Source organism: Cydia splendana, chromosome 11, assembly GCF_910591565.1.
Source record: "Cydia splendana chromosome 11, ilCydSple1.2, whole genome shotgun sequence".
NCBI classification, from domain to species: domain Eukaryota; kingdom Metazoa; phylum Arthropoda; class Insecta; order Lepidoptera; family Tortricidae; genus Cydia; species Cydia splendana.
Window position 1 is genome coordinate 19,390,573 of NC_085970.1, and position 127,249 is coordinate 19,517,821.

The window sequence follows — 127,249 nt, forward strand, 5'->3', positions numbered from 1 at the left end:
CGTACAAATGGTAAGAGCATCGAATCTTGGCGGTAATAAGATTAATAAAAATTGAAAAGAGAAAAGGAGAGAGAATACCGCCTTGAGGTACTCCAGTACTCAGTTCAGACCAATCAGATAACGAGCGGCTGGCACGGACTGCCTGGGCTCTATCGGAAAGATATGAAAAGAACCACTTTGTGGCATCTGAAGAAACCTGCAAATGAGTAAGAGTAGCCAAAAGTAGGTCATGGTCTACCATGTATATAGGGCATGCTCCCGGGAATTCCCGGGAATTTGAGAACCGGGAATTCCCGGGAGCATGCCCTATATACGCTTAATGGAAGCTGATTCTAATATAACAATTTGTTATAGTTTTGTTCTTGTTATGATCCGACCTTTACAAGACTCGCAGTGATCTCACACGCACTAATGTGCAAGCGAAATGCCTAATTAGTAATTATATGATTCTATGACGCCCTTCCGCGGGGACCGATACTCGTGAACGCTTGTCAAGGTCGTGTCAAAACAAGATCAAAGTCTTAACAAATAGTTGACTCAGAATCGGCTTCCGTGTCGATAAACTCTTTTAGTAAAAGCCCTGCTATGTCGACCTTTAGTTCCCAGACAGCTTGGCGCCGTCAACTGCTCTCGTTTAGAATGGCCTTCCGCGAAGGTGAAGTCGATACTATAACCAACAATACGCTCGGAAAAAACAAAAGTAACGGTTTTTTTCTGTTCTGGAGACAGTGACATAAGAATACACAATGTTTTGTAGTGCCTAGATCATTTATGATCGATAAATTTGTTTCTAAAGTATAGATACTGGACTTAACAAAAGCTCTCGCGTTTTGTACACATATTTAATTACACAAACGGGAACGTCGGAATTAAAGGTAAAAACAATGAAATTATATCGCGGTAGACCCGTTTGTGTAATTAAATATGTTAACAAAAGCTTTAATAAGTAACCCTTTTCTCATTCATTTTACTGTTCCTGAAGGATTATGGAGTCAGTAATAAAAACAAACATTTGCAATTTAGTAAATTAAATTTAATAGCATCTTTTGCACGTGTTTTTCCATACACGTGCAAAATATGTCATAAAATTAAATTTACTAATTTACAAATGTTTGTTTAGGTATATTTATTAACATTGAAAGATGGAAACACTCTCAGTACAATTATTTCAAGATTCAAAGACACTGGAAATTACAAACAGACCAACAGCGGTTTCTGTGTACATATTTGTTCGGTTAAGTCAACTGCTACAAAAGCAAATAACCGCAATACTCCTTCAAGCTCCACAATATGGCCTCTTAGAATTAACGCCAAATCTATTGCATCAGCACGTCACGTCAAATACTTCTCGTGACCCGGCGAAAATGTGAGTAAATGCTAAAGTTATTTCAATATTAGTACCGTAAAATGGGGTGAGTAGGGATTGCGTGGAGAGTTGGGTTATGAATGGGGAGAGAAGGGATGCCAGGGGCGTGAGATGGTTTTTAAAGGCTACTGCTACCTATAAAATATAATGTATTCGTATTACAAATGGAGATATAGCGATATTCATAAGAAAAAAAAAACGATACAACAATGTTCCAAAATCACCTTTGTATGAAATCGCATCTCACCCCAATTACGAGGTACTACGGGGTGAGGAGGGATTATGTGTTTATCGGTAAAGTTATGAAATGGAACTACCCAAAATCATAAAAAAACTAAAATACAAACGTCCGGAACATTTATTCATTATAGATGTCGCAGTCGGATCGTATAATCCGCCGTATTACATTACGGCTAGCCGTTTTCAAAAACAGGGGCGTTTTGAAATGCGGCGGTTTAACGATTAGCCGGATTGAATGCGGCTGAATGAGAATCCGCCGGAATGTATTCGGCGCCATACGTTCTTCAACACGGCTAGCCGTAATGTAATACAGCGAGTCATTAGCCGCCGCTTTGACAGTTTTTAGTTCCCATTTTTAACACCCGTGGCGCTGCCTGACAAACGCTGGGGTGTCCATCAAATCTGGAGTTCGTCGGACTGTTTCTTTTCAAAAAACATTTCTTTCGCAACTTAACTAGACGGAGCCCCGCTTCGCGGGGCTCCTATTTCTGAGCGGTTTGCCCTTCGGGCATCTGAAGCTACCTAACGAACCTAACCTACCTACCTATTGATTTAGTGAGACGTCCGTGAAAACATTACACTTTGGGGAAAAAAGCGTAGGTAAGGTAGGTAAGTAGGTTAGGTTCGTTAGGTAGCTTCAGATGCCCGAAGGGCAAAGCGCCCAGAAATAGGAGCCCCGCTTGCGGGGCTCCGTCTATTTAAGATGCGAAGGAAATGTTTTGGAAAATAAACACATGTAGTGCGGTGGGACCATGGTAAAAATAAATTAAATTGCAAACATTGTCAAACTCCGGTTACGTAGGCGACCGAAAGAACTGGTCACTCTACAATCTAAAATAGTAGTACGATGCGGCTAAACGTTGGCCGCCTTATTGAAGAACGTATTGCAATGACAATCCGGCTAATCGTCGAACCGCCGCATTTCAAAACGCCTCTGTTTTTGATAACGGCTAGCCGTAATGTAATACGGCGGATTATACGATCTGACTACGACATATATACCATTCAGTTTACATAATGTAAAAATAAAATGTTATCGACGTTTGAATGTCAGTTTTCTCCCTACTCACCCCATTTTACGGTATTCGCAGATGTTTCATACTAAAAAGTTTAACCAATATCAGGCTAGATGGCGCTGATGCGTGCGCGACGATTCCTACATCCCGATACCGACATTTATTGGGATTATAATAATATGTTGAGTTTGATACCTACAATTGTGTTTTAAATTGTTTTAGTTGTATTTGCATAGCCCAGCGGCGCTATCTAATCATGGTCGGATTTTTATCACTTGTCATGTCGTGCGTCACTTTCGCACTTTCATAATACTTGAACGTGACAGGCATGGTGACAGATGATATAAAGGTGACCGTCTGAGCTCTATTGCGCATATAGGGTCGTTAAAGTATCTAATCTAATGTATTTATTTATAGTAAATATAAATACCAATTACTTTGTAAACTAAATACGTACCTAAGTATTTCGTAATTATTGTGTTAGATGGCTCATCTTGAAAGCGTTGACCGTCTTTACCACAAATTATGGTACAAATAGTACTTTTAGGGTCAAAAAGACTCATCTAAACCTAACCGTTAGAGCAACATGTGACTTTCTTCATCTAACCACATTGCTGACTTAGCTTGGCTAACGATTCGCACGATTATGCCTTAGGTTATGTTTAATTCAAATAATGCAGTTGGTTCCGGATGAGTAATTATTTCCTTTGTATGTCGATGATTTATAATATTTATATCCATATTGTAAACAATGAGCGTTTAACGCAATAGAGACTATAAATGTATATTTAAATCGTTAGGTTTCTTGTTTATCACTACCTACTTAATATTATAAATGCGAAATCTACTCTGTGTCTGTCTGTGTGTCTATTACTTCTTCATGTTTAAACTGCTGAACCGATTTAGATGAAATTAGCTATTTAGGTAGATAGGGAAATTTAAAAAACGATGGTACCACCGTACCAGACATAGATATTTATAATTATGTTACGTAATGGTTCATAAAGTACAAAATTTCATGTCGTTTTAAAATAAGAACGTGACATTGGTTGTATGGAAGCGGCTTTTTGGCGGCGGGCTCGTGTGGTGTGACTCTTTAACTCTTAGATTACTTGAAACGTTATAATGCAACACTTGGTCACATTAATAATTTTATAACTTTCCATACTAGACTTAATAACAACAAATTATGAATTACGACGTACGAAATAGCTATTAAAATGTCATTCACAAAATAAAAACTTAATTTTGTAACCAAAGCAATAAGATTTATTGATTTATAAACATTTTAAACTACTAATAATAAAACTGCTTCGGACGCTATCCGGAGCATAAACATTCAGTCAACTTTTTCTTATATAGAAAAACTTGCAAATGTCATAGGTACCTGACATTTAGCAAGTTTTTGGATTTTATAACTTATAAGGAAGGTCAAAGTAGATTAATTAATATATTTAGTAAGTTACCTACCTATTGATTCGCAAAATGTCAATTTTTTTGGTCACCATCCCGATTTTTTTTGTTATTGTTAGATTACATCCCGTTTAGGCAGTTCTGATTCAAGATAAAAAGTTTGTTTGTGTGGCATTTTTTATTTAATTTAATAATATTATCATTTATTAGAGCTTCATTGGATTTTACCAAGCAAAAATTTAATTTAAACTATCGACATGTCATAATTTCAATAACCGATGCATCGCCATTAGAAAGTCATATTTCAAGTATTTTATTCGTGATAAACTTAAAACTAAAATTACATACAAAAGTATAACTAAAAACTACAAGTATTCATAAAATTGGTAAGAGTTATAAAGTTTACCACGAAATGGTCTCGCCTCAGCATAATACTGGCCCGAAAGTCATCCCTGATCTTCCGGCGAGACCATTTGTGGGTTACGATCGCAGCCGTACGACACGGCCATATCACGAGTTCACACTTAACAAGTCGAATTTGCCAGTAGCGTAACCTATAGCAAGATAGATTGCGTCCTAAGCGCGGAGCGAACGTGTGCATCAATTTATGAGATGATCTTTTACATTTGATCGTATCGTGCCTGACCCTTGTACATTTAATGACCATTTATGTACCTTATTGCGTTGAGATAAGGTCTACATAATATATAAAAATAAACGTCTGCGAACTGAAAGTCCAAGATGTTTATAATGCTAAGCGAATGACTCACTATAGTTGACCACTGACTAAATAAGGGTAAGACATTTTTGTTTGAAATCTAAAGACATATTTAATTACACAAACGGTAGACCGCGATATAATTTCATTGTTTTTACCTTAAATTCCGACGTTTTAGCTGAGTTGCACCAGCTGTGGTCACGGAAAGACTGACATCCCAGAAAATGTTAACGGAGATATTAATAAAACACCACTAAACTACCCGAAATTAGTTTATTATTGTTTGTGTAATTAAGACGAAACAGGAGCTGAGTTTTAAATATTTTAGGTAAATATACCCCTCTCGCTAACGGAAGCGGCACCTAAAAGTAGTGCGATAAGGACAAGGCGAAAAATCCTGCGTAAAAATCTCAAAAATCGAGGTTTCGTACTCCTCAGTTTCCTCCTCCAAAACTTAACCAATCGTAACCAAATTTGGAAATCTAAATGATTATGAAATTATCTGTGTCGGACCGTTTTGCTTTTTTGGCTAATTGATACCAGTTTTGAATGCCACGCCTCTCATTGCGGCATAGTCAATTAGGCCATTTTGGCCATTTTTGAAGGGCTCTAACGCCTTAAAAATCAAAAATATCAACAAAAGCAAAACGGTCCGACACAGATATTGACAATATTAATCTGTGTTGAAAAAATCATTGCTCTAGCTTCAAAACCCACGGAGGTAAACGAGGAGTACGTTTGTATGGAGAATGACCACTCCTGTTGGCTCTTAAATATGTGTACAAAACGCGAGATTTTAAAGTGAAATCTAAAGGTCAAATTATATTGGCTTATAATAAGTTTTGTGATACCACGATGTAAAACATAGGTGTAAATGAAAGGTCGCCGACCGTTCTAGTACCTATTTATCTTATGATTATATACAAAGATACGTAGTATAAAATATTGTAGCCGCAGCGCTGACAGCTGAAGTAGCTGGCCCTGTATCGCGACCAAATAAGCGGCGTTAGCGTATACGTTTGACAGCTATTTTTCTTCTAAATAAATACAAAGAAATGATAAATCTAACTACAGAGAATTAATCCACCTGCTGGCTTCGTTGTTAAGTTTTATCAGGTCTGCTTCGTCATAATCTCCTTTATAAAATAATATTAAAACATATTGCATTAAACATTCATTTGCAACAAAATTAAAATCTAACACTCGATCTTCCATCACCAATTAATTTTAATCGCCATAATGGCATTGATATAGGATAAGATAACATACCAATATTACCAATAACCCATAAACCACAATTATAACACCTGACACACTTTGAAGAACCAGAAATCTGAATTATAAACACTTTATCAACAGCGTGTTTTTGAAATATAAACTCTATTGTGATGTTTTTAAGGAAGCTTTTCAAATCTAGTTATGTTTAAAATACGAGCTTGTGTAATTAAGTCGAATCATGCAGTGCGGTTAAAGAATCATAGTAATTAGTAGGTAGTAGTTTTGTTTAATAACTGTTTGCATACAAAATCGTGATCGTTTTGAGTTTTATGCCTACTTTAGATTCGTATGATTTGATGTTGATATTTTAATATGTTGACCGCATTTCATTGTTTATATAATTCCATAAGGTTGCAAATAGATTCTATTTGCATGTGGGTAATATTTTAAACCTTTTAAAATTACGACTTACCTACTTGAATTTGAAAGTTTTACGTTTGGGTATTGAATGTTATTTATTATTTCGTACAAAATCCGATTAGAAAAATTTTGCACACATATAGTTTCCTAAAAGTGTGTTATACCTAGTTGCCAAAGGGAATGAACCGATTTGAGTGCGGTTTTTTATAAAAAAATCTTGTGTAGGTATTGAAATTGTACTTAGCTATTTTTGGAGGTTTTTACTTTTACTATTTTATTTATATTTAATTGGTTATTGTTATACATTAAGCTTAAAAACTCTTTCAAGCTATTTGCCGCCTAATATTTAATACATGCTGACTCAACAAATTACCCTAAGCATATTTCACCTTCAATGAATATTCATATATACACACGTAACGGATGGATGTAAGTTGTACCTTTTTAATGCCATCACTTTTGCCTTCCCTCAGCAATAAAAGTGAATGCTTAAAGCTGTTAACGAAGAGTAAGTGGTATTTAAATGAATACTGACATATTTAGAAAAATGTTTTACAATGATGCTGAACGATTAGGCGTATCAAACATTCAAATGCATTAAAATCACATTAGAATGTTCAAGAAAAAAACGGTAAACTTTGCTATTTTTGCAAATAAGTGTGTACCTATCGATTATCAATTGACCTAGACCTAGTCTCAAACTAAACAAAGCTCTTGTATAGGTAATTACTAACTTAGATACAAATAAATAAGTATAATCCGAAAACGTGTACACAGGAACAGACATTCACAAGTTGCGAAAATAATTGAAGACTCTTTATTACTTTTAAAATTCAAAATAACGCTAAAAATTGTAATACTATAAAAAATAATTAATTATAAAAATCACCGTCTCGCTAAAGTAGTCCATATTCACATTTTATAGGATAGTGTCCCGGACTGAACTAAAGTATTACTTTTTCACCACACCAGCTCGGAAAGGCTTACTTTGCACTTTAGAAACTGATAGCAAAGTTGCATTTTATTCACATGTGAGGCAAAGTAATCAAATGCAAATTTTGAGTTGTTTTCTTATGTTTGCTTGTAGATTTGACATTTGAATGATGATTTTGGATGATAAATATTTAATTAAATTCATTTGGATTTGATTTGGTTTGATTTTGTTTGATATTTTACATTTAATATTTGCTTCGGGTTGGTGTGGTGAAAAAATTTGTGTTTCACTCGGGGGCAAATTTTGTTTAACCCTCGTGCTTTAAAACCCTCGCAACGCTCAAGATTCCATTTTTCAAACCACTCGCTACGCTCGTGGTTCAATTTTGGAATCTTTCGCTTGCTCGGGTATCAATATTAGCACGAGCGGTTAAACAATAACTTTGCCCCCTTGTAAAACAAATAACTATTGTTACGGTGTCGTAACGTAAAACATAGTATACTTCCGTACAACCTCATTTATAAAAGCCCATGTAAAAATAAACGATTATACCTACGCTTAAACCCTTTAAAACAAAACACATCCGCCATTTTAACAAATGCCGGGTCATAAGTCATAACCTGCGTTTACGCACACGAATGATTACTTGATCGCCCATCACTTTTTACTATTGGGCAACGTGAGGTGTGGTTACGTAGGTATACAGCCTTTTAGTTTAATTATTATTTGATTAGCATGTTTACAACTTATTTACTATTTAGATGTTTAGTACATTCACCAGGAAGTTGACGAAATTGTGTTTTTCTTACGCTCAGCTCACCTAAATGTTTCTCCTGTTAGACATTTTAAAGAAAAGGCCGGGAGTATTTCTTGTGTTTTTTATACACACGTGTTTATTTGTACTACTTATATACAATAGGTACGTACATACATTTTTAACTATCCACTTTCAAAAAGGAGTTAATATAGAAAATGACAATTGGGTTACTTAAAGTTTTTTTTAAGTGATGTAGATGAGCTTAAATCGAGTAGGCAGTTGTATTAGGCCCTAAATATTGTATTGCACACAACGCATTGATATTATTATAGAAATGTATATAAAGGCGAACTTATCCTTATAAGGGTTTCCGGGTAGCCTTTCAGTAATTGGGTGCAAAATTGCAAGAGTTAGAGAGGAAAACTTACACAAGTTACATTAAACATTTATTTATTCTTGCAGAGTAAATACAATCTTGATATAGCACACATTAACTTTAACAACCAAGTAATTAATTTAATTAAAAAGCTGTAGGTACCTGAGCCGCATTCGAACAATAACTAAATTAATTAATAATTTTAGTCATTACCCGTCTAAAATTTATAGTGAAAATGATATTAAACTCCCGATTAGTCGTTAAACCGAGTCGTGGGCTCATTCTTAGTAAACTGGGGTCAGGTCGGGTCAGGCAATTCTGCTTGTGGTTTGTGCTAACTGATTATATATTACATGGTAGAACCTGCGGTCAAATCATGTGTGCAATTTTAGACCGTATTTCTCGGCTACATGGGAGACGTTCGTGTAAATGTGTGTTTAAATTATTGATTTTGAAATTTACTGGTGGTAAATATTAGAATAGAAATTATGAAACTGTGGAAAAACTGAGAATTTATTAGGGAACTCTTATACTGTCATCCTTGACAATATAAGTGAAATGAATTGTTGCTTCCCGTAAATTTTAATCCGATATCATTTTCTTCTACCCTCCTGTCCTAGTTAGAATTAGATTAACATTGAGTAACTTAAGACATATTAAGACGAAAAACGCGCAACAACGAGAGTTGTGGAGATCAAGAAGAGAGACAAACGCACAGCAGTGGAACAATATCAGTAATAAATAGATCTGCTTTTAAAATTCCAGATTAATTGATATCCCCATAAATATTGTAAAAACACGGTAGGTACATCATGTTGTAAGAAAAAGTCCCCTAATTATCTTTTTAGAGCTCCGTACAAAACTTTGTTCGCGGAGTTCTTAAGGATGACTCACGTTAGACCGGGCCGTGTCCGGGCCGGAGCTTCCGGAGCAACGCTTTCTATGGAAAGCATCACTTGATCACCTGTCATGTTATAGAAAAGTAAGCCCCGGAAGCTCCGGTCCGGACACGGCCCGGTCTAACGTGAGTCATCCTTTATGGGATCACTTCGGTCTTGCAAATCGGTTAAATACGTTTTTTTTTCCTTGTTACGTAACATTGGCAAGATCCATCCTGCTCCCTTAATTACAGGCTGCGTCTGCGCAATTATGGCGCAACTCAGGCGCAAGCGCTCGGAAACATGGCCGGGATGACTGTTGCGCTACTTTTCAAGTGTCAAACAGAGCATACTTAGGTACCTTTACTATTTTTGTGTGAGACTTATGATGAAAACAAATAAAAAGTGTTAACGTTTATCTAATAGTTAAAAGTTGTTTTTATTCTTTATTCAGGCAAACACTAAGTATAAGTTTACAGCTACAGCCAAGACACTTATACTGTTAATATATATGTAGTCAGTATCATAAAATTAGTACACTTGTATTACACGCATTATACACTTTTCGAACTAACTCTAGAATTAAACATACATTTAATTCTAGAGTTAGTTCGAAAACATAGATTAAAAATCTAATATTAAGTAACATAGGTCTACCTAGGATTTTTTTTAAACTCTAGTTTAAAAAAAATCCTGATACTACGTTGTAGGGACGGCCACTTGTCTGCGAATATGTCTGCGTTTTGGACTGTAGCTATGAAGTTATTTAGTAATTCTATTGCTCGGTACGTGGGTGCGTTTGAACCGTCGTGATAGGTGCGAACATTTTGAAAGAACCAACTAAAAACTAGTTTCCCAAAAACGAAGACTATTAAAAATAGCTTTAAAAAGTCATATAGGTACCTACTAGTCAGTCAGGCCACCAAAGAATTTTATTGACACCTCTATCTTGAAAATTAAGTCATAAATGACACTATGTCAAAAAACAATAGGTATAACTTAACCGTATAAATTGTGTTCTAAATCATTAATACTTTCGTCTGTTGTACTTAGTTGAGTAAAAACTAAAAATATGTGGACAAAGAAAAATTACTCAGCTCTTTTTTGACCAAATAATTTATAGCTTAATTCAGCTTCATCCATTGTCTATTATAATCCCATAAATAAAATAGCCGGTCAGTATATCAAGTCTCACATGCTGACGCAAAATTACGAAAGTAAGAATAAATCTTCTTTTTGTGTAAAGGAATAATTAATGATGGTCAAGATAAGACCCTATGTTTCCATCGCACAGAGAACCTTGGAAAAACCATCAGAATTAGTTGGAACTCCATGTTCGGAACAAAGTATGCGTAATTGGAGTTCTTTCTTATAATGGTTTTACAGAGGCAATGCTTTTGGTATGATTTTAAGTATTATTTTAAATGGTGTTTATAATTTGTTAGAGCAAGTGACCTTTTACGCCAGTTTTTTTCTATTGTTGTGAATCTTTAAGGCAATAATGTAACATTAGCACAATAGAAGTACAATATGTAAATTAATTTTATATTTAACAGATACCAGATTCGTCTGCTAATAATTTTAACTAAAGAATAATCTAAACGTAAAATTTTAGAACAAAATGGTTCAAGCTAAATTTAATCCCGCATCTCTGGCATACAATAATATTTGAGTTTGATACGAAATTTCTCTAAAATATTCGAGGGTAATGCAAAAAGAGATATCATACATCAACTCTACTCCTCGGAAAATTCAGTCAGTATCTCATTAGTTAAAAACGCGAACGAATAATAATTTCGTTGCAAATTGATTCAATACAAAGTAGATAATGAAGTGTCGGCCTCTCGGCCCGGACCAGGACCGTTCTAGCGTGAGTCATCCTTAATACAGAATTTAATATTTTCGGAGCGTTAGCAAAGAGGCTGGTGGATGTGACTGGGGACCGTAGGGCTGGCAGCTTCCTCCTACAGCGCATATGCATTGCAATTCAGCGAGGTAATGCTGCCAGCGTCTACGGCACCTTGCCGAGGGGCGATTTTTTAGTGTAGTTTAGGTTTGTATTTTTATTAATTTAGTATAATTTATGTTTATAAGTTTTTATAGAACATTTATATTTATTTAATGAATTTTGATATTTTAGTTGATTTTTCAAGTGACAGGTACTTTATTAGTCATTATTAGCTCCTCAATAGTTACCTTGACTTTTGTTTTGTTTTTTCGTCATTATTACCTCTCAACTCATCAAGCTGTCGTGACCACGCCTTTTGTAGCATTTTAAGTCAAGGTACTACAATATTTCTATTGTGACATAAAGTAAGCTGATCTATGGATGTGTGAAATATTTGTGCTACGGAGGGTGTGGCTACTTATATAACGTAATATACAGGGTGGAAAGGCACGACGATCCTTTCCGGAAATGGGAGATAGTTTAGCCTAAGCTCTATATTTTCTCCATAGAAACTATGTTAATATGGGCAACCGTTTCTAAATTATGACCTTTTAAACATCCACGCAAAAAAATACTTTGTTCTAACCCTAACAGGTGACAGGGTCAATGAACTTACTTGTAAACAATCAGTATTCGACAGGAAATTATGCTAATTTGTTGCCATCTAACCATTTTTAGGTCAGTAGGGCTACCGCCAATACCGAAAATGGTCAATTGCGGGCATTTTTCTCTGTCACTCTAATTACGCCTTCATTGGAGTAAAAGAGTAAGATCCCCGCAATTTGCGAATTTCGGTTTTCGCGGTAGCCCCTCTGCTTACAGCACGGTAAGAATCATTGCAGGATTTTCGCTTTCTTAGTGGTTCCACTTGTTCAATGCTTGAATGAAATAGTTATGTTATTCCTTAATATTAATAATACTAACCACAACATTGTTTACAACGACAGTTCAAATGGTGACATTGACAACCACTCAAAAGTACGCAATCGTCTTATAAATATCTCTGGTTTCCTTGACTGATAAAAAGGTTTTAGTTTCTTAACACGTTTCACAAAATTATTTTCGAATAATTGGAAACTATCTAAAATAATTAAAAATAACAAGTAGGTTGTGTTAATTGCACCAAATGAACTTGCAAAAATTAAATACTAAGAATAAATCAAGAATAAATACTTCTTAAATACCTAACTAACAAACCTTCTTGCGTGGTAGGAAATAGACAGACCGTCTGATGTTTGAAATTAAATTTTCATTGAACTATACTTATTGAATGTCATATTCTTCAAATAAAAATGTTAGATACTCGTGGCTATTTAAATTTGTGGAGCTGTGTAAAAGATATGGTGTACCAAACCAAACGGAATGTGAAACTGCGGACGAAATGAGACAAAGGCTAATTGGTGCTTTCTGCGGAGGATAAATGACGAAGAGCATACACTATATCGCATGTGCATCGACATACTCGGGTACGGGCTGCGGCGGCGTTGTAATACACGGAGGTACATTTGAACACCGTATGTGAAAAGAAGATAGTATTAAATATTGGAAAAAAGTAATTATCTAAGAAAGTAATAAAATTGTTTGTAATATTTTTGCATGCATTTGATTTATTTGACATTTATGCGTCATTCATACATCATTGCGATACTGTCAACGATCGGAAAAAAGTGTAAAGTCCCGAGCTTTCCCGACGGAGATCCTTAATCTAGCCGTCATGTGCACATGCTATAGGGTTATCACCACAGTTAAAAAGTAGTATTTTTGCAATTTTTATTTTATACTCAATTAACGATTCTTACCATTACCAATAGTCTCTGTATCACTTAAACGACCTAATACTTCCGGGAAGGATCGTCGTGCCTTTCCACCCTGTATATTAATTGCATTTTTCGAGTAGTGAGAAGATTTGATGTTATGATGAGAGAAAAGGTCAAGTACAAAGGATATGGTGCAGTTAGCCTTGCATATATCATTATTGTCAATTATTATGTCAAAAATTTGCACATCTGTCTTAAACTTCGGTTATTTAATCGTTAATTAATTATAAAGTTATTATTGTGAAAAAATGCCAATGATGCGATGCTAATGGGTACCTACTTATATTTTTTTTATGTTAGCGTAATAAAATAATGTAGGTACATAATTATGGAGGATATTTCTGATTGAAAAACACTTGGGACAGGCACTTATTTTCATTGTGAAGCACCCTGTCAGATCTGACGGTCAACTTTCGGTACAGTCGCACTCAAAACCAAGCACAAAGTACCGACAGAATGAGAAAAGTAATTATAATGAACAAAAGGAAGTCAGTTCAGACAGCAGTGTACTCGTAATTAAATCAATAACTTAAACACAGTGACGAAACAAATATCAATTTACAAATAGGTACCTAAAATAATATTCTGTTTTTTAAAAACAAGTTTTAGTTTGAGCAAAAGGAAATAACTTTTTATTTTAGGACAAGATTAGGCTTTTAAATGAGAACGATTTAAAAAAATGTTAATCGCTAATACAATGTGTATTAATCAATTTCAATGATATAAAATATACAGATTGAGAATATTCGCTAAAATCCTTGCTCGATACGACTTTAATTTCAAGAGCGTACTCCCATCTTAAAAGCCGGCAACGCAGTTACAACTACTGGTGTTACAGGTGTCCATTGGTGACGGTATTCGATTACCATCAGGCGATTCGTCTGCCCATTTACCTCCTATACTTACCAAAATAAAACATATTTTAGTTTTACTATCAATGTATTGCTACCAACTGTACCACTGTAGAAATTACGAAATGTAACATAAAGTTCTTCACAACAGTCATCGAACGATGACGGCCCCGGTTATCGATAATATCTCGTTTTCGTTTATTTTATTGCTTCTGACACTTGTAATCATCTCCAAGTTGTGTAAGTGCTACATTGTTATGAACTGACTTTATTGATAATGGCTTTTAAACATACACTTCGGAGTTCTGTCTTACCATGCCGTTGGAAAACCAGTTTGAATTTGGAATATGCGTGAGAATACGGTAATCGTATTTTATACAATCGTGATATAATGAAGAGTTTTTCAATCGAGTACCGTATCGAGTAGTAAGTAGTAATCGAGTTTTTCAATTGAAACCTAAGTAAGGGAAATATTTGTAAATCTATTTGTTTACATTTTCTTTTCTAAGAGTCAACAGAAATAATTTAATAAACTAGATATTTAATTTTATTGAACATCTAATATTTTATAGATCTAAAACCAATAATAAACCTGTAGTCTGTAAACAAAATCTACCCTCAAATGGCTCCTTAAGCCAGTTGAGGGTAGATGAAAAAAAAACATTACATGATCAAATAATGTAGGTTGAAGTCAGGTCGTTCAGTGACTGATCCAGGAGGGTTTTGTATTCGGTTGGTTAACCCGATATAACTACCCGAAAATGTACAAATTGTTTGTTTACTTTTATTTAAATACCTAAAGATACAAAGCCAACTAAACAATACAGAATAACAGATATTAATATATAGACAGCTCCTTGACCGGCTACATTTAGGCTGACCGTACTAATATGAAGTCATACGGCATTATATTACCTAATTAACATACATGCGAAGGTTGCTAATCAAGTCATAAAGTTTAAGGTTTTTTAAATTTAACTATAGATTTGTTATGATTATAACTGTCAAAATATGTTGAACTTACTCAATATATTGGTTTTGTCAAGGTAGAAGTTTGAAGTAGGTAGTTTTGTAACTTTTTTTATGGTTGCGTTGTTTTATTTATTTTTAACCCCTGATGCAAAAAGAGGGGTGTTATAAGTGAGACCGCTAAGTGTGTGTGTCTGTCTGTGGCATCGTAGCTCTTAAAAGTGTAAACCGTTGAACAAAAAATAAAAAAATAATAATATAATAAAATAGTTTAAATTCGATTAAGTGTAAACCGATTTGAATAGGTACAGTTTTTTAGGGTTCCGTACCCAAAGGGTAAAAACGGGGACCCTATTACTACGACTCCACTGTCCGTCTGTCCGTCACCAGGCTGTATCTCATGAACCGTGATAGCTAGGCAATTGAAATTTTCACAGATGATGTATTTCTGTTGCCGCTATAACAACAAATACTAAAAAGTACGGAACCCTCAGTTGGCGAATCCGCCTCGCACTTGGCGGGTTTTTTTTATTTGAAAGCTAGTTTTATAGCGGTGGTTCTTATGCATGTTTTATCAAAAGCGGTTCATTCATTTGATCGCGTTGACTGTACAACAAAACCCTAAAAAAGGTTTAGTACGAATACGAATGCAGTAAGGTACAGTCCCCATCAGATATATCGGAGCAGCCAAGGCGCTCACAAATATCTGATCACGCCTCTATTATCAAGGCGTTAGGCGTGTTCAGATATTTTTGAGCACCTCGGCCGCTCCGATATATCTGATGGCGGCTGTACATAAAAATGTCAATATCACGTAAACAAGACAATATCCAGTTCATTAACACCACGTTTACAATTTAAACTTTTATAGTAAACTCGTATTACGAATTGTGGACGAAGTGGGCCATGGTCGTGACATCACGGATCCTCGACCGGTCGGACTGGTCGCGCGATCTGTCGCACGATTTGTCGGGCAGATGCGGCGAAACGCGCGGCCTGGTATTATGTACAATGTATTTAGTCATTCGAGTATTACTAATTTACCAATAGGTAGAGTATTACACGTATTTAGTCATTAGAGTTATTAATTTTAAGGATAACTCACGCTAGACCGGGCAGCGCCCGAGCCGAAGCGTCCGACATGTCATTTTCTATGAATGCTGATCGGTGATCACGTGGTACTGCCCCAGCCCGGTCTAGCGTGAATCATCGTTTAAAGAGAAGTCTAAGGAATAAATCAAATCAAATCCTCATAGAATATTATAAAATACTAAGATTGTATAGCGTCATGTTTTCATGCTAATTGTACTGCACTGTAAACTACACTCCTCTGTTCTCTTCTATCATCTTTTTACTCCTTCTGTCTCTTTCTCGCTCCTTTCGTACTTGGCAGTGTCGCGGCCCTTCAGGCCGCGACACTGATCCCACTCATACCACAAACTGTAACTGGCCCCAGGCGCGGCCAAACAGTGTAAGCCATGTAAAAAAAAAAAAAATCAAATCAAATGAAATATCATTTATTATCAGGCAACTAAGGTCCATAGATACATACCTACCTTACAAACTAACATACATACAATAGTAAAATCTTACAAGCTAAAAATTATTATAAATGTGCCCTCCAGTTTTGATAGCAGAAATAAATAGCTTAGCTGTGCTTTAAAATGCGTAATCACTGTATTGTCTATCGCAATTTTTTTAACACATTAGATAACAGTACTACTTATGTATGTGCAGAATTCTCACCTCTTCACTCTGTCCCCCTAGCCTAGCGCATGCGTACTGATGTCCCGTCGGAAGCTTTCCAAAATTGCGAAATTTCCAGCTAAATTTCGCTTGCTTGACTATGCCTATAATAATGCCTGGTGACACATATAATAATACCTACTACTTACTGACAATAACCCTATGAGAATAACCGGACAAGTGCGAGTCGGACTCGCGCACAAAGAGTTCCGTAAGTTCCATTACGCCAAAAACGGCAAAAAAAATCGCGTTCGTTGTATGGTAGCCCCACTTAAATATTTATTATAATCTGTTTTCAGTATTTGTTGTTATAGCGGCAACTGAAATACATCATCTGTGAAAATTTCAACTGCCTAGCTATCACGGTTCATGAAATACAGCCTGGTGACAGACAGACAGACAGACAGACGGACGGACGTCACGTGGAGTCTTAGTAATAGGGTCCCGTTTTTACCCTTTGGGTACGGAACCCTAAAAATCAACAAATCATCGGACTTCGGAATAGTCTATTTTCACAGTAATTTCCTGCTTCCAACTTTGTTATTGTTCAATGGCTTTACGCATTATTACACAACAATGCGTAAAGCCATAGAGCCAAGTATCGATTATTCACAATCCAATCGATTATCGGTAATCGATATTAGACAAAGAGACAATGAAATTAGTGTTTTTGTATGTGTATGGAATGAGAAAAACTTAGGGGATACAAGACAATGCAGACAATAACATATAATTACTTCGCACCATACTTAGTTGCTTGAGAGTACATGTTTGTAGTCTTTGCATATTAATGAAATATTTTGGTCCGCCGGACGGTATCGGCCTGTCAGTTAGAACAAAATTTTGTCAGTTCCGAACAACTGACAGGCCGATACCGTCCGGCGGACTGTTAATCAGTGGGCCCCTACTATTATCACTTGTCTAACATGGTATATATTTATTACAAGTTTACGTTATGTACATATGTATCAATGTCTTTTCTAAGCAAAAATTTCCACTCGCTTGCCATAAGGACGCTTTGACCGAGGTTATTCGTATAATCCAAGCAAATTTCGTGCTTATGGTAAGCGACAGAGTGGGACCTTTGACTAGACTTCGACACATAATTATTCGTCAATAAAAGATAAACATAATGTTTTAGCTTTAATGACAGCATAAATGACAGTCATCTATAGTGCCATCAAAACAAGAATTTAATTCATTAATTATAAATTAAGAGCAAAAAATCGGGCAAGTGCGAGTCGGACTCGCGCACGAAGGGTTCCGTACCATATAAAAAAAAAAACAAAAAAAAAAGCAAAAAAAAAAACGGTCACCCATCCAAGTACTGACCACTCCCGACGTTGCTTAACTTTGGTCAAAAATCACGTTTGTTGTATGGGAGCCCCATTTAAATCTTTATTTTATTCTGTTTTTAGTATTTGTTGTTATAGCGGCAACAGAAATACATCATCTGTGAAAATTTCAACTGTCTAGCTATCACGGTTCGTGAGATACAGCCTGGTGACAGACGGACGGACGGACGGACGGACGGACGGACGGACGGGCGGACGGACGGACGGACGGACGGACAGTGAAGTCTTAGTAATAGGGTCCCGTTTTACCCTTTGGGTACGGAACCCTAAAAAGCAGCTTAATGTCAGGATCGCACGTACCGAGTAGAGTGGCGAGACAGTAAAACGAAGTATGAAATTGTTACTCGGCCGAGTAAAATTCCATACTTACTTCGTTTTACTGTCTCGTGTACATTTACTTTTACATATACGTGTAACCGAGCCCATATATGATTTAAAAACATTTCGAGATAACTAGTACCAAAATTAATCGAAATGCCAACGTACCTAATCCTAACCACAGTACACAGCATAAGCTGCAATTCGAACCAACTATCAACCAATTTAAATTTGTTTTCTACTCTCGCACGTCTTAAAATAGTTTTCCGAAGTTTACTAGGCCAATTGTTACTCCGTAGTAAAAACTACGCCTGTGCCGTCTGTGGAAACACGCGGAAGCGGGGGTCACACCGCCGACCTCACGAGGGAGACGGCTGCAATTAAGCTCGTGATCGGCCATTTTAACTATTACGTAGGTATGTATTTTATAAAAGACTGGCGACCCATTCCTTTAAAAGGATTTATTTTTCCCGTAAGCCAATATCTTGGAACGTTGGAACATTTAAATGTTGAGGTATTTTTACCATCCCATTTTTTCACGTTGAATCATCTGTATCATCTCATTTTACATAAAATATACTTTTATACGAATTAAATGAACCTATAAAGGACCCAATCATAAAAAAATGCCCCATCCAACAGTTCGGCCTGCGGCATGGACCCCATTACACTGGCTATGGCATATACATGGGAAAAAAGTCAAAGGTTATGTTAAGTCAAGTTAAGTCAAATCTTTAATAATAATATCCCTTCAAGTGGCGGCCAACCCGTGAATGGTCGATGCGAAAACCAGTAATTTAAATTTAGTGTTGACGTATTTAGAGGTGAAATTGAACGCATTTAACTATAGTTACGCTCTTCTAGCGCCCAAAATTAGGTAGCGAGTTAGAGAAGGATAGCATACCATAAGAAACACAAAAACACTTGGTATAAAATTTGTTGGTGAGCACCATTGATTCGGGAGCGACCGCCTAGTCCGAGGTCGGTCTTGTTTTTTAAGAGGTTGTTTTGTAAAAGAAATTGTATCTTAGGTCCCTTTTATTGATTTAATCTTAAAGATAAAAGTCTTTCTTTGATAATTAAATAGCAATTACCTCCAATAATCAATTAGTTTTATGGTGGTAGTCATTTTTAACAAGGAAGCTGGAAAATTGTCATTCTTCTGGAGTTTGATTACGTCTGGCCAAATTTATAAACATTAGAATAATTAAGTTGCATTTTCGCTGGCGCCACTTGAAGGCATATAATAATTTCAGCCTATATACGTCCCACTGCAGGGCACAGGCCTCCTCTCATGCGCGAGAGGGCTTGGGCTATAGTCCCCACGCTAGCCCAATGCGGATTGGGGACTTCACATACACCTTTGAATTTCTTCGCAGTATGCAGGTTTCCTCACGATGTTTTCCTTCACCGAAAAGCTAGTGGGCAAATGATATTTCGTACATAAGTTCCGAAAAACACATTGGTACGAGCCAGGATTTGAACCCGCGACCTCCGGATTGAAAGTCGGACGTCATATCCACTCGGCCACCACCGCGCAAGTAAAAACTTTATTTAAAAAAAAATACTTTGCAAGATACGGTCCGAATTGCAGATATTAGGTACTATTTGTCAACCATAGTAAATCTACTATGGTGAAGAGTAAAAAGGTTATGTGAAATATTTTGGAATTATCATACACGCATGATGGAACTTTACACTATGCCCTTAAACGAAGGAGTAAAGCGTTTGATATAACATCCGCATATTGCATAAAGATGAAGATGATTGTTCCGAAAGACCCACACGCACAACGCACATAAAATTGTGTCCATTGTAAACATCTTAAAGCAGGTTGCTTCACTGTACGTCTACCACCAGTTTGACACTGACATATTCGCTAGCATGTGCGTAACTTACTTTCTATGCATCTTGCTCGTACTATAGCATATTAATGCGAGCGAGATGTACAAAAAGCAAGTTACGCACTTACGCAGACGCATGGTATAATAATATACTCCGCCTGGTACTCCATTCCGAGATTCGCGTATGACCTAACTGACACACGCCTACGTCATCATGCTGTTTACAGGTTCTCAAACTTTGAAATGTGGGAGAATTTTAACCAACGGTGAAAATTATTTTAACGGCATTAATTTTAAGTTATTCATGTAGAAACATAGTAAAATAAAACAAATCTAATGTATTAAATTAAACTTTATTTATCTATACAAGACAAACGTTTGAAAAACTAATTCACAGTTAATCAATAAACGGTGTTCGACACTTTAAGCAATTTTCGTTTTAATTTCTTAGGGGGGCTGCTTGCGTTAACAAGCAAACATAGAACATAAAATTTTATCATTAATAGTAATTATTGTCGATAATTACGTATACATACCATTTTTACATATTGTTTTCAGTCCACAATAGCGAAGCCATTCATTGGCTACGGATTCATTATTCGGAAACGTATAAAATCTGATTATACTGCCCTTTTTACTCCTACTCTTACAGTTCCGAATAGAACAGCCAACCATTTTCGTAACAAAACATTAATTACCAAGCTTACGACGTGAAAAGTTTGGAAAACTCTGCGACTGCTGACACTGAGCGAGAAGGAAATAACAATTAACACGCGTTCGACAAGGATGACGGTCAGGGCATGAAGTTATCTAGATCCGAATTGTCAAATGTCCTCAGCGCTATCCTGTGTTGCCAGTAGTATAAACAGAATTACCCGAAAGTCTGAAATTTCTTTCGTGAATCGGAAGATATTGCTAACGAGTAATTAAAAATGACGTGTTATTGTAAAATTTAAGCTAAAATACATATAAATGAAAATTATAAAATTATAAAGAAATATTTTAACTTATTAACCATAGGTATAATGTACCCATGTAACATGTTATGTTGAAATAAAGTGGCAATGTTATTGTGACGTAATCGCGTGTCACTCTGGGAATGGAAGACCATGTTTTATTAGACCATGCGCAGACGTTAGCGAATATGTCAGTTTGACGCTGCTAAGGCAGTCGTGGTAAGATTACGGATTTGGACAATAAGGTAAATCTTTTATCGAAATGTTTTATGATGATGACGCTCTCCTGACCGATTTCGGCCACAGCGACTGTGTGCTCTGGAGAAGGCAATTTTTAACTCGTGTTATTAGAGTGTAGCTGATCCACTCTCTGGAGCGCCCTTAGGTGGCTTACGTACCCTATCTTCTTGCAAATTTTTTTTTCTTCGTCGTTACCTCATGACTGAGGGTCGTGACCGCCATAAGTTGCGTTTTCTTGGATTGCTCTCCAACCTGGCCGATCTTCTGCCTTCCGCATAGAGCCCTGGAACTTGACGCGTGTGACTGCCTCTTGCTAAATACTCGAGCGCAATTTGGGCACGCCAGCGCACTACCTACATATTAAATATATCGTTATAGGGAATTGAGGTTGGCGGCCGAGCCTTACGGCGCGATTCAGGAAATGAATTAGAGATTCACTAGATATGAAATAGCAAAGATATGTGACGTTCCACGGCAAAAGGTACCATTGCCCCGGCTGAATATTGGAGCGGCGTTAATAATAGCGTAAGCGCCAGCCGCCATAAGGCACCTTTTGCCGTTGAACGTCACATATCTTTACTATTTCATATCAAGTGAATCTCTAATTAATTTCCCGAATCGCGCCGTTAAGCTCATCTTGTTTTTTGTCGAGCTCACTGCGGCGTTCAGTCTCAAAAACAGTAACTCGATCATAAGTGAGACGCCGCCATTCTGGCCGCTGCGTTTAAGGTTTGTTACAATAGTGTATATGGTATTCGGATTCCGAGTTATATGTCGGTATGTTGTAGGGACGCGACGTATTTAGAATGGTATTTATGACATAAATGGAGTAGTTTTGCTACTTGAAAGCAATGTTAAGTCTTTTTTAGAATCATTATATAGATTGATTGATTAACAATATCTTAAGTGGGTCAAAAACGCTCGGGAATACTGGTGTATTTTCTGTTGACTGGACAATACGAAAGTTAACAATTTGGATACATTTTACTGTGGTTTTAAACAAACAGTTTTTTATGGAGTCAGGTTAAAATATACCTATAAGGACCCAGAAAGAAAATTAGGCTTTGTAGTCCATTTATTTTATAATGTCCACAGTAACTTATACTTATAAAGTTTTTGACCTAGTTCCTATGACATTATATGACCACTTCTTATAGATAAGACGGGATGAGCATTGCTACCAGGAAAAACTAGATTAAGGGTCTATTGCACGAAACTCTCTGTCACCGTTAAAGCGTCCGCTAAATTTTATTATATGGGAATTTTAATAGTTCTCTGTACGGTGATGTTAATCAGTTTGTTAAGAATGGTTGGTGCAACTGGCCCTAAATATGATTTAGCGCCACTCACACCATCTCACTAACCCGAGGTTAACCGGTTAAACCGTTAACCCAGTGTCAAATTGTACTGTACGGCTACCACCAGTTTTGACATTGACATAACGCTCACGTTTACGTAACTTACTTTCTATGCATCTCGCTCGTACTCGCATATTAGTGCAAGCGAGATGTACAGAAAGTAAATTACGTAGACGTGAGCGTTATGTCAACGTCAAAACTGGTGGTAGCCGCACTGGTAACCATGGTAACTCCAGGTTTAACCGTTAACCTCGGATTAGTGAATGGTGCAAGTGGCCCTTAATGTTCATTTTCATTGACAATGTAACTAGGTACCATCAGATCCAACCATAAAATAAATTCTTCAAACCGCATAGTTCAAGAACCATCAGGTCAAGGAATTAGGAATTAAACTAACAATTAAACAATTTGACTAGCGGCACCATGGTCCATGCTAGTTGACACTATAAAAGCCTTATTTCAAAGAGATAAGGCTTACTTTTGATCAGTTCAAAGTGTTGGTAGTACGGTGAGCGTGACGGATTTCCTAATTGAATCATGCAGTGTCTAATGGCTCACGATCATGTCCATTCATGATCTCATCTGCTTCCGACATTTGAAAGCCATGAAATCGAATTGCAATTAAAATATTACTAGTAAACGTATTACCCTTAGCGATAAGACCGCCTGTTGTTGCTTAGTTTTTTATTTATGTTAATTTGCTGTATTTAATCATGTTTTCATTGTGCACAATAAAGAATATTATTAGGTCATTACCTATGAAATTGGCGTTTTGTTCGGAGAATTTCAACGAAACACGAATTTCCATACAATTAATTTTGCGGATATTTTTTTGATGGCTAATTCAAACCAAACAAAATTTTTCCAGTAATTTTTGACACCTTTAAGGTATGTTTTCAATATCTCCATTTCTTGAAAATTGGTACCATTAGAAAAATATAAGTAATTTTAATACTCGAACCGACAGCACATGAAAAGACCTATTTTCAAGGCTTAATTCTGAACACTTAACAATAAAAAATAACAATTAATTGCTGTCAAGCAGTTTGGCGAAATCATATTGTAGTTTTATTGTAATTGTGTATGTACTTTTGTAAAAAAAAAAAAAACTAGGATCAGACTTATATCTATGAACAAAAACGCCAATTTCATAGGTAATGACCCAATATTATTATTATTACCCTTTATTTAACAATGTGGTAACACTGGACATAAGTAATAATTATCTATTGGCAATTGGTTTAATCCACCTGAATGACTTAACTTAAAAAAGCCCCTGCTTAGAAACGTACTTTAACCTATAAGAAGCCCCTCATAAATACTTAGCGCCACTTGCACCATCCCACTAACCCGGGGTTAAGCGGTTAAACCGTTAACCCAGTATTATATTGTACTGGTTACCATGGTAACTCCAGGTTTAACCGGTTAACCCCGGGTTATTGGAATGGTGCAAGTGGCGCTTAGGAAATTAAAATTGTGACCCAAGTTTAGTCCGTACCTATACCTACACGCAGGGTGCAACATTACAGGAGCAAAGAGCAAAGAATAGAAATAAAAATAGTTTACTCCTATTCCTTACACATTTTTCATTATATACCTACCTATTTTAAATTAAATTCTTACGATATTAGTATATTACTTATCAATTGTCATTTAAAGTTTTGATCTCCAAAAATAAAAATTCTAAAATCAAATTAATGCGATTTTTTTACATTTTAGACTGTAATAGAAACCCTACATAATACGTAAACCATATTTGTCGGTTATTTTATTGTGATTACGATAATAATTGCGTTTGGGAAGCTACGGCACATCTTTGGGGGAGGCCTATGTCCAGCAGTGGACGTCCTCTGGCTGATATGATGATGATGATGATGATGACGATAGTAATATGGTAATTTATCTCATAAAAAGTAAACTGAAGAGCACGGCTTACTGAGACGAGATTTAATAGCCCAAGTTGAGTACTGTATTGATTTCAATTGCCTCACTTATCGTTTTATTTGTTTTGTTCCAGGGCCCCATGAAGCGGCTGTCATGCGCATAGCGGCACTGATTGCACTAGTGCAGGTAACCAACATATTACATACTAGCTTCTGTCCGACTTTGCCTGCGTGGGATGATGATCCTCTTCTCTTCTTCCTCATGTTATCCCGGCATTTGCCACGGCTCATAGGAGCCTGGGGTCGCTTGACAAGTAATCCGAAGAATTGACGTAGGCATTAGTTTTTACGAAAGCGACTGCCATCTGACCTTCCAACCTAGAGGGGAAACTAGGCCTTAAGGATGACTCACGTTAGACCGGGCCGTGTCCGGGCCGGAGCTTCCGGGGCTTACTTTTCTATGACATTGACAGGTGATCACGTGATGCTTTCAATAGAAAACAATGCGCCGGAAGCTCCGGCCCGGACACGGCCAGGTCTAACGTGAGTCATCAAGTTTATTGGGATTAGTCCGGTTTCCTCACGATGTTTTCCTTCACCGAAAAGCGACTAGAATAAAACCCGTAGTTTCTAATAGTAAACATAAACCACACCTAACTCAAGAGTCCATTGAACCTTAAATATAGTAACCACACTTTAAAATTAAGCAACACTTGTCATATTACCACATTACAAAACATTTCCACCTTTCGTTGCCTTTCGTTGCGCTAATCATGTCAATACTCAACTGTGACCCCGCGTTTCGTCTTCTCGTTTCATAATTATATGGAAATGGTGGAATCTAACATTTAAGATTGTATCACTGTTATGTTAATCAAATTACGAAGAGCTTTGACGTAACATTTATTTGAGAATTGAGAGACGAGAAAAGAGCTTATAAAAAGCTTTATAAGTAAGTTCTGACATAAAAAGCTTATAAAAAGCTTTAGGAGTGAGTTCTTCCAAAGGTATGGCGCTATCTTTTCGAGCATTATTTTTTCTTGATTTTCGGAGGCACTTCTTTTTCTTACCCCCTTAACCATAAAACTTTACGGACCAGATTTAGTTAAATTATGTTTTATTCCTTTCTTACAAATACATAAGTCAAAATGACAGATAAAGACAAACGATTATTAGCTAATTGAGGTTTGTATCGCGTTTATGAATTAGGGCTGATTTAGACGATGCAAGAACTCGCATGCGAGTTTTATACCATTGCGGGTTTTGATCGGTCGGTTCAATTGGACGTAACCAACAGTCCGCAATGTAACTAAAATCGCATGCGAGTTCGCGCGCGCGTGTATATCAGCCCTAAGGATAATAATAATATTTAATATTTATCTTATACAGAGTTACATATATATATACATTGTATATCTTTGGTAAGGGTTAGAGTTCCTATTACATTGGCCCGACCGAACCCTTCGTTTCATTTTGCGGTAGGTAGGTTAAGGTGAGTAGGTCAAATGGTCGATATTGATATAAGGGTCAATGGTCAAGGGTTAGGATTTTTGATAACTTCTGTAGATAAGCTACCTAATTGAATATGATATTTAAAACCGGCCAAGTGCGAGTCGGAGTTGGACGGCAATTGTACACTTGAAGCTTGTGAAGTTTTATAATTTTGAGGATAAGTGTTATAGCTCTACTATCAAAGCAGAGTTACCATTTTTTCTAACACTTTATTCTTTTAAATAAATAAATAAATAATAAATATTGGGGACATCTTACACAGATCAAACCTAGCCCCAAACTAAGCAAAGCTTGTACTATGGGTACTAGGCGACGATATACATACTTGTATAGATAAATATATACTTATATACATAGAAAACAACCATGACTCAGGAACAAATATTAGTGTTCATCACACAAATAAATGCCCTTACTGGGATTCGAACCCAGAACCATCGGCTTAGCAGACAGGGTCACTATCCACTAGACCAGACCGGTCGTCGTTAAGTAAGTATTTGTCCTTTCTTATCTCCATAAAAGAAAATCTTATCGTACAAGAACTCTTTCCTTCTTCTCTCTTTAAACCTTAATATCTGGGAGACCGAGATTGGCTCAGAAACCATACAAAAATTCAAAAATGCGCGTTTTCCCAGAGATAAGACCTAGCTAGATCCATTTATCGCCCCCGAAAACCACCATGTAGCAAATTTCACCGATACCGTTAGAGCCGTTTCTGAGATCCCCGAAATATATACAAATAAACAAGAATTGCTCGTTTAAAGGTATTATAGATACCCCTTTGTTTCCCATAAAGTTTTAAATCATAATGTATTGTTTGTCATATTATCGTTAGTCATAAAACTGAAACCGTTAACTTTTCAGGATTTTCGTAAGGTTATTCTATAATAGATAGGTTAGGTTAGGTTTGTATTATCCACTCACATGATTGATATTTTTCAGTGACCTCTATTATTATAATAAAATAAGGGTGACAGCTGGTAGCTACAGTAACCAAAAGCAAGTGAGTGGTTAGGGCAATCCTGAAAAGTTACGCGTTTCTGAGAGAAACCAATTATGACTAACGAAAATTCGGACAAACAATACATTATGACTTAAAACTATTTGGGATACTATAGAGACCCATTATAGATAGATAGATTAGATTAGATTAGATTCATTTATTTCTTGTTGTAAATATACATTAAATTTCACACGTAAAATAGAATGCATTTCACAAAAAGATCGTCACAACAAAAAATATCAATAATAATAATCTAAAAACAATAAAATAACAGTTATACAATATAAAACGACTTTCTATAAAATAGAAAAGAGTAGGTAAAATGTAAAAATCAGTCAAATTATAAAGAATATAAAAAATAAAAATGTCCAAAAATAATAATAAAAATATTTAAAATATACGACTAGCCTAGGTAATGTCTAAAGGTCAAAATTAATATATTACAATAATAGGAAATGTATGTCAATTGTTACTAATTTATAAAAATTTAAAATATACTTATTAAAAAATTAAATAGTCAAGATTTTATTCTTTATATTCTTTGACAGAATAGAGGGTTTTATTACTTAGTTAGATACCTCTTCTACTATTACGAGGTTAATAACTCTATGGTTAGTTAGTAAAGGGCCGTCGTTGCCACGCGTGAATTTCGTTTATTGACCTTTTACCTACATGTCACTCGCGTGCAATAATAATGCTGGCCTAATAAAGGTCGATCCACACCAGATGCGTAATGCAGCGCGCACGGCGGTTGCGCTTTTGAATTATATGTCTACTGCCATATCACTTGACGTGACCTGCGCATTACGTTAGATATATACTTACAGTAGAATCCAAATAATGTTATATGATAACCACACTTCGGACTGTAATAAATAAATGACGTATATATGAGTTGCTTAACTTCAAACTCGGGTAAATCCATCTGTCAGATTATGCGATTTTGGTATTAAGAAAAGGTAATAGGGTAGATATTTGCTGAGAGGGTCGAATGGATTTACCCGAGTTCGAAGTTAAGCGACACATATGTACATATGACTCCTTATATTGACCAACCCCTGAACATGACTTTATATAATCAATATAAGGGGGAATATCTATCTATCTAATACCTTTAAACGAGCAATTCTTCTATATTTATATATATATATATTTCGGGGATCTCGGAAACGGCTCTAACGATTTCGATGAAATTTGCTATATGGGGGTTTTCGGGGGCGTTAAATCGATTTAGCTAAGTATTATCTATGGTAAAAAGCGTATTTTTTAGTTTTTATATGTTTTCCGAGCAAAGCTCGGTCTCCCTATTGGTCAATAAAAGGAGTCATAATAACTGAATTCCACAGTAATATATACGTAAAACAAAACGTTATGTGATTGGGTAGTAAAACAGTTATTGTACACAAGTTATGGTAGTTATGGATTTTATTAGGTAGATATCAATTATAATTATAAATTTTATCGGATAATAAACCTATTTACAGCTATTTAATAACCAAGCATATACGTAAGCTTTGACCGGTATAAGTTTATATTGACTCAACTAAGAAATAACCGGTCGGTATAGTGAACCTGCCTAAGTAGCAGGAGGTCCCGGGTTCAAATCCTGGTAAGGGCATTTTATAGTTTTTGGTTCATAGTTGTTTTGTATGTGGTTAGTTTTGTACCTACATTGTAGTTAATGTAATTTTGATAGAGTTCATTTTTTTTCTACACCAGTTGACCACGAACGCTGTCACAAAGGATTCGAATCGTATAATGTATTTTAAATTCATTATATGCGATATAATCCATTTCTATAGTTTATATTGTCTTCAGTTACCAAGGTAGTTTGGTAACTGAAGACAATATAACCATAATCGTCTTGGTTAAGGATGACTCACATTAGACCGGGCCGTGTCCAGGCCGGAGCTTCCGGTGCATTGTTTTCTATGGAAAGCATCACGTGATCGCCTGTCATGTCATAGAAAAGTAAGCTCCGGATCGGACATGGCCCGGTCTAACGTGAGTTATCCTTAGGCCCCATGTGATATAATATAAGACACAAACACGAAATAAAAGTCCTACATTTAACCAATCTTGTATTTTATGCCAGTCAACCGTTCACGGCTGCCTTATCGCGCATCTAATATTTTATTGTTCACGCGGACAATGCTTTTTGCTCACACGAGATACATATTTCCATGTTACACATAGTTGTGTAAAACTGTCATTGATGAATCATTTATGTAGCTGTCGGCAACTTTCGATTGTGCCAAGTGAATTTTGGTACAGACAAGATTACAGATGTAGTGCATAATTGTTTTCCATAGTATTTTCTCGGAAACGATCGTATTTGTCATGCTACTTCTGTCAACCTCAGTACTTTTTGTACCGAGACTGACTGAAATAGTTCGTACGTTTCCGTGAATAATTATGAATAAATAGTTGTCATTAAAGCCGATATACTCGTAGTTTACCATTTTAAGCTGTGTCATAGAGAAAAAAATACATAGAGTGCTCACTCCATACATCAGTTTTGGCACCAAAAAGACTATTATTTTCATAGTCGACATCTAGCATCGAGTAGCGGAATTTTCAGTACTGCTACTTGACAATAGATGTAGCACCGACCGGAAAGTCTAATTCTCAACAATTTTCAGCTAATATTATAACCGGATTAACCGGAACTCTATTATCAACTCCTTCTGCTTTAATATTAGTTGTAAATTGATGTTCAATAGAATTTTCGTGAGTTGCGACACTCTAGACATCTAGTATCAAGTAGCGGTACTGATAATTCCGCTACTCGATGCTGGATGTCGACTCCGAAAATAATATATTTTTGGTACCAAAACTAATGTATGGAGTGAACACTCTTGTCTTACTATACATATTTCTCTATGGCCGTGTAGTCATTTGAGAGACGGATTTAAGTACCTACTCTAGTTCTCTGGTTTAGACTATATAATTTCATTCTTTTTTCCAGCTGTCGCTCGCTACAGCTTCAGATGGCGAAACCCTCACTGCTGCCGAGCTGAACTACCAGCTCTCTGGCAATGTCCTCTCCCCCTTCTACGAGTCCTCAGAAGAAACTGGGGTCACCTTCATCCGCGGATCGCGAGCGGCCGACTCGCCACAGGCACCTGATATAGATGTGCAATGTTCGGGCGATTTTATTGATGTTACTGTGGAATTCGCCGATGTTTACGATGGAATCATTTACAGTAAAGGTTTCTTGAATGATCCTAAATGCAAGTGAGTATAGTCAAACTCTGTGTTACTATATTTCATGCTAGAATATCGGATAACGTTATCGTTCTTCTTCCTCGCGTTATCCCGGCATTTTGCCACGGCTCATGGGAGCCTGGGGTCCGCTTGACAACTATTTAATCCCATGATTTGACGTAGGCACTAGTTTTTACGAAAGCGACTGCCATCTGACCTTCCAACCCAGAGGCTAAACTAGCAGGCCTATTCGGATTTCGAGATAATCACAAGATCTTGAGACGATTTAGAGATCAACTAGATCTACATTAGATATAGACTAGATGCGACTTGGATGTCTAAGTCATAACTTGTCGAAATCGTTCAAGAGGGCCTCCATAATCGCGGAAACGTCAAATTTGACATATCTATCTTACAAATATCTTTAAATTATCCGTATCCTAACTTGTTGAAGTCTATAGTAGAAATCTAATTCATTTTCCAAATCGAGCCGTAGGCCTTATTTGGATTAGTCCGGTTTTCTCACGATGTTTTCCTTCACCGAAAAGCGAGTAGTAAATATCAAATGATATTTCGTACATTAAGTTCCGAAAAACTTATTGGTACCAGCCGGGGTATAAACCCGCGACCTCCGGATTGAAAGTCGCATGCTCTTACCACTAGGCCACCAGCGCTTCAGATAACGTTATCGTTATATATCTTTCTGTAAGATAGAGAAAACAGGGGTTAACGTCATCCGCAAATCGCGTGCGGCTGACGCGCCTAGGCGCCTACTAGTTAATTATAGTATAAATAGGTAAATGTGGGTTTGGCGGGTTAAGTCGGCCATATAAGGTAAACGGCCCCAAGTTCGTGTTAGTACGTTATTTCGTTAGTTTTGTTTCTGGCGCAAATAATAAGGAATTCAAATATTTTTTATTCAAATTATACATATGAAAAAAATCTGTATTATTTAATCTCTTCAATAAAATAATAACCAATATTTTAGTGATTAAACTGAGAGTAATACGACGGTCGAAACTGTCAGACGGCCGCAAACAGCTGTGTTGTATGCGTGCACTTTTTTTAGGCGTAAGGTGCGCGCTCTCACTTGTTAAGCTTATAGGAAGGAAAAGCTAAACCCATTCGAATAAAAGATTTTGGGAGTATTTCTGTGGGTTCCTTAGTAATTGATTTGATAAGAAAAAATATTGAATATATGCATAGAAATACCTTAAAATTGCAATAAATCGACTCACGAAATAGCGGTCATTTTATTTTACGTGTGTCTCCTATTTCGTGCCACTAACGAATCAAGGATTTTCTAGATACATTTTGAGTGCTTGTTTTTAAATATAACAACGAAGATAATGAAAAAAATTAATTAGAATATGTATTTCATGAAGTTTCGTATGAGCGAAATTCGGTATATGTTTTTTTCACTAGAATTCTCATAAAACGAGTTTGAATGTGCCCCGACTTAAAATTTTTAAGGTATATTCCACGTATATTCTCATATTAACTACAAGCACAATTTTATTTATGATTCAATCTATTTGATTTATTTTTGTGTATGTTTATATTTAACGTATAAGATCTCATAAGATAGTTATTTTTTTTTGTAAATAATAAATATATTTTTTTTAATATATTTTTTTTATACATTTCGGCTTTTAATCAAGTATTAAAGTACCCATATGGTTTACAAAGTCTTAATTCAACCATTAAAGTCGACGAGTACAAAAAACTTTAAGCTAGCTCTCAAATTAACATTTTTTTAAATATTTTTTTTAATTTGACCTTACAATTATTCGTAAGTAAGACCGTTAAATATTTAAAATTATTATCAGCAAATTATCACCAATTACTCTAAGAAAACTTTATTCCGAAACAGGGGACACGAATTCACGAACTTAGGAGCTGAGCTAAATTTGTATCACGAAATGGGAGCCAAATAAGAGGTTCACGAAAAAATTCATATAAAAAAAAGTTTCAACTAAACCCCTATAGTTTATACATTAAATTATTAACAAAGAACTAATATAACTTACTCAAAAGCTCTCAAGGTATTGATATGCTTAGTAATATTTTATAAAAATATACAAACTCTCAAGAGCCTTAACCTGCCGAAACAGGGGCCCTTTACCTTAATGTGTAATAGGAAGAACGTGGGAAACTATATTACGATAATACAGTTCACAGCCCTTCACTCTATAATATGAGTTATAAAGTGCATACGATAGGGATCTTGACTCTTGAGTCAAGATCTTGACAGAGTCTAATTAGATTCTTGTTAGGAATTTAAATAAATACCTAATGCTTTTTTATGGGGACTATTTAAAAGTTAATTTTTATCAAATTTATATCTATTTGTAAGTTCACATTTCAAGTTCCAATAGCTACCCAATACCAACATCTACATGATCACTTCTAAAAGAAATATTCCGTGTTTCCAGATACGTGTCGCTGGGCGGCAGCCAGTCTCGCTACTCGTTCCGAGTGCCGCTGAACGGTTGCGGCTCGCGCCCTCTATGCAACGCGTGCGGCACTATCGACAATGTACTCGTCTTCCAAGCTGATGACTTCGTGCAGGGCCCGCTTGACTTCGCCAGAAAGGTATACCGTATTGAAACGACTTATTACTTCTCACATCTTGTCAATTATACAGAGGATCGACGATCTATACTGTGTATTTTTAGTTATTTAAATTAAAGTAAACAAAAACTACCCTCAAATGGCTCGTTAAGCCAGTAGATGTAAACATTACACGATCAAATAATGTAGGTTAAAGTCAGGTCGTTCTGTGACTGATCCAGGCGGTTTTGTAATTGGTCGGTTAGCCAATAAATGTTATAACTACCCGAAAATTTACAAATTGTTTGTTTACTTTTATTTAAATACTTACTTAAAGATGCAGCCTAATATAAGTAGGTCAAAGGTTTCGTATAATTATATAAAAATGGATGTGATGGCAACAAAAATTCTATTATAAATGATTATTTACACCAATTTCTAGAAAAAAATATCCATCACAGGATATCATATCCTATGATGATAATGTTGATTAACTAGAATAGACAAAATATACTACTTACTACTACTCCTCTGGCGCAGCGACCCAAGTGTGTCTTGTGCAGTCGTGTTGGAGGCCAAGACAAAAATTATAACTTCTCTTGTCAAGACTGTGGTAGACCGGGTCTGTCTCGCATCGGTCTATTCAGCCATCAAAAACAATGTCTCTCCTGTGTTACACCATAAATCGTCTGCAATAGACGCAAAGGCCAATGATGATGTTCCTTTATATTAAAAAATAATTTGATGTCCTAATTTTTTTTTATTCTCTAGGTGTCATGCGCGCGCACATCATACGAGCTGTCCACCGGGCAGCGCCAGGAATCACACACGCTCAAACTGAAGCCATTCATGGTTGATATGTTAGATGTAGTCGCCGTTGAAGGCCCAGCAGGTGGTGTGGAGTGCTGGATGGACATACAGAAGGGTGTCTTCCCCAATGTGAGTAGTAAAAGTAGCTGGTTACTTGGTGATTGAAACTTTTTGCAGTACTTATACAACAATTGCAGTAGCACACGAAGTAACTTTAGGGAGAGAGAAGTACCTACTTTGAATTGAATTGTCTGTCATACTGTAAACTGAAATAAATGCCATATACTAAGAAAAAGTGATCTAGACCTCCAGTGCCCCAGGCTGGAATCGAACCAGCGTCCTCTGCTATCGCGGCAGGTGCCTGTACGCTGACGATAACAGACAGATTTGTTACGCGATCATTGATCGCTATACCTACAATATTTTTTTCGGGAAAAGCCAAAAATTATGATAAAACACAATCTTATAAGCTATTATTCCATTCCAGACGACCCCGCTAAAAGACTCAATCAAGATCGGCGAGTACTTGACCATCCTGGTGTACCTGAAGGATGTGAGGAACCAGTTTAACCTGAAGATCCACGACTGCTGGGCGTATGATAGTGAACAGTACGACAGCCCGAAGACCAACAAGATACAACTTACGGACAAAGAGGGATGTCCCAAGTAAGTCCTCAATCGCTTTCTCTAAAGGGGCCCACAGATTACCAGTTCGCCGGACCATATCAGCCTGTCAGTTAACGCAAAAGGTGATCGTTCTGAACAACTGACAGGCTGATATCGTCCAACTGGTAATCTGTGGGCCCCTTAAAGGAGTTCAGGGTTGAGCCTCGGTTCTTCTAGCTCCTGCTGTTGGGCGTGCGCTCTTGCGGGCTGGGACTGCAATATGCTTAGATTGCAATATAGGCAGTTTGACACACGTGACTGACATCTGATCTATCAGAGGAAAAACATGCCTTATTAACATATTTTTGTCCGAAAGCTAATGCTAAATAAATAATAAAAATCGTTCGAGAAACTCATTGGTACGCTAAACCAAAGAGTTCGAAGACCCAACTCTCAGCAAAAGTACCTAGAACTTAATTTTTTATACTTTTCAGGAAGAGGAAGCTCATAGATTTGTGGCAGAAGAGCACAAACACTGGCAAGAGTGGCGCCACCCTCATCGCTTACAGTAAAGTGAGCGCATTCCGCTTCCCTGAGACCGACCAGGTCTATCTCACTTGCAATGTCGAGGTAAGGAAAATTCATAAACATTTATTTACTAAGTTAGCTTGTAACTTTGTGCAGCAGACGCAGCAGCGTTATTAAGTTACAGCTACCAAAGAGAACCTAACAATATTAGCTAATCGGCAATTCGGCATAAAAAAAACTGCCCTTCATTGGCTAACTTCAGGTTAGGAACAGGTCAATTTATCTTAAATGTTTTATTGATTTCGTTTGATAACATTTTCATTGGTAACTTTGATTTGTTCGAAAGATGCAGACATTATTTATTTTAACTTTCTTGCACAAAAGGAATAACTTATTGTACAAAAGGAATAATTTACTTAGGCACACTTTCACCATCCCACTAACCCGGGGTTAAGCAGTTAAATCGTTAACCCAGTGTCAAATTGTACTGGTAACCATGGTAACTCCAGGTTTAACCGGTTAACCCCGGGTCAATGGAATGGTGCAAGTGGGCTTTAGGTATATTTATATTCTAATTATTCTTCATTTATTCCACAGCTCTGCACGAGCAACTGCGATGGAGACTGCAAAGGAATCACGACAGAAATAACAACAGGCCCACCTCAGATCAAATGCTATCCCGGATCCACAGATCCTAGGTGTCCAAAAGCCATACCACCCGCACCTAACTGCTACCCTGGTAGCACGGATGCAAGATGCCCTCAAATACAGACAACACCCCCACCGACTTACGTACCAACAACCGGTCGACCAAATTGTTACCCAGGTTCAACTGATCCAAGGTGTCCAAGACCGACTACGCCTTCCCAGCCAAGTTGCTTCCCTGGTAGCAATGACCCTGGGTGTCCTAGACCGACTACACCAACTGCCCCTAACTGTTACCCAGGATCTACAGACCCTAGGTGTCCAAGACCTTCTACACCTTCACAGCCGAATTGCTTCCCAGGCAGCAATGACCCTAAATGTCCTAGACCAACTACGCCAGCACCACCAAATTGCTACCCTGGCTCTAGTGATGCTAGATGCCCTAAACCAAACACCACTCCGGCGCAACCCAACTGTTATCCAGGAAGTCAAGATCCTCGTTGTCCTGAAACACCCAAATGTTACCCAGGGAGCACCAACCCAGCCTGCCCACGAACGACACAGCAACCTAACTGCTATCCAGGCAGTACGGACCCTAGGTGTCCTAGGCCGACTACACCTGAGCCTAAGCCTGCCTGTTACCCTGGCTCGCCAGATCCTAACTGCCCTAAACCAACTCGTCCTTCAACATTGTCGCCGCCGACGTATTTGCCACCGTCAACAACTGGACAGCCTAAATGTTATCCTGGAAGTACTGATCCTCGTTGCCCTAGGCCAACGACTCCAGCCCCACCAAATTGTTACCCTGGAAGCACAGATTCTCGATGCCCTAAACCAACCACTCAAGCACCGCCAAACTGCTACCCTGGATCCACAGACCCACGTTGCCCAAGACCAACCACCCCTGCGCCTACAACCACGGCTCGTCCTAATTGCTACCCCGGATCCACAGATCCACGTTGCCCAAGACCATCTACACCAGCACCCTCTAACTGCTACCCTGGAAGCACAGACCCCAGATGTCCAAAACCGTCCACACCAAAACCAGTCTGTTATCCTGGATCACCTGATCCCAATTGTCCTCAACCACCAAGACCAACAACTTCGTCACCACCAACTTACCTACCCCCTTCAACTACTGGACAACCCAAATGCTACCCTGGAAGTAACGATCCACGATGCCCAAGGCCAACTTCACCAGCGCCCCCTAATTGCTACCCTGGATCCACAGACCCACGTTGTCCACAACCAACAACTCCTGCCCCACCAAACTGTTATCCCGGATCTACGGACCCTCGTTGCCCAAGACCAACCACCCCTGCGCCTACAACCACTGCTCGTCCTAATTGCTACCCCGGATCCACAGATCCACGTTGCCCAAGACCATCTACACCAGCACCCCCTAACTGCTACCCCGGAAGCACAGACCCCAGATGTCCAAAACCTACCACACCAAAACCAGTCTGTTATCCTGGATCACCTGATCCCAACTGTCCTCAACCACCAAGACCAACAACTTCGTCACCACCAACTTACCTACCCCCTTCCACTACTGGACAACCCAAATGCTATCCTGGAAGTAACGATCCACGATGCCCAAGGCCAACTACACCAGCGCCCCCTAATTGCTACCCTGGATCCACAGACCCACGTTGCCCACAACCAACACCTCCTGCCCCACCAAACTGTTATCCCGGATCTACGGACCCTCGTTGCCCAAGACCAACCACCCCTGCGCCTACAACCACAGCTCGTCCTAATTGCTACCCCGGATCCACAGATCCACGTTGCCCAAGACCATCTACACCAGCACCCCCTAACTGCTACCCCGGAAGCACAGACCCCAGATGTCCAAAACCTACCACACCAAAACCAGTCTGTTATCCTGGATCACCTGATCCCAACTGTCCTCAACCACCAAGACCAACAACTTCGTCACCACCAACTTACCTACCCCCTTCCACTACTGGACAACCCAAATGCTATCCTGGAAGTAACGATCCACGATGCCCAAGGCCAACTACACCAGCGCCCCCTACTTGCTACCCTGGAAGTAACGATCCTCGTTGCCCAAGACCAACAACTCCAGCCGCACCAAACTGCTATCCCGGATCTACGGACCCTCGTTGCCCAAGACCAACGACCCCTCTACCCACAACCACTGCTCGTCCTAACTGCTACCCTGGAAGCACAGATCCTCGATGCCCAAGACCAACCACTCCAGCCCCCACCACACCAAGAAAACCTGTATGCTACCCCGGATCCCCTGACCCTAACTGCCCTCAACCAACTCGTCCTTCAACGTTGTCTCCGCCTACATATTTACCGCCATCAACTACTGGACAACCCAAATGCTACCCTGGAAGTAACGACCCACGATGCCCAAAACCAACTACACCAGCGCCCCCAAATTGCTACCCTGGATCTATAGATCCTCGTTGCCCAAGACCAACTACCCCCGCACCAACAACCACTGCTCCTCCTAATTGCTACCCTGGATCTACAGATCCACGTTGCCCAAGACCAACAACGCCAGCACCACCAAAGTGTTATCCTGGAAGCACGGATCCTCGTTGTCCAAGACCGACTACCCCTGCGCCTACTACACCAGCGCCTCCTAATTGCTACCCTGGATCCACAGATCCACGTTGCCCAAGACCAACAACTCCTGCTCCTCCTAATTGTTACCCTGGCAGCACAGATCCTAGATGTCCAAAACCTACCACACAAAAACCAGTCTGTTACCCTGGATCCCCAGATCCCAACTGCCCCCAACCTCCAAGACCAACTACTTTGTCACCACCGACATACTTACCCCCATCGACTATTGGACAGCCCAAATGCTACCCTGGAAGTAACGATCCACGTTGCCCTAGACCTACTACCCCGGCTCCGCCAAACTGTTACCCTGGATCCACGGATCCTCGTTGCCCAAGACCCACTACCCCCGCACCAACAACCACTGCTCGTCCTAATTGCTACCCTGGATCCACAGATCCACGTTGCCCAAGACCAACTACACCAGCGCCACCTAATTGCTACCCTGGAAACACCGACCCTCGATGCCCTAAACCTACTACACAAAAACCAGTGTGCTACCCTGGATCCCCTGACCCCAACTGCCCGCAAACTCCACGACCAACTACTTCGTCACCACCAACATACTTGCCTCCATCAACTACAGCACAGCCTAAATGCTATCCTGGAAGTAACGATCCTAGATGCCCACGGCCTACTACACCAGCGCCTCCTAATTGCTACCCTGGGTCTACGGATCCACGTTGCCCTAGACCTACTACTCCTACTCCTACAATCACTGCTCGTCCTAATTGCTATCCCGGATCCACGGATCCCCGTTGCCCAAGACCAACAACGCCTGCCCCACCAAACTGTTACCCTGGATCTACAGATCCTCGTTGTCCAAGACCGACTACCCCTGCGCCTACTACACCAGCGCCTCCAAATTGCTACCCTGGATCCACAGATCCACGTTGCCCAAGACCAACAACTCCTGCTCCTCCTAATTGTTACCCTGGCAGCACAGACCCCAGATGTCCAAAACCTACCACACAAAAACCAGTCTGTTACCCTGGATCCCCTGATCCCAACTGCCCCCAACCCCCAAGACCAACTACTTTGTCACCACCAACATACTTGCCTCCATCAACTGCAGCACAGCCTAAATGCTATCCTGGAAGTAACGATCCTAGATGCCCACGGCCTACTACACCAGCACCTCCTAATTGCTACCCTGGGTCTACGGATCCACGTTGCCCAAGACCTACTACTCCTGCTCCTATAACCACTGCTCGTCCTAATTGCTATCCCGGATCCACGGATCCACGATGCCCAAGGCCTACCACTCCGGCTCCGCCAAACTGTTACCCTGGATCCACGGATCCTCGTTGCCCAAGACCAACTACACCAGTACCCCCTAACTGCTACCCTGGAAGCACAGACCCCAGATGTCCAAAACCTACCACACCAAAACCAGTATGCTACCCTGGATCCCCTGATCCCAACTGCCCGCAACCCCCAAGACCAACTACCTTATCACCACCTACTTACTTACCCCCATCAACCACTGGGCAGCCGAAATGCTACCCCGGAAGTAACGATCCTCGTTGTCCCAAACCAACCACCCCAGCACCACCGAATTGTTACCCTGGATCCACAGATCCACGTTGCCCAAGACCCACAACTCCTGCTTCACCAAACTGCTACCCCGGATCAACAGATCCTCGTTGCCCCAAACCCCCCACGCCTACTTCGCCTGCCCCACCAAATTGCTATCCTGGTTCCACGGACCCACGTTGCCCAAGGCCTACTACTCCAGCGCCTACATCAACTGCCCGTCCTAATTGCTACCCTGGGGCCACTGATCCACGTTGCCCAAGACCAACAACTCCTGCCCCACCAAACTGTTACCCGGGAAACACGGACCCACGTTGCCCAAGGACCACCCCTGTGCCTACAACCACTGCCCGTCCCAATTGCTACCCTGGATCCACGGATCCACGTTGCCCAAGACCAACTACTCCTGCCCCACCAAACTGCTACCCCGGATCAACAGACCCTCGTTGTCCAAAACAGACTTCTCCTAAACCTGCTTGCTATCCGGGTTCTCCTGATTCTAACTGTCCACAACCATCAAGACCTACAACCCTAACTCCTCCAACATACTTACCCCCTGAACCGGAGAAACCTAGATGCTACCCTGGTTCCACTAATGCGAGATGCCCTAGGCCATCTACTCCTGCACCACCTAATTGCTTCCCTGGGTCAACTGATCCTCGTTGCCCTAAACCTACCACCCCAGCTCCTCCAAATTGCTACCCTGGATCTACGGATCCTCGTTGTCCAAGACCTACTACCCCTGTACCTACAACCACAACTCGTCCTAATTGCTACCCCGGATCCACAGATTCACGTTGCCCGAGGCCAACTACCCCTGCACCACCTAGATGTTATCCTGGAAGCACCGATCCAAGATGCCCTAAACCTACAACACAAAAACCCGTATGCTACCCTGGATCCCCCGACCCTAACTGCCCTCAACCTCCAAGGCCCACTACATCTTCACCCCCTACTTACTTACCCCCATCAACTACTGGACAGCCAAAATGCTATCCTGGAAGTAACGATCCACGATGCCCAAGACCTACAACCTCAGCACCGCCGAACTGCTATCCTGGATCCACGGATTCACGTTGTCCAAGACCTACTACTCCTGCGCCTACAACTACTGCTCGCCCCAATTGTTATCCAGGCAACAACGATCCAAGATGCCCTAAGCCAACTACTCAGGCCCCACCTAAGTGCTACCCAGGGAATAATGACCCTAGGTGTCCAAGACCAACTACCCCTGCTCCTCCTAGATGCTTCCCTGGAAGCACCGACCCTCGTTGCCCAAAACCAACTACCCCAGTCCCTCCAAATTGCTACCCTGGTAACAGGGACCCTCGCTGCCCCCAAACGACTCCTAGACCCGCTTGCTACCCTGGTTCCCCTGACCCTAACTGCCCTCAGCCTTCACGACCAACCACTTTGACCCCACCAACATACCTTCCACCTTCAACTGCGACACCAAGGTGCTACCCCGGTTCTAATGATCCGCGTTGTCCAAAACCCACAACGCCAGAACCTCCTAAATGTTATCCGGGATCAAATGATCCTCGCTGCCCGAAACCAACTACCCCAGCCCCTCCGAACTGCTATCCTGGCAACACAGATCCAAGATGCCCAAGACCTACAGCACCTCCTCAGATTAAATGTTACCCAGGATCAACCGATCCTAGATGTCCAAAACCAACAACTCCTAAGCCTGTTTGCTACCCCGGTTCCCCGGACCCTAACTGCCCACAACCTCCAAAACCTACGACTTTAACGCCACCTACTTACCTACCACCTTCCACTCAAGCACCAAGGTGCTACCCAGGCTCGAATGACCCTAGGTGCCCTAAACCAACTACCCAGGCACCTCCTAACTGCTATCCAGGAAATAATGACCCTAGATGTCCTAGACCTACTCCACCACCAACCACACAAGCACCGAGATGTTACCCAGGCAGCCAAGACCCTAGGTGCCCTAAACCAACAACCTCTGCCCCTCCTAATTGCTTCCCTGGATCAACTGATCCTCGCTGCCCAAAACCGACAACTCCTGCTCCTCCGAACTGCTATCCAGGAAACACAGACCCTAGGTGCCCTAGACCTACAACCCAGGCACCTCCTAATTGCTATCCTGGAAGTACCGACCCTAGATGTCCTAGACCTACTACCTCTGCCCCTCCTAACTGTTACCCTGGATCCACTGATCCTAGATGCCCTAAGCCTACAACTCCAGCACCTCCAAGGTGCTATCCAGGAAGTAATGACCCTAGATGTCCTAAAACCACAACACCTAAACCTGTCTGCTACCCAGGATCTCCCGACCCGAACTGTCCACAACCACCAAAAACAACAACGGTTGGACCCACATACTTGCCACCTTCCACTCAAGGACCTAGATGTTATCCTGGTTCGAATGACCCTAGGTGCCCTAAACCAACGACACAGGCACCTCCTAATTGTTATCCAGGAAATAATGACCCTAGGTGCCCTAAACCGACTACCCAATCACCACCAAATTGCTATCCAGGAAGTACAGATCCTAGGTGTCCTAGACCAACTACCCAGGCTCCACCTAATTGCTACCCTGGAAGCACTGACCCTAGGTGTCCTAAGCCAACAACTTTAGCACCTACGACTCAAGCACCTAGATGCTACCCAGGCTCGAATGATCCACGATGCCCTAAACCTACCACACAGGCTCCTCCCAACTGCTATCCTGGCAGCAAAGACCCTAGGTGTCCAAGACCTACCACACAAGCGCCTCCTAACTGTTATCCAGGAAACAATGACCCTAGGTGCCCTCGACCCACGCCCCCGCCAACCACAAGAAAACCCGCGTGCTACCCTGGTTCTCCTGACCCTAACTGCCCTCAACCATCAAGACCTACAACATTAACTCCTCCCACTTATCTGCCACCTTCCACCCAAGGTCCAAGATGCTACCCAGGCTCTAATGATCCTAGATGTCCCAGGCCTACCACTCAAGCACCGCCAAACTGCTATCCTGGAAGCACAGACCCTAGGTGCCCTAAGCCTACTACTTTAGCACCAACTACCCAACCTGCTCCTAGATGCTACCCAGGCAGCCAAGATCCTAGGTGCCCTAGGCCAACTACGCAGGCTCCTCCAAATTGCTATCCTGGAAGTACAGATCCCAGATGTCCTAGACCTACTACGCAGGCACCCCCTAATTGCTACCCTGGAAGCACAGACCCTAGGTGCCCTAAGCCTACCACTTTAGCACCAACTACCCAACCTGCACCCAGATGCTACCCAGGCAGCCAGGATCCTAGGTGTCCTAGACCAACTACCCAGGCTCCGCCAAACTGCTACCCTGGAAGCGCAGACCCCAGATGTCCTAGACCTACTACGCAGGCACCCCCTAATTGCTACCCTGGAAGCACAGACCCTAGGTGCCCTAAGCCTACCACTTTAGCACCAACTACTCAACCTGCACCCAGATGCTACCCAGGCAGCCAAGATCCTAGGTGCCCTAAACCTACGACACAAAAACCCGTATGCTACCCTGGATCTCCCGATCCTAACTGCCCACAACCTCCAAGACCTACGACTTTAACGCCACCTACTTACCTGCCCCCTTCCACTCAAGGGCCTAGGTGTTATCCTGGCTCAACCGACCCCAGGTGCCCTAAACCTACTACTCAAGCACCGCCAAACTGCTACCCTGGAAACACAGACCCTAGGTGCCCTAAGCCTACCACTTTAGCACCAACTACCCAACCTGCGCCCAGATGCTACCCAGGTAGCCAAGATCCTAGATGCCCTAGACCAACTACCCAGGCTCCGCCAAATTGCTACCCTGGAAGCACAGACCCGAGATGCCCTAGACCTACTACTCAAGCACCTCCTAATTGCTACCCTGGAAGCACAGACCCTAGGTGCCCTAAGCCTACCACTTTAGCACCAACTACCCAACCTGCACCCAGATGCTACCCAGGCAGCCAAGATCCGAGATGTCCTAAACCTACGACACAAAAACCCGTATGCTACCCTGGATCTCCTGATCCTAACTGCCCACAACCTCCAAGACCTACGACTTTAACTCCACCTACTTACCTGCCCCCTTCCACTCAAGGGCCTAGGTGTTACCCTGGCTCAACCGACCCCAGGTGCCCTAAACCTACTACTCAAGCTCCACCGAATTGCTACCCTGGAAACACAGACCCTAGATGCCCAAGACCCACAACCCCGGCACCTCCTAGGTGTTATCCCGGAAGCACAGATCCTCGTTGTCCCAAACCAACTACCCCCGCACCTACCACCCCCGCGCCGACCACCCCGGCACCACCCAGGTGTTACCCTGGCAGCCAAGACCCAAGGTGCCCAAAGCCAACCACACAAAAGCCAAGTTGTTACCCTGGATCCCCTGATCCTAACTGTCCCCAACCACCACGACCTACCACAGTAAGTCCTCCCACTTATTTGCCACCTTCTACGCAAGGGCCGAGATGCTACCCAGGATCAACTGATCCTCGATGCCCCAAACCAACCACTCAATCTCCTCCCAACTGCTACCCAGGATCGAATGATCCCCGTTGCCCCAGACCGACCACACAAGCACCTCCGAACTGCTACCCTGGAAGCACCGATCCTCGTTGTCCCCAACCCACCACCCAAGGTCGTCCTCGATGCTATCCAGGCAGCTCAGACCCCCGCTGTCCAAAACCCACTGAATCCACAACCCAGGGCCCAAGATGTTACCCAGGATCTCAAGACCCTAGGTGCCCACAGCCTACCACTCCTAGCTCTTGCTACCCAGGATCGAAAGACCCTAAATGCCCTCAACCCTTCAGACCAAGCAGCACTAACCCCCCATCTACATATCTACCGCCGTTCCCCAGTGAAAATGAAATTAAGGGGGGGAGAACTGCCAAAAATGTAGACTACGATGATGAAGCCCAGGCTGCTATAGGTAAGAATATTATTAAGGAAAATATTAATCTAATGATACATTTCATCAAGTAGGTATGTAGAGAAAAAGTAAATATTTTTAGTGGAAATTATGTTGTGATTGTGACCAAATTCTTTTAAGGTTCGACCTATACAACATTTACAACAATTGCAAATTAAGTAAAGTCCCATTAGGCGGGCCGTATGCTTGTTTTCCACCGACGTGGTATAAAAAAAGTTTGATTTAATCTAAATATTCATCAAAAAGCGTAGGTATTCAAATCGGTTTTTCAGTTCACCTCGGTAATAATCGGTATCTAATGGTATCAGATTTTACGCCTTTAGATTTTTCGATGAGGTTTAATTAAGGTTTAAGCTAAAATAATTTAAAGATAGAGAAGAACGTCAGAAGACATAGGTTCAGTCACCTGCAATAATAAATATGTTGCACAACGAAGGCCGCAAAAATATCTGACACGATCTTATTTGTATAGCCATTAGAGCGTGTATATTTTTGCGGCCTTCGAAGAGTAACATATTATTGCAGATGACTCTACAACAAATTAATTTATCTTTCTGTGTTTTAACTAGTCTTCTTTCTATTTCGTATTCCAGATAACTTCCAGTTCACAAGAACGAAACCTCTCTCCAGAAAGGCCCGTGACGTCAGTAATTTAGTCGAAACCATTGTCCAGGCGACCAACAATTCTGCTGTCATCTACGTCACAGTTGGTTCAGTCCTACTCATGCTCTTATCTGCAACCGTTGCTGTGTATATGTACAAACACAACAAGAAATCTAACACTCAGAGTACTTGTTAAATAACACTTTGTCCTGACTAAACTGAAAATAAGGGTGAATCAACTTTTTCGTGATACTCGTTGCCATGGTTACGATTAGTTGTCCAGGGGACAAAAGTCTCTAGAAATCCTGATTTTATGGTATTTAAATAGTTATAACCAATTTCCATCATGAGCCATCTAATGTACTAAGCATGTTAGTAGAACAGCATACAACATCTCTTTAAAGTGTTGTAGTATTGTCCCTTGGACAACGGGGCAGGATAACAACACAAAAAACTTGATTCACCCATAAAACTAACAGAAATAATTATAATTTTCGAAATAAGGATACGCGATTATATAAATAGATGATAGCAGTATTGGTTTTTCTCGCTGTTGCGCTGCGTTTGTCTTTTTGTCGATTTAGTCAGGACTATTAAGAGTAATCATGATACATTGTGATACTAGTAAGTTTTTTATATCATGTTTTTTTGTGATTTTTAATGCAAATGGCTGCTTTTGCGTTATTATTTGTATTTGTATCTATCACTGCCGTATATTTAAGCTAAAGTCATAATACTCGGATGCCTATTTTATTTCTTATAAAATAGTGCCATAAAAACTCCGTTCTGACGCATCCTCAGAAAATATGTACATAAATATTTCTTTGTATACTTTATTTATTTGCCCTAGTCAAAATATTTGTATTTATATTCTGAAACCTTCAAATTTCAAGCTTGATTTTGTGATATTTACATATTTGTAAATAATAAATATAAATATGCCAGTATTTGTATGTGGCCATTCGATGTATAAAATATGTATTTTAGTTATTTTGTAATATTATGTCAAACAAGTTGACTTGCCCAGTTATGTACAAAAACAGTTAAACAGTCGGCGGCAAATGTTGCTACTCGGGCGAAGTGCTCAAAAAGATCTACACAAGCTCTTATACTCTTGATTGTAGAGTCGTGTTGAGACCATTTTGAGCACTTGTGTTGCTGATTGTACATTGAGATGTAAGAAATGTAAAAATTAGAATGTGTTATATTTAATTCGACCGCTTTTGTACATTTCAGGTGTTTTTAAGATTTGATGTTTTGTATCAAATAAAACATTCTATGAATGTAAATTTATAAATATTCGTTGTTTTATTTGCAATTTTTAGAATCCTCCATACTTAGCATTTACTTTAAACGGTGTCTAATACCTTATATAAAACCTAGGTATCCACATTTTTATCGACAAATGTAGGTACTTACTATTTTAGGAGGAAGGTAAAAAATTGGGGGGTATTAACACAAAATACAACTTCCAATAAAAAATATAATACAATAACATTATACAATACTGAATACGAAGTCTCTACACATATGTATGTACTTAATAAATACATAATAAAATTAATTTACAGTTAGGTACATTTGCTCGGTAACTACAAATACCCTGAATGATTTTACCGAATCATATTCGTAAGACTATAGTTGCAAAATCAATTTAAAAATAACTATTTTATTATTCATATTAAAAGATACCAACGAAAATATTGAGGATTAAGTACTCTATCTACTCTGTGCATATAGTAGGTACCTATATACTACGTATATGTACATGTATGTCTCATTTACAGAGAGCAATTCTCTTTTTGATGTGATATAGTTCTAATTACATTTGTTACAAGTTTACAACATTTTCATGAGCTTATAGTTATGCATGGTATGATAAAGATTATATTATAAATATTACAATATATAAGATCTTATTGGCAATATAAAATTTACGATACTAGGTACAGTCACTGCAATAATAAATGTTACTCTTTGAAGGCCGCAAAAATATGTGACACGCTCCTATGGCTCTACAAATAAGATCGTGTCAGATATTTTTGCGGCCTTCGTTGTGTAACATATTATTGCAGGTGACTGTACATACGATATATTAAGGCATTGATACCAATGTTAGATAAATATAAATACATGACACTTTTTGATTTAGATATCATAAATACCTTTTTGAAAATATTGTATTTACAGTGAAACCTGGATAATTGAAATCTCAAGGGACAGGCCATTTTTTGTCAATCAACCAGGTTTTTCATTTAAACAGGTCGTGCCAATTAACGAGGTTCAAAAAATCGTTGTGTCAATTATAGAGGTTCTCATTAATAGAGGTTGCGTTCTGACAAATTTCTTTTATGGAGGTGCAAATAACCATTGAAAGTAGATTTACAAGCTTATGTTCTGGGTTTCTGGTCTATATATTAACTTACACTACATAATATACTCTATATAATAACTTACACTACATTAATTACTACTTTATTTTCTTTTCATTTGGGTTAAAAAAATCCCTTGAATTGTAGAAGAAAGTTTTGTTGGAATGTAAAAAGCATACTTTGTTTTTGATTTAATCAAAACTATTTCAACTACTACAGGCTGTGATTGTGATAGATACCCAATAAATAAATTGAATTTTGGATAAAGATTGAAAATAAAATGATCATTGTTATTAAAATATTGTTTCTGCTCTCTACAACTACATTATTTCAATTACAGAGGTCATAAGTAAGACTCGTTTCAATAATAGAGGTAATAAAAAGACCTAAAATAACGGTTTTTTTTAGCTCAGTGTCAATTATAGAGGTCTTAGTTGCGATGTGGTCAATTACAGAGGGAAAATTACGAAAAGCACTAAAATCTAAATTGCAATTATAGAGGTTCCAAAATTTCAATTATAGAGGCCTTTTGGTCTCAAGGGACCGGGACCGGACGTTTGGTTGCAAATATAGAGGTTTTCCATTTATCCATGTGCCAATTAGCCAGGTTTCACTGTATATGTTTATAATAAATACGCTCACATTTTTATTATACAGCATTACGTTTCATATTTAAGGATTCCAATTCACCAAGCACATGCAATCACAAACAAGTTTCATAAATGTAATAAATCGTTAAAAATCATATTGCATTGAATAAACATAAAAGGTACGCGGCGATCGCGCGAATAGCACTTGATATTTTCATCAAAGCTATAAAGGGGCCCACTGATTAACAGTCCGCCGGACGGTATCGGCCTGTCAGTTGTTCGGAACTGTCAAAATTTTGTTCTTACTGACAGGCCGATACCGTCCGGCAGACTGTTAATTAGTGGGCCCCTTCAAGGATGACTTCATAGAAAGTGACGTGTCGGACGCCTCGGCTCGGGCCCGGCCCGGTCTAGCGTGAGTCATCTTTCATAATGTAATCCTAATAAAATTTGATTGTTGGAAAAATCTCTTAGATCTGGCTGAACTATACCTTTGTCAGTTCGTCCATTATGTCGACTCTCCGAAAATTCGCCCAGAGGGTCTACCGCCATCCACGTTCGACGTGATGCCTCCCTGTGATACTTACGTACGAATTCACAAGTGCGACAGAGAGGCAACACGTCGAACTTGGTTCGGTAGGCCCCCTGACGCCACGAAACCACGCGGCTGATTGTCACGGCTACGCTGGTTTCAACAAGGAAGAAGAGAACCTTAGCTTTAAACATTAAGTGATGAGATAAGGTGGGGTAAGAGGTAAGACTAACTGTTTATTTTCCTCGAGGCGAGACAAACAGTATGACGGCTCGGCCACGACATCGAGCGACTTGCGACGGCGAGAGCGACATGCGGAAACACGTCGCAGAGACGATCATACGAGCGAAAACCGCTCGTATGAACCTCTGTCCGGTTTTCCGCAGTAAGCTCCCTGTACGGACCAAACTCGGTCTGTACAAAGCTTACGTCCGATCGCGGCTAACTTACGCTTCACCAGCCTGGTATTCTTTCTGTTGCAGGTCCATCAAGACGAACATGAGACGTCAGGAGACCCTCTCACTACGGAACATCGTCGCAGCAACGCGGTACGTCAGCAACGCAGCCATCGCCGAGCATCTGAAGTGGAGCAGCCTAGAAGACTTCATCGAGCGTCTCGCGCGGGTCATGTATGACCGCGCGGACAACTCCAGCTACGACCACCTGCGCGGGATTGCGCCTCACTACACGCGCCCGCCGGACCAACACGGGGCTCGGCATCTCCCCCGAGCCCTCCTACACACCACAGAAGAAGAAGACGAAGAAGAAGACACGCACACACCACACCGGATGCCGCCTACATAGGCACGACGTACACGCCAGCCTAAGCTGTCGGTCGCCTTCTCTGCGGCCCCGAAACCTGGCCCCGCTCAAACGGTATCACCAGGCTAGGGGTCGCGGGGTTGGATAACGGCCGGCGGCGAAAAAGGTGGCCCACACTGGACACACAGCCGTCCCCAAAAAGACGTGCGATCGACCGCCCCACAAGGTGGGGCGCGACCAGATACAGCCTCCGCAGCCGGAAGGCGGAAGAGGCCACTCGCAACCCTTCAAAAGGGTGTCGAAGGACAACACATCATCGGCGAGAGCGATAACCATAGGTTGGAGCGAAAGGTCCGATCGCTGTGTCACGCTCCAACCTATGGTTATCGCTCCCGCCGTCGCAAGTCACTCGATGTCGTGGACGAACCGTGAGGATTCCATACAAGTGATAGTCTTAGCCCACCTTACCTTATTCAAACATTAAAATTATTAAGAACGGGTCACGACGATTAATCGCTCGTCAACTATTATAAACGGACCGTTTTTAAATAGTTTCAAACTGACTATAAGTAGTGTAAACACTTTATTGCACAAAACAAGTACATAACACAGAGAGAATACAGTAAGTGTGTACAAAGCCGAACTTATCCCGTTAAAGGATCTCTTCCAGCTAACCTTTAAGTAACTGAGAGATACATACGAAATGGTAGTCAAACTAAGCTAAGCACTATGAGTTAGCTACGTCCTAAGTACATTCTCGATCAATAAGCTTAATCCGAATAGGTCCGTTCGGTGTGTACATGGGATGTATGTGGTAGTCTAGGGGCTCATGGTGGTATTCCATTTTGAACGCCTGCACCATCTGAGGAGAAAGAAAACTTTGAATTAATAATTGCAGACAAGTTTTTGAACTACATACTTAAAAATACAATTAAGGCTGCCTGGGGCCTAGTTCTCCAACGCTATTAGTCTAATATTATTAGTGAGTTGTCATGACAACCCATACGGTTTGACAGTTTGTGGACTAATAATATTAGTCTAATATCCTTTGAGAAATGGGCCCCTGGATTACAACCAATACAATTCCTCTCATCTCCGTCTCAGTGGAAAAGCAAGGTATTGGAAAATTCACTTGTTTTCTATAGTCACCCACTTCCAAGCTTCGTGATACTTTCTATACAATACAAAGTCTCGGGTGTCTCGGACTGGACCGTTCTAGTTCGACTCATCCTGAATACTTCACCTTACAAATGTCAGTGTGTATCTCGAGCTCGGCGAACCTCCTGCTGAGACACATGCGCCGCGAAGGCGCTGTGTTTGTCCAGCTGCGAGCGCTTGAACCAGCGCTCTGGGCGATATATTACAGTCTAAAGTATTTTAAAAGGCCTCCACATGGCGACCCTGCCACGGTCGATTGGGATAATGTAGTTGCCAAGACTGGATTGGGCTGTTTTTGGACGGAACCTAGTAAAAACTAAGATGAGGAAGCGCAGTAATGCAGCGCGACATTACTGCCAACTGCCTTGCTGCCGCAAATATCAAAATCGATGTTACTGCCTGCATTTTTAGAATATATAGCCGACTGCTGCAGGAAAAGTCAAAAAGGTAATTTTATCGAGACATTTGTGGCGGCTGTGGGTGTGGTCTGAACCATACCTTACAAATGACGGTGTGTATCTCCAGCTCGGCGAATCACCTGCCGAGACACATGCGCCGGCCGAACCCGAACGGCAGCGACGCGAAGGCGCTGTGTTTGTCCAGTGGGGAACGCTTGAGCCAGCGCTCTGGGCGGTATATTACAGTCTAAAGTATTTTAAAGGCCTCCACATGGCGACCCTGCCACGGTCGATTGGGATAAAGTAGTTGCCAAGACTGGATTGGGCTGTTTTTGGACGGAACCTAGTAAAAACCAATACGAGGAAGAGCAGTATTGCAGCGCGACATTAGGTACCGCCGACTGCCTTGCTGCCGCAAATGTCAAAATCGATGTTACTGCCCGCATTTTTGGACAGCAGCCGACTGCATTACTGCAGGAAAAGTCAATAAGGTCATTATATCGAGACATTTGTGGCGGTTGTAGGTGTCTTATCTTATCTTATCGTTTTCGGGGGCCCTTGCGGATACACTTCGACCCATAGGGATCTTTTGTGCAGTTACCCCCTAGAAGAGATCCGTCAACTACTCAAGAGCTTTTCCCACCATATCCATGTGTCGGATGATGGAGCTCATGGGTAGCGTTTTAAAGTCCTTTGGTTCCAGGTATCCTGCTCCAAAGTCCTTCATTCTTTGTCTGGCGAGGGCGTGACATTCACACATTAAGTGTCTTACTGTCTCTTCCTCTTCGCCACACATACGACAATCGGTGTTGTCAGAGTGTCCCATCTTGGCCAGAAATCCTTTGACCCCGTAATGGCCAGTAAACACCCCCGTCATGATTTGGAGTTGTCTTTTGCTAAGTTTCCAAAGCTTTTTGCTCCAGCCGGAGTCTATTCCTTGCATAAAGAGCTTTGCATGCTTTAGACCCGTCAGACTATCCCATTCTTCCTGGTGTTTGGTCTTGGTATGGTCTTTAATAGCCGTTGTGATGGTTCCCTGTGAGAGCCCCACGAATGGATCCGGACCTATAAGGTTACTTACAGATCCGGCTCTGGCGAGTTCATCTGCATTTTCATTGCCTATGAATCCCTCGTGCCCTGGGATCCATACCAGTTGCACCCTGTTTTGCCTTCCAAGCTGGTTCAGAGCTTGGACGCCATTATATACCAGTCTAGAGTCCACTCTGGGAGCTTCGAGCGCTTTGAGAGCGGCCTGACTGTCGCTGAGTATATAGATATTCTTCCCTTGGGTTCGCCTAACTATATTCTCATGCACACAGGCAATTATAGCGAATGTCTCGGCTTGGAAGACAGTGGCGTAATTGCCCATGCTTATACTACTACTAAAGTCATTTGCATAAATGCCTGCCCCCGTACCAGATTCTGTCTTAGACCCATCTGTGTACCATATAATGTCGTTTTCATCAGAGATTGGTGCTTCAAGACCTTCGGTCCACTCAGCCCTTGTTGGAATTTTAACGTTAAAATTCTTATGGAACATAAACTTGGGTTGCATCTTATCGCAGCCCATGTTCGTAATCCTTTTCATGAAATTGTCGCATTCCATGTTTGTGTGTTTGGTCTTTGGCTTGCTATCGCTCCAGAGGCCTGTTAGGGTCAACCTGTGTAGCGATTTCCGCGCCTCAGATTGTATCACTAGGTGTAGCGGCGAGAGGTCTAGTAGTACCTCCATCGCCGCTGTTGGCGTCGTTCTAAACGCGCCAGTAATAGCCATGCATGCCGTTCTTTGTATTTTCATAAGGGCATCCCTGCATGTGCTCTTTAGTGTCCTTGGCCACCATGCCAGGCATCCGTACAAGATGATAGGTCTTACCATCATGGTATAGATCCATCTTAGTACCTTTGGGTTTAGACCCCACGTTTTGCCACAAGCCGATCTACACATTCCAAACACTCTAAGTGCCTTGGTGGTTGTTAGTTCGACATGCTTTCTCCAGTTCAGCTCTTTATCTAGTGTAACGCCTAGATATTTCACTTCATTGGACATTTCCAGTACCCTTCCATAAAGCTTCAGCTGCTTTATGCCATTAAGGGTCTTTTTCCTGGTAAACGGTATTACCACTGTTTTGCCTGGGTTTATGGAGAGTTGATGACAGTTGCACCATCTTTCCACTTGCTTCAGTGCTTTATTCATGATTTCCGATACTGTTCCCGGGAATTTCCCGTTTACAAGAATCACTAAATCATCTGCGTACCCTACCGTGTGTATTGGGCCTTTGTTTAGTTCTTCCAACAGTGAGTTAACTACCAGACTCCAGAGAGTTGGTGAGAGAACCCCACCCTGTGGACAACCCTTCGTAGCCGTAGCTAATATTTCATCTCCCATAAGGGAGGATTTTATTAGTCGGCTATTTAGCATAGTACCAATCCATCTACAGATTGTTGGTTCTATGCCATGTTTAGATGCTGCAATATTGATTGCCTGATACGTGGTGCGGTCAAATGCCCCCTCCACGTCTATAAAAGTGGCCAGACATAGTTCTTTGTTCTCTATCGCCTGTTCCGCTCTGGTTGTCACCAGGTGTAGTGCCGTTTCAGTCGATTTACCCGGCTGATACGCACACTGCAATTGGTGCAGCGGATGCCTCTTAAGAGGACCATCCCTTATGTGTCTGTCTACCAGTTTCTCCAGTGTTTTGAGGAAAAATGATGACAGACTTATAGGCCTGTATGATTTGGCTTCTGTGTAATCTGTGTAATCTGTGTTGTAGGTGTAGTCTGAACCTTACCTTACAAATGACGGTATGTATCTCGAGCTCGGCGAACCTCCTGCCGAGACACATGCGCCGGCCGAACCCGAACGGCAGCGACGCGAAGGCGCTGTGTTTGTCCAGCGGCGAGCGCTTGAGCCAGCGCTCTGGGCGGAACTCAGCGGCGTTGGTGAAGTTTTCCTCGCTGTTGCCCATTACGTAGTGTTGGAAGATCACTTGAGTCTGGAATAATTAATATTATTATTTAACTTACTCAAACTAAGCTAACCTAACCTAACTATAAAGTATCGTCGTCATCAGATATATCGGAGCGGTCAAGGCGCTCACAAATATCTGAACACGCCTCTATTGTCAAGGCGTTAGAGCGCGTGTTCAGATATTGTGAACACCTTGACCGCTCCGATATATCTGATGGCGGCTGCAGGTACATCATGTCATGAGTACAAAACGATAATATACCTATTAATCTAAAAAGAAGTAATAAAGGTTTATTTATCAATCATTTCAAAATGTAGAATTCAAATATCTTACAATCTACTTACAAAATCACAAATATCTTAACCTAAACTAACAACTAACAAACACAAAAACTATTCAAAACATTAACCTATAAAGTTTTTGGTGGGATTTATGTTACTTATTCATTGGCGCGACAGTATCTCGCAGCGAGATAGACTACCCGCCCTCTTATATTTTATAGTTAGAAAAAGACGGGTAGTCTATCTCGCCGCGAGATACTGTCGTGCATATCATGTGCTAGGCCTACAGTAGTAGTCGAAGTAAAGTATGTATACACACCCCTTTAGGAATATTGTACCGGCAGATAACTGTGTCTTTACTTAGTTGCCGACCATTGCCGATGACTACTGGATACATTCTGAAAATAAAAATACGCGAAAAAGTTACAGCGTGCCAAAAAAATCAACATCTTAGTAAGAAAATTTAAATCTGAAGTAGAAAGCACCGTATATTATGCGGTAACTAGGTTGACAACACAGCCTGCCACAAGCTCGTCAGCGCCATCTACATCGACTGTCTTCGTGGTTGCAACAATTAGCTCTCTGTACTATGCTCAAAACATTTAATGCTTATAAAACACTAGCGGTCAACAAATTATACACCTAAACCTTCCTCAAAAAAAATCACTCTATTGATAGGTGAAAACCGCATGAAAATCCGTTCAGTAGTTTTTGAATTTATCGTGGACATACAAACAAACACACAAACTTTGTTTTCTAAGGTGTAGTGATACTTATAATAAAGTATCATAATTCACTTTGGTCACTTTCGTAAGACTAACCTTAATACTTCCTTAACGCATGCTTTAAGGTACGGCATCTGATTGATGTCTCCAGGCCTCAGGTCCCTTCCCTGCAACGCTTGTGAGACCTCATTGTAGATTTTCTCTTGTACATGTGGCCTAAGCGACAGTTGGTAGAGAGTTGAGGCCACGGCGTTTGAGGTCTGAAATGTTATTAAAATGCTTAGACATAAACGAAATGTGAAATAATTCACTTGGAACTCCGGTAGCCAAAGAAGTGTAACACTCTTACGTTAAAAATCTCTACAATAAGCGCGTTGAAAGTCATTGCGAAATTGCTATGCTATTTCTTTAAGGCGTTATAAAAGCCGCCTCAATAACGTCTGATTTAATTGATATAGTCTGACAAAAAAGTTTTAACGGCAACAGTAGAATAAAATAATTATAGTCATCCCTCTTTTTGGGGTTATACAACTAGCATAAGAAAAAATACATTATGAATTTCTCTGCCTACACTCCACTGACATGACACGACAACGACTCCTCAACAGACTTGAGTTTGTTATCATTAATTTGTATGTAAAACCTGACCTAATTTGTATGAAAGTCTGGTTAAATTCGCGCATGTCTTTCATATCAAAACTTCATTATATTTTCAGACCGGTATTAAAGTCTTCTTCCTATAAAAAAATGGCTTCCATCAAATTTATGATGATGAGTGCCTAAGGCCCACTTGCACCATCCCACTAACCCGGGGTTAAGAGGTTTAACCGTCAACCCAGTGTCAAATTGTACTGGTAACCATGGTAACTCCAGGTTTAACCGGTTAACCCCGGGTTAGTGGAATGGTGGAAGTGGGCCTAAGTGTGCTCGGAGAGCATGGTGTTGTTTGGTAGTTTGCTTTTGTAGCTGGGTTTACAAAAGCTACGATAGATTGCCGGATGTTAACCTATATGTAGAATGCCGGTTAAACGCGTTTCAATACTAAATAGTAGAGGTAAGTTAGTAGATTAGATAGGTAAGTAAGGTAACCCACCTACTAAGGTGGGTTAGGTTATCATAATCATTTATTTCGTAAATGAACACAAAACATTACACGTCAGAAACAGTTTTAATGAAGGAAAAATTTCATTACATTAGGATTTAGGAAGGTAGGTACATTGTATTACCGTATCTATCCCCACTAGGAACATGTCCAAAGCTGCCACAGCAGCTACCCTGGTGCCGGCGGCAGCCACTAAATCCTGCAGCAGAGACTTGTTTGAGCTGGCCTTGCTCTCCTCCAGTGCTCTCTCCACGTGGCTTAGAGTTACACTGAAAATAATGACAGGGTAGTTTAATCCAGAGCATAAAGTTTTTGTTTTGAGGGTCACCTCCACTTTCTTTTATACGCCGAATTAAATAGAATTGGCCTCTTTTCACGGAAAGCTGACCTCTTGGCCAACGCCTGTCTATTCCACAAGAATTTTAAAAGGCTTTAAAAAAATGACGATGAGGAACTTTAAGGTCATCCGTCCGTCCGTGAGTCCATACGTCCATCAATGAGGCACTAGATTCCTTTCTAGCCATCTTACCTGAGGATAGTATCAAGAGCGTTAACATATTGCTTGAACATGCGAGTGTTCCATAATCGCCACCAGGGCGCCTTGAGTTCAAGTTGTCCAACGCAGAGGAAGAATGTGTTGACGGCGTCGATGAGACGTTGGCTTTCTGAGCCGGAGGACGCGTGGAAGCAGCCTAGGCGGGTGTCCAGGGCTATTAGACCGAGAGCTGGAAAAATGAGTTAACCACGTAAGACCCATGGTATAATAATATACTCCGCCTGGTAGTCTCTTCCGAGACTCGCGAACCACGTGACTGACACAAGCCTACGTCATCATGCTGTTCACAGGTTCAGATGACGTAGGCTTGTGTCAGTCACGTGGTTCGCGAGTCTCGGAAGAGAGTACCAGGCGGAGTATATTATTATACCATGCGTGAGACCCAAGCCAATTTTTGCGATTTTGAATTTGGAACTTTCTTTTATTTCTTTAAAAGTTCAAAACTCGAATTGGATTTGTACTTGTACAAGTACGCGGGGACTTACGAGGTTTACGCTTTCAAGTAAGCTAAAAAAAGTTCCAAGTAACTCACATTTATAGACGGGTCTACGGGACATAAATTCGAGTTTTGAACTCTTAAGAAATAAAACACGAAAGTGTTCAAAACGCGAAAGTTTTATATAGGTATTATATTATTATAGTTCCAAGTAAGTTTCTTAAGTAACTATCCACCAGAGTAGCGCTTACCAATAATCTTTTAACATCTCAACCCCCAGGGATCTGAATTTGACAGCTAAACACGACCTCGTAGTTTTAAATTTAGAGTTTAATTTTACTCTAAATTTAAACTCTAAATTTACTTTGATATCACAAGTCGACGGGAAGCAAGGGTTTGATAGTTGTTTTAAAAATGGTGGTAAAACGAATTTGGTCTAATGATATTTGATGGCATTTAAATCGATCTAGCTAGGTCTTATCTCTGGGAAAACGCACATTTGAGTTTTTATATGTTTTCCGAGCACAGCTCGGTCTCCCAGATATTGTTCATAATAACGTACTAAATAAAATACAATGGAATGTCTGTAGCTACTTACATTCTAACGACCACTTGTGAACTTCATTCAAAAAGTCCTCTGACGTTTCGTTGTCCTCTTTTCTGATTTCGCGCAATCTGGAAATAAATTGGTATTTTTTGATAGTAATCATCCAAAATCTGATTTGAAAAACGAAACACTCGGTTGTGCAACGAAACGGTCGGTTGCACTAAACCATCTGTCACCATTAAAACATTCGCTAAATTTTATTCAAAAATTAATATAGTCAAAAGTGAATTCAATGAACCACTCCTTGAATATACAAAAAGGGCGGGGATACGGGAGGAATGGCGACGGATTGTGAAGCTTGCCAACGGCCCTGATATTACGACCACGACCACTCTGACAAGAGTGTGACGACAAAGAAGAAGAAATTTTATGAATGGGAAGTTTCACACAGTTCTCTGCTGAGTGATGTTGATCAGCCCGTCAGCTGTGGTGCAACTGGCTTTAAATAAGGTACCAAGATAACTCCAGGGAATGCCGACCTATATATGCACGTCATGTCTACGATGAGGAGATCAATGGTCCGATTACATGCAGACTGCGTTGTCCAATAGACCATGTCAGAAAAGTCGCCATCAGATATATTGGAGCGGCCAAAGTGTCCACAATATCTGAACACGCACTCTAACGCCCTGACAACTGCGGTGTATTCAGACATATGTTAGCGCCTTAAGGGGCCCACAGATTACCAGTTTGCCGGACGATATCAGCTTGTCAGTAGTTCGGAGCTGTCAAATTTCGCTTTTACCTGACAGGCCGATATCGTCCGGCAGGCTGATAATCAGTGTGCCCCTTTAGCCGCTCCGATATATCTGATAGCGACTGAACATGTAAGAAGGAAGGTAGGTATGTTTACCTGTTTATAAATGAGTCTGCAACTTCACTAACCGCCACCGTATACTGTGCGGCAGCACTGGTGCTCAGTGCAACTCGCGAGACCTTTGTTCGAAACGCGGACCATGAATCGCCATGCCTGTAATCATACCAACAGCATAAATGATTTCTTCTAATATTTCCCTCAAGGGTTAGTTCTTGAAAGTAGTATTCTTTAAAGTAAAGGAATTTCCCAAGAAAGTAACCAGTGTCTATGTCTATCCCCTGTAATTACTGTAGTTAGCCGTGAAAAGGTAGCAGACAGACAAAGTTACTGACGCATTAGTGATAGGGTGACTGCTATTAGGCCCCGTGCATGAACTATAGGGGGCAGCATAGGAGCCGTCAGATTTTTGGCGAGAGGCGTAAATGTGTCGTTTATGCTTTCGATGTAGCCCACAAGATGGACGTATGCACAAGGAAAAGTACCGACGATGCTTGCTTTGGCAATGTAATACATGTGCATATAATATATGTTTCCGATTTAGGCCACAAGATGGCAGACCCTCCAACGCGCTTGGTCCCTATACTCTTAAGAAATCAGAAACAAGGCAATAGAAGTCTTATTCTTAAGAGTGGCCAATAATTATAGCAGTCACCCTAGTTTGAATTTGCGAATGGAGATGGAGAGGGGAAAATGGTTTCAACAATAGATCAATCTGGAGGCAGGTAGAGTGTGGATACCTACATTGGTCTATTTAGTAACTATTCATATTTGGTAAAAAATAAATTTCTTCAGTTTTCACGCACCCGGTTAAATCAAATGCCTGTGGTTTTTTTACGAGCAAATTCGATGAAAACGGTCACCTAGATATAAAGTTGTATAAAGAGCAACGGATCACATTGTAAAGGATTTTCCCAAGAAAGTAACCAGTTTTTATTACTTTTGAGTACTTTTTCTACTTACACGGCAATGACTCCTGCGCAATTTTCTTCGGCGCCAAAGAAGTCTTTTCTCAAAACGTGCTTGTAGTAATTCAACGAAGGCATTGATGGTCTGTAAAATTACAATAAATAAAAACTGGACAAGTGCGAGTCGGACTCGCCCACCCGAGGGTTCCGTACTTTTTAGTATTTGTTGTTATAGCGGCAACAGAAATAGGTACATCACCTGTGAAAATTTCAACAGTCTAGCTTGATAGCTAACCGTGATCGGTTCATGAGATACAGCTTGGCGACAGACAGACTGATTGACAGTGGAGTCTTAGTAGGACAGATGGACAGTGGAGTCTTGTAATAGGGTGCCGTTTTTACCCTTTGGGTACGGAAGCCTAAAAAACACTTTCTTTTGGAAGAAAGCGGTACTAATTCATATAAAAACACACCGGGATTGATTCTTACGCTGTACGCAAAAAGAGCGGTGTTACATGTTCGTCTGTCTGTCTGTCTGCCTCTCTGTCTGTGGCATCATAGCTCTCCAACGGATGGACCGATTTGAATGCGGTTTTTACGTTTTTACGTGAAATAGTTTCCTTGCGGTTGTTCTTAGCTATGTTTGATAGAAATCGATCCAGCAGTTTGAAGAGTAGGTATCACCTCTTTTTCCAAAATGATGTAAGGCAAATTATATAAACATTTTTGGCATAAAATTATATTCTTTTTTGGCATAGATTTAAAAAAAAAATATTTAATATTTCAAATAGACGCGCGATTGTATTTGTTATATTTTTTACGGCCCCACCCATTTTCTTCCCACGGGACGGGAAGAAAATCTCACTTCCTGGCCAAGGCAAGACGTAAAACTTTATACAAACCACGGGCGGTAATTCGTAAAGCCCAAGATCGCATATTTATAGCCCTCACCTTCGGTTCGGGCCACAAACACCTGCGATCTGGAGCATTTACGAATTTACCTCCCTAGGTATGTAATGTACTATTACAGTACACATGGTGCTACTTTTCCGCCCTAGTGCGGTAATTGGCACAATACGTGCATATGTACTGTAAAACGTTGTACAATACACATACGAAAAGGTAATTTTCCACTTTTCGCACTTGAATCGTAACGTACTATTCCCACCTACCTGTGTGGAGCTCCGTCTTCAGATCTAAACACCCTTTCCACTTCTCCCGCGTCAAACACGAAGAGCATATCCGGACGGCCGAGTAGACCTGCTATCTTGACGCACTTCCCATACTGCTCTCGGAGAGAGAGGCAAACTTTGTCGACGTGTTCTACTGAATAATTACCTGAAAAAAAGCAAAAGGAATATTTCGATGCTGTTTACAAATTTACGGCATTATAAGCAGAATCATTTGACATAATCTTATTATAGATATTTTGTGAAAAAAAAACGTTTGAGATAATTCATACTACTTATACTCGTATGTGTATTGCTCAAACTTAGCGCTATGTGCAATTAGGATTCTTTTAAATAGTTGACGAAGAAGAGTATCCTTATGTCATTTTGTAGTCATGCGATTGCCAAATCATTATAAGTATTTAAAAAATAAAGGTAAGTATCTAATATTGTTACGATTTTAACTCCTCCTGGCACTGACTAAAATAACCGACTTGATGTCACATTAATCTCAAAACTTTTTTGTAGTAGAAAAACTGCATTGCGAGACTTGCATCTTTTACACGTAATGTCTTTGATGGGATTATTTTTAATAAAAGTAGGCGTCTGTATAAATGCATAATTAATAATTAATTTGACTTTTACTCACGTATGGTAACATGATATATTAGCTGAAACTAGTTTGTAGAAAGTCACTGACTGCCCGTAACAGATAACTTAATGATGATCGAATGATCGCTATGATCTACTCAATCATATCCAGTGATTTGTGATTTATAATACAGGGTGACCTTAGCTTCTGGACAAAAGCCCAAATAGGCTAGATGACAAATTTTCATTTACGATATCAATCGATCAGGTTTGTTTTTAGGATCAAATGTCTCTATGGGACCCATTGCAATAAAGCAATACAAAAGTCAGAAATGATAGTCAAAGTCCGACAATCGTACTCCACTCGCGAAACGCCCCTAACAAAACGATAAGTGACCGTGACGTCAAGGTCACTGAGAGTCCATCTTGAAGTATGGACTGTATGGAAAAAACAAGATATGTAATTGCGTTTTTGTCGGTGAAATATTGCGTTTATGTAGGTACATAGTTGCTATACAATCTTTTTTTGGATAAAATTTAAGGAATCGAATGGTATCCTTACTTATTTCCTTCTTGGAAGTTAAAAAAAACTTAAATTTTGTAACTTTCAGGTCCTGTATTTTTGTATTATTTTCATATATTCTTTTAATATTTACATTATTGTGATAAATTGCTCATATGCTATCTATTTTACTAAGTTTTGTTATAAAATTCGACATGTGTCATCATCCCTATTATACCTCTACCTACTATTTATTTAATATTTAACACAAAAGAAAATATAAATTAATTATGTGGATGCTCTTTATTTAGGGCCACTTGCACCATCCCATTAACCCGGGGTTAACACGTTAAATCGTTAACCCAGTGTCAAATTGTACTGGTAACTGCAGGTTTTACCGGTTAACCCCGGGTTAGTGGGATGGTGCACGTGGCGCTAAGTGTTGCGTTAATTCTTTTTATGGCATTAAATAGAAAATTAAAATGTTCAAACCAATTTATTCCCAATACCTAAATCAACTTTGTAGTCATTTATTTGTTTACAATAAACAATTCATATACAGGAACGATGTTTGTTTACGCCAAGCGTGATCGTCAATTTTATCTTATATCTTAAAACGAGCAATTCTTGTAAACATAATTACATATTACATTTATTTCGGGGATCACGGAAACGGCTCTAACTATTTCGGGGGCGAAAAGTCGATTTAGCATTTTTGTGTGTTTATGTTTTCCGAGCAAAGCTCGCTCGGTCTCCCAGATATTATTATATTTATAAATAGCTATCATAATACAGTATTTATTTATTCTATTAATATCAGTTAATTTCAATCATCGATATTAATGTGGTAGGTATGTTACTCGCGTAGGCGCGAAAGTGAGAGTACGCTGCGCCGACGATTGCTGTTAGATATTACGAACTAGTTGATTGGATATTACGATAATTCGAACAATTTCACTTATTCAATACGGAACGGAACAGTGGACCCTGTAAGATGGGCTAAATTTACTTTAGACAATGTTTGAAAACATAATTACAATTTTTTCAATTTCTGTAGTTATGCCCTGTTAACCGAAAACGCCAAAAATGACAGTTCTACAATAATGTGCCTATGGAAATGATTCGGAACTAAAGCCTAAATGACGCCCCCGATGACTGAACATAAGTTTAATAAAACCGGCGTTAAGTTGATACTTAGTAAGTACCTAAACAGAAGATAATGTGGGGACTGAGCATTAAAAATCAATCTAAAAGCTATTAACTTTGACGCACTACAAGCAATCTAAACCACATTTCTCTATAAACTACTTTAACAGCTACTAAAATGGAAAATATTACCATGATGACCTTTTTTCATTGTTGCATAGAAAATTTAAGTCATCCGAAGGGCTGTCAGTGCCAAGATACCGGCGGTCCTCGAGCCCAACGGTCTGGCCAGGGTCGATGGCAAGAGACCTGACGGAATGACGCTGGTGCCTTGGAGTATGGGCCGGCTACTTGTCTGGGACGCTACGTGCGTAGATACCCTGACGCCGCGCCGTCCGATATTCCAGGCACCGTCCCATATTCCAGGCACCAATTTCATTCGTTTCATACTTGTATTTTAATGCCTTTCATTATGTAGCAGTCACATAAACTACTATTTAATACGCTATAAACGTATATACTAGTTTATAACGTAATAGAACATTCGTCACTCATTTTATCAAGAAGATCGTCAGTGACATCGCCAATTTTCCGCTGCTGCAACGCATTTCCTCCAGAATAAAACGTGTAAAAATTCAATATAAAAACTACAATTTTGAGAAAGCCCCCTCTTAATGAAAGTTGTGACTTACCTAGTACCGTAAAATGGGGTGAGTAGGGGTTCGCGGGGAGAGTTGGGTTATGAATGGGGAGAGACGGGATGAAAGGGGGGTGAGATGGGATTTTAAGGCTACTGCTACAAAAATAATGTATTCCAATTTAAAATGGAGCTATAGTAATACTCATAATAAAAAAAAATCGATCCAACAATCTTCCAAAACCACCTTTGTATGAAAACCCAACTCACCCCAAATACGAGGGACTACGGGGTGAGGTGGGATTTCCTGTTTATCGTCAAAGTTATGAAATGGAACTGCCCAAAATAAAATGAAAATTGAAAATACAAACGTCCGGAACACTTATTATATACACCATTCAGTTTGCATATGTAAAAATAAAATGTTATCGAGGTTTGAATGTCAGTTTCGCACCTACTCACCCCATTTTACGGTACTTAGTTTTGATTTGAAGAGAGCAATATTTATGCACATGTTCTCCACGGTTTAACATGTTACATACAGCTTCTCTATTGTATGCAAATGCGACATTCAAACAAATTTAGGCCATGTTTTAATTACATATTTTAGACGGTTCAAGTTTCCAAAATCCTTATTACTTTACACCTCGGAAATTGATTTTACACCCCGCGTATATTTCAATGGCACTCCGATTCAGAGTCAGAGTGTAAAAGACTTGGGCATCTATCTAGACAGTGGAAGACTCAGGTGGCTGAAATAATCCGGAAAGTTACTGGTTCTCTACATGCCCTTAACAGACTCAAACACCTTTTACCCGTTAAAACCAAAATATTATTAGCACAGACATTAATCCTACCTATAATTGAATACGGTGATGTGTGTTATCACTGTTATCAGGACTTAAATAAAGAGTTCTTGAACAAATTAGATCGTTTACTGAAAATAAAAAAAATAAAGCGTTTATTCACAAGCTTACTTACATTTAGATACAATACATTCTTCTGCCAAACCACATAGCGGTTTGTTGGCAGACGAGGCTCCTATTATAATTAGCTTAATATGCAAGTACTAGGTAGTTTATTTATATGTAACTTAAACTTATCTACTTAACCCTTTACCGCATGCGTAGCCCAATATGGCATTTTCAATTTAGAAAACTATTGATAGCTATTAAGGTTCATTTTTAAACAAATACTTTTTATTTAGAAAATAATACTTTTTATTTAAATAATTGTATTCGGTTTATTTTCTGTCTCCGTAAGTACGACCATGTCTCCTCTTTCCGCTCTAAACTTGGCTGGTTACCTATACGTGTTCGTCGGAACATTCGCATGCTGTGCAGCCTTTTTTCTGTCATTAATGATTCCCAATCCCCCCAATATTTGAAAGCTTTCTTCAACTTCTATGGTCGAATTTAAACTGTTGTGAGACATACTAAAACAAGTGAGTCTAAACCCCACTGATTACCAGTCCGCCGGACGATATCGGCTGGTCAGTTGTTCGGAACTGTCAAATTTTTGTTCTAACTGATAGGCCGATATCGACCGGCGGCCTGTTAGTCAGTGGTCGGCTTAAATTATTCAAAACTTCTATGGTGTTTCTCGTGTCCGTCAACTTCGCTCTACTGGCAACCTTCCTCTGTCTATACCGTCTCACCGAACAGGTTACATGTCCTATTCTTTCTCAATTCAGGTAGCTCGCCTTTGGAACAGTCTCCCTGTTAAAATTAGATAGTCTCCGAATAGATTTACTTTTAAAAAAGCTTTAAGTGAGTACTATGCTGGAAAAATGGCAAATTCTGTCTCTATTTTGTTCCTTTCTCTTTTCTCGCTCTCTCTTTTTCATTGTTGTGTCTCTATTTCTTTTATATGTGTATGTATATGTATTTTATATGTTATATACTTATATACGTATATATGTATTTATTATATCTATGTATTATTTATATTAGTTGTATGAGTTGTGTAACAGTACCTGCTATGTTTGTAATCACAACATGTTGTTGATGTTGTTGCACCGCCTACAAGTTATCTGCTTTGCCCGAAGGTTGACTGGTAGAGAATGCCTTGTAGCATTAAGTCCGCCTTTTGTACATTTGTATTTTCCTTGTGCAATAAAGATTAAATAAATAAATAACTTAAAGAAAGATCCGTAAAAATGATAATTATGTAAAATAACACAGAGTTTAATTTAAGTAAATTTCTTTCGGCTAAACTGAAAGCCTCTTGAGATCCGATTTAGTTATTTTAAAGATTACCTTTTTCAATTAAATGTCATCTTGGTTTTATTACTACGTTGCTATAAAACATAGTTGAAAAGCCGACGTCATAGAGATATCATCTCTAAGCTTATACCAAAGTCGAATAGCGGTAAACTGGAATAGAAATGTCACAGATTATATTACTTGATGTTTAAGCCTACTCAAATTTTAGAGGTCAAAATTAATTCAATTCAAAGAGCTTAGGTTAAAAGTGTGCTAAATATTCTTTGGTAGTCGGGAAAAAAAACGTAAGGTTTTTTTTTAAGTTAGAAAAACAAGAGTAACCGCGTCGGGCGGTTATCATGTGCGGGCACAAAAATGTGGTAAAATTGTGTAAATAATGATTCCTACCAATTCAACATTGTATTGTTACCTAAAGTACCTGACATAAAGCCTCATGCTTACTTCTGTGAATAATTTTCTGATGCTAAAAAATAGCATAGCCTGTCACTCACGAAATTTTAACTAAATGTAAACTTCTATTCCATTTCAATCTATGAAAACAAAATCCATGATACGCACACTCTATATGTGTGCGAAAGTTTATACAGACCCAAAAGTAACAAACATTCATACATTAGTATAAAAAAACCGGGCAAGTGCGAGTCGGACTCGCGCACGAAGGGTTCCGTACCTTATGGTGCAAAAAAAAAAAGAAAAAAAAAGCAAAAAAAAACGGTCACCCATCCAAATACTGACCACTCCCGACGTTGCTTAACTTTGGTCAAAAATCACGTTTGTTGTATGGGAGCCCCATTTAAATCTTTATTTTATTCTGTTTTTAGTATTTGTTGTTATAGCGGCAACAGAAATACATCATCTGTGAAAATTTCAACTGTCTAGCTATCACGGTTCGTGAGATACAGCCTGGTGACAGACGGACGGACGGACGGACGGACGGACAGCGAAGTCTTAGTAATAGGGTCCCGTTTTACCCTTTGGGTACGGAACCCTAAAAATGAGTCTGATACGGATACCAACGCAATTTAATTAAAATCTGTGCAAATTGCAAAAACAACGACCGTAGAATTATAATAACATTAACTGTGAATGAACTTACGGTATCTATACCACTATAAACACATGGTTAGATGGGTTCCAATTCAAAACGGGTTTTAATACTTTGATCTCAGCATTCGCCATTTGCGAATCTCTGCCGCGCCTCTTTTGAGCCTTTGAAATTAGGCTCATTTATACGGTTAGCAAAATAAGTAGGCTGAATGATGAATTAAACATAGGTATACATTAATTAAACTAAACGCAATGTTAGATGTTATATATAAATCGGTTCTCGAAAAGGGCTGTAACTATTTCGATAAAATTTTCAATTTTATTTACGGGCTGTAAAGGACTCCGGTCACTCGGACGCCACGTCACCGAAGTGTCAAAACTGAAATTGAACTTTATGCATATGCACGTAGGTCTATGTTGCTCTGTGGTCTGTGACGGATTAACCCGTCTTTGGCGTTGGACCTACGGTGCGGATATATCCGTCATTGGCGTCCAAAAGGTTAAGTGATAATTGAATCTACTTACATATTTCATCAGGAATGACCCGGAACGAGGGTCATTAAACGAAACATAAACAGGTTATAAAAAACGTCCAAGGTCCCTAGAGTTGCAGTCGTCCATAGGCTATGGTGACCGCTTGCCATCAACGTTGTTGTTGTATGCCTGTATGCCACCGACGTGATATTAAAAACCGGACAAGTGCGAGTCGGACTCGCCCACCGAGAGTTCCGTACTTTTTAGTGCCTATTTGTTGTTATAGCGGCAACAGAAATACATCATCTGTGAAAATTTCAACTGCCTAGCTATCACGGTTCATGAGATACAGCCTGCGGGCGCAGCACGGTTCCATTTTTATCGACTATCACTATGAGCATCCCTTTCGCACTTACATACTTGTTAGAACGTGACAGGCATGGTGACAAGGGATAAAAACGCGACCGTGCTACGCCGCCTGGTGACAGACGGACGGACGGACGTACGGACAGCGGAGTCTTAGTAATAGGGTCCCGTTTTTACCCTTTGGGTACGGAACGCTAATAAGCAATTCCGATATAACCGTTAATTTTATACACCTACTTCAAACTTTAATTAATTCTAACGAGTAATAACACTTATCATAAATAATTTTCATCTTACGGTTCTTTTTTTAACTGGACTAATTTAAGCGAATAAAGGAGGACTCACGTTAGACCGGGCCGTGCCCGGGCCGGAGCTTCTGGCGCATAGTTTTTATGGAAAGCATCACGTGATCGCCTGTCATGTCATAGAAAAGTATGTTCCGGCCCGGACACGGTCCGGTCTAACGTGAGTCATCCTTTACGATCATGACAGTTATGTGCGTGTGAATCAAAGCGTGCGTATTTATTCAGGCTCGTATCTTTTTGCAAACTGGTTTCTATTATAATATAACTTTGCAAAAACAGTACCGTTAGTGCTCGACATTACGAGTATAATACCCAATAGACGATATGCGGTCACAAAGAGGTACAGATAATACATGTAGGTACTGGGACTGAGACTCGGACGTCTACTTTTTATTACTAAAGAAAACCGGCCATGTGCGAGTCGGACTCGCGCACGAAGGGTTCCGCACCATTACGCAAAAAACGGCAAAAATATCACGTTTATTGTATGGCAGCCCCACTTAAATGTGAAAATTTGAACTGTATAGCTATCATGGTTCATGAGATACCTACAGCCTGGTGACAGACAGACGTACAGTTGAGTCTTTGTAATAGGGTCCCGTTTTTACCCTGTGGGTACGGAACCCTAAAAATTATACCTACGTACGCTTTTTTTCAACGTCAAATCATTATTATGTCACCATGATACAAAGGATCACATAAAAATTAATCAGTACAAGTAGGTGATGCAAACACATTTTGATGACATTACTTAAAGGCTGCTATTTAACTGATCACCAGATTTAGTCTAATTTAATACCAAAAAAATATATTTTACCACCCTAAAATAATGAATGATCACCAAAATTATAACACCATTTTAACGTGAAATGATTACCAATTTTATTACATTTTACTATCCTTTTAAAGGAAATGACACCAAACTAATCATTATTAACCCAAAAATTGTAAATGATTACCAAATTTCAAACCACATTTTAATGTGAAATGATAACCAAATTTTTACATCTTGCTATCCTATTAAAGAAAATGACACAAAAATAATCATTGTAAACCCAAAAATAGTACATGACCACCAAAATTAGAACTCCATTTTAATGTAAAATTATAACCAAATTTTTAAATCTTGCTATCCTATTAAAGCAAATTACTCCAAAATAATCATTGTAAACCCAAAAATAGTAAATGACCACCAAAATTGTAACCACATTTTTATTAAAAATGTGCAAATATTTAATATAATACTATTAAATTAATTAATCCACTTCGTCACCTTTTTCTAGTAGCATTTTATTTCTGTAACAATCGCAGTTCTAACCTAACCTAACCCACTTTTCTAGCATTTCGTTTCTGTACGGGTCGCAGTTCAAACCTAATCTAACCCACTTTTCTAGTAGCATTTCTTTTCTGCAAGGGTCGCAGTTCAAACCTAACCTAACCCACTTTTCTAGTAGCATTTCGATTCTGTATGGGTCGCAGTTCAAACCTAGCCTAACCCACTTTTCTATTAGCATTTCTTTCTGTAAGGGTCGCAGTTCAAACCTAATCCAACCCACTTTTCTAGTAGCATTTCTTTTCTGTAAGGGTCGCAGTTCAAACCTAACCTAACCTACTTTTCTAGTAGCATTTATTTTCTGTATGGGTCGAGTTCAAACCTAACCTAACCCACTTTTCTAGTAGCATTTTTGTCTGTAAGGGTCGCAGTTCAAACCTAACCTAACCCACTTTTCCAGTAGCATTTCTTTTCTGTAAGGGTCGCAGTTCAAACCTAACCTAACCCATTTTTTCTGTAAGGGTCGCAATTCAAACCTAACCTAACCTACTTTTCTAGTAGCATTTATTTTCTGTATGGGTCGAGTTCAAACCTAACCTAACCCACTTTTCTAGTAGCATTTCTTTTCTGTAAGGGTCGCAGTTCAAACCTAACCTAACCCACTTTTCCAGTAGCATTTCTTTTCTGTAAGGGTCGCAGTTCAAACCTAACCTAACCCATTTTGCTAGTACCATTTAATTTCTGTAAGGGTCGCAATTCAAACCTAACCTAACCCACTTTTCTGATAGCATTTCTTTTCTGTAAGGGTCGCAGTTCAAACCTAACCTAACCCACTTTTCCAGTAGCATTTCTTTTCTGTAAGGGTCGCAGTTCAAACCTAACCTAACCCATTTTTCTAGTAGCATTTGGTTTCTGTAAGGGTCGCAATTCAAACCTAACCTAACCCACTTTTCTGATAGCAATTTGGTTCTGTAAGGGTCGCAGTTCAAACCTAACCTAACCCACTTTTCTAGTAGCACTTCGTTTCTGTATGGGTCGCAGTTCAAACCTAACCTAACCCACTTTTCTAGTAGCATTTCGTTTCTGTATGGGTAGCAGTTGAAACCTAACCTAACCCACTTTTCTAGTAGCATTTCGGTTCTGTGAGGATCGCAGTTCTAACCTAACCTAACCCACTTTTATAGTAGCATTTCCATTCTGTAAAGGTCGCAGTTCAAACCTAACCTAACCTACTTTTATAGTACCATTTCGTTTCTGTAAGGGTCGCAGTGCTAAACTAACCTAACCCACTTAACTGATAACAGTTTAACTTACTTTTCTAGTAGCATAACGAAATGCTACTAGAAAAGTAGGTTAGGTTAGGTAGGTATGCGGTGCGGGGTACGGGGGGTTGAGCGGGAGGGGCTAGTAATTTTGGCATCAGTTTACTTTATCTGGTAATATGTATACATTTTTTGGTAATCATAGTGGTTTACTTAGGTGAAAATATCGCATTAATTTGGTCTTGAAGATTTGGTGATCATTAATGATTTTTGGTGGTCATTCAATATATTTGGTATTTGAATACAATTTGAAGGGCAGTCGTAATTAAAACGGTGGTACTTTTGTATTATTAGGCCTTATTTTTTTGGTGTTCAGTAATATTTATTGGTAAGCATGATTTTTTTATTTAGGGTACCAAAGTATTTTTTGGTGGTCATTATATTTGTAGCCTTACTTAAATAGCGTCATCAACACAAGGCCTATAAAATGATTTAATGTTTATCGCCTAATTTATAATAAGTTTTAAGATGTATCCTAATAAGATTACAATTTTACATTTTAATTTGTATTAGGTATTAAGTTAGGTTAAGTAATAATGGTATGCCCTGGCAGGGCTCATGTTTGAAACAACTCGTTTGTTATTTAAATTCAAATAAAGAACTTGAAACTTGAATTTGTCAATGTTGATCTTCTTTGATCTTTATAGTAGGGGAGCCCACGATGCTAAATCGGGATTTACTCGAGCGTCATACAGACCTATTGGAATCGAAATATTAGATGATAAGAAGAAAAAAAGTTATATAAAGTTTTTTTTCCAGCGAGCCGGAAAGCGTCTACAAATTTTTTTTAATTTCGGGATGTTGGTGGAGGGTTAAAAAATCGTTAAGCAGTTTGTGGGTTTGGTCGTTTTTGTCCACTTTAATGCTATATTTTTTCTATAACTTAATATAACACTTATTTGTAGGCATTTTCTTAATCTGCCTAATTTTTACATTGTAACCGTCAGATTAAGTAAATGCGTGCAAATAATCATCAGATTTAGTAATAGCACAATTATAGCGTTAATTTGGACTAATATGACCAAATTCACAATCTGCTTAATTTGTTGAACCCCCCACCAACCAAGGGCTCAACATAGATGGCTAAAAGGGGTAAAGGTAGACTACACGGGGTAGCAAGATATCATTCATATCTTAATCTGACGCGCTCGAGTACCTAAACACAAAAATCCCCTCTTGGGCTCCCCTACCATTATGTTTTGAATTCAAAATGACCTCCTCAAGCTCAGCTATTATGTATTTAGAAGTCAGGAAGTTTAAGGTGACCTTTTAGGGCGTTTAAAATGTCTTATGTTTGACCATGAGGTCCATGAGTTATACTCGTAAGTAGCTACAGATGTAGTGCATAATTATTTTCCATCGTATTTTCACGTAAACTTACGAACGTGTATTGCTGTTTCAGTCAGTCTCAGTACAAAAAGCACTGACATTGACTGAACTAGCATGACAAATACGAACGTTTCCGAGAAATACGATGGAAAACAATTATGCACTACATCACTACATCCTGTAAGCATAGTTGGGGCAGACGCAGAAGATAAAACTAATTTGTCGTTAAAAAACGAGTCTTATGCGTTTATTAATAGCATTCAATTTTAAACTGTCAATTTTCTCATGAAACAATTGTTTCCGTCAAATTATGAACCTCTGGCATTCAGACAATTCAATCATTAAACCAACCATGGGACCATCATCAAAAGGTTGTTTCAGAAATATGGACATTTTATAAGCGATGTTTTGACGGAGAGCTTCATCGTGGCTTCAGTGTGTCAGTAAAATAAAATCTAAAACCTCACCACAAACCGCCATTCAAGTCTGAAGACTTCGCAACCGTGAAGCTGATTCTAAATTACCAAATTGCTATTGTTATGATAGCTAGACCGTGTTGATACCACTCGCAGTGAAACGGCTCCTCTACACCAGCGGTCGGCAACCTTTTAGCAGCCAAGGGCCAATAGTAGTTAACGGAGGTTACGCCGGCCGTACTTTGTTAATATTTATGACTTTATGAGACATTGTCGTTTGTCACTATTACATACAAAATTTTACAAGAGTTTCGCGAGCCGCATGCGGCCCGCGGGCCGCAAGTTGCCGACCGCTGCTCTACACTATCGCGATGATAGACGATGATTGGCGGGGACGATAGTGTAGAGGGCATACTCGGCAGTCCCCGCCAGTCATCGTCTATCATCGCCTGCGATCCGTGAGTTGTCGGTTTTTTGGGCACGCATCAAAGGGAATCGCCGGGTGGTTACGTTGACAAACTACTACAGGCGATCGTGTGGATGCTTGCACGATGATTTTGAGGATGATAGACGATGATACTATCAACGATCATCGCCAATAGTATAGAGGAGGCAACGCACACATGACTTAAATATCAATACCATTAGCGTGAGCGATAGCACTGGGGAGACACTCCTTACTTCGGTCGAACTCGGCTCCGTTCGGCTCAGCATTGCTCCGAGCAATTATTAGGGTTGGCACCACTTGACTTCCTTTTGCGTGCACGACCACAGATAATGTTAGACTTGAGAACCGTCTATGATTAACGTCACGTAACTTTAACCACAGAATAAATAGTACTAACAACGTACAAAAAGGAAACTTCCTACAAAACCGAAGTTTGACAGCGGTTCAGGTCGAATCATGCTGTCCCTTTCTAATATATGGCACTATCTCTCTCGGCTATTTAGGGTTGTCAAAATTCAAACCATTATTATCTTATCTGTGGTCATGCACGCAAAGGGACGTCAAGTTAGTGTCAACCCTAGTAATTGCTCATAGCAATGCTGAGCCGAACGGAGCTGAGTTTGCCTGAAGGGAGGAGTTGCGCGCCCCATGCTTTAACAGATCGTAAAGTCAGAATCGGTTCCACCACAGTAAGCCAATTGTCGGAAATACAAGACTTCCTTTACAGTAACGACTGAACGCACATGTAGGCAACCATTTGCAACATTCTTGCTTCCTTTCTGAAATCGCGGATTGTGTGGCCTCGGGCAATGTGAATATTGCACTTAGTTATGAAGTACCACGACACAGGATATCGGATCGGATAATGTGAAATGTGCCGTGTCCGGGCCGGAGCTTCCGGCGCTTACTTTTCTACGACATGAGAGGCGATCACGTGATGCTTTCCATAGAAGACGATGCGTCGAAAGCTCCGGCCTGGACACGGCCCGGACACGGCCCGGTCTAACGTGAGTCATCCTTAACACTAATGCATAGGCATATATATTCTCAGCTTAGCTTTCTCAGCTCAAGTTTGGCCTTTTCATTGGATTGACATCGTTATTTTTAAATACGTAGGTATTTAAACTGAAGATATTCTTTTCCAAGCATTGAACTTCCTTTAATTGAACGGCTTAAGTTGCGTATTTCTTGACTGCCCCAAATATTTACCTAAGAATGGGCTTCTATCGCTTATCCTGAAGCAGACGATTACCTATTCTAACAACTTTCCTGCAAAAAATAGGACCAAATGACTAAAAGGGCGGTCACTGAGTACTTTACCCTATAAGGAACACAAGTTACCACAGAATAAGAAGTACAACCGTACAGAAAATAAACTTCCTACAAAACCGAAGTTTGACAGCAGTTCAGGGACAGATCATGCTGTCCCTTTCTAATGTATGCCACTATCCCTTTCGGCTAATTAGGGTTGTCAAAATTCAAGTAATTATCTTATCTGTTGTGCACGCAAAGGAACGGCAAGTTGTGCCAACCCTAATAATTGCTTGGAGCAATGCTGAGCCGAGAATGCCCGAACGCTATAGTTTCCTACCCCTGGATTTACTTACATAGACTGGGCAATGTTGAAATACCTGATGAAATGTACATGTAAGTTGATTGAAATCCGCTAGCAAACACGCTACCTATTAGTTAACTGCAGTCTATGCCAAAAGAAACTTGGTAGGTATGCACTATGCAGTCCTAAATATTTTCTTAGTTACATGCAACAATCATTGTGCAGTAATTTCGATTGAAATCAATACTAATTAAATTTTTAACAAGCAGAAACGTCTGTGAACGATGCTATTAAGCTTAGAATAAAATTAAAAATGGAAAACTTCCTGTATTGGGTGAGACTTGGACTCACGGCCTCTGGATCGCGATGAGGTCTTGGTGGCTCAGATGGCAGAGCGCTGGAGTGTCAATCCAGAGGCCGTGAGTTCAAGTCTAACCTAGACAGTAATTTTTCCACTTTTAAATTTAAATGAAATCAACAATCAACACGTTTTAAATTTGGGAAAATCAATGATACCAGTGTACCTACTTTTTTAATGTTCGTTTTACCATGCCTTCCCGTTGTTACCCCTTGGGAGTAAAGTTTGAGAAAAGATTCTCGTAAAATTCAGGAAAATTCCGTTAATCTCATTAAATCTTCAACTACTTCCACGCCTTGGCAACCACGGTAACCACATGTCATGACAATAACATCTGAAGTAACAGCGACCTTGGCCGGATTATTTTGTAACGGCACTTGTATTCTGTATGCCGATCGTCAAGTGTCATCGCACTTAGAATAACAATTGCAACGGTTTTATTTGGCGCTAATTTGATCATTAGTTGATGTCGTGTGGTTGCAAGCATGCTAATTCTTGTCCTTATATCCAAGATCGATCAAAAACTGTTTTAGTATTTAGCGTTACCATGCCACAGTATAAATAATAGGTATAGGCAGTCAACTGTAAAAATATGGGTGTACAAATCATCTCAAAAATATGTCCCATAACTCTTATGTCAGTGAATTAAGAACTATGGGACATATTTTTGAGTAAGTTGTCTACACCCATATTTTTGCAGTTGACTGTACTAGGTACAGAAGTTTCACTCTCTAACAAAACGCTTCTATTACGACAGATATGACCGCCAGGTGGTGCAAACACGAGCAGGCGTCTGTTCCGTAGCGGTGGGCGGCAACTACATACTGCTAGACACCAAAATTGTTGTGGGCCGTATGTACTTGTTGCGACGCGACGAAATCGCGGAGTGAGCCACGCCTGCCTATGCACTTTTTCTGATTACATCATTCGAATGTCAACTGCAGGTGTATTATTGTTGCACATTTTCGAATCGAGCAACATAAAAACTAGTTTGATGTATTCAAAAGGTACTGAAATACACAATACAGTACGTAGCGGCCCCCTTTTTCAATATATTTCGTTAAATTTAAATAATTACGATTATTTAGCTGTGGCGCTAGTGTGCACGTTGATGGGCTGGTTTCGATATGACATCTTGGTGATTGGCGCGCATCTCACGCACGACTTTCACTACATTTCGCATGCTATAGTAGGGGAGCCCACGATGCTAAATCGGGATTTACTCGAGCGTCATACAGACCTATTGGAATCGAAATATAAGTTGATAAGAAGAAAAAAAGTTATATAAAGCTTTTTTTTCCAGCGAGCCGGAAAGCGTCTAAAATTTTTCTTTTAATTTCCGGAGGTTGGTGGAGGGTTAATAAATCGTTAAGCAGGTTGTAGATTTGGTCGTTTTTGTCCACTTTAATGCTATATTTTTTCTATAACTTAATATAGGTAGCACTTATTTGTAGGCATTTTCTTAATCTGACGAACACAAGTTTGACGCCTAATTTTTACACTGTAACCGTCAGATTAAGGAAATGCGTGCATATAATTATCAGTTTTAGTAATAGCACAATTATAGCGTTAATTTGGACTAATATGACCAAATCCACAATCTGCTTAACAATTTGTTGAACCCCCCACAACCAAGGGCTCAACATAGATGGCTAAAAGGGGTAAAGGTAGACTACACGGGGTAGCAAGATAAGGTAAACGGCCTCAAGTTCGTGTTAGTACGTTATTTCGTTAGTTTTGTTTCTGGCGCAAATAATAAGGAATTCAAATATTTTTTATTCAAATTATACACATGAAAAAAATTTGTATTATTTAATCTCTTCAATAAAATAATAACCAATATTTTAGTGATTAAACTGAGAGTAATACGACGGTCGAAACTGTCAGACGGCCGCAAACAGCTGTGTTGTATGCGTGCACTTTTTTTAGGCGTAAGGTGCGCGCTCTCACTTGTTAAGCTTATAGGAAGGAAAAGCTAAACCCATTCGAATAAAAGATTTTGGGAGTGTTTCTGTGGGTTCCTTAGTAATTGATTTGATAAGAAAAAAGATTGAATATATGCATAGAAATACCTTAAAATTGCAATAAATCGACTCACGAAATAGCGGTAATTTTATTTTACGTGTGTCTCCTATTTCGTGCCACTAACGAATCAAGGATTTTCTAGATACATTTTGAGTGCTTGTTTTTAAATATAACAACGAAGATAATTAAAAAGAAAAAATTAGAAAACAATTAATGTATTTCATGAAGTTTCGTATGAGCGAAATTCGGTATATGTTTTTTTCACTAGAATTCTCATAAAACGAGTTTGAATGTGACCCGAGTTAAAATTTTTAAGGTATATTCCACGTATATTCTCATATTAACTACTAGCACAATTTTATTTATAATTCAATTTATTTGATTTATTTTTGTGTATGTTTACATTTAACGTATAAGATCTCATAAGATAGTTAATTTTTTGTAAATAAATATATTTTTTTAAATATTTATTTTTCATTTTTTTTTTTTTTAATATATAGTTCGGCTTTTAATCAAGTATTAAAGTACCCATATGGTTTACAAAGTCTTAATTCAACCATTAAAGTCGACGAGTACAAAAAACTTTAACCTAGCTCTCAAATTATTATTTTTTTAAATATTATTTTTAATTTAAATTAAATTAAATAATTTAAATTTTAATTTAATTTTTTAAATATTTAAAATGATTATCAGCAAATTATCACCAATTACTCTAAGAAAACTTTATTCCGAAACAGGGGACACGAATTCACGAACTTAGGAGCTGAGCTAAATTTGTATCACGAAATGGGAGCCAAATAAGAGGTTCACGAAAAAATTGATATAAAAAAAAGTTTCAACTAAAACCCTATAGTTTATACATTAAATTATTAACAAAGAACTAATATAACTTACTCAAAAGCTTTCAAGGTATTGATATGATTAGTAATATTTAAAAAAAATATACAAACTCTCAAGAGCCTTAACCTGCCGAAACAGGGGCCCTTTACCTTATCATTTATATCTTAATCTGACGCGCTCGAGTAAACACAAAAATCCCCTCTTGGGCTCCCCTACCACTATAATCGTGAGTGATCTTCAAGGTCTTATCAAAACAAGATCAGAGCGGTAACAAGTTGTTTAAGCTTCAAGCTGAATCGAGCTTCTGTTCATTATAACGATTTAATGAAATTGTTGTAGTTACCGTGTCGTACAGCTGCGTTCGTGACCCACAAATGGTCTCGCCGGAAGATCAGCGCTGACTTTTGGGTTAGCATCTTATGCTGAGGCGGGACCATTTCGTGGTAAACTATTTATTCATTTTATGTTTAACTTTCTTTGTTGTTCTTTACCTGTGTATGTTATAGTTTATCAGTTTTATCACGAATAAATGAGATGATTTACCAGAATAATTAAACATTCTATCGTAAAATCGAATTTAATCATATAGAGTAAAGGGGCCCACTGATTAACAATCCGCCGGATGGTATCGGCCTGTCAGTTGTTCGGAACTGTCAAAATTTTGTTCTAACTGACAGGCCGATACCGTCCGGCGGACTATTAATCAGTGGGCCCCTTTAGACCAAGAAAAGTCTGCAACGATTTTGATAGCACACGCAATGCAAGTGTTATTTATAAGTATTTCATAGAAGTTCGACGTTTAAAATAACAACTCTGCGAATACTATCAAAATCGTTGCAGACTTATCTTGGTCTAACTTAGAATGGTAATTTTACATTCTAAAGAAATAATTTTAGAGAGAACACGAGAAACCCTTCGTGAGAACAAGTCGTGCCGGAATGCAACGAAATGAAGACACTAGCTTTCTTACCATATTACTGAGGTTTCTACTAGAGATGCCCCGAATAATGGTTAAATATGGCCGAATACCGAATACCGAATATTCGCCCGTGTCTCGGTCGAAGCGCCGAATATTCGTCATGACATGCAAATATTTTGAGTCACAATTATTATGAAACCTGTTCACCAACAAAGCACAACGTTTGCTAAGAGATCGTGACTATAATTTGAAAAAAAACTCGTATCTTGTTCTGTCAATCAAAAGAAAAATGTGGTAACTATGTATGGGATGCGACAGAGTGTGAGATACGAGATATTTCAAAGTAGTGACGATATATTTTTTGTTGAACAGAATTATCTAATGCAGTTAGAGTCAATTAAATCAGACCCATGATAATAATAGTCGAGTGTGCTCAGGCCATAAAAAGGTCAACTACGGCGTTCAATGAATAAGAGATTTCCTTTGGCAGAATTAATCTTTGTGTTCCTAAAATGTATTCAAGAACTGGAGCCACCCAGATTTTTGATGCAGATGGGGGGTGGGGGGGTTTTAAGCGTCGGCGACGTCTGAGGTTAATAATTGTTTAAGTTTAGGTTTTATGTCAAGTTTAGTATCATTTTCAACTAAATCAAAGATGTAGACATAGATTTCATCTAAATCGGTTCAGCCGTTATTGATTCCCCATACAATCTTACACCTTCCTTTTCACTTTTCAGAGATTTTTTTTTAATAAAAACTATCCTATGTTCTTTCCCGGGACTCAAAATATCGCTGTACCAAATTTTATCAAAATCGGTTCAGCGGTTATTGAATCCCCATACAAATTCCACCTCCCTTTTCACACCCTTAAAGGATGATTTTTGAGATTTAAAGTAGGCTATGTTATTCCCTGGGACTCAAACTATTTCTGTACCAAATTTTAACTAAATTGGTTTAGCGGTTTAAGCGTGAAGAGGAATTTAAAAAAAGTATTTAAGTATTTTATGTGTTTTTACTTCGGAATGGTGTCATTATGATATCAGAAATGAATTCGGCATCCCCGATTTATACGAAAACTATACCAAACTTGGCCTAGTAGCTTAAATGATATAGATATCAGGATCAAGTTGAGAGCCCCCCCCCCCCCCCTAAAAATTACATCAAAAATCTCGGTGGCTCCACTTCTTAAATCCACCCTTGGGTCCTAAGGACCAACCCTGCCAAAGGAAATCTCTTGTTCACACAACGCCGTATTTTAGGCCCAGCACCATCCGCTATAGTCAATTATTATTTTGTAATCAACAAATACTCAAAGAAGGGTTTTCGTATTTAACAACTTTTCAAGAATACGTTTTTAATATTAAAATAACCTAGTGTTTGGTTATTATTGTGTGTAATTTTTATTTTTAGGTAGGTGCAACAGATATTCGATATTCGGCCGAATAGTAGGCAACATTCGGCCGTATACCGAATATTCGTCAAGTGGCCGAATAGGCCGAATACCGAATAGTTGCCGAATATTCGTGGCATCTCTAGTTTCGACGAGTAGCTGTCCTTTCTATCATTACTAATGTTTTGAACAAACCTAGAGTGCGTTTAAACCTAATATGCGACACAACGAAGGCCGCAGAAATATCTGACACGATCTTATTAGTAGAGCCAAAGACATATGTAACTTCGTATAAGATGAATAAAGTCTAAGGAAAAAACGTGCCTCGGAAATCAAGAAAAAGTCATTCTCGGATATATGGCGCACACACCTTTAGCCTATACTCGGTTAGATGGCGTGACGACACCGTTTCATATTTAACAATTTTAACACAGATATCAGTGAATGAACATGGGTCAAAATGATATAAAAATAATAAAATCATTCATCCATCCATTCAGTGTACATCTTAGACGTCATGTAGGCTGGCCCAAAATATTTATCCATATATATATATATATTTTTTTTTTTGATAATCTTATACGTTTTCATTTTGAGTTTTAGTCGTGTGTCGATAGATGGCAGTAAATTTACTGTGACTACAAAATTTACTATGACAGGACCTTTCTATACTATCTATTCTCTTTGGTAGAGCCATAAAAGCAAAGAATATAATACTCACTAGGAGAAGAACGATAACTCCATACAAAAAATAAATTAATTAAAAATTAAAAAACACGACTGCGAAAAAGCGAACTGAAAAGACAAAAATAATTTTTAGTTGTGTTAGTTACTCAACTTAATGAATGTAAAAAATTATTAGAATATGAGTGTTTAGTGAAGGTTATAAACAACAAACGCAAAAGTTTTATGCTCATTTAGGATCGTGACTGTACCTGTGTATTTTATTTCAATTGCAGTCGGGGACCTTGATGTATTGACATTTTCCCATTTAAAAGGTCCCCGACTGCAATTGAAATAAAATACACAGGTACAGTCACGATCCTAAATGAGCATAAAACTTTTGCGTTTGTTGTTTATAACCTTCACTAAACACTCATATTCTAATAATTTTTTACATCCATTAAGTTGAGTAACTAACACAACTAAAAATTATTTTTGTCTTTTCAGTTCGCTTTTTCGCAGTCGTGTTTTTTAATTTTTAATTAATTTATTTTATTTTATACTTTTTAGAATTTTTACATTCATTAAGTTGAGTAAAACTAACACAACTAAAAAATATTTTTATCTTTTCAGTTCGCTTTTTCGCAGTCGTGTTTTTTTAATTTTTTATTTATTTAATTAATTTTGGGGTCATGATTTCGTTAATAATCATTTGAAGTCACTTTATATTACTTTTGCGAGGGCGTCCTCAGTACAGAAAGGCACGCAGAGCGCCGCATATATCGGGCTACGCCCGACTACTTTGGAACGCGTACAGTGCGCCACGAACGTCGGGCTACGCCCGACGCTTTGAGCAAGAGGGCACTGAAGGCGTCTTGGTAAGGGTACAGCGTGTCACGTATGTGGGCCTACGCCCGACACTTAGTATGAGAGAGTCAAAGGCGCCTGGCTTTGGACCGAGTGCAGCGCGCCACGTACGTCGGGCTACATCCGACTCTTTTACCATTAGGGCGCCGAAGGCGCCCGGCTTTAGAACGCGTACAACGCGCCTCGTACACGCCCGACGCTTTGAGTAAGAGGGCGCCGAAGGCGCCCGGCTTTGGTAAGCGTACAGCGTGTCACGTACGTCGGGCTACGCCCGACACTTTTAGTGTGAGAATGTTGAGGGGACTGGCTTTGGACCGCGTGCAGCGCGCCACGTACGTCGGGCTACGCCCGACGCTTTGAGTATGAGGCCGGCTTTGGTAATCATACAGCGTGTCACGCTACGCCCGATACTTTTAATATGAGAGAGTCGAAGGCGCCTGGCCTTGGACCGCGCGCAGTGCGCCACGTATGTACGTCGGGCTACGCCCGACTCTTTTAGTATGAGGGCGCCGAAGGCGCCCGGCTTTGGAACGCGTACAACGCACCACGTATGTCGGGCTACGGCCGATGCTTTGAGTATGAGGGCGCCGAAGGCGCCCGGCTTTGGTAAGCGTATAGCGTGTCACGTACGTCTGGCTACGCCTGACCCTTTTAGTTTGCGAGGTGGCTTGACCACTGTGTAACTACAAATGCGGCTAGACTAACAGTTACTGACGTCAAGATACACTACGACGTGTTTTGGTCAGATCACTTACCGCTGGAACTAGTATGTAATTTAAGTAAAATTATAGCTAAAGATAATGTTCAAACTGGAATTCTGGAAAATGATAATCTGAGGGGTATCATATGGGGTGAAAGGGAGCTGCCTCAGATAAACGAGTATCGAAACATGTGTAACGGTAAATTAAAATATATTGATTTTCCTAAGGAGCTAGAACAATGTTGTGATAATGTTTGTAATAATGCTGATCATAGGATAATAATAAATAACATGTATGAGTCTATTATAGTGATACTTAAAGAGGCTTCAGCTGCCAGTTATAATAAAAGACATCACAGAGCAGGTCGTATCACAGGCTGGAATAAACATGTCAGGGGGGCTCACCAGAGGGCGAGAGTATGTTTTCAGGAATGGTGCAGGTCCGGTAAGCCTAAGTCAGGCCGGCTGTATGAAGAGATGTGCCGTTCTAGAAAACTTTTCAAAGCTTAACTTAAGTTTTGTCAAAATAAGAAGGACCAGATTAAGATGGATATTATTGCCTCACATCATAAATCTAAAAACTTTGTTCAGTTTTGGAAATCGACAAACAGGATGAACCCTAAAGTGAGCCTTCCAGTAAGTGTTGACAATGTTAGTGCGCCGAGTGATATCGCAGATCTCTTTAGGAATCAGTTCAAAGTGGAACCTCTGAAGGTGGATGGGCGGCTGCCGGTGCTCGGTGCTGGGACTAGTGTGGATGGTACCTTAATCAGAATTACACCAGCGGAAATATCCAAGGTTGTACGACAAATGACGAAAGGTAAGTCACCCGGACACGATGGTCTTAGCATCGAGCATCTGCAACATGCAGGTGCTCATCTTCCCAGGGTTCTTGCGATGTTCTACACATTTTGTATTCGCCATAACTATTTACCTGAAGACCTCATGAAGACCATTGTGGTCCCCGTTATAAAAAATAAGACTGGTGATGCCTCCGACAAGTCCAACTATAGACCAATCTCGTTGGCAACTATACTGGCGAAGGTATTGGACAGTGTGCTTAACACGTATCTGAATAGACATATTAACCTACATGACGCCCAGTTCGGTTTTCGACCCGGACTTTCAACTGAATCGGCTATACTATGTCTTAAGCATACTGTTCAATATTACACTAAGCGGAACACGCCAGTTTTTGCATGTTTTTTGGACTTGTCGAAGGCATTTGACCTAGTATCTTACAAGTTGTTATGGCACAAGTTACGCAATGGGACTAGTTTACCAGATGAGGTAATAAATATGTTTGAGTTTTGGTATGACCATCAAATAAATATTGTGAGATGGGCGGGGGGATACTCAGACCCTTATAAAATGAAGTGTGGTGTGAGACAGGGAGGGTTAACGTCACCCACACTTTTTAATCTCTATGTTAATGGGTTGATTGAGGAGCTCAGCAGTGCTGGTGTAGGTTGTTCGGTGGACGGCTGTTTTGTTAATAATATTAGCTATGCCGATGATATGGTGCTGCTGAGCCCCTCAATAAACGCTTTAAAAATACTGTTGGATATATGTGAGAGATATGTTGTGGCCCACGGGCTCAAATATAATGTCAAGAAGAGTGAGATCTTAGTCTTTAAATCTGGTACTAAAACATATTCCATACCACCTATTAGTCTAGACGGTTCTCCTCTTCAGACTGTTACAAAATTTAAATATTTGGGCCATTGGGTCACAGACACTCTCAAAGATGATGAAGACGTTGAAAGGGAACGCAGAGCACTATCGGTTAGGGGTAACATGTTGTCACGCAGGTTTGCACGTTGTTCCCGTGAGGTCAAAATTACACTATTCAAAACATACTGCCAAAACCTGTACACGTGCAACCTGTGGAGCAACTACACCAAAAAAACGTTTAGTGCTCTGCGTGTCCAGTACAACAACGCCTTCAGGGGTTTGTTGGGGCTGCCCTGGCGATGCAGCGCGTCGGGGATGTTCGCCGAGTGGAGCACAGACGGCTTCCACGCAGTGCTGCGCAAAAGGGTGGCGTCCCTGTGGCAACGCGTGCGGGGCAGCACCAACACACTCCTGAAGGTGATTGCGGAAAGGGTCGACAGCCCTCTTATAACTCACTGGATGACAATGCATGTTCGGTCCAATGAGCATTATATGTTTTACTAACACTAACATTAGAGTTTATCTGTATAGTTTTTATATTTCTTTGTTACCTACACTGAAAAAATAGTTTCGTTGATTTTACGAAATTTTTACGAAATTTATGGGTTGAATTGGGACCTACACACAAATATTGTTGAATTTACCAAACATACTTTGGTTGACTTTTTACAAAACTACTTTAGTAAATTGAATTAACAAAACTACTTTAGTAAAGAACTTTTTACAAAACTACTTTAGTAAAGAACTTTTTACAAAACTAGTTTAGTAATTTAGTACGTTTGACAAAATATATTTCGTAAATTTTACGGACTTAGTATTGTACTTTTAACGAAATTGATTTCGTAATTCTCCAAAAGTTTTTGTATGCTTCACTAAATTACTGTCGTAGCGTGTACGAATTTACTTTCGTAATAATTAATACATTTCTTTAATATGTATGACGTACATAACTTTGATAGATACCACTAAACGTCTTGCGTGGAATCAATTAATTTGCTTTCGTAATTATTACTAATTTCTGTAGTATGTATGACCACTAAACTTTGATAGATATCACTAAACTGCTTTAGTGGAATTAAGTAATACACTTATGTAATAGTTACTAAATTTCTTTATTATGTATGGCGTACTGAACTTTCGTAGATATCACTAAACTTCTTTAGTGGAATCAAGTAATATACTATTGTAATAATTACTAAGTTTCTTTCGTATGTATGACGCACTGAAGTTTCGTAGATATCACTAAACTTCTTTAGTGGAATCAAGTAATATACTTTTGTAATAATTACTAAGTTTCTTTCGTATGTATGACGCACTGAAGTTTCGTAGATATCACTAAACTTCTTTAGTGGAATCAAGTAATATACTATTGTAATAATTACTAAGTTTCTTTCGTATGTATGACGCACTGAAGTTTCGTAGATATCACTAAACTTCTTTAGTGGAATCAAGTAATATACTTTTGTAATAATTACTAAGTTTCTTTCGTATGTATGACGCACTGAAGTTTCGTAGATATCACTAAACTTCTTTAGTGGAATCAAGTAATATACTTTTGTAATAATTACTAAGTTTCTTTCGTATGTATGACGCACTGAAGTTTCGTAGATATCACTAAATTAAGGAATGTATAGTTTACGAAACTTACTTAGGTTAATTCTACTAAACAACTCTAGTAAAATATACTACTTACCTTTGTATATTTTACCTGGTTTATCTGAGTAAATTCTACTAAAGCGCTTTCGCATAGTTTACTGCAACTGATTTTGTACGATTTACTAAACTAACTTTGTAATTTTTACTATTTTACTTAGGTGCAATTTACAAAATATCTCTAATAAATTCTACTAAACGGCTTTTGTGGATTTTAATAGTTTACTTGCGTACAAATTACGAAACATGATTTTGTTACATCAAACTACTATATTTCGTATATTATGCCAATATTAATTTAGTAAGAAATACTAAATTATATTAGTACAATATACAAATTAGAATGCATTACAGATCCAATAACCGTTACATGACTCCATGCCATAATATATAAATTATAATATATAGTGGTTTTATGGCATGGGGTCATGTAATGGGACGGTTATTGGATCTGTAATGCATTTTAATTTGTATATAATACTAATATAATTTAATATTTCTTACTAAATTAATATTGGCATAAAATAATTATGATCACAATCGTTTTAAAACCAATAATTATGAAGCAATTGCATAAATAGAAACAAAACTTATCATTAAAATGTAAACACTTAAAATGGTATCAAAGCGAATAAAAAAGCTACTTAATCCAATTCACCACAATGTACAATATACCAAAAAAATAACAAAAGCCACTTAGTTAGATTTATAAAAGTATACAGAGTAAATTGGCACACAATAACAATATTACATGTATAACTAGAATCTATGTATCTAGGTCCTAGATGTATAGCAAAAAGTAATTTACTTTGTAACTCGTGTAACTGTGCATAACTTGGCTTTGAAACATCGTGTAACCTTAAAATAGGCATTCGGCCTTCGGCTCGTTTCATAAAATTATGCACAGTTGCATATACCTACACAACGACATATGACAAGGTCTATCACATCTGAAATAACAGGGTGAAGGAGAAAATAAACAACAAAATATTGAGAATTTAAAAAAAATATGTATTTTACTCTCGTGGCATTACAAAAATTTGGGTTTGATATTTAAACGTATTACATGTATGTATATACGCATAATCATGATAATAATAATTTGGCTTAAATTATTAATCTCTTCTAATTAAGACGAAACACTACAAACATATGTACAATGTACGTAACATAACACTCAAGAACAAAAAATTGGGCTATTCATATCAATAATGGGTTTGTATACAGGGAGACTACAGCGCGTGAGCCTAGTACTGGTACTAGAGTGTATGCTCGACTGAACCAGGTTCCCCATACAAACGTAGTTTGGTCCTCATTTGAAAACGGCAACTTTGTAAACACAATGGGATCTGCCACATCTAGGTCGTAAATTAGCTTCTGTTGCTTGAAATTATAATTTAAAAAAATAGAGCAATTTTTTGAGTTTAAGGTCTTTTATGAAAAACTTTATGCTCGTTCTATTTTTTCTCTTATAATTTCTAGCTAGAAGTATATTCCGACCTAGACCGTTTAAAAAGAGAACCAAACTATGTTTGTATGGGGAACCGGGTTCAGTTGAGCCTACTGCGGACTGGTACTGAGGATTTTTATATATTGATCTTGTTTTTTCCATAAATAACAAATTACACTAACGAAAATTCACATGCTGTAGTCTACTCGTAAGCGAACCTAGAACCTATCGTCTAGTACAAGTAATAGATAAAAAAAATAGATTAAAATTATATGTTATATTAATGAGATGGTAGAATTATGGTAATATCTAAAAAGGTTGTGGGTGAATTTATATTACAAAAATCTAAGTATCGAACACATGAAGCAAATTTACATTGTTACTAGACTATTATCCCTATAGTCAAAACACAAAAATTCTTAAGTCCTTGAAAGATGCTCAATTAGTCAGTCAGATCTGATATAAAGCAATAGACGGAAGAAATTTTCTTGTCATTTTTGGTGTGCAAGTTATAAAAATATTTTTGGATAAATGACGTATGGTCATACTTAAACATTCTAGCGGGTATTGAACGTTGGTTACGTGAATTACTTTGAAACACACGTCGACAGCTTTTAGCAGTTGATCTACCTTGTAGAGAACTGACTCAACCGCTACGTAAAAATCCTTCAAGTCCTTGCTCGTTGGTCCGACGGCAATCACCAGCGGTTGGAAGGTGGTTCCTCTGGATAGATGCATTTTCTGGCATTGCTCCAGTTTATTTTTGATTTCACTCTGGTTCTGTAACAAACACAAATACTCGTATTATACGGGGTGTTTGGTGCACCGTTTGCTAAAATAGCGGATAGGTGTGGTCGACATTTGCTACCTTTTGCTTCTGGTCTGGTTCCATTTATCCAAAATGTCTACCCATGGTTCTTTGTTAAATTTCAACCATAACTTGTGTTCTTCTGCCTCTTCTGGTGAAATATCAGTACTGGATCCTGATTATAAACAAATATACACATTACCCACATGATCAACAAATGATACAATACACAACAAATAAGGTGATAGAAGAATGTAATTTTATTCATGTACAGTCGACGTCAAAGATTAGCTCCTCCTTAATCCTTTGTAATAAGGTGCAAAAGTGTAAACATATCTTTAACGTCGACTCGTATGCCCATGACATCGAACCTCTATGAATACACACGTCACGCCTACCTGGAATGGTATCTTCGTTATTATCGGAACTGGTGGGTAGTCGTGTTACTACTCCACTTTTCCTTAATACTCTTAGCTGATTACGGTAGCGAGTAGGTAGTTTCGCTTGTGCGGGAATATAAGTTTTTTCTCCAACTTTCCGACTGGGGATGTAATATGTCTCCTGTAATTTTAACAGTTTACGTTACGTCGATTGTTACAATGTCTAAATTAAATAAGTTTATATATATAATACAGTAAAATTATACATTTTGCGTTTGCGGCAAATCCGGTAGTTCTGATTTTTTGCAGGCTTGTTTATGATGTTGGCCCAATGAATAATCCAAGTTTGTGACCTCGAGCGCCGAACGCAACTTTGTCAAAAATCTAATTAACCGCATTTTTTTTAGGTTTGGGCGATTATAACCCTGTAGTACTAGTTTTTGATAGTAACTTCCTAGGGCGTTTTTAAAGTAGACTAAATTTGTTACAATAAGACACTAAAATTGTCTCTGTACATCTAATATTTTCCGAGATAAAGCCTTTCAAAAGTTTATAATTTTACGTCAGTTCTTAGCTATAATATAAGGGTTAGATTGGTAATTTATATGGAATTCATCACCGGCACGTTCTACAATTACCTGCCTAACCCTTATATTACACCTAAGAACTGATGTAAAATTATAAAATTTTGAAAGGCTTTATCTCGGAAAATATTAGATGTACAGAGACAAATCTAGTGTCTTATTGTAGCAAATTTAGTCTACTTTAAAAACGCCCTAGGAAGTTACTACCAAAAACTAGTACTTTAGGGTTATAATCGCCCAAATCTAAAAAAAATTGCGGTTTATTCGATTTTTGACAAAGTTGCGTTCGGCGCTCGAAGTCACAAACTTGGATTATTCATTGGGCCAACATCATAAACAAGTCTGCAAAAAATCAGAACTACCGGATTTGACGCAAAAGAGCCAGGTTACAAAATTCGACAAAGTTACTGGATTAATACTGGGCCAAGCAAATCTTGTCAGTAGCAAACGGCGGCAAATTTGAAAATCGCGGGTTAGCAACACTGTGTTCGAATAATTCGAAAATCGCGTGTCATCTGTGTTTTATCTGTGGAATGTGGATGTCCTACTTTAGTTTGCTTTACATTGCTATTGACAAGATTTGCTTGACGCACTATAAATCAGTTATGCTGACAAAGCTATGCAGAATTTAAAATGGAGTTACCTAAGTACATTGAAAAAAAAAATTGTATCAGTATTTTCACTGATAAGAGATTCACTTTTTAGAGATAAGACCGCCTGTTGTTACCTAGGTAGTTTTTGGTGCAACAAATAAAGCTTGCTCTGCAGGTATGTGGTGCTGTGTTCCTGGTGGTAAGTACGGTCGCCAGAGGTCCAGAGGATGCGTTGTGTTAAGAGTGAGGTACCTGTATTTGTCTCTAGCTCTCAACACAAAGAATCCTCAAATCAATAAAAGCAGGCAGAGCGCTCGTGATTCTTCTGGAGTCGCAAGAGCTACGGTTTCTGCTGACCATAAGGCAGGCCGTGTGCTTTTCTTTGCCACCGTCGTACTAAAAAAAATGATTACTACTATTACGACTACAACTACTACTACTACTACTACTTATTGAAAAAGCTATATGACGCGTTTTAAGAGACCACCGCCGTGCTCACTAGCGCCTATATATAGGATGTCCCTTATATTGTGATTATGAGAAATTAACAACGCATACCCCCTAAACATATTTTGTTTAGGTACCCCAAAACACTCTAGAAAAAAGTTTCAGGCCATTCCTGTAACTGTAACCCGTGCTGACTTTTACCCGATTTTCCCATACAAATAAATAAATAGGGACATTACTACACAAATTGACTAAGACCCATGGTAAGCTCAATAAGGCTTGTACAATATAAGCCTTATTGAGCTTGGATGGGTACTTAGACAACGATATACAGTGTGGAAAGATAAGTCGGGCCCTGGAGGGAACCGACCTTAAATCCTTAAGCTGGCTCATTTTACTTAAAGGAGACATTCCTTTATTTTTAAAAAGAAACAAAACTGCATTCAAAGATTTTCTAAAACTCGCTTGCCTCGCCCGGGACTCGAACCGACTAAAATATCCAAAAAATAAATACTCGCAATTGTATTCTACTAATCGATACAGTTACTGTTAATGATAACATTTCTCTAAGAAATATTAGGTCTTACACTCGTCTGTCATACAAAATATCCATAAAATCTAATATTTAGTACTCAAGATTTTTTTAGACAAGCCAAATTGAAGAAAACAAGAAAAATCTTTGAATGCAGTTTTGTTTCTTTATAAAAATAAAGGAATGTCTCCTTTAAGTAAAATGAGCCAGCTTAAGAATTTAAGGTAGTTTCCCTCCAGGGCCCGACTTATCTTTCCACACTGTATATAATATACAGGGTGTCCCTAGCCATTGGACAAAGCCAAAATGTACATATGCATTAGGGTATTTAGAACCAGTATACAAAGTATCATAACAATCGGTGTAGCTGTTACGAAAAAATTAACAAATTACGATTTTTTTACTTTGGAGCAACCTGTATGTGTTAGTAGCTCCTGAGGTAATAAATAGTATGAAACCTTCTTCGATCGTTTTGATTATCTTTTTTATTTATGACATTAATAAGATTCTGACTTTTGACAAATGTCATCATTGCCGCACATTTTCAAACAAGTTGTCAAAAGCACTGCCAATGATTAATACAGTATGTTTCTTTTTGTTGTCGATTATTGGAAATAACTTTTGTTTGATAATTTATATTTTTAACTTTTGTTCTAATTAAAAAAATATTACCATTAGAGCATTTCTGAGAAGTAACCCTACGTGGGATTTCAGGGTTTGTCCAATGGCTAAGGTCACCCTGTATAAATATTTATAAATACTTTAATACATAGAAAACACCCATGACTCAGGAACAAATATCTGTGCTCATCACACGAATAAATGCCCTTACCAGGATTTGAACCTGGGGCCATGCATCGGCTTCATAGGCAGGGTCACTACCCCACTATTATAAAAAAAAATCTCGTTGCAAACCTAAAAACCAACTCTAACTGTTAGAGTTACACGAATGGCCTGATATTTTTGTTGAGTATTTTTGGGTAAAAAATATAATATATATGCTATGCTACTGAAAGTCTACTGTCTAACTGTCTAAATGTTGATATTTGACTTGACTTACCTACTTTGTACCATAAAATAAAATCAATGTCTATTATTGACCGAAGCGAAGCGAAGGTCTACGTTTTGACTCGGGCATTTTGCTTTCGTATGTCCGGATGTTCTCCTCTACAGGTCTCAATTCTTGACCGATTCTCGTGAAATTTTGTGACCGAATTTTATGACTAAATAATTTTTTTTTGTCAATCCGATTTTTGGAAATTTTTAAAAATGGCGGAGTCGTGATACCTGGCGCCTAAACAAATAGTCGTATCGATATCATAAGACTTTTTTCTTTTTGAGACATGTTTACAGAGTAAATAGCAAAAAATGCAGAAAAAAAATATCGCTGGTTTAGGCGGTATTTAGATATTTAGTTTTGTATTTCCGGATGTTCTCCTCTACAGGTCGCAATTCTTAACCGATTCTCATGAAATTTTTTGACCAGATTCTATGACTAAATAATTTTTTTTTGTCAATCCGGTTTTTGGAAATTTTTAAAAATGGCGGAGTTGTGATACCTGTCGCCTAAACAAATAGTCGTATCGATATCATAAGAGTTTTTTCTTTTTGATATATGTTTATAGATTAAATGGCCAAAAATTCAGAAAATTTGTATCACTGGTTTCGGCGGTATTTAGATATTTAGTTTTTACTTGAGAATGAGTAGCTAAATTTCGTCAGCTTTAGTAAGAACTATCATGGCGCATTTTGCAAACGTTCGCTTTTTTGTTTGCATAGGGAGGTCCCTGGTTCCATCCCCAGTAATTGTATGCTGCTACATAACTTTTTGTATTTTTTTATACTTAAATTTCTTATCAATTGTTGTTTTTTATTTTATTTTTTTATTTTGAAAAAATGAAAAAAATCGTATTTTTTATTTATCAAGCGCGGGCTAAGCGCATTCGTTTATTTTTTGCAACAGATGATGGCTTTTTGCGCTTTAAAGAAAATTTGATTCTTGAATATACGGCGCCATACCTTTGGCCTATGCTCGTCTAGATGGCGACACCATTTTATATTTAACAACTTTTACTCATATCAGTAAAAGAACATGGGTCAAAATCATATGGCGTTCTAAAAATAAAAAAAATCATTTATCCATACATATATACATTTATTGATATTTTTTTTCATTTTCATTTTAATCCTGTATCGAAAGATGGCAGTAAATTTACTGTGACTACAAAATTTAGTATGACAATAACCCTCTACTACATATAGGGACCGTGCGCGTTGGAGGGTCTGCCATCTTGTGGCCTGAATCGGAAACATGTACATTGCCAAAACAAGTTCTACCATCTACCGCTCGTGTAGGTACGTTTCCTTATGCATAGTAGGTTCTGTCATCTTGTGGGCTACATCGGAAGCATAAACGTCACATTTACGCCTCACGCCAAAAATCTGACGGCTCCTATTTTACCCCCTATAGTTCACGCACGCCCACTATAGGGACCGTGCGCGTTGGAGGGCCTGCCATCTTGTGGCCTGAATCGGAAACATATGTGCACATGTACATTGCCAAAGCAAGTGCTACCATCTACCGTTCTCGTAAGTACGTTTCCTTGTGCATAGTAGGTTCTGCCATCTCGTGGGCTACATCGGAATCATAAACTACACATCTACGCTTCGCGCCAAAGATCTGACGGCTCCTGTGCTGCCCCCTATAGTTCATGCACGTCCCCTATACACTTTATTCTCTTTAGATTAGATATTTAAATTCTTACTCGAGAATAAGTAACCAAATTTCGTCAGCTCATCTAAATGCTATCATAACGCAGTTGGAAAGACGCTTACAAGCAAGGATATGGGAATAGGTTCCCGGTTCGATCCCCAATAAATGCAATTTTTTTTATTTATTTTTTGCACTTAAACATCGTATTGCTGATTGATCAAGCGAGCGCGAAGCGCGAGGTAAGCGTATTCGTTTGAGTTTTTGTTTGAACATTTTTTTAGAGGTTTTAGTTCAAGGGCATGGCTGTTCCAGGAGTCAATTTCCACTTACGTTTATAGCATGGGCGGTCACCATCCATAAATCGCAGGGGTTAACATTGCCTAGGGTAGTGGTCGACCTTGGGCTCAGGGAACTAGCTGTAGGTTGCTCGTACGTTGCGCTTTCCCGGGCTCAAAGTCTAACTAACAATAATGTTAGTTAGACTTTGAGCCTTTTAATTTGGATCGCCTCGCTAAAATGACCCATAATTTCCGCAAATAATTTTTTCTTCGAGGCAATTACTCCGTTCTCATTTTTTCCCAGTGGAATTTCTTCGCTTTATTTAATTTTTCGTGTACATTTTTTCATAAACTAAATTTTCCTTTTCTCAATTTATTCCCTTTTCTTTTTAATCCCAGTAGTTAAAATAACCAGTAGGTTTTTTTTTCACTAACTAAATATTCTCTATCTCCACATTTTCTCTTTTTTTTAATGCTAGTGGTAAAAATAACCAGGTTTTTTTCAAATAGGTAGGTTAGGGTTATTTTTTTTGATGACCCTATAAACGAAACTGCTCCCAGAGATAGGTAGGTTAGGGTTATTTTTTTTTTGATGACCCTGAAAACGAAACTGCTCCCAGAGATAGGTAGGTTAGGGTTATTTTTTTTTGAAGACCCTAAAAACGAATCTGCTCCCAGAGATAGGTATGGTTAGAGTTATTGGCTGGCAGCGTTTGGTTTTTTACTTGTAGTTTTTTAGATTATGTTTTAATTTTAGTGTTTTTGATATTTGTTGTATGTGAAATACCTACAAGTAACAAATATAATTACTACACTATTAACATACAGTAACATGAAAATGTTATCCTAGATATTTAAAAGAACGAAAACTATAAGGAAAAGATTAATTTAAAAATATTAAAAATAGGCGATTGCGGAAGAAAACCATTGGGAAAATATGGGAACGGAGTAATTGCTACCGAGAATGAATGATTTCGGGAAATTATGGGCAACGCAAAATATGAGAACGGAGTAATTGCCTCGAAGAAAAAATGATTTTCGGAAATTATGGGCCACACTCGCGCACGAAGCTTCTTAGTTGCAGTTTACAGGTTAATTCAAAGGTAATGTTGGGTTCCTAACATAGGTAGAGTTAGACCAAGAAAAGTCTGCAGAGATTTTGACACTGGCACAAATAACATTGGCACTGCGTGTGCTGTCAAAATCTCTGCAGACTTTTCTTGGTCTAACTCTATCCACTTTTCTATACAATTAGTATGGCGACGTGTATACTTAAGGGGCATCAACCGTACACTGACATCGGGATGATATTTTTATCATGTTATTTAGTAGTCATCGTGCGTCTCGCTTGCGCCAATACATGTACGGACAAGAACGAGTGAAATGCACGATAACTAAATGACATCAGTTAGATGTCTTTCTGATATCAGTGTAAGTTTGAATTGGCCTGTTAGCCAAAAATTGTTTCGTATGTCCATATGTTCTACTCTACAGGTCGCATATCTAAACCAATTCCCGAATTTTGTAAGCAATTGATAGTTAAGTTTTTATGGTCAAATTAGATTCTCTAAATTCTTCAAAACAACGGAACCATACATTTATTCAGTTTTAAACTCTGCTCGCGAGGTCTACAGCTCACAGAGCCACTAGTGTAAAATCATGCCATACGATTAAATAAATAAAAATACATTTTGGGGGTATGCGTTATTAATTTCTCAAAATCGCAATATAAGGGACACCCTAATACCAGTGTCAAAGAAAAATTGGCCTTTCACCTAAAGAATTTGCCCGAAATATAAACATTATTGCAAAGAGTTTCAAAGTCTACAGTATACCTATAGCATCAAATCCTCCATAGCCGGTTGATTGTGGTCGACCGGACGTGGTTAAGCGCCCTCTCCATTCCCAGAGTGTGTCACAAAATTTTACTTTTAGTTTGCTACGTACTACTAATAGTAATCTACTGTACTTCTACCAACAAAAAAAACTAAAAACCTTGCATTCCGAGGGAAACAGCATTACTATTTGATCGGACAATACATCAAAGTCTTGACTGGTCATTTTATTGTAACGTTTGATGTAATATTCTACTACGGTTCGAACTATACTTGGTCAAGCAGATCTTGTCAGTAGAAAAAGGCGGCAAATTTGAAAAATGTAGGCGCGAAGGGATATGGTCTCATAGAAAATTTGAATTTCGCGCCTTTTTCTACTGACAAGATTTGCTTGACCATCTATAGTTGGTTCCTTAATGCATTATCTAGGGGCTTGTTTGCAGATGCAGATGCAAGACACAGTTCACCACAATTAGTTGTTGTTAGGATTTGTTTCAAATCAATTTGTACCTAATATTGAAATAAAAAAAAAGATTAAAAAGGAAGAAGAGATAAACATATAGTAGACTTAAATTAAAAAGCATAAAAACTTACAGGAGATTTCTCTACGCAACGGTCGCTTACTCCAGAGGTACTTGAACTTGATGACAAGCTTGGCACCATCAAATCACCATTAATTGAATCTGTATCTTCAGATGCAGTGTCCTGCAAAAAGAAATGGGCAAGTACGAGTTAGACCTAATAATATACTGCGCCAGGTACTACACTCTGAGGCATAAGAGTTCTTTTTGTACCTTTTTGGTACGGAACCCTAAGAATAGACGAGTGTACGTTTTCAGCTTCTCTATGACCATTCCCATCCTCAACACAAGTAGCTGGTCATCATGAGACCCTCATTTAAGTAGTGAGTGGTGTCAGGCGTGTCTCACTCCGCGATTTCGTCGCTTTGCTACAGGTAGCTAAAAGTACATCCGTTCGGCCCCAATTTTGGGGTTTGCCATAAGCCGCGCGTGGCGCTGTCGCTACCTAGCGGCCATATCTGTGCTGATCATAACAGACGCGTTATGTTAGAGAGTGATTCTTCTGTACTTAGTACTATTATTTATTCTGTGGTGAGAAAATGATACCAACGACATATGTAACTTCGTATAAGATGAATAAAGTCTAAGAAAAAAACGTGCCTCGGAAATCAAGAAAAAGTCCTTCTCGGATAGATGGCGCACACACCTTTAGCCTATGCTCGGCTAGATGGCGTGACGACACCGTTCCATATTTAACAATTTTAACACATAGATATCAGTGAATGAACATGGGTCAAAATGATATAAAAATAATAAAATCATTTCTCCATATACATAAATATAAATCTTTTTGATAATTTTATACATTTTCATTTTGAGTTTTAGTCGGGTGTTGATAGATGGCAGTAAATTTACTGTGACTACAAAATTTACTATGACAGGACCCCTCTATACTATCTATTCTCTTTGATGATACTAAAACGAATAGAAACCAAAATTTGAAATTCTTAGCTTCAATACTGACTAAAATCCTGTCACTAGTTTCAATGAACGCTGAATATCATGGAGATGACTGCTCTTACTTCCACTAAACATAGCTGACAACCGTCTCCGGTAGGTACATTCAATTTAAAAAATCAGACAAATCTGTTCACTCGCTTGGGTGCTATGATGCCACAGCGAGATACACAAAAATACATGACTGTTAAACTTATAAGATCAAAAATCCGAGTAAGGGTGAGCATCCACCAGAGATATGCGAACCTGTGTTTCCATCCATACAAAGTGACACAGTGTGCCAGGTGTCAGTGTCAGATATATGAAAACACAGCTTCTCACATGGTGCCTTATCTGTAACTATGCGGCCTGACATACATACAGTACAGTCGTTAGAAATACATGCACGGACAAAGTGCCCAAAAATATGTCAACACGCCTTAATAAAGTAGTTGCATAAGGTTGCTCAGAGGTTTTTGAACCTTTGGGATCGTACTTATACATATGAACCTGATAATACAAGTATATTTCATTGACTTGGAACCCCCAATGCGCGAGTCGGACTCGTCCTTAGCAGGTTTTTTTATAACACACAGGCCTCTTTATAGAATGCCTCTATGCAAATCATTTCAACACGGCAAAATAACACTCGAGTAGGTTTACTTTACTTACATGGATTATTTGATGTAGTTTCTCGAGCCCAGTCTTGAATAATATTCTCTCCTTTATATTTGGAATCAACTCTTTCAGCTCGGGATCCTGAATTTTTTCCATAAGTTTAAAACTTATGCCATTATCTGAAAGATAAAACAAGCGAAGCCATTTTAGTTAGGTACTTACTTAGATAAATAGTGTAGGACTTTCTTAAGTTGAGTTTCGTAGAATTAAATTTCCTGTTTTGTAAACCCCAAAAGACGCACAAAATGGCGGCCAAATAGACTAGCGGTTGGCGGTTGGTGTGACAAATCACTTTTTGCATGGCAAATTCTTGTGGACAAAACTCTTATGATTCCGCTATACAAAATTATAATACTATAGGAAAATAAGCTTTATGCAGTGAAGAAACATGATCGTCATGAAGTCATGACATCTCGGGCATGACAAGTTTAATCCAGAATTTGTACATTTGAGACTAAGTAAGATCAAGTAAAATTAAACTCAAAAAAGGACCCTGCATTATAAAAAAGAGAATTGAAATAGGTACCTACAATACATTGATCACTCTTAATAAATAATTAGGTAAATACGGTATAATGATGCAATATAATATATGCAAGACTTACCAGCAAAATTATTGATGGTGCTTTTCGATAAACCCCATTCTTCCAAATACTGGAGTCCTAAACTTAGGCTGTCTTCATCTTCTTCAGATGCCATTTTCACGCACAGTAAAACACTCCTCTTTTACTTTAAAAGATTATTACAGACAAAATACGGACAGTAATACGACAGAAATCGTACCAACGCGGATGCAAAATGGCCGTTGTCGACTTGTCGCTGACTGGCGTCTGCGCGTCTGCGCCAGCGCCGCCAATGTTGCCAGGGTAGCCCCAAATTGCACGACTTCACCCGAAAAAAATCACTTTAGGGTCAGACCAAATGAGCTTTGCAAAATCGTTTAAATATTCGTTGTGTTTTGTGATGAACGGGAAAAACATGGTGAAACCTTACAAAACCGGCGTGCAGGAGTTATTTTCCCGCATGAGGAATAATTTTACACTAGTAAAAAATCAGCACGCAGCGATTCAAGCTCAAAAACGACAATGTTTACAAAATTTGTAGTTGATGACGGGTAAGTGGAATGAAACATCTTAATACTTGCACCATATGTAGATAATATAATATTGGTTTAGTTAGATTAAGGTTTCATAGCAAATTGAACACACCTAATAGGTGTAGGCATACTTATCTTATGAACTTCCTCTAACATTTCGAGAAACTCATTGGTACGAGCTGTGTTTCGAGCTCGAACCCATAATCTCCATGCGTATGCTTACGGCATGGGTACCTACTAGTTAAAGCTTAAATTTATTTTGAATGTATGTTTATTGTTTTAATGGTTTATTTCGTTTTTCCGAAAATCGAAGTTCGCAAATTGCGGGCAATTTCTCTATCAATATAATTACGCCTTAATGGGATTAAAAGAGAAAGATGCCCGCAATTTGCCAACTTCGGCGTTTGCGGTAGGCCCTCTGTACCTATTTACCATTTTTGGTATTATACATAATTTATACATAAATTTATTAAATACATGTTCGCATCACTTTGACTTATATTAGAATAGGTAGGTTAAAGAACTCTTCCTAACTATAATATACTATAATATATAACATTTTTAATTTATTCTTAAAGCCCGCGGTGGTAGCTGCTTTTCTAATACTATCGAGCAAGCGATTGTACACATTTGGCGAGTCACATGTCACATGCCAAATGTCACATTCTCCCAATATTATTTATCAACATTAGTAGATGTAAGTATACATATTATTAGTGACATTTATTGTTGGAATTAAATTTATTTAACCATAATGCACAGCTTACATTTTTCATAGACGGTAAATAAATTTCACAAGTATCAAGACTATTTAATCCATTTTCTGTGGTTGTGGTTTGTCACCAGTTTGTCACATACTGATTTCTAAAAACTACTTTTCATCTAGCGCTACCGACTTTCTGTGGCCTGACTCTAGTAGTAGTTAATATTTTCACTTTACACTACTTTATCTGCAGTATTGCGGGATAATAATAAGCGGTGTAGATACCTAGCACTGGCAACACTGCTGGGCGGGGCGGGAATCGGGAATGAGCGTGAGTATTGTCCCGTGTGCGCACGCTTGTTAACATATCTCGCCATCTCACTCATTCACTCGCGGCCAACGCATTACTAAAGTCAAATTTGTATAATTTACAAAACATTTTGGGTTAATTTTAATAGTCTACTTTGGTAAGTAGGTACCTAATTGCGCAATACACATTATACAGTTACAATTTCCAGTAAATACCTACACATATATAGAATCCAAATATTCCAAATGCTCTTTTAATAGCTTCTTCGAGTTTGTCTATTAGGTATATATTAGGTATAAATAAATAAATACTTATTACGAAAGCGACTGCTATCTGACCTTCCAACTCACAGGGGAAACTAGGCCTTATCGGTATTAGGTCCGGTTTCCTTACGATGTTTTTCTTCACCGAAAAGCAATTTACACGGCCAGCTGGGTAGGTATGCTTATTCTATTTTAAGCTTTTTGTCTAGTCTAGACCATCATTCAAGCTTTCTAATATTAATAATAAAGACTCGGCCGTAATTCGGTAACAATTTATCTTCACCTTCATGCCAAAATTTCGTACAACTAATGGAAATTTAATAAGAGGGCCCGTTACAAATTTAAGCGCTTAATATTAGAGCTACCAAGGAAAGAGGGTAGGGCAGGATGCCCCGGTTGTGGCCACTGTGTCGGTTTTGGCCATTTTCAACTATATTACTTAACCCTTTTCTTGGCAAGGACAAAATATCTTCAATGCTGTTTTTTTCTTAGTTTTTTGTCACCTTTTAGGCTTACTCAGCAACTAAAAAATACGGAAAAAAATCCATAGCTTTTCAGTTTCTTAAAAACGTATGTATCATATTTGATACAATGCAATGTCCTCGATGAAGTAGTTATGTATTTTGTAGAAAACAAATGTGGTTTTCGATATAAATAATACTACATCTTAGTTAACAGAAATCATCGTTTATCACTACTACGAGTATAAGGCAATTTAAGGTACCAGGTGGCCATTAAATCTTCAAAATACACGAAAATCGTCTATTGCCTAATCACCAGGCATTAAAATTTTCACATCGTGAAACTCCAACAAACATAACAAAAAGTCCTTACGTGCAAATGTAAAGCTAAACTAATAAATATTTTGAAAGACAAAACGATTGTAGAAGGGCATATTTCGCCATAAACATTTTTTTCCGCGGAACGGTCTGCGGCGTAGCAGCGTAGGCCTGATAGGCATATAATGATAAAACAATACTTAAATAGCTTCAAAGATCGAAATAACTAATAAAAATATAAAGGTTAAATATTTTATTACTACACGTTTTCGCCAAACCTTTAAAATGTAAAAACAATCAAAAATAAAAATAATTAAAAGCTTTTATTTAGTTTCACCTAACCGTTGTCTGTCTGTCTGTCGGTCTGTAATCAAATCTTGCAAGTTAAATTTGATCCACTTTCCGGTTTCCGATTGAGCTGAAATTTTGCATGCATGTATAAATCGGATGACAATGCAATATTATGGTACCAACGAGCTGATCTAATGATGGAGACAGGAGGTGGCCATAGGAACTCTGTGATGAAACAACGCAACCTAATTGTGTTAGGGGTTTTTAGAATTGTCTCGATGAGTATTAGTTGTCTGTCGTAAAAAAAGTATAGTCAGCGATAAAAGCTTGTACCAAAAATGAAATTTTTGCCAAAAACTTATTTATGTAAATCTATTTTGACGACAACGTTGGACGTGAAATTTGTATGTGTTCTAAGTTTTAAAATTAACTTTTAAATCTTTACACAATGATAGATAATAAATGACATTAAACGCAAAATATGCGAAAATATATTGAAATGAAATCTAAGAAATAAGTGGTACACATACGGGACGTAACGACATGTATTGTTTCGGTGGCGCCATGTTGACGATTCCTAATTACATATTTGACACTGACATTAGTGTGCATTATTTTTTGTTTAAATATAGGAGGGTAGATTAACATATGGAATAACTTATTAAGTAGTAAAATGAAGTTGTTAGATTTTTTTACCTCACGTATCACGGGTGTTACGTTGCCAAGAAAAGGGTTAAGGTATAGACAAATTTACAAGTCTATGGTTTATCACTACATAGTATAAAACGAAGTCGCTTCCCTCTGTCTGTCTGTCCCTATGTATGCTTTAGAGCTGGGTCGTTTCGAGTTTTTCCGTGAAACGAAACGTAACCGTTTTTTTAATCACGTAACTGTAGGGTTACCATCAGTTTGTCACTGACATAAACGCCGTCGAGAACGTAATTTACTTTCTATACATCCCGTTTGCACAAATATGCGAGTGCGAGTGAGATGTATAGAAAGATTAGAAAGTAAATTACGTTCTCGACGGCGTTTATGTCAGTGACAAACTGATGGGTTTTCAAAAACAGTTTCTAAAATAACTGGATTCCCTGTGTGTGTCGAACGAAACGAAACGAAATCTCATTGAACTAACAAATAAAACGTACAACACGCAATTCACATTTCATAAAAACCTAATCTGCATCGTCTCACAAATGTCTAATATAACTTGACCCCTAACTTCAGTACTTTATAAAGATAAATCGATAGGTCACACATAAAATGGCCCTCAATTCGTGATGCTAGCGAGTGTTCGTTAAGCGTCGTGAATCATTTTTAACGTTATTCAACTGACGCTACTTCCTTTAATTTTACGCATTAAAAGATTCCTTAATTTAAACTCTAATGCTTATAAAATAAAGCACTTATTTGTCTAACGAACATTGAAGTTTTTGAATATGCCTGGTAAAAAGCGCGCGCTAGCGTTTACCTGAACAAAGCTCAATCCGTTTCGTTTCGTTTTTATCTCTATCTCGCTCTTTCGTTAGCCGATAACCTATATCTGTCCCTGCTCATTGGAAAACGAATAAAACAGTTTTAGAGCTGCGTTTTGCTTTGCGATAGTTGCGTCCGTTATGCGCGACTATGTTATCGTATGTCGCCCCCTCTTTGTCATCGTTTTTAGGGTTCCGTTCCCAAAGGGTAAAACGGGACCCTATTACTAAGACTCCGCTGTCCGTCCGTCCGTCCGTCTGTCACCAGGCTGTATCTCACGAACCGTGATAGCTAGACAGTTGAAATTTTCACAGATGATGTATTTCTGTTGCCGCTATAACAACAAATACTAAAAACAGAATAAAATAAAGATTTCAGTGGGGCTCCCATATAGACTGGTCTTATTTTTGTAAAATTCGACTTCGACTGGCTAATCAACTTGACCGTCCGACGATAGCATAGTATCCGAAAAAAAATCGGGCAAGTGCGAGTCGGACTCGCGCACGAAGGGTTCCGTACCATATAAAAAAAAAAACAAAAAAAAAGCAAAAAAAAACGGTCACCCATCCAAGTACTGACCACTCCCGACGTTGCTTAACTTTGGTCAAAAATCACGTTTGTTGTATGGGAGCCCCATTTAAATCTTTATTTTATTCTGTTTTTAGTATTTGTTGTTATAGCGGCAACAGAAATACATCATCTGTGAAAATTTCAACTGTCTAGCTATCACGGTTCGTGAGATACAGCCTGGTGACAGACGGACGGACGGACGGACAGCGGAGTCTTAGTAATAGGGTCCCGTTTTACCCTTTGGGAACGGAACCCTAAAAACGATGACAAAGAGGGGGCGACATACGATAACATATTCGCGCATAACGGACGCAACTATCGCAAAGCAAAACGCAGCTCTAAAACTGTTTTATTCGTTTTCCAATGAGCAGGGACAGATATAGGTTATCGGCTATCACGGTTTGTGAGATACAGCCTGGTGACAGACGAACGGACAGCGAAGTCTTAGTAATAGGGTCCCGTTTTACCCTTTGGGTACGGAACCCTAAAAATATGCTCTTAACCGTCCGCGGGAACCTTACTATCCTATATAATATATAAGGGGTGGAAGAAAGAATTGATTTCAGAGCCATCTAACGGAATATTTCGGCATTATTTCCTAATTCTCTTGATGGGACAACGTAGCCTAATAAAGTAGTTAGCTCTAAAAAAATGTAGATGGCAGTGTAGTCATAATTTTTGTAGAAAGTTGTGAATGCGCTGCGCGGGGCGTGCGTCGCTAAAAAAACCCGGACGGTTGACAGGAAAACAGTCTCGCGGGCCGGACGGTTGAGTGGTTCCTTTTTGGCAACCGGGTTTTTGAAGTGAAAACTTCTTTAGCGGCGCTAAGCACTTTTTGAGGTGGGGAAAAAATGATAAACTCGGGACAGCGTAACGCGTAACGCGTAAGGCGTCTAGTCTCTTTCTACCGCACGGCGAAAATGTATGCCTGAGCCTGCTGTTTCATGTAGGCGGCGCAGGGCGCTTGCGTGACTTATGTCATGTGTGACGGACAATGTTATTCACCAAAGAACTTTAGTCATAACGTATCATAATCAGGTCAATTATTTAAAACTGGACTTTTATATTAAGCAATAAAGCTCAATTTTCTAATCTTGTACGGGCTGAAATACGAAAATCTCACAGTTACATTCAACTTTATATCACTCCAATATAATTCAATAATTCAATAAAGTCTCATCTTGATGAAATCGCTAATAAAAGGGAACTCTAGTACTGGTGAATAAAACTCAAAATATCATGACCAAATATATTTAGATGCGAGGTCTGCAAGGTAACTTTACAATTTCTATTCGAATTTTAAACAATTAACGCTACAAATTTAAGTTCACTGGCCAGCAATTTCGGAACTAAAGTTTTTCAATAGAAAGGAGGATGGGTCAATTATACATAGGTAGTGCTGCAAACATTTTGGACTAGTTATTGAGTTTTCACTTCTGTCGGCACTCCCGGAGTGCAACCCGTTGTTTTTTTTAACCTAATTAGACCCCGCTGAATCCGAATTTGCCAGTTGTTTGATCGAATTCTTGACCGGAAGTGAGATATTTGACTTTAAAGGTCCCTGTTTTTAGTTTTTCGTAAACGGTGGCTCATAGCCAAAAATGTTCTATTAGATAAGTAATCTGCATAAAATTGCCTACAAGAAAGATTCCGTTAAATTTTTCGCTAGGAACAATATTTAAAGAGATATTAACGCGGGAAAGTTAATTATAAATCTGGTTATTTACTAAAGTAATAGTTTAGTAAGTTTTACTTATACAGTTTGGTAAGTTTACCAAACTGGTTTGCTAAAATTGTCAAGGGGATTTAGTATTATTTACTAAAGTAATAGTTTTGTAAGTTTTACTTATACAGTTTGGTAAGTTTACCAAACTGGTTTGCTAAAATTGTCAAGGGGATTTAGTATTATTTACTAAAGTAATAGTTTTGTAAGTTTTACTTATACAGTTTGGTAAGTTTACCAAACTGGTTTGCTAAAATTGCCAAGGGGATTTAGTATTATTTACTAAAGTAATAGTTTTGTAAGTTTTACTTATACAGTTTGGTAAGTTTACCTAACTGATTTGCTAAAATTCTCAAGGAGATTTAGTATTATTTACTAAAGTAATAGTTTTGTAAGGTTTACTTATACAGTTTGGTAAGTTTACCAAACTGTTTTGCTAAAATTCTCAAAGAGATTTGGTATTTTTTACTAAAGTAATAGTTTTGTAAGTTTTACTTATACAGTTTGGTAAGTTTACCAAACTGGTTTGCTAAAATTCTCAAGGAGATTTAGTATTATTTACTAAAGTAATAGTTTTGTAAGGTTTACTTATACAGTTTGGTAAGTTTACCAAACTGTTTTCCTAAAATTCTCAAAGAGATTTGGTATTTTTTACTAAAGTAATAGTTTTGTAATTTTCACTTATACAGTTTGGTAAGTTTACCAAACTGGTTTGCTAAAATTCTCAAGGAGATTTGGTATTTTTTACTAAAGTAATAGTTTTGTAAGTTTCACTTATACAGTTTGGTAAGTTTACCAAACTGGTTTGCTAAAATTCTCAAGGAGATTTGGTATTTTTTACTAAAATAATAGTTTTGTAAGTTTTACTTATACAGTTTGGTAAGTTTACCAAACTGGTTAGCTAAAATTCTCAAAGAGATTTAGTATTATTTACTAAAGTAATAGTTTGTAAGTTTTACTTATACAGTTTGGTAAGTTTAACATTTGTGTTTGCTAATATCTACAAAGAAATTTAGTATTATTTACTAAACTTACAGTTTTGTAAATATTACGTAATTAGTTCGGTAAGTATTACGTATTTTGTGTGCAAAATGTACAAACAGATTTTGTATTATTTACTAAACTAGAAGTTTTGTAGAGTGTACTCCTATAGTTTGGTAAGTTTTAGATATCGTGTAGCTGAAATTTACAAAAGTACTTGTTTAAGACGGCAACCCAAGTATGTTTCGTAACTTCAATCTTGCAGGTTTTGTGATATTAACTATAATTCTACTAAATTTTACAAAACTGAAATCAACCAATAAAAATTTCGTAAAATCAACCAAGGCATTTTTTCAGTGTACTAATACTACTAATACTTCGTTTTGTAGACAAAAATATGGATACTTGGTGTCTGAAATAAATATTTTCATTTTCATTTTCATTTCATTAGTGTGGGGGCGTCTTTGGCGCCTGGCTTTGGACCGAGTGCATACTTGGACAAGTTGCAGGAAGCGCACATCTTTCTTACGCTCTGAGCCGTAGGCCCTACGTGGAGCTCACCCTTCGGCCTTAAAAAAAATGTCATCATCATCATAAATGTTAAAATTAAATCAAACCATACGGTTATAATGATACTTTCACGATTTGTTCTGCCAAAGTCGATGCAGAGTTAGCTTAGACGGACTCTGTATCGTATCGATTAATAAATAGAAGTTATATTTTAAACTTTTCGATTCCATAAGCGCAATTACGAACATGTTTTAAAAACTATGAGTAGTATGTACCTACCTAATATAATATAATTATATTTTTTATGATCAGCGGTCAAACCCTTTCCTTTTATTTTAATAAGTATCCCATTCAATAATAATATTTGGTTTTATGAGATTAGCTTCTCTTAACATATTTTGTCATTCTTACTTTCTCAAAATGAAACTTAAACCCACATGTTGCATAATATATAGTATCAATCGGCTTTCAGCCCTTCATTTTGATACCCTACTCGATAGGTTTGCACGATATTTTTTTCTAAAGGTTGCGTAATATGGCGTATTAAGTCCGCCATATTGTTTTTATAATGACGTCACATAGCCTATGTTACCCGGGATGACGTAAGGATTCTAATGATGTATCATACGTCTAAATCGGTTAAGGCATTCAGAAGTTAAGGTGGAATAAAGAAACTCACATACATACAAACATGAACGCTGAAAACAATACACTCTTTTTGTTTGGGCAGTCGTGTAACTATTTGTACATGATTTGTACGTAACCACAGAATAAATAATAGTACTAGGTACAGAAGACTCACTCTCTAACAAAACGCGTCTGTTACGATCAGGAAAGATATGGCCGCTAGGTGGCGACAGCGCCACGCGCGGCTTATGGCTAGCCACCAAAATTGGTGTGGAACGGATGTACTTGTAGCTAAAGTTACACCAAGAAAAGTCTGCAGCGATTTTGATAGCCCACGCAGTGCAAGTGTTATTTACACGTCATAATTTCATAGAAGTTTGACGTTTAAAATGACACTTGCACTGCGTGGGCTATCAAAATCGCTGCAGACTTTTTTCTTATTATTAAATGCTCTAAGCTTCATTGTGTCAAACTTTCGGGCTAAGAGTGAGCACTATATGCTTACTTACCTATTCATTTATGATCCTACTGAAGTCATTATAAACTTGACTTATATCGACCGGGATATGAACCGGGATTACCTTTTGCATTGTTTTCGAGCTCCCGATATTTCGACACAGTTACATGCATCTTGTTCACGGGTAACTGATGATAGCGGGTGTGTCAAAGTTGTGTAGACCGGGTCAAACAGATCACTGTGTTATGTCTTTCCTGTAGACATACACAAGAGTTAAGGGCTATAAAGGTTAATTTTCTTATTTAACCCTTATCCACGTGAAAAGGTCCTCCTTTTATTTAGATAACTATGATAAAATCATTGCTTACATGCCCACAAGCTGTTAACTATTGCCCACAGGAGAGAAAAATGTGCTGTTCGCGATAACACACTAGTTTTCTCTCCTGTGGGCAATAGTTAACAGCTTGTGGGCATGTAAGTAATGATTTTATCATAGTTCTCTAAATAAAAGGAGGACCTTTTCACGTGGATAAGGGTTAAATAAGAAAATTAACCTTTATAGCCCTTAACTCTTGTGTATGTCTACAGGAAAGACATAACACAGTGATCTGTTTGACCCAGACCGCGCTCGGTCTACCCCAAGTCTACCCTCATTCGTGCACGTCAGCTGCGTTCGCTTTCAACCATGGTATAATAATATACTCCGCCTGGTACTCTCTTCCCGTCTTTTCGTGGTCACGTGACTGACACAAGCCTACGTCATCATGCGACAGCGCTATATGATAATATGCGATAGCGCTATATAAAGTGGCAATGTTATTGTGACGTAGGCTTGTGTCACTCTGGGAAGAGAAGACCATGTTTTATTAGACTATGCTTTCAACGTTACCACTGGTCATAACCCGGTCGATACGTGGGCCATACTGAAATTTTCTGGATTCTGATATATGAGACGACTTATTTTTTCCAAGTGGCCAGTCCAGGAATTTTCAGTATGCCCTAAGTATAAGTCTAGTGAAACTAACCGTGAATCATTTAAAACTGGCATTATAAACTTACCAATATATGGCGCGAATCTCCAAGTATTCCCCACCAGCGGCAGAGGTTTAGGTCCAGGAACCTCCTCCCAGGGTCTGATGGATGAAGGGGTCACCGTTTCGAATACTGAAGTGTCCAGGGCGGCGTGAGTAGAACGGGCACGGTGACTTTGGACTGGGCATGAGCGGGGTGGTAGTTTGGCACCTGTAGAAAAGTTTGGTATTAATGAAAGATTGATTTTATAACTTTATTTTTTACTTGTCTCATTTACCCCCTAAAAGTGCCCCCTATGTTTAAAATTCATTTATTTACGTTACATGTCCGTCTTTGGGTCACAGATTTACATATGTGTACCAAATTTCAAACTTATTTGGTTCAGTAGTTTCGGAGAAAATAGGCTGTGACAGACGGATAGCCAGACACACGAGTGCTATTAGGGTTCCGTTTTTTCCTTTTGAGGTACGGAACCCTAAAAACAATGTATAATATTATTTACACCTCAACACATAACTGCTAATAAAAACTTGAAATACATACATATTATCATTTCGTTCTCTCATGCGGACATACATAAATAAGTACTAATCACTAATTCATTAAATTCTAACACATTCATTGGTATAAGTAATTTAATTAACTCAATGTAGTTTAGCAAAACTACATATTAAACCATATTATAAAGCCATATATTAAAGCACAGGTACTAAGTTACTTATCTAATTTCTTATTTAAACACGCCATTGTTTCCATGCTCTATAAAACAGTGACGTAATACATGTAGGTATGCGTGTGAGCATGTATATACGTTGTAGGTAAGTAGGTATAGTAGCAAACTCTTAATACTTCTAAGTCTTTTCAAGTTCTTTTCGCTTTTGTCTTAGTTTATCCCTCCATTATATGAAAATATTTTGTCTTAGAGCTTCACGCATTCAAATAATAAGTAGGTATACACTTAAATCAACTTAAACGATGATATATGATAAGAGTAAGTACTGGTAAGAAAAAGCGCTGCGGGCTCAGCACGGTTCCATTTTTATCGACTATCACTATGCGCGTCCCTTTCGCACTTACATACTTGTTAGAACGTGACAGGCATGGTGACAAGGGATAAAAACGCGACCGTGCTAAGCCGCCTGGTGGCCTAGCGGTAAGAGCGTGCGACTTTCAATCCGGAGGTCGCGGGTTCAAATACCAGTTCGTACCAATGAGTTTTTCGGAACTTATGTACGGAATATCATTTGATATTTGCCAGTCGCTTTTCGGTGAAGGAAAACATCGTGAGAAAACCGGACTAATCCCAATAATACCTAGTTTTCCCTCTGGGTTGGAAGGTCAGATGGCAGTCGCTTGCGTAAAAATTCGTCAAATCATGGGATTATAGTTGTCAAGCGGACCCCAGACTGGCAGACTGTCATGAGCCGTGGCAAAATGCCGGGATAACGCGAGGAAGAAGCAGGAGACGTGGGCAATATTGGACTTATTTTTAGGGTTCCGTACCAAAAAGTACAAAAGGAACCCTCATGGTGCGACTCTGCCCGTCTGACCGTCCGTCTTCTGTCACAATGTAAATATCTCCAGAACTACTGAAGCTATCGATTTGAAATCCGGAATAGTTATGAAAAACGCTAACCCAAACTCAGTGGAAGTGTATTTTATTTTTATTAATCATGGAAAATGCCCAAGAGGGGACGGGGAGGGGGCAAAATTCCAAAGTCTAGTTACTAGGTCGAGTGGGAAATCATTTGAAAAAGCTTGAATTGAACATTACAAAACATATTATAATTTTAATTTAAAAAAAATACTGAAGAAACCCCTTAACTAAAATTTCTATGTAAATATTACAGGAAAAATATAATCACACCTCTATCTTGAATAGGTACTTTTTTTTATAATAAAAAAGCATTTTCTAATTTAATTTGCAATAAATAATAACAATAAAATAAATAAGTACGGTCTAATAGCGAAGAGTCTCGACCAACATCTTGAGAGACTCTCGCTAGGTGGTTGGATCAAGGGTCAGATGCAGAAGGCGGTGATCTTGGACACGGCGCGGATAGTCCGCCGGTTCCTCTCTCTGCAGCCCTGACCACCGGTAGCTAGGGCCTTGCCCCGCTGCTGGCGGCACCCTAGGTTAGGTATTTTATAATGTGTTTATATGTATTTTTATTGTTTTGTAAGTGTTTTTATATTTTACTTTTATATTCATATTATAAAAACCCTAGCCTAAGAAGGATGATGAATAAAGAGAATAAATAAATAAATACTTACTGTCCAGAGGCCCTTCTGCCGCTTGCCGGGGCCTGGCGCTGGTGGTGACCTGCCGACAGTAACTCTTGACTGGCCACTGTGCTACGCGTATCTGACTCCTCATCTTCAGCTAATAACCTGGTAACAACATTGAAATTATGACGTATAAATAACACTTGCACGGTCTATGCTATGAAAATCGCTACAGAGTCATCTTGGTCTAACTGTATATATATATATATATATATATATATATATATATATATATATATATATATATATATATATATATATATACAAGTTTAAAGTAGAAATAAAGGTTAGTACTTAACCAGAATTGTCTTATTATTTGAAGAGACTAATAGGTATTTTTTGTTTTAAGTGAAGAATCTGCCCACGCTTTTCTTCAAAGTGGCGGGTCTGTCCACATGAATGACACGCTATCACTTATGCGCATATGACTTAAAACCGCTGTTACAATCTAACAATCGACTTTCGCTTTCGCAATGCTCTTTTTGCTCGCGTGAGGAAAGCCGACTTGCCTACACGCAGAATTACCTTTTTTATACACTTCTCTTTAAGAGGATAGTCGGCTTAAAAGATTTTTTTGCGAAAAGTAGATAAAAATGGTTTGATTCCTAATTAAATACGTTCGATAAGAAACAGCGCTGAAACACGAACAGCCAAGAACAGCTTATATTTTATTTTTTCGTCTTTGAGGTTGATTTTATATATAACTACTAGCGACCCGCCCCGGCTTGCACGTGTTAACAAATTATACACGTAAACCTTCTTCAAGAATCACTCTATTGATAGGTGAACACCGCATGAAAATCCGTTCAGTCGTTTTTGAATTTATCGCGAACGAACACACGAACAGACAGACGCGACGGGGGACTTTGTTTTATGAGGTGTTAGTGATTAACATTATATATAAATACATATAAATTATTTAATTAATTCTAACACAATACATATATTAAATAACATTATGATTATATCTAATAATGAAATCTAAACTAACACTAAATAGAACTAAAAAAATCTAAAAATGGCCCCTGTGGTGTGGTGGACGAAACGCTGGCAGCATTTCGTCGCTGAATTGTTAGGTTGATACGTTGAGCGAGAATGCTGCCAGCTCTGCGATATACTGTGGCGTCTCTGAGTCTCTTCGCCATTACGTGTCGATATTCGGACAAATAAAGGTAGTTGCTGTATTTAATAAAGTAAAATAAATTAATAAGGACTGAGAAAATGAACTATCCGCCGAAGCCATGAATTCGATAACTAGTTTATCATTCTATATTTACCTCCATAATAACTTGTTACATGAAAAAATCTAGTATACTTACCTACATTGGTCGAGACGATGAAAAAGTAAAAAATAGCTATTTGAATACGAATTGGTTGCCATTAGAATAGACAAAAACTAAACTTACTAGTTCGGTCGAGACTTTACGGATTCCGGTTCGTTACAGCCAAATATCATAATAACGTGTTCCTAGAATATCAGAATGTCAAAACAGATTATTCTAATAATGTCCAAAGCTCGAAATTACTTACGCCTACTTCTTAAATTACCGTATTCTTAATATGACTCATAGGTATAATCATGTATAATTCATTTAGACTATCTCTCTATGTTATTATGTCTTATGTCTATGTGATCTTTTGACGACCAGTCTGGCCTAGTGGGTAGTGACCCTGCCTGCGAAGCCGATGGTCCTGTGTTCGAATCCCAGTAAGGGCATTTATTTATGTGATCAACACTAATATTTGTTCCTGAGTCATGGGTGTTTTCTATGTATATAAGTATGTATTTATCTATATAAGTATGTATATCGTCGCCTAGCACCCATAGTACAAGCTTTGCTTAGTTTGGGGCTAGGTTGATCTGTGTAAGATGTCCCCAATATTTATTTATTTTATTTATCGCATTTTGATACATTTTCAATTCTACCGTTTCCCAAAATGTCTAAAACTTGACTTGATCATGTTTTGATGAATTTTCAATTATAACATTTCCCAAAATGTCTAAAAGTCAAATTAACTAGATACAAAAACGTCACATTGTCAAAATATCTAAAACTCAGTTTCTATGGAAAATATTTAAAATTATGTTGAAGTTTACAGTTTTTAAGCAATGAGTACTTAAATTTATTATCAACGGCATCGCAATTTTCGTCTTGTTACTATTTTTAAAGAGCTCTTCAACGTGCACACTACGCCACTGCTAAATAATCGTGATTATTTAAATTTAACGACAGGTATTTAAAAAAGGGTCGAACACAACTTTAACATAACTTTGGACGCATAGATTGATGAATCCAGCAACATAAAAACTAGTTTGATGTATTCAAAAGGTACTGAAATACACAATACAGTACGTAGTGGCCCCCTTTTTTAAATACCTGTCTGTAAATTTAAATAATCACGATTAATTAGCAGTGGCGCTAGTGTACACGTTGATGGGCTCAAAAAATTTTAGGTATTATGAGACAGTGACATTTTGATCTTTGGGCCTGTCAACAAAAGGCATTTTTGAATTTTGGTAATTATGAAACTAATGCATTTTCACTTTCAGTCTTAATAATAATTCGGTATTTGAAGTTATTGTTAATTTTACCAACTATACAATTTGGATATCGGATGTAATGTGTAAATGTATATAATAAACTAAATGTGTGATTTTTTTTTATAGTTTAAATTTTTTATTAATAAAACAGAGATTAAATAACAAAATAAATAAATAAATCATAGATCTAGCCCTAAATTAGCCTGTGTAAATGTTATTATGACATTTTATTGTAATGAAAATAAGTCAATATGGGAATTTAGGCATTTTGGAACTAAGATAATTTAAGATTTAGTAAAATATGTAAAAGGGCATTATGATATTTGGCTGTAACGAACCGGAATCAGTATAGCCACGACTATGTAGTGTAGAAAAGCATTTTTAATAAAATTTATTACCTAACTGTTTATATCGAAAACTGTTAAACTTCGGCTTCGGTAGGTTAGTAGGTAGGTATACACGGCCAATCGTGTGAATAGTAGTCGTACATCGATACAAATAATTGACCATTTATATACCTTATTGCAATGAATTAAGGTTCATTGATGGTTTATTAAATGTCGCTATTAGACCGTAACAAATAATATTAATAATTTATATGAGGCGTGGCACGGAGTGCGTAGGGGCATCGTTCGTCATGTTCGAAACCAGATTTTTTTCCGCTGACCGGCCCGGGCCGAGGCGTCCGACATGTCATATTCTATTTATTTATTTATTTATTTAATCTTTATTGCACATAAGGAAATACACTGTACAAAAGGCGAACTTAATGCCATAAGGCATTCTCTGCCAGTCAACCTTTAGGCAAAGCAGATAAGTTGTAGGCGGTGCAAAAACAAGTGGTATATTTAGATGATACAATTAGGTACCTGTACGAACACAATACAATCACAATAAATACACAAACATAAACATACATATATATAATATATATATATATAAATAATATTGATACAAATACCTACATACACGGGGTTATTCTATGACGGCTGATCGGTGACAATGAAGCGGCTGAAGCTCCGGACCGGCCCCGGCCCGGTCTAGCGTGAGTCATCCCTTACCTGCTGTGCAGGCCGGATTAGCGAGCGCCGGAATACTGAGCACCTAATTTGTATCCGATAATGTACGAGTCAGGAGTATACACCGTGTTTTTATTGAATTCCGTTAACTTCGGGGTATAGTTAAGTACGTTTATAAGAACTAAATGGCATAGTTATTTTCAAAAAAAATTTTTTTTTTGTTTTCTTTTTTGTTTTTTTTTTGTTTAAAAAGTAATTAAATGTAGCATATAGCGTTGTTGTAACACGGGCATTACATTTAACTCAACCAAACAATTGAAATCTGTGACATATCAATGTCATTTCGTACATCAATCGACCGAGATTGTACTTAAGTTTAGTAGCAAATGTATGAACTCATTCTAAACACTAATCAATATGTAAGCCAGCCCTAAGGCAAGTGTACATGCTTGTAGAGGCCTTATAGGAAAAAAATAAATTATGGATTATCTCCGAAATGGACTTAATTAGAACATCGGTGTCTTTGAGAAAGTTACTTGATTTAAGCTCAGGAATGCACCCTTGAAATTAACGGAAATCAAAAAAAACACGGTGTAGATACAATCTAAGCAATTATATAGAGATATGCAATAATCGTGCCAATTAACTTAGACGGTTTCCTTACCTACGCCGCCGCTGTGAGGAAAATGAACATTATTGAAACTGCTTCCTATTCTTATGTAAATCGTACAGAATTTATTGGAGTAGGTACATAATTATAGTTGCTTGTATTAGTAATCTTGAAGTTGATTAATAGTGTCTATAATTAGGTATTTTGGAAAGAAGGAGCGGTGCTTAATTGTTTTTCTCATTATCGTTATACCTGTCACGAATGATGATGGTCCCTATGACACCACTTACATACTTAGGTCTAAAATAAAACCGGCCAAGTGCGTGTCGGGCTCGCGCACGAATGGTTCCGTACCATTACGCAAAAAACGGCAATTAAATCACGTTTGTTGTATGGGAGCTCCAATTAAATAGTTTTTAGTTAGTATTTGTCGCTATAGCGGAAATAGAAATAGGTACTAGCTATCACGGTTCATGAGATACAGCCTGGTGACAGGCAGACGGCCGAACAGACGGATAAGACGGACAGCGGAGTCTTAGTAATAGGGTCCCGTTTTTACCCTTTGGGTACGGCACCCTAATAATGCATTCGTCTTGGCAAGTTTTAATATGTGACGTTATCTATAAAAAGGGACCTTATTGTTGATGGCGCTTACGCCATTATTAACGATGCTCCGATATAAATACAATACCGCGCGACGTTGTGCGGCGTAAGCGCCATCGACAGTAAGGTCCCTTTTCATAGATAATGCCCCATATGTGAGCCGCTAGAGATTTTTTTTTTCCCGCAGGGCATCGTATGTGTGACGAGCTCGAATATTAGTTCTTGAGTATGTTTTCTAAGTATGTTTGGGTACCTATGTTACTATGTGTTTATGTATGTAGATATACTGACGGATAACATTTGCCTGTTCTGTTCTAGTAAGTATAATAAGCATTACAGAATAATAAAATAAAAATATTTGAAGATAATTTAACAACAGATCGACCCATCCCCAAAATAACCAAAGCTTGTACTATGATATACGTATTCGTATATGGGTCAAACAGATCACTGTGTTATGTCTTTCCTGTAGACATACACAAGAGTTAAGGGCTATAAAGGTTAATTTTCTTATTTAACCCTTATCCACGTGAAAAGGTCCTCCTTTTATTTACAGAACTATGATAAAATCATTACTTACATGCCCACAAGCTGTTAACTATTGCCCACAAGAGAGAAAACTAGTGTGTTCGCGCGAACTGTACAATTTAAATACGTACCTACTTACTTAAATAGATACCTACATGAATAACTCAGGAACAAATATTCGTGATGAACACACAAATAAATGCACTGACCGGGATTCGAACCTGATGAAGCCTGATGATTTCACGTTGTTAATTATTTCGCGTAAAACCGGTGCCGACATCATTTCGACCAGCTAAGTAGCAACTAACATTGTAGGCGAGGCATTCAGGACGACTCACGCTAGACCGGGCCGGGCCCGGGCCGAGGCGTCCGACATGTCATTTTCTATGACGGCTGATCGGTGATCACGTGGTGCTTTCCATAGATAACTAAGCGCCGGAAGCTCCGGCCCGGCCCCGGCCCGGTCTAGCGTCAGTCATCCTTTATGATGTTAAATAAATGTATTTTCTTTTTTCTTTCTTATTAGTACCGTCAATGTTCTAAATTTTCAGTAAAAAAAAATATTATTGATGACCCTTTCATGTTTATAAATTGTACTAAGATATGCGCTGTCATACGTAAAAAAGATACCATAAATACCGAAAAAACAATTGTTTTTATTCTATTTTAACATTTTGTCGCATTGATTGGTTTATATTTATTTAAACTTTATTGCACAAATTTACACAAAAAGAGTACAAATGGCGGGCTTAACGCCTTGAGGCATTCTCTACCAGTCAACCATTGGGCTAATTGGTTTATATTATCCGTATCAAATTGCAGCTTTCTAGCACTAACGATCACGAGCAAAGCAAAGAGTAAGTATATTAGATATTAGATAGAGCAAAGCCTCGGACAGACACACGGACCCCAACAAACCCTAAAAAGTTAAAAACACATCAGGAAGTAATAAATAAAAATTTAAAAAAAATACCTTCAATCCAAAACACAAAAAAAATATTTCACTTCACACACTATAATCCATAGTACACACTATAACACTATAGTCAGTTGTTTGTTTAGTGTTCCCTTTTGGCGCGCCGCGAGCGAACTGAGCGCCCGCGTAGAGGGTTCGTACGACTTTCTGCGCACGCGGCTCCATTGTCCAACGTCACGATATTTCATCCGATACGGCATTTATCGCAGGTAATTGTTCATATTCAGCATTTAGCAGCTGTATTTTTTTAAGTAAAACGGGACTTTATAGCATGCACTTACCAGTTTATTATTTATTCTGAAGTTTGAAACGTTACATTGGAATAAAACAAAAAATCGTTTTCTTTTGTTTACATAATTAATTTAACTGTATATGCACTTTCTTAAAGGTTTAAAATATGACAATGTTTTTACAATAAATTAATAATACATATAAATCTCAGCGCGTCACGCATGCACTCATATGCTAGCGCAAGAGGAACACAATAGATACTTATTTAGCACCAGTACCACCACCTTACCTAAGTAGGTACAACGCGGTCCCAGTACATGTCATCTTGAAACTTAAGTCATTGTCAATAGAGGTGACAGCAGGGTGTCATCTATTGGGCATTAGCATGTCGAGCACTATATAGTCCCACCACCTTAGGTATAATTACGATAAAGTCGATGTACTTTTAGACATTCTGGACCCCGATGCAGATTTTACAACTTGATACAGTTTTGATCTTATTTTGATACGACCTTAAATATCGCTCACTCTGGTGCATGCCACATAAAGGCTGGAAAACATCACGTGATCGCCTGTCATGTCATAGAAAAGTAAGCGCCGGAAGCTCCGGCCCGGACGCGGCCCGGTCCAACGTGAGTTAAATGACAGTCGTTCCACCACCAAAAAGATCGTCAAAAGCTCCTGCCCTAATGGAATTCAGTATGTGAAAACGACTCTACATTCTACAAGTCCAGGTTAACAACACATCAAATCTCCGTCTTTATTATATAATTTTGAAATGACAATTAACAAAAAAAATGATTTTATTAATTGAAATAAATGTCATATTAACTGAAGATAAACGGTTACGGTTACCTTTTGGTATCCGCCCATCACCACTGGTGGGCTTCATCACTTTTTCTCTTTTTCTCTAGTAGCTAGTATATGACATCTACCTATTTCAGTTTATAATTTAAGTATAATATAATAGTGTGACTACATAAAAAAACACAAAAAATAATTTGAATTGTTCCCAAGTTTCGTTTTTATTGCTAAAAATCTGATGTAACATCATTGTATTATGGAAACGCGACCAGTAAAAGAATGACATCGGACGTTTTCATCCAAGTGTAAGGTTACTACTTACTCAAACGAGATCGAAAGTGCCGATTCGTTATAAGGTACAATCGAAATTGAGCTCTATAGCTCTTAACAATAAGGTTCAAGGATTTAGGAGAATGTGGAGAAAATAACAATTGCTTTGAGTCGCAATTTGCATCTCGTTGCTAAACATGAGAGATTATGAATGGCTTGGCTTTTTTAGATATCGTTGATTTAGGGCCACTTAGAAGCGCTGGTGGCCTAGCGGTAAGAGCGTGCAACTTTCAATCCGGAGGTGGCGGGTTCAAACCCCGGCTCGTACCAATGAGTTTTTCGGAACTTATGTACGAAATATCATTTGATATTTACCAGTTGCTTTTCGGTGAAGGAAAACATCGTGAGGAAACCGGACTAATCCCAATAAGGCCTAGTTCACCCTCTGGGTTGGAAGGTCAGATGGCAGTCGCTTTCGTAAAAACTAGTGCCTACGTCAGTTCTTGGGATTAGTTGTCAAGCGGACCCCAGGCTCCTACGAGTCGTGGCATAAATGCCGGGATAACGCGAGGAAGAAGTTAAAAAAAAAAGGGCCACTTGCTCCATTCACTAACCCGGGTTAACCGGTTAAACCTGGGGTTACCATGGTTGCCAGTACATTTGACACTGGGTTAACGGTTTAACCGGCTACCCCGGGTTAGTGGGATGGTGCAAGTGGCGCTTACAGTACCATCGTTGGCAAAATAATCTTTAAATATGAATAAGTATATATTCTATGAAACTTCTTTGAAATTATGACGTTTAAAATAACACTTGCACTGCTTGCACAGCCTGTCCTATCAAAATCGCTGCAGTGTTATCTTGGTGTAACTTTAACGATGCCAACGATGGAAGGGCCTCTAACCCTTTATATGTATATGGTTGTATTACTAATCATTTATTAATATAAATTACTAAAATACATAAACAGGAATATAAAACTAAAACTAACTACAGTTAAAATAACTAAAACTAAAAATTAAAAATAGCCGGCTCGGCTCGGGAGGGTGCCCGACACGCAGGCAGCGTTCCCGCGCTGGATTGCGATGGCAATTTTCTGCGCGACGCGAGATACTTAGCTACCCGCGCGGGGGTCGCGCGTTGCCTCCCTCAGCCGTTTCCCGACTTTCCCGAGCGCCTTGTGGAGCATCTGTGCGCCTCTGCCCCACGAACCAAGCGTCTCGACGCCAAATGCGACGAATTCGTATTGAGCGCCGAGACAGCTGTATTTGGCTACCTGTTGTATTACTTGTATTTTAGTAAGTAGGGTAGGTGCAGTTTCTCCTAGACTCATTTTTTTTTTCACACGTAGGTACTCAATTTACTCCGCAATAATTGCAGCTGACTGTACCATCGACCACACTGTCAAGTGTACATCGGTAGACCTTATGACTTTTTTAATAAGGTCTACCGATGTACAATTAGGAGTTTTGCCGTTTGTACTAAAATGACGGATCGGTATGACAAGGCATTTGAACTAACCTTAATATTAATAATCTGTTACGTATATAAAACACGCTTTAGTTATATGGGTGCGCCGATAAGCTGATACATTTTTTCAGTTTTTATTAATTTATTCCTTGTACATCCAGCTGCAAAATTGCATGGTTACTGTAACGTCTAGGTTCCGTTGTAAATAAAAGGTGGTAAATAAAACTCAGTTTGTCAGTCGTATGCTTTGCGAGTGTATATCATAGTTTCGGACACGTACTCTCGGAGTATCCTGCTGTCGAATGTTCGTTGATTCGACTGTCGCTGGATCGAATGTTCGCTGGGTCGAAAAGCGTAGAAATAATAAATTGTAGAATCGAATATGAGGTTTCGATTGTCATCCCGTAGAAGATCTCGGGTACGAATATTCGTTGATTCGACTGTCGCTGGATCGAATGTTCGCTGGGTCGAAAAGCGTAGAATTTTTTTTTTAAATGATTAAAAATAAATGTAATCTTTAGAAATGGGACCTTATGGCGGTATGACTTATCTGACAAAAAATAAGCTGTCAAACACATGTTGGGCCATGCCAGACGAGACGATGAGCTTTACAACAATACATACATACAATAGGCCTGTTGCAAGTAACAAAGAATCATGGAAATAATGGTTTCAAAGAAACATATATGTTAATATGATTCTAAAAAATGGCCTAATCTCAGTATAAACTGAAGGATTATTAAGATATTCAATAAAATAAAAGTGCAAAATTCTCCAATCGGCCATTATTACTGAAACGCCAATCAGAAGCGTTCCAAACAGTGACGTCATCAATCCATAACATATTTCTTAGAGCAACATAGACAACCTCATTGACCGAAATCTATACGTCCTCACCAAAGAGTTCGAAAGGTGCAAAAAAAATATTATTTCGCCACTAAACATTTATTACGTACAATAAATATTATTACACGATATAAAATAGATATCTATTTGTTATTATTTAAATAAAATGCTAAATAATACGATATTTCAACAACAAACTTTTTTAATTATTTGGCTGAATGGAACTATCATTGCCTTGTTGGCTGTCGTAATTAGAAAAAATGAAAAATTAAAAAGTAAAACCGGCGCTCGGCGATTTTCACTCAAAATTTACATGTATCTAAATAATTCATCTTAAACTGCAACCGTGTGAGAGTTTTTATGTAAAATGAGTTATTGTGATAAATTGTTGTAATGTATTTATCATCCCTAATCGTAATATATGGTGCTGAATTAACAATATCATTCGGATTCAAGGGAAATTCGTAACTGTAAGTATGTAAACAATGTCTACCACCCTACCACCAACTAAATAATGACGTCACAAATGGCATGCGAGGCGTTTTCGCGCGAAGTTTAAACTAGCTATAATAAAATGCAATTATCTATGTTAAATCTTATGAGTATAGCTGAAATATTGTGTTTTTCGGAACCAATACAAGTGTACCGACAATAATAAAAGGGATTTCAAAATTTGTCATCAGGCCTATTCTAGATTACGATTTTTCGATTATGCATAATTCGGCCACAAGTATTTCGACCCAGCGAACATTCGATCCAGCAACATTCGAATCAACGAACATTCGATACACAACAAATCGAACCCATACAATTCTAGATTACGATTTTTCGATTATGCATAATTCGGCCACAAGTATTTCGACCCAGCGAACATTCGATCCAGCAACATTCGAATCAACGAACATTCGACAGCTGGATACTCCGAGAGTACGTGTCCGAAACTATGATATACACTCTGCTTTGCGACCTGTCCGCTCGCCATGACGGTTTACAACAATGACAACAGAGTGTCGACTTGCAGGTAGTACGCATTGCACTTTTATTGTGTAAACGTCACATCTACTATGAATGAATCCATTCATAATGTGCCAATGCAATTTTGCTGTTCGCTATAAAAAACGAAGTACGTGTAACAGGTACGCCCACATAGTACACCCATTCATAGATTACGCATCTGTCGGCCGCATTTTTACTTGAACTTGATATACATTGGTACTTTCTATTTTTTTTGCAGCTAGGCGCGAATCTACAGTGTAACAGGCAGTTAGCGTATCTTCACGGAAACATACGAACGTGTCTTGCTATTTCAGTCGGTCTCGGTACAAAAAGTGTGAGGTTGACTGAAGTAGCATGACAAATACGAACGTTTCCGAGAAAATACGAAGGAAAACAATTATGCACTACATCTGTAAGATGAATAACCAAAGGCGAGTTTACACTTAAGTGTGTTTTATTTATTGATTACATAATTTTAGGTAAGTACATTGTAGACAAATACAGATCTGGGGCCGCGGGGTCCAAGCGCACATGTTCTCTGCAAAGAACTATGCAAAAAACTCGTCGATTTTACCGGCGACCAGAGAGCTGGCAGCTTTCTCTCGCAGCGCATTAGCATTGCCATTCAGCGAGGGAATGCTGCCAGCATCTTTGGCACAATGCCACGGGGGCCTTATTTAGACGTATTTTAATTTAGAGTAGTTTAGTTTTTAATTTTAGGTATTTTTTTTAGTTTTATATAAGTATTTCAGATTGTTTGTTTGTTGACCAATAAATTGTTTTTAATAAAAATAAAAATAAAATTAAATAAAACACACTTGGACTTGTACTTGGAATTAAGATTTATGGCGGTTACTATTGGGTCAGTGTCCAGCACTGGGATATTTAAGTTATCAACATTTAGGGACATATGCCAAAATAAACGTAAATATTTAGATATATTCATTGGTCCAACGTTTGTTAATGTTGTTTTGTTTACAGTTCTAGACATAAAATTACTTAGTTAGGTCAAGCCAATATTAGCGCCTAGGTACACTAACAATATATTACGTATGTTAAACACATACTCAAATACAGACAACACAGTTGACAATTTTATTAACTATTGTATTAAACCTTGAACTAACGTGGTAATTAAAATAATCTTCGCTGTATTTAACTATTATTTAAAAGTACGTAAAATTGTTTATAAAAATAATTGAATGTGCTTATAATTGCTTGCCGTACAGCAAAGGTTATACGAATGGACCTACACTGAGATGTTTTTTTCTAGGTACAGTCACCTGCAATAATATGTTACACAACGAAGGCCGCAAAAATATCTGACACGATCTTATTTGTAGCGCAATACTGTAACTTGTCGAAGACTTCGTATTACGTACCAAACTGTATTGTACCGTAAACTGAGGTGAGTTGGGTGAAATTTGACTTTCAAACCTCGATAAAATTTTATTTTTACATGTGAAAATTGAATGGTGTATATGTCGTAGGCCGATCGTAAGATCAGGCAGATCGTAATGTTCCTGTGTAATGTTTTGACGATAGTCACATTAAACCAATACATGGGTAGGATAGGTTCGTTAGGTTGCTTCAGATGCCCGAAGGGCAAACTGCCCAGAAATAGGAGCCCCGCGTAGCGGGGCTCCATCGACTCAGGGAACGAGTCAAAGATTTTCACGTTTCACGATATGACTAGGAATTTCACGATATGCCTGATCTTACGATCGGCCGCCGACATATATAATAAGTGGTTCGGACGTTTGTATTTTAGTTTGTATTTTATTTAGGGTAGTTCCATTTCATAACTTTGACGATAAAGAGGAAAACCCACCTCACCCCGTAGTGCCTCGTTTTGGGGTGAGAGGGTTTTTCATACAAAGGTGATTTTGGAAGATTGTTGGATCGATTTTTTTTATTATACGTATTACTATAGCCCCATTTTAAATTGGAATACATTATTATTGTAGCAGTAGCCTTAAAATCCCTTCTCACCCCCCTCTCAAACCTTCTCTCCCCATTCATAACCCAACTCTCCCCGCGAAACCTACTCACCCCGTTTTACGGTACTTAAAAACGAAAAAGTCTCCTCGATTTCCATACAAAATATACACATTTTTTATGCGTATGGTCGTCATAAAACTGTCAAATTTATGAGACACTTTTTTTCTTTTTTAATTCAATAGTACCTACCAAAAAAAGTCTGCAGCGGATTTGATAGCCCACGCAGTGCAAGTGTCATTTATACGTCATAATTTCATAGAAGTTTGACGTTTAAAATAACACTTTCACTGCGTGGGCTATCAAATCCACTGCAGACTATTCTTGGTCTGACTCTACTCGAATATTACTTTGCAAATCTTTTTTATTCTATGTCCACACCGTTCACGTAGTCATTTCCCTTTACATATTTAGGTATACTTTTAGGTAAGTACAAATGTACAATGTATATTCTGGGTATGTACATAACTCTGCCAACAGTCAAAACAAAGCATAGCCTGTTTAACGACGTGCGAACGTAATTTCCAAACTGTAACTAATACATTTTACGGCGTTTGCACGGGATGTTGATGTTTAAAGTTTTCATGGTCCATGTTAAGGTAGAGAGCGGAATGGCACTTTTTATTTAATCGTATGGCGCATATACATAAACACATTCCACATTCAGGGACCCGATCCACGAGATTGCGTCGGATGTTAACTTAAACAGATCTTCCGGGGAGCCTGAGAAAGAGTAAAATATTCAATGTCACTTATGTTTGAGCTAGCGTCAGAACAACCACGGACACTCATAGAACTATCTTCATCTGAACTGGATGTGCTTGAATCCGGCACGTAGATTACGAATTCTTGCATATCATCTACTTAGCGGTCGTTTATTCGAGATACCGTAGGTACTTTTACACAATCCTGAAAAAAAAATTACATATAAATATGCATAAAATGGCAAGTATTAAGACTATTTGTCAGTTATTTTAAAGATCATGATTATCATGAATGACCTGCATATTTATGAACATTTATATATACTTACCGATTATGTACCGGAGACAAGTTACTTAGGGGGCTTATTAAATATGTAATTATTTATTATTAAATACAACATCAATACCCGTGAATAGCGGAAACACGTTCCGCGACATTTTGTAAGTCGATAGTCGGCTTTTAGCCGTTTTCATCCCGCTGACAAAACCGAACAATGTTAAAAATAATTTTCCTTGTGGTTTTATGTACAGTTTTATCGTGTTTTGAAAATATTTTATACATAAAACTTGCGGTTTTTATTAATAAAAATATACAATGACAGAAGTTTGTTTACTTTTTACAAGACAGGTGTCAAAGGATTGATTGCCATATAAAATTTAAAATGTTAGTTCCCGTTTCTGCCACGACTCTTCTCTTTCCGCACAGACTCTAAGACATAATACTATTACCAAAGAGAATAGATAGTATAGAGGGGTCCTGTTATAGTAAATTTTGTAGTCACAGTAAATTTACTGCCATCTATCGACACACGACTAAAACTCAAAATGAAAATGTATAAAATTATCAAAAAAATGTATATATATAGATAAATGATTTTATTATTTTTATATCATTTTGACCCATGTTCATTCACTGATATGAATGTGTTAAAATTGTTAAATATGGAAAGGTGTCGTCACGCAATCTAGCCGAGCATGGGCCAAAGGTGTGTGCGCCATCTATCCGAGAATGATTTTTTCTTGACTTCCGAGGCACGTTTTTTCCTTAGACTTTATTCATCTTATACGAAGTTACATATGTCTTTGCTATTACTCATTCTGTGACTAAGGTGTAGAGTTTGTGAAGTTAAGGCTTTTAGAGTTAGGGCGTTTAGAGTTTTATTCATAAGGATCGGTGACTTCAAGATAATCATGACGCCTTCTCGTTAAAGGATGACTCACGCTAAAACGGTCCGGGTCCAGGCCGAACCGACTGACATCGATACTTCGTTTTCTATGATTGGTGACGGTGATTATGTGATGCCTCCTATTAAAAACAGGGTGTCGGACGCCTCAGTCCGGACCCGAGTGGTTCTAGCGTGAAGCGTGAGTCATCCTTAATGCGTCATAATACTCATAAATCATAAACCTAATTACTGTCTGTCAAAAAATATGAATTTCCCAAAACGCTTCCGCTTTTAATATGAACCCGTGCGTCAGTGACACAATCCATTTATTTGTCAGCCGGAACTTGACGTTCCCATAATCAGCTTCACCCACTAAAAATACAATACACGCAACATTCCATTAAGAGTGTACTTATTTATTGTTATTTTCAAAACTTTATTTTAAGTACTAGGTATTTTCTAAGGTCGACGGAGATCTTTGGTGCACATTTGTACGATTTAAATTTTGGAACGCCTACATAATACCTAAACTATCATTGGTTGAGTTGCGAAAATTCCATACGTTTTAATAACTCGGTGGAAGATTATTTTGGATATACGGTGAAACTGCGCTTATAAATCTTATAAAATGTACAGAATAGGGAACTCTATCCTCGAACGATATTATTATCTAAATCGAAATCTGCCAAAAAAAACGGCAACATAATTAAAATCGACTCTTTAGGTACAGTCAACTGTAAAAATATGGGTGTAGCCAACTTATTCAAAAATATGTCCCATAGTTCTTAATTCGCTGACATAAGAGCTATGGGACATATTTTTGAGACGATTTGTGCACCCATATTTTTACAGTTGTCTGTACTTACTCTGAAAGTAACTAATGTTGACTGATACGCATAACATTCTATTCCATCAGAACCAATACCTGTCTACTAATATCCCGAAAAGGAAACCAACTTAGTTACTTACCTATACAGGGTGATTCAGGAGACGTGAGCAGGACTAACACTGCGCATTTCGTAAATTATAAGCAACTGTTTCGTATGAGTATTAGTGAGGTTAACGTTAATTTTCTAGTCGTGTTGAAAAAAAAAGTTATTAATTTATTTACGACATGCATGGTCACCCTAAAATTAGAATAATAAACTATCGATATTCTGTGTCAAATTGAATGTCATCACGGTCTGGTTACTTTTGAAAACTCGTATCTCACTCAAGTTTGACAGTTTATTTTCTTCATAATCAAAATGCTGACATTACGGTCAAGACTTTAAAGAGGTTTTATGTTTATCAATTAGGTCTTGTAGGGTAACCATGATTGCAGAGAATTAAATTTGTCCTCACTAAAAAATAAAAAAATAGGAAAAAGTGTGGTTGTTTCACCTAAATACGACTGTGATCGATCAATTATCAGTTACAGAGTGTGCAGGATTAGTTCTGCTCACGTCTCATGAATCATCCTGTATATCTCATTAAAGTAGTACCTAATTAATTGTAGGTGTACTATCCTTTCCTATCGTAAGAAGTGGTTTCTCTACACTTGAGAAAGCTTTTCCAGAAATCTAAACCTGTCTTGCAACACAGTAATCGACTAGATTAGCGCTAAATACTTTCAAACCAGTTTTGTTATTAGCGCCATCTACATGCAGCGTAATGCAACTTAAACAGCGACATCTAACGAGCATTTCGGAAAGTTACTCATCGATAAGGTATTGCAGAACTTGCAGAAGGGACACTTTATAATGAGCACCTACTAATTTCAACCAAAGTGTGTTTTATTTTGAAATCTTTGAATGTATAAAAATATATCCTATTATAATATATATGGGGTCCCTATCACTATTATTGGAAATATTTCGTACTTCTCTGTCGCCCGTCATCACATCATTCTCAATTTGGAACTAATTATTTAGGAAAAATAATAAACAAAACATATTGAATAATTTGTAACTTTATTTACATTATTTAATTTTATGTTGTTACATTTAAAGATGAAAAATACAATCTTATTTACGCACACATGTATAGTCCGATCGCTTAAATGAGTCCTCGCCTGCGCGGTACGGGGGCGACGGGGTAGGACGACGTGCGGAGGCGGGGAAGGTGCGGGCGGCAGGTAGAGACGTGCGGAGGCGGGGAAGGTGCGGGCGGCAGGCGTACGGGGCATTTAAGCGGTCGGTCTATAGCTATACGTACATATATTTAACGTGCAGTCAACATTTAAAAATCGTATACAAACCTAGTTGATTATAATCACAATGTTTTTTAATTCATAATATTAACTATTGTCTCGTAAATAGAGGTAATATTAAAAGGTTTAATCGGTGGA

At 38.4% G+C, this 127,249-nt stretch overlaps 2 protein-coding genes across 2 annotated transcripts; one reads left to right on the forward strand and one right to left on the reverse strand.

The window, feature by feature from the left end:
- Positions 1-24,743: 24,743 nt before the first annotated feature.
- Positions 24,744-45,432, forward strand: LOC134795175 (mucin-2-like). The gene is made up of 9 exons (XM_063767005.1): positions 24,744-24,808; positions 30,105-30,373; positions 32,779-32,938; positions 33,668-33,835; positions 34,194-34,372; positions 34,807-34,942; positions 35,438-44,071; positions 44,318-44,531; positions 45,125-45,432. The coding sequence occupies exons 1-9, from the start codon at positions 24,776-24,778 to the stop codon at positions 45,328-45,330; spliced, it is 9,999 nt and encodes a 3,332-aa protein (XP_063623075.1). The 5' UTR covers positions 24,744-24,775; the 3' UTR covers positions 45,331-45,432.
- A 4,680-nt stretch (positions 45,433-50,112) lies between these two features.
- On the reverse strand, positions 50,113-110,263 carry LOC134794962 (probable cytochrome P450 49a1). The gene is made up of 12 exons (XM_063766835.1): positions 110,146-110,263; positions 107,899-108,081; positions 60,517-60,682; positions 59,400-59,489; positions 58,476-58,592; positions 57,614-57,690; positions 56,553-56,748; positions 56,148-56,292; positions 55,018-55,181; positions 54,516-54,594; positions 53,736-53,939; positions 50,113-50,252 (listed from the first exon to the last, which is right to left on the reverse strand). The coding sequence occupies exons 1-12, from the start codon at positions 110,246-110,248 to the stop codon at positions 50,136-50,138; spliced, it is 1,641 nt and encodes a 546-aa protein (XP_063622905.1). The 5' UTR covers positions 110,249-110,263; the 3' UTR covers positions 50,113-50,135.
- Between the last annotated feature and the right edge of the window lie 16,986 nt (positions 110,264-127,249).

Bases quoted from the DNA above. Each gene is read 5' to 3' on its own strand.
- LOC134794962 (XM_063766835.1), bottom strand. From the start codon at position 110,248: ATGAGGAGTCAGATACGCGTAGCACAGTGGCCAGTCAAGAGTTACTGT. The intron at 60,683-107,898 runs GTAAGTTTATAA...GCTTTTTTTCAG, and splicing joins GAGATTCGCGCCATATATTG to GTAATTATTCAGTAGAACAC. The intron at 56,749-57,613 runs GTAAGTAGCTAC...TCATTTTTCCAG, and splicing joins TCACAAGTGGTCGTTAGAAT to CTCTCGGTCTAATAGCCCTG.
- LOC134795175 (XM_063767005.1), top strand. From the start codon at position 24,776: ATGCGCATAGCGGCACTGATTGCACTAGTGCAG. The intron at 30,374-32,778 runs GTGAGTATAGTC...CCGTGTTTCCAG, and splicing joins TTGAATGATCCTAAATGCAA to ATACGTGTCGCTGGGCGGCA. The intron at 32,939-33,667 runs GTATACCGTATT...TTTATTCTCTAG, and splicing joins CGCTTGACTTCGCCAGAAAG to GTGTCATGCGCGCGCACATC.